The sequence below is a fragment of the Diospyros lotus genome, chromosome 3 (genome assembly GCF_014633365.1).
Source record: "Diospyros lotus cultivar Yz01 chromosome 3, ASM1463336v1, whole genome shotgun sequence".
NCBI classification, from domain to species: domain Eukaryota; kingdom Viridiplantae; phylum Streptophyta; class Magnoliopsida; order Ericales; family Ebenaceae; genus Diospyros; species Diospyros lotus.
Window position 1 is genome coordinate 11,144,505 of NC_068340.1, and position 144,179 is coordinate 11,288,683.

The 144,179-nt window shown below is 36.2% G+C and overlaps 2 protein-coding genes and 1 non-coding gene across 3 annotated transcripts; all 3 read left to right on the forward strand.

Moving 5' to 3' along the window:
* Positions 1-23,919: 23,919 nt before the first annotated feature.
* Positions 23,920-23,992, forward strand: TRNAK-CUU (transfer RNA lysine (anticodon CUU)). Its single transcript has one exon. It is a non-coding gene; the product is annotated as a tRNA-Lys (tRNA).
* A 28,457-nt stretch (positions 23,993-52,449) lies between these two features.
* On the forward strand, positions 52,450-53,058 carry LOC127796828 (uncharacterized). The gene has a single exon (XM_052329231.1). It carries the CDS (start codon positions 52,450-52,452, stop codon positions 53,056-53,058), a length of 609 nt encoding a protein of 202 aa, XP_052185191.1.
* A 12,893-nt stretch (positions 53,059-65,951) lies between these two features.
* LOC127796439 (serine carboxypeptidase-like 45) lies at positions 65,952-68,773 on the forward strand. The gene is made up of 10 exons (XM_052328587.1): positions 65,952-66,250; positions 66,342-66,443; positions 66,530-66,625; positions 67,005-67,097; positions 67,170-67,249; positions 67,364-67,645; positions 67,754-67,878; positions 67,979-68,071; positions 68,166-68,283; positions 68,407-68,773. The coding sequence occupies exons 1-10, from the start codon at positions 65,995-65,997 to the stop codon at positions 68,554-68,556; spliced, it is 1,395 nt and encodes a 464-aa protein (XP_052184547.1). The 5' UTR covers positions 65,952-65,994; the 3' UTR covers positions 68,557-68,773.
* Positions 68,774-144,179: the final 75,406 nt, after the last annotated feature.

Sequence of the window (144,179 nt, forward strand, 5' to 3'; positions counted from 1 at the left end):
ACCCGTCACTAAATAATTTAAAAAATAAAAAATAAAATGAAATTTTTGTAGTGATGGGTTTTCCGTCACTAAATAATTTAAAAATATAACATAAAATAAAATTATTTAGCGACAGGACAACCCGTCGCTAAATAATTAAACAAAATAAAAAATAAAATAAAGTTTATTTAGCCATAATTAAAAAATTAAAAAATAAAATAAAATTTATTTAGTGACGGGACAACCCGTCACTAAATAATTGAAAAAATAAAAAATAAAATGAAATTATTTAGCGACGGGAATGCCCGTCACTAAATAATTTAAAAATAAAAAATAAAATAAAATTATTTAGCCATAATTAAAAAATAAAATGAAATTTATTTAGTGACGAGACAACCCGTCACTAAATAATTGAAAAAATAAAAAATAAAAAATAAAATGAAATTATTGTAGTGACAGTTTTTCGTCACTAAATAATTTAAAAATATAACATAAAATAAAATTATTTAGCGACGGGACAACCCATCCCTAAATAATTAAACAAAATAAAAAATAAAAAATAAAATAAACTTTATTTAGCGATAATTCAAAAAAATTAAAAAAAATGAAATTTATTTAATGACAAGACAACCCGTCACTAAATAATTGAAAAATTAAAAATAAAATTAAATCATTTAGCAACGGAACTACTCGTCGCTAAATAATTAAACAAAATAAAAAATAAAATAAAATTATTTAGCAACAAGAATACGCGTCGCTAAAAATTTGAAAAAATAAAAATAAAATAAAATTTATTTCAAAATAATAAAAAAATAAAATAAAATTTATTTAGTGACGAGAGATCCCGTCACTAAATAATTTAGAAATAAAAAATGAAATGAAATTATTTAGTGAAGGGAGTATCCGTCGCTAAACAATTAAATAAAATAAAAATAAAATAAAATTAATTTAAAAAAATTAAAAAATTATTTAGCGACGAGATAACCCATCACTAAATATTTAAAAAAATTAAAATAAAATAAAATTTATTTAACAATAATGAAATAAATTAAAAAATAAAATGAAATTATATAATGATGGCGTAACCCGTCGCTAAATAATTAAACAAAATAAAAGATAAAATAAAATTATCGCTAAATATTTAAAATATTAAAAATAAAATAAAATTTATTTAGCGACTGAGCAAACCTGTCACTAAATAATCTAAAAAAAATAAAATAAAATTATTTAGCAATGGAATTTTTCGTATCTAAATAATTAAAAAAATAAAAAATAAAATAAAATTTATTTAGCGACCAGTAGACACATTGTTAAATTATTTAAAAAATTAAAATTAAAATTAAATTTATTTAGCGACGGGGTTAATCCATTACTAAGTAATTTAAAAAATAAAATTAAAATAATATTAATTTAGTGACGGATATTTTACCACTAAATAATTTAAGAATAAAAATAAATTAAAATTATTTAGCAATGAAATATTTCTATGCTAAATAATTATAAAAAATTAAATTATTTAAGAAATTTAAAAATTTAAATTATTTAAACAAATATAAATATAACTTCTATAATACACAAAAAACATCTCGAGAATGTCATTTGGATCATCATCCCACGCTTAAGGTTAGACTTAAAGATCAAAACAAATTACTAATAATATTTAACTGAAAAATGGTCAAAACTATATTAATTTTAAGAAATGTTATAAGGCTACAACTTTACTCTCCACACTTTTTTTTTTAATATGTTACAAGGCTACAAATTCTTTAGTGACAAAATATTTTCATAGCTAAAAAATAAAAAATTAAATAAAATTAAAATTTTTATTAAAATTTTTACTGAATATATATAAATCTTTCCACCAAGTTAAGTTGAATATATATAAATCCTGAATATATATAAATCAGAGCCACTTAGCAAATTGGTATAAAATAATGCATTAGAAAATAAAAATAATTTATCAATTCGATGAGTTATATGATTCAAAATCTTATCCACTCTAAATAAAACAAGTGTAGAAGGAGATATAAACAACTCGCAACGTGATGAAAATTTTCACTATATTATTTATGTGGGCAGGACTCGCCATCTAATCAAAATATTATTACGTAATAAAAAAATTATATATAATTGAATACAAGTTTTCATATAACAATTTTTTATTGAATGGTTTTATGGTCCAAATGAAACTATGCATCTTATAGAAAATTTTCACTCATCTGTTGATGTATCATTAATTTTTTTGATAATAAATTAATATTTGATAATACCAATTTTCTCACTCATCTAGTGATTAATAGCATATGACACTTTTTTAATTTGATATGAGCATGCATGCTGCGCATTATATATCTTATGTAAGTTCTTTTTCTTATTAATTTTATTGTCATCTTTTTTGTTGGTTCAGGTAAATTCAATCATAGATCCAACAAGCATTACAAGTAAACATTTTTTTTTTGAAATAAGAATAAATTCTCTTTCACCTAAACAATAAACATTAGAATAATTTTATAGATAGAGATTTAATACAAAAAATTTATCATAAAACATTTGGACCATATCATTATTTGAAAATATTTTTTTTATTATTTTAAATTTTAAATGAGATTGGAGAGATCAATGGGATCATTCACATCCTAGAGGAAAAATATATACACAAACATGAAAAGAATTAAATTAATATATTGATCAATGATCATATATGGACAAATGCATCCAAAATGACATAATATTATTTAAGTAATTTTGATATATGCTCTTTATACAAATCAAGATGCACTTCTCAAAAATATATAGAAATTCTTAAAAGAAATTTATTTTATCATTAGAATTGATGTACCTATTTTTTGAGTAGTGCCCATATTAAGATTATTTTTATTTGTAATATTCTATAATTCTATATGTATGAATCAATCGATCAAGATTTGTGAAGAACCCTAATATCAGCACAACCAGAGATTGTACAATTGATAATACTTGACATGTCGTATCAAGTACAAATGAAATAAAAAATCTAACCATTAATATTAAGTACAACATTTATAGTGCAAATTCAAAAACATAAATATAGGGCACTATATATCTTAATCAATGAGAGTATAATTTTTAATTTTTTATTTGATTTATTTATGTATTTATATTTTATTATTTTTTAAAATTAATTTATATTTTACCATTTTTTATATTTATATTTTATAAATAAAATATTTATTTTTATTAGTATTTATATTATTTTATGTTTGAATTTTTAAAAATAAAATAATATATTTTAAAATTAAATATTAAAATAAATACCCCCAACCCCCCCTCCCCACATGTCCCCCATCCCTGGCCCGCCCCCACCCCTCCCTCCCCCACGTCCCCCCTGCTTCTCCCCCCCACGTGTCCTCCTTCCCCCTCCTTCCCTCTCCCTGGCCCGCCCCCACGTGTCCCCATCCTGGCCCGCCCCCACCCCCTCCCCACATGTCCCTGTTCCCACCCCCCCCCCCCCCCCCCCCCCCCACACACACACACAAAATTGAAATTCCCCCCTTCCTCATTTAAATCCTCCCCCCACGTGTCCCCCTTCCCCCTTCCACGCCACGCGTTCCCCTTTTCCTCGTGCTAAATTAAAATTCCTCCTCGCTAAATTGAAATCCCTCCCCCCTAAATTTCCACCTTTCTTTCCCTTCCCCGTCCTCAGCACTCGCTTTCTACATTTCTCCCTCCCTCTCGCTCTCACGATAAAACAGTATAGTTGAGCTCTTCTAAGGTATTTTTTCTCTTTTTTTTTTTTATCTTTATGTTTTATTTATATCATTTTAATTGTTAAGTGTATTTGGAATGTTTCTAGGATAAAAAATATTTATGTTAGTTATAAATTGTTTCCTTTTAACTGATATGTCAATTTCATTATCTTAATTATAGATTGTTTCCTTTTAATTGATATGTCAATTTTATTTTAATGTCTTTGTTATTTATATTTATTACATGTATGTTATTATTTATTTTATATTTATATAATTATATATTTTGTATATATTATTGTGTATTGTGTATATATTATTGATAATTTATGTAAACAAATATTAAAAAACGTGTAAAAAAAATATTATGTCAATTTGTAAATGAAATATTAAGTAATTATAAATAATAAAATGAATATACAATTTTTTTAAAACATGTTGTACGTAGTTATTTATTAAATATATTATAATAATTTTAAATAAAAAGATTAATATTTAAATTTTAACTAGTTTTTATATATATTTTAATATTAAAAATACAAATATGATGTTATAAATATTGTTAGTTAGTTAGGTATTTATTAAATACAAACTTTAAAATTGGAAATAAAAATACAATGTTATGTTTAAAAAATTTAAATAATATTTTTTGTCAAATAAATATTAATTATATATAAAATTTTAATAAATATATAATTTTTTTTGTAAAAACAGTGTTTTAAGTAGTTATTTATTGAATATATTATAATGATTTTAAATAAAAACCTTAATATTTGTATTTTAATTAGTTCTTATTTTTATTTTAAAATTAAAAATACAAATATAATGTTAAAAATATTGTTAGTCAGGTATTTATTAAATACAACTTTTAAAATTGAAAATACAAATATAATGTTATAAAATTTAATTCAAATGTAAAATATATTTTTTTTGTAAAAGAAATATTAATTATATATAAAAATATATATTTTTTGTAAAAAAAGTGTTTTAAGTAGTTATTTATTAAATATATTATAATAATTTTAAATAAAAACCATAATATTTGTATTTTAATTAGTTCTTATTTGTATTTTAAAATTAAAATTAAAAATATAATGTTATAAATATTGTTGGTTAGTTATGTATTTATTAAATATAAATTTTAAAATTGAAAATACGAATATAATGTTATAAAATTTAATAAAAATTTAAAATATATATTTTTAAAAAAGTTATTAATTATATATACAAAATTTAATAAATATACAATTTATTTGTAAAAACAGTGTTTTAAATAGTTATTTATTAAATATATTAGAATAATTTTAAAGAAAAAGTTAAATTTTTTTATTAAAATTTAGTTCTTATTTGTATTTTAAATTTAAAAATACAAAAATAATGTTATAAATATCATTGGTTAGTTAGGTATTTATTAAATTTAAGTTTTAAAATTAGAAATATAAATATAATGTTATAAATATTTAATAAAAAATTTAAAATAAACACTTTTTTGTAAAAGAAATATTAATTATATATAAAAAATTTAATAAATATACAATTTTTTTTGGTAAAAGCAGTGTTTTAATTAGTAGTTATTTATTAAATATATTATAATAATTTTAAATAAAAAACTTAATATTTCTAAAATTAGAAATACAAATATAATGTTATAAAATATAATAAAAAATTTAAAATTACTTTGTAAATGAAATATGAAATATAAAATATTGATTATATAAATTTTTTTTAATAAATATATGAATTTAAAAATTTTAAAATAATAATTAAATTAATGTTATTAAAATAATCATATTTAATGTTTTAAAAATGTAATGTTTTAGAAATATTTAGATTTAATGTAATAAAAATCTAAATTTATTAAAATATTTCTATAACATTAAATAGAATTGATGTTATAAAAACATTTAGATTTAATGTTTATAATTAAGAACATTAATTTTTTTTAAAGTAATATTACAATAATTATATTTAATGTTATGAAAATAATTAGATTGATCTAATATTGTTAAAAAATTTGAATTAATGTTATAACAATTTCATTTAATGTCATAATTATTTAGTGTTATAGATTTAATATTAGTGGCTAATGATCTAGATAGTAACGATGTAATTAATGATTATGGTCTACAATACTCAAAAGATCCAAATGTATTAACGATCAAATATTAATGACTTTGTAGGTTTTGAGGATACTTTTATATTGGTCATATTATTATTAAATATAAAATGAAAATTCCGCCGCATCGTAAGTGGATTGATAATAGGTGTAATCCAAGAAGGGGTGAGATTATTCGAGAATTTTATAATGGTGTTGATGAGTTTATTCAATTTGTATCTACCCAAGAAAGTTTCATAAGATTAGAAGAAAAGTTAAGGTATCCGTATATGAAATGCGAGTGTTTGAGATTTAAATCAGTCAATGAAGTCAAAATGGATCTTTGTAAACATGGGTTCATGAAGAATTATTATTACTAGACTCATCATAGTGAAAATGTGCCTGTAGTACCTCCACCCGTTGTTGAAAATGAATATTATAGAGAGCATAATTTTAGAGATCGATTCAATCCATATGAACAAATGCTAATGGATACGGCAGGGCCATCGAGTGGGCCATATATAATGCAAGATATTGGAAGTGAAAGTATGAGTGGTTATCAAACTTACACTGTAGATGAAGCACCGAATGAAAATGCACAAGCATTTTATGACATGTTAACTGCTGCACAAGCTCCATTGTATCCGAATTGTGAAGTAGAAAGTGAACTTTCTACTACAGTTAGAATGCTAAGTATTAAATCTGATTATAACATGCCTGAAGGTTGTTATAATGAAGTCATGCAGTTTATGCATGAAACAATGCCAACTGATAATCGTGTGCCAACTGACCTTTATCATACCAAGAAATTGGTTTCCCAATTGGGGCTTGGTTGTAAGAAGATTGATTGCTGTCCAAATGGGTGTACATTATATTATAAGGATGATGAATTCGAGATAAGTTGTAAGTTTTGTGGTTATCCTCGTTTTAAACCTGCAAGAAGTGGGAAGGGTAAATTTAAATAAATTTCTTATAAGAAAATGTGGTATTTGCCTCTAATTCCAAGATTACAGAGAATATATGCTTCCACAGTTACAGCTGCAAGCATGAGATGGCATCATGAAAGTCGAAGGGAGCCCGGTGTATTGTCCTATCCATCCGACGAGGAAGCATGGAAATATTTTGATCAGAAATATCCTAATTTCACCGTTTATTCTAGAAATATGAGGCTTGGTCTTTGTGCAGATGGGTTCACTCCATATAGTCAATCGGGTCGCCCATATTCTTGTTGGCCAATCATTTTGACCCCATATGACTTACCTCCTGGAATGTGTTTGAAAAGAGAGTTTCTTTTTTAACTGTGATTATTCTAGGTCCATCAAATCCAAAAAATAAGATAGATGTGTTTTTACAACCTCTAATTGATGAACTTAAATTATTGTGGTATGAAGGAGTTTTGACTTATAATATATCAATAAAAACCAATTTCATGATGAAGGCTGCTCTATTGTAGACTATCAATGATTTTCCTGCATATGGAATGTTATCTGGTTGGATGACATTTGATAGATTAGCGTGTCCAATTTGTATGGAAAAAACTAAAGCTTTTACTCTCAAGTATGGTGGAAAGACATCATATTTTGATTGTCACAGGCAATTTTTACCAATGGATCATGTATTTCGGCAAAATACAAGTGCATTTTGAAAAAATAGAGTTGATAATTCTCCTCCACCACCTCGATTAACTGGAGATAGTATTTTTCAAAGAGTATGTAATTTTCCATCTATTTTGGAAATGCAAGACTGTGCTCTGCCTGGATATGGTGTGGAACATAATTGGACCAAATGAAGCATTTTTTGGGAATTATCGTATTGGAAAGATAATATAATTCGACATAACTTAGACGTGATGCACATTGAAAAAAATAATTTTGACAATCTTTTCAATACAATAATGGATTTCAAGGGTAAAAGTAAAGATAATGCAAAAGTTATAATGGATTTGAAAGAATATTGTTGGTGGAAGGAGCTTGAGTTAATAGACCGTGGTGGAGGTAAGTATTGGAAACCAAAGGCTCAATACACGTTCACAAGGGAGCAGAAATTAAGTGTTTTGAAATAGATAAAAGAACTGAAACTCCCTGATGGATATGCTTCCAGATTGGGTAGATGTGTTGATATGAGAAAAGCGAGGGTATTTGGGTTGAAAAGTCATGACTGTCATGTTCTCATGGAGCGATTACTTCCAACAGCATTTGCAGCATTACCAGATCGAATTTGGAATCCAGTTACTGAGTTATGTCAGTTTTTTAAAGATATTTGCTCAACAGTGTTAAGGATTGAACACTTAGATGTTATGGAGCAAAACATATCCATAATTTTGTGCAAATTAGAGCGTGTATTTTCTCCTGGATGGTTTAACTCAATGGAGCATCTGCCAATACACTTAGTTTACGAAACAAAGGTGGGGGACCAGTACAGTATAGATGGATGTATCCTTTCGAAAGGTAATCATGTATGACATTTTCATATGTTTATTTTAAAAAACTAAATTGTTCCGATATTGAGTTGATTATTGAATAATTTAGGTTTCTCAATACTTTAAAGAAAAAGGTTCACAATAAAGCTCGTGTAGAAGGATCTATATGTGAAGCCTATTTAATTGAGGAAACGTCAACGTTTGGTTCATATTATTTTGCACCTAACGTTCAATCCAGAAGGACAAGAGTCCCTCGAAATGATGATGGGGGAGATTCTTCATATCCACAAATTTTCATCTTCAATTTTCCAGGTCGTGTTGCTGGTTCAATGAAAACTAGGTGGATGGATGTGAAAGAGTTTGAAGCTGTCAAATTATATGTCTTGCTGAATACTCCAGAGGTTGAACCTTATATCGAGTAAGAATTAGACAAATAAATGCTTTTATTTATAAGGTCATATGTGATTCGTATTATTTGGTTGATATATAACTTGAATTTTTCAGCATGCATACTAACATTCTGCGTCAGCTATCTTCAAATATCACTGACGAAGAAATCGACAAAGAAATCGAGAAACATTTTCCTACATGGTTCCATCATTATGTATGTTATTTCATATTAAATTATTTTTAAATTGAATTTTAGTTATATATATTATATAATTCAAATATTTTCTCAGGTGAATTCGAGTACTCAAGTTGTTAGAGATCTGTTAATTCAGAATATAGGATGGGGACTAACTCCAAACGTGCGATACTAGCCAATGTATTTAGTAAATGGATATAAATTTCATAGTGTTGAGTGGAGTAATAGTAGGTCCACCAAAAATTTTGATGTTTGCGTGTCTGGTACAGGAATTTGATCATCAGAGATCTACTATTATGGAAAAATTATAGATATTATTGAATTGGAATATGTAGGCCTACCAATTAAGATGATAGTTCTATTCAAATGTGAATTGTACGATCCAAGTCCTTGGAGAATCAAAATTCATGAAAGGTATGGTATTATGGAGGTTCGATCGTCAAGAAGGTATAAAAAATATGATCCATTCATATTTACCCAACAAGCTGAACAAGTGTATTACGCGTCATATCCCGACACATGTCGTGATAAACATGATTGGCTAGTTGTTATTAAAACAAAGGCATGAGGTACAATAACTGCTCTTGAGGCTGAGATGGAAGAACCTTTCCAAGAGTACGAGATACCAGAATTGCCTCAAGTAGATCTAACTGATGACCTAACAGGTACTTTACAAGATTTCGATGGAATAGTTAAAGAAATAAATGTCTCCAATGTCGCTCAACAGGAAAAAGATGATACTGATGAAGAATTCATATCAAAAGACGACGAACAAGAGTTATTGTCTGATGACATAGATAATGATAATGAAGGCAATCAGGGTGAAGATGAAGAAAATGAGAATGATGAAAATAATGATGATGATTGCTAATTCTATTGTGGACCATTTATGATTGTAGTAATGGAATTTATGGATTTGAATTTTGTGTCCATATTTGTTATCTCACATTTTTTTTTCTATTCAATTAAATAATTAAATTTTTAATTAACAAATTTTGTATAAAAATTTAAATTTAAATTTATATTTTTAATTAAAATATTTCTTAATATAATTATATAAATTATAAAAATATATAAATTAAAAAATTTAACTCTAAACATTCGTAAATAATAATATTTATGAAAATATTTATTTTTATATATAACTTTATTTATATTTCAGTTGTATTTAATTTAATTAAGCAAATTATTTTTTTAATTTTTACATTCTTACATGATTTAAAATAATTTAGTTTTAGTTTTTTTTTTATTATTATTATTATTATTATTATTATTATTAATTTAATTTAATTTTAATATATAATTTTTATTTTGTAATTATTATTTTTTCAATTTTTAAATTCTTAAACGATTTAAAATAATTTAATTTTATTTAAATTTTAATATATATTTTTATTTTTTTAATTTAAAAAATAATTTAGTGATGGATAGCGCCCATCACAGATTTTTGAAAAATAATTAAATTTTAATTAAATTTTAATATATATTTTAATTTTTTTAATTTAATTAATAATTTTGTGATGGAACTCGTCGCTGATTATTTAATAAAATAATTTAATTTTATTTAAATTTTGATATATATATATTTTTAAAATAATTTAGTGACGAGTATCGCCCGTTAGAGATTTTGAAAAAAATAATTTAATTTTAATTTAATTTTAATATATATTTTAATTTTTTAAAAAATAATTTAGTGACTGGCATCCCGTCATAGATTTTTTAAAAACAATTTAATTTTATTTAAATTTTAATATATTTTTTTATTTTAAAAAATTATTTAGTAACGGGAATTCTCGTCGTTGACTAGCGACGGATAATGCCCGTCACAGATTTTCGAAAAATAATTTAATTTTTATTTAAATTTTAATATATATTTTTTATTTTTTATTCTAAAAATAATTTAGTGACGGGAATACTCGTCGCTGATCAGCGACGAGTAGCGCTCGTCACAGATTTTGGAAAAAAATAATTTAATTTTAATTTTATTTTATTTAAATTTTAATATATATTTTTATTTTTTAAAATAATTTAGTGACGGGCATACAGTCACAGATTTTTAAAAATAATTTAATTTTTATTTAATTTTATTTAAATTTTTATATTTTTTTATTTTAAAAAATTATTTAGTGACGGGAATCCCGTCGCTGATCAGCGACGGATAATGCCCGTCACAGCTTTTCGAAAAAATAATTTATTTTTATTTTTATTTTATTAAAATTTTAATGTATATATTTTTATTTTTTATTTTAAAAATAATTTAGTGATGGGAAGTCCCGTCGTTGATTTTCCGTCGCTAGTCTGTGACGGGATTGCCCGTCACAGATTAGCAACGAAAAACCCGTCACAGATCAGTGACGGGGCTTTCTGTCACTAATTTCGTCACTAAAACTTCTGTCGCTAAATCCGTGACTAAATTTCAGCAACGAGTTTTAGTGACGGATTTTTTCCGTCACTAAATTGTTTGTGACGGATTTTCTTATTTTAGTGACGAATTCTCCCGTCACTAAATTTGATTTTTCTTATAGTGGTTTCCATGGAGAAAAGCAGTCTTAACATCTAATTGCTCAAGCTCTAGGTCGAGTAAAGCTACTAAGGCTAAAACTAACCTTATAGAGGTATGCTTTACTATAGGGGAGAACACTTCATGGTAGTCTATGCCTTCTCTTTGGGAAAAACCCTTGGCAACTACTCTATCCTTAAATTTGGCTAGTTCTACACTTGGGATACCTGATTTTCTTTTGAATATTCGTTTACAGCCTATAACCTTTTGATCTTTAGGTTTATTTACAAGAATCCAGGTTTTATTCTTTTGAAGAGATTCCATCTCTTCCTTCATTGCCTTTAACCAATTAGTTTTATAATTACTGGAACAAGCTTCTTGATAACTAACAGGTTCTTCATGCTCTATTGAATCTCCAATATTAAGAGCATAGGAAATTATATCAGCATGGGCATACCTTGCAGGAGGTTTAATTTCTCTCCTCACTCTATCCCTAGATAGGATATAATCATCCAATTCTAGAATGATTCCAGCTGAATTTTCACCATCCTCATTCTCTGTTTCAGTTTTAGCAAGATCTTGAGAGTTAGACTCTTGAGGACTCTCCTGGCTAGGCTCTCCTACCTTATCTTTAATGTTATCCCTTTCTATCTCAAACTGAAATTTATCAGCTTGGTCTACCTTGGAATCTTCCACCTCATTTGGGGTATAGTATTTTGATTCTTTGAATACTACATCCCAGTTGATAACAGTTTTCTTTTCTTCAATCAACCATAACTTGTATCCTTTTACCCCTTGAGGGTATCCTAAGAATATAGCCTTCTTAGCTCTTGGGTCTAACTTCTCTTCTTTCTTATGGACATAAGCAATACATCCAAAAGGTCTAAGGTGGTTTAGAGATGGGATTTTCCCACTCTACAACTGTTCAGGAGTTCTGAATTCTATGGTAAAGGAAGGAGATCTATTTATGAGGTAACAAACAGTTGAAACTGCTTCAGCCCAAAATTTCTTGGGCAAAGTTGAGTCTTTCAAAAAACATCTAACCTTATTTAGAATAGTTCTATTCATGCGTTCAACAACTCCATTTTGCTGAGGTGTTTCACTGCAAGTTCTATGCCTTGCAATGCCTACTTGTTTGCAGAAATTTGAGAATTCTTGATTATAGAATTCTAGGCCATTATCAGTTCTAAGGGTCTTTATTTTCTTGCCTGATTGCAGTTCTATATAGGTCTTCCACTCCTTAAATTTAACAAAAGCTTCACTCTTATATTTAAGGAAATAGACCCAAACCTTCCTAGAATAATCATCTATAAAGGAAAGGAAATATTGGGCTCCTGAAAGAAAGCTAGGGACTTGGGGAAATATCGGAATGAACATACTCTAAGACATCTTTGGACTTATGAATTGTAGGAGCAAACTGCAATTTGTGAGACTTGCCCAAGGCACGTCTCACAAAAGTCTAAATTATTAATCCTCCTAGGATCTAAGATTTCTTGTTTACTTAATTCTAGTAAACCTTTCATTCCTATATGACCTAGTCTCCTATGCCACAAGACAGTGTCATCATTTTCAGAAGATGAGACTACAACACTGCCAGAGATACACTATCCTTGAAGGACATACAGACCTTGCTTACGAATTCCCTTAAGAACTACCATGGATCCTTTAAACACCTTAAGGACACCATTTTCTGACTTATAAGACCCCCCATTTGAATCTAACATACTTAGGGCAATAAGATTTCTTCTAAGGTTTGGCACAAGTCTCACATTGTATAAAGTCCTACATGCCACATCCCATATTTTAAACCTAACTAATCCTAAACCAGTCACATTGTAGGATTGATTGTTGCCCATTAGGACTTTCCCACCTTCTATATGCTGGAAGTTAAGCAACCAGCCTCTCCTAGGTGTCATGTGAAAAGTACAACCAGAATCTAAAATCCACTCATCACCTATAGTATGTTCTGTCATAATTAGGCCTTTTGCACTATCATATCCATCAGAAATATTTGCTGCATCTTGATTACTAGAGCTCTCATTTTCTAAATCTTTATTTCTTTTGTAACAATTCTTTCTTACATGACCCTCTTTCTTACAATACTAGCATGTTCTTGTTTTTGAGGATCCCTTACTAGTTACTCTAGACTTTGAATTTGACCTCGTTTTACTTCTACCCCTTGAATTCCCTTTGCCTTTATTCTTAGATTTCTATTCCCAGTTACCCTTTACATTTAAGCCTTCAGCACTATTTATTTTCTTATCTTTCTTATCATCTTCAAGATCTCTAGATCTTAGGGCAGACACTACATTCTCTAAGGATAAAGATGTTCTACCATACTGCATTGCAGTCTTTAAATCTCTATATGACCCAGGCAAAGCATTTAAAAGGATTACAGCTTGGTTCTCTTCAGAAATACTCTCATCTATGTTTTCTAGACCTATTACAATGACATTAAAGTCATCTAGGTTTTCTTCTAGAGATTTAGAGGTATTCATTTTAAAACCAAATAATTTCCTTTTAAGTAAATCTTACTGGTTAAAGATTTAGTCATATACAGAGATTCTAGCTTATTCCAAAGATTTAGTCATATATAGAGATTCTAGCTTATTTCAAACCTTTAAGGCAGTATTTTCTTTATTAACTTGCCTAAGGACTTTATCAGAAATATTTAAAATAATTAGACTATAGGCTAATCTATCTATTTTACGCATTTTAGGGGTAGGAAGGGGTTCCACTTTATCTTTCTCAGTTCTAGAAGGTTCATCCAGTGCTTCAGAGCACTAGTTTTGAACCAATATAGCAGTCATTTTCTTTTGCCACAGAGAAAAATCACCATTACCATCAAACTTATCTAATTCATATTTAGATGGAGCCACTTATATGAGCAACAAAACAGAATGATAATTTCAGGTGATGTTCAAGATTTACTGAGATTAATCAGACAAGATTAAAGTAGGAATAGGAACAACAGATATGAAAAAAAAAAAAAGATATCAATCTTATTTAGGTTTTGGATACGAGATCAAAAATTTTAAATTTAATTTTTCAGAAATTAATTAAACCTAAAAATAGGTTTTTCAAATACAAACAAGAACACACGACAAAATATGTCATAGAATAAAGTAAACAATAGATTACTTATTCAAGATCAAGAATATACAACAAAAATTAGGGCATGCGGCATATATCTATCGGACTAAAGAAGACAAGTATGTTCGCACAAGAAATTAGGGCAAAACAGAGTATGAGTCCAAAAAACTCTTAGTTCTTCGAAGATCTTACCAAATCTGTGATTTACCTTTCGGATCTGAGACAGCTTGATCGGGATCTTGGATCCCCGTGGCTCTGATACCACTTGTAGGTTTTAACCAACCTATTTTTGTAATGATCCGAATTTATTTATTTATTTTTTTAGCTTGCTATTCGTACTTCGACGATCAAACGTGTTGCTCTTGTGTTATATATGCATTCTAGTTTTTCTATTATTATTAGTATTGGTAATATTAATATTGTTATTAATAATATCAGTATTATTATTATGATTATCATTGTTATTCTTACTATTAATATTTTTTTATTATTGTTAATATCATTGTTGTTATTATGATTATTAGTATTCATATTATTATTATTACTATCATAGTAATAGTGTTATTATCATTATCACTACTATTATTATTCTTATTATCATGCTTACTGTTATACTCTTCTTCTTCTTCTTATTATTATTATTAGTCGAAAGCATTCCCAGTAGTTTTTGTTTCCCACCTTCAATTGCTGTAAGTCCCTAAGCCATTTTATGCAACTGATTGAGGCGGTAGTGTGGCTGAGCTTAAGGAGGGTTAGCCACGTGTTTAGCGAAGTGTTAAGTGAAAGGGGAGAGGGGAATGAGTGATCAGCCGTGAGTGGAGAAGAAGAATAAAAAGGTGAAGAAGGAATAAACGAGGAAGAAGCAGAGGAGGAAAAAAGAATTGCATAACAGAGAGGGTTCGGGTGCGTTGCTGTTGCTTTTGATTCTGCAAATAGGCAAGCTTCTTCCCCTTTTTCTCTACCTTAAATAGCTGTTATCTAATGGTGGGTATGTAGGGTCAAAGGTCTGTCAATTTACTGTTGCATCGTGAAGCTCTCTGTAATTATATACATATATATAACGTGTACACGGACAGAATGGAGATTCGGTTGCACGCAGTAGTCTTGCCGAGGCCCAGTTTAACCGTTTAATCTCTTCTTTCCTTGCTCAATACCCTGTTTCAGTTGGGTTGGGTGTTCTTTTAAGCTAACTTTAATCTTCTTAAGCTCTAAATTATGGCCATTGCTCTCGCTGGGGTGAGAACTGGACTGATATATATATATATATATATCAGCGTGCATGCTGGGTTAGCCGAGTGAGAGAGCAGCTCCTGTTCCTCTGTTCTCCCCCCTCAATATGGTTGATTTGGTATAATCTTGCAAAGCTCATAATAGTTTACTCAGATTCTAGATCCTGGAGATTTCTCTCGCTGGAGATGAAATGTGACCCAAGTGCACCCATATATATATATATATATATATAAACACACTTTATACTCCCAAAGGCACAAGGACGCTGCTGCCTACCACTTCCATCCTTCAACATATAAACACACTTTATACTCCCATAGGCACAAGGACGTTGCTGCCTACCACTTTCCATGCATCCTTTAACATACATTACCACATTTTATATATATATATATATATATATATACATTTATGTAAATGTTGCTTAAAGACTATAAGAATAATTTGAGGTATCTAAATAAATAATAATAGTAATAGACAATATTAGTAAAGATTATTTTTATTATTATCTTTCTTTCTTAAAAATAATAATAGAAATAATATTAGTAAATAATAAATACTGTGTGTCATAATTCATTATATTATATATATTATAATATATTTTTAATAGTTATGTATCATATGTAATGACTCATCGAGTTATTATAAAATAAAGGTATAATTCAATAAGACCACAAAGGTTGTAAATGTATCTGGCGTGTCGTGGCTGCATTTCTAGAGAGGTTGTTCACTCTCTACCTTCTAAAAGGAATGAAGATAGGTGCATTTAGGTTTAACATTAGCTAGTGTCCATAGGGAACGGGTGTATGTCTTATAACAATGCTTTTCCTGTCCCAACCAGTTAAACTCATACGACATGACCAAGTGCTAAGCGTTCACTCAAGTTGGGTTTATGCATTTTGTGTGGTTCATTTACACTTGAGTGCTTGTACAAGATCATGTTATATTTATCTGTAGTTGGTAGACACGAGTATTTGCATTTGGAGTGTGTTTTACTAGTTAGGCGAGGCTTGGCGGGATGCTTGGCTTTATGGGGGCTTTGTATCCTGTCCGGTCTACTACGTCACACCTTATTTGTTACATTTGCATAGTCATGGCGCCAGTTCTTGAGATATAGTTGTACGGTGTCGGGTTTCCCAAACCGAGTTATTCAAAGATGCTTCGGCGTGCCCAGTTTCTATTTTGGACGCTTATGCGTGCTAGCGGGTGTTGGTCGCTCCTACCCAAGCGAGCTTTAGCTCGAGTGATAGATACCACTTGCCTTTAGGGCAGCAGTAGGTTTGTGATTTGGACTTGGGTGCTGGTGCATTCCTTATTTGGGCCCCAAGATCCTTTATGTGAGCATCATTATTTTTACAGTTGGTACCTGTATCAGTTTACGAGATTGTTTGGCGTGTTATGCATGAGTTTCGATTTGTTATGCACTTGAGATGCAGGTTTACTCTTAGCACCTATTCTATTCGTCCTTTCTTTCTTTATGAGCTTGCTGAGTCATTTGGACTCACCTTGTTTTCTCTTCATTCCAGGTAAAGGTAAGGACCCAGTTGCGGACAAGTCTAGCGGTTCCCGACTTCTTGGTTAGGCGGTGTATAGGGCCATGTAGACCTAGCAGTTGTCAGCCTGGGGGTTTCTTTTGATGTATTTTGTAGCTTCCGGATTGCATTTTAATTCAGTTTATTGGGTCTGTATGGACTATGTTTTATTTTGTAGCCGTTGTGCCAGTATTGTATGTTATGCATGCCTGGGCTATGTAAGCCTAGAGGTTAGCCGTTGTATAACAGGTTGAGGTTTTTGATACTCATGTCGTGATGCCAAGTTTCCTTTATCAAGTTTTTAGTATCTATAAGTTGCATGCATGACAAGTTTATCCAAGTTCAAGTTGTCTTTATTTTAGTAGGGCATCGACTCTGGTTCCATGGGGACTTGGGTTGGGGCCATACAATTTCCTCGGCCAAACAAAGATCAAGCGTAATAAACAGTAAAATCGAAAGATTCAACCACAACTCACACACCCAAATAAAGACACAGCAATATACGTGTTCGGATCAATAGATCCTACTCACGGCAGAGGCTCTGCCTCTAGTCAATCCACTAGATCTCAAGTTTACAATCGATTACAAGATCATCAAACGAAAGTAAAACAGTATTGCAAAATACAACTGAAACAGAAACCAAAAATCAAGATCAAGATAGATATGTTCTATATCGATCTCACGATCAAGACTAAGTATCTATTCTTTCAGCCAACCAACGTCTCACGCCTCAGGCGTTTAAAACAACATAGAGATTAAGCAATACACTTACTTACCGACTGACCTTACAAAGGAACCAACCAACCAACCGATCGATCGAAACAGAGATCAGAACAAAGGATTCACAGGATGTGTCTCGTTTCAAGAGTCACAGACTTAGGGTTTCAGAAAGAGAGAGCAAAAGCGAAAATATCAGAACATTCTTGGGATTAGGGCATCAGATTTCCCTTTTATAGAAACACCAACATGGACCAACAAATGGGCTCGGCCAGCAACGAAAAAGCCACACGAAATGAATATGGGCTCGGCCCATAAGACTTAGCAGAAGACTTAGCAGCCCACATATAATCAATAGCCCAAAAAACATATTAACAGAATGTCAATCAACATTTTAATTCAATATAAAAGAATAACAAATGCAGCTCAGCAATTTCATATAATTAGCATAAAAACTTAGAGAACATTTTGAATCACATAAAATCAACAATATGTTTGTTAGGATTTCAGTTGCTGATTAGAGTAGCATTATATGTTTGTTAGGATTCCCCTGAGTTCTTTTTCTCAGGTTGACCTTATTTTAATGTTTATGTTGCAATCCTTCTCTTTCAAAATTATGCAGCAAGTTTATCATGTTTTAATTTATGAATATAACCAACAATATAACGACAATCTAACCAGAACACCAACAACAATAAAACCATAACAACAATAATCAACCCAACAGAAAACAAAAAAATAGAACACCAGAAAATAGAAAATCAGACTAACCACTAATCAAACCATTAAAACATAACACCAACCATTAATCAGAACACACACACATATGCACACACAGACTTATATACGCACACATAGATGTACATACGCACACACATACGCACACACGCAACTCTCACACATATGCACACACGCAATCACAATATATAAGTTAATAAGCACAACCAAAATCTCATCAAGATATACCCTATAAAATTTTTACCTTATAATATGGTAAATATGGAGGCGAAAGTGGCAACGTTGAAGAGGAACTGTTGAAGCAGCAAAAGCGGAATCATTGAAGCGACGGGCAGTAAGAGGCAATGAAAGGTTGGAGATTTGGGGTATTTGAGGGCTAGGGGTTTGCAGGCTGACTTGAGGGTTTGGAGAGGAGGTGTGGGTGGGTTTTGGGGGGTTTGGCGGGAGCATCGCCCGCTTGATAGAAATACATAGGATTTTTTTTTTTTAGTTAAAACATTTAATTGCTAAATAAAAATAAAATAACTTATAAAAATTAATATTAATAATAGTTTGATTGATAAAAATAAAATAATTATGATTATGATAACTAATAAAATAATTTAAATTATAATAATTATTAAATAATTTAACTAATAATATATGATAATAATCTAAATTATAATAATAAAACAAATTAAATTATTGCATCAAATTAATATTTATTTAAAATGTAATTATATTATAAATCTAATAATTATAATAAATTAGTCTAATATATTATATTCTTTTTAATGTGTTCGTAATTTTTTAATGCATTGTATTATCAATAAATAATTAATGTTAAATTATATTAGTTTAATAATTATATTCATGCATTTATAAAAAAAATATAATCAACTTAGAGATTGCTTATATAAATGTTAGTTAAATCTTAATAATTATTTTCTATTATTTAACGATTAGAATTTAAATTTTTAGAAAATAATGACGGAAAAGTGGTATAACTCTTTCTTAGGAGTATGATTAGTTTTCTTTATTCAAATTATTATAAATATTTCACATTAAAATAAGTTATATTAATTTATCTAACCTTTTATTTATTTATGTTTTTTAGGTTCTTGCAATGCATAAATAATAGAAGAAAAAATAGCTCGAAATTAAATTTAATGTTGCTATCATTACATGTATTCACATTAAGAATAGTTAGAGATTTTTTGTAGTGTGTGGTTGACAATAGTTTTATTTTATGTGATTAATTGAAAGTTTTTAAAGTTATATATTGTGTGCTTTATATTTCATTTAGATTGTATAGGTTGGTATAGGTTTAGAAAAAAATATTATTCTCAAAAAAAAGATTTTTTCTACTACAAAATTAAATTTAGTGATATCATATGTAGTGGGTTATTAGTTGTTTATAGAATTAACTATAAAAATATAATTATTGATTACAAAAATTTTGGTAAAGAAAATCAGTTTACAATGAAAATTAATATGATTGGCAATGATTTGATGTAGTGAAAAATAAGGTTGCGTTTTAATTTTTAATTTTGAGTTTTAAATTCATTTTCAATTTTTTGTTTTGGGAGTTTGTTTTTAAAAAATTAAAAATGCGTTCTCTTTATTATTTTAAAAAATTGTTTCTCAAAATAGAAAGTTAGAAAATGTATTTTCTTCGCAATTTTGAGAATAATTTTTTAATGATATTTTATTTAATAAATTTGATTATTTAATAAATTATAAATATTTAATATTAATATAATATTAAAAATATATACATTTTAAAGTTAATGAATTTTGTAATATTTTTTCCCATTACAATAATAAAATAAGAATAAATATTGAAAATGAAACTTGTTTTATGCATTTTGAGTTTGCAGTTTGTTTTACATGAAAACACTCAAAACAACTTTAGTTGTTTTGGATTTCTTTACAATTTTTTTTTTATTTTTAAAAATAGTAATTTATTATTTTAAAAAATTGAAAACTAAAAATAGCTTAAAAACAACAAAGATAATGCAGCTTAAGTGTTTTATCTACAATTTTGTAAAGAAAATCAAACTTTTTGTAGTGAATACAAATTTTAATTAATTATTTTTTTGTATTACAAGAATTATTGTGACTAGATAAATAAAATTACTCAAAATATCCAATTATTTGAATGAAAATTACTAAAAGTGATTAGTTAAAAAAATATGTAAATTTACAATTTAATTTTTCTGAAGACATTAGTATATCTATATTTTTTTTAATTCAAAACTACACCATCGCTATTTAAGTGGATTCATTTTATTAGTTTAAAATTATATAATTAAGTGTATTAAGATTAAATCATGTTAAATTTATATATTTTATTTTTTTTAATGTGCAACTCTTTTTGATGATTCTTTTTTAATCTTTAAAATTATACATTTAATGATAATTACCATATATCACATTTAGTGACGGCCAAGTGTGGCCATCACTATTAACCTCCATTTGTGACTACCGTTCCCTAGCTCTCACTAAAGGTATACATTTACTGACAACCAAGTTTGACTGCCACTATTGCTAACCCATTTGTGACCGAGCATTCTCGACCCTCAATAAAGGTTTCACGTTCAGCGACCACTGCCTTTGGCCGTCACTGTTTCACCCTATGTGTGACTGATGTTGCCTCGCCCTTGCTAAAGGTCCAATATTCAGTGACGACCATGAGTAGTGGTCACTATTGTATCTCTATCTGTGACTGAGGTTACCTGACCCTCACTAAATGTGGTACATTCAGTGACGACCATATGTGGTCATCACTATTATGCCTCTATCTATGACCGACGTTTCTCGACCCTCACTGAAGGCAACACATTCAATGACGACCATGTGTGGCCGTTACTATTGTGCCTCTATCTGTGACTGATGTTTCCCAACCCTCACTAAAGGTGGCACATTCAGTGACGACCACGTGTGGCCATCACTATTGTGCCTCGATCTGTGACCGACGATGCTCGACCCTCAATGAAGGTGGCACATTCAGTGATGACCACGTGTGGTTGTCACTATTGTGCCTCTATCTGTGACCGACCCTTACTGAAGGTGTCACATTCAGTGGCGACCGCGTGTGGTCGTCACTATTGGGCACCATCTGTGACGGATTCTATTTGACCGTCACTAAAGATTGGAATTAATGACGACTTTTAACTGGCCGTCACTAAATGTGGTCACTAAAAGTCAAATTTCTTGTAGTGGTTCATCAATCCCATATCATTTTTTGTATGTATCTAAGCTCCAAGGCATTCCCTGCAGTTCATTCGGTCACCCATAATCTTAGGAAATTACTCTATAACCTCAAAACTTTATGAAAATTTCATTTACGCCCCAAGATAAATTACACTTGAGTCATTTAGAAATTCTCGAGTATTACAAACATGAATTATTAGTCAAGTACATTTTGACTGACCCTCAATTCTTTAGTAGGAAGTCAACTATTTTCAAATCATAGTTGAGTAATGTAAGTCTAAAGTTGATTCTTCCTATTTTTTCATTCAATTGGTCGAGTAATGACACATATTACTCAATTAACGAATACATTCTTACTTAAATACACATTTGAATATTCTTGACTTGATTTTTTACATAGACTTGTTATGAATAAGTAACAAAATAGCCTTTACATATAACAAACCTAAAGTAATTGAGCCTAAAAGGTTGTGGAAAAAGTTGATTGAAACACAATGAATGATTTGAGATAGTTATTTCGTGCCAAGAGTTTAAGCAAACAAATGCAAAATAAGACCAAACCACCTCACGATGCACATAAATGATATGGAAAAGAACACATTGGTACTTTTGACATGATTTTCCAATCCTAAATAAGTAAGATATTGAAGCCAAAAAGATTAGAAAAGGTAGGGAAAATAGGATTGAAGAAAATCGAGAGACAACAAAAATGAAAAACAATCGATTGACAAAAGTGATTGGGGGCAGCAGATGTCACAATGTGATCGAGATAGCGAATGTGACTAGTAACATGATGGTTCCGTTAAATGAATCACTAAGTTTTGCTTGTAAATAGATTGAGGCTCTTTCAATTCAAGGCACAAGTAAAAGAATGAGAGAAAAAGAGAAAAATGTAGAGAAAACTAAAGGTTTTGGGTTACTAGAGAACCAGTCCAACGAATTGGGTAGTTGAAAAAGACAAAAAGACAACGGTAATTGACAATCTTTCTATTGTTTTTCAGTAACAAGAGGCAGTTGATGAAGGATGACAACGTAGAAGGGTCAGCAAAAAGTTTTTGAGGCAGTAAACAAAGGTTGGGGTCATTAGAGCTTCGCCAGCGGTGACTAGTCAATCAGAGAAAAAGAGGGAGACGCGCGCAATTTCTCCAAAGATTTTATCTTTGATATGTGACACTCAAAAAGTTTTGGGTTATTACACATAAACCCGTTATTTTCAATTTATTATGCATATTACCTTTTATTTCATTCAAATTGCACCAAAACCTTGAAATTTAGGTTTATTACATAAGAGACTATTTATTTGGCATAAATTGCACTATATCCTTGAAATTTAAGAAAATGTGAATTTTATGTTTTTACATTAAAACTCAATTTTTCAAAATCCATGCATATATGACCATATTATTGCCCATTATGACTTGGTGGATAAAAAAGGAAATACATTGTTATCAAAAGGATAATTAAAGTTTCATCTCCAACCAACGTTATCCCTATTCGTTATAATTAAGTGTAGATAGTAAATACATATCATTATCAAATCATATACATAAAAAAATATTTTTGAGGTGTCACTAGGTAGTTCATCACCAAATAAGATATATTTAAATATGCTAACAAGTGATCCAAAGGCTTCAAGAGGAAAGGAGAAGATAGACAATATAAGATAGGTTTTTTTTTTTTCCTAATTTCATATTTAAAATATTCTTTTATTGTAAAATTTAGTTTCATTAAATTATTTAAACATAGAGTACAAGATATCTTGACTTGGATTATCAATTCAATGTTTAATTTTTTATGTTATATATCTTGACAAATTCAATCTACATCGTACTCCATGCAGAAGTCTGATCAATCACCTTAATTCTAATCAAGGAGTTACAAAGGAAAATTCATGGAAGAATGTGGTATGAACGTTAAGGGTATATGCAAGGTTTAGTCATAACTAGAGTTACAAGTTCCCTGAAGGGAGAGAAAACGGATTCGCGGAGCGTATTTCTCTGTGAAAGCACAAAAGAGCCATGGAAGCAACCAGGAAGGAAGCATTCCGGTGTAGCTCAAGATCATTGATTGATACATCTCAAGTTTAAAATAAGTTAATTATATTTCATTAGCCCGTCTAGCTCAGTTGGTAGAGCGCAAGGCTCTTAACCTTGTGGTCGTGGGTTCGAGCCCCACGGTGGGCGGCTGTCCTTCCTTCTGGTTTTGGAGCCCCAATCTTCCTTGAAAGATACACTTTTTAACACTTGGAAAGGTTGCACGTTGACATGCAAGAAAAAAAAATAAATAAATAAGAGTTTAAATTGATGCTCCTTTTAGAGAAAAACATAGTTGTATTTTTATTTTTTATTTTTTTTAGATAAATCTCAATTTGATGATGAACTTTGTTATATTGATAAAGTTGTTCATCTTGTATTGTGATGTGAAATTTATAGATTTCAGTTAATTAGGAAATAACTCTTTTTGTTAATATATTTTTTATTTCTAAATAAAATATATAGAGAGTATTCTAAAAAAGGAAAAAATATATATAAGACAGGTGGTATATGATAATAATAATAATAAAAAAAAGACTTCAAATATTGGTAACCCAAGTTGGGTGTTTGCAATAGGATATAGTAAAGAGTAAATTGCAAATAATACTCTTAAAGGTTGGCAAAATTGCATAAACCCCCTTGATGTTTGGGATATAGTAAAAACTATCCCTTCATTAATCTCTGGGAAATTAGCCCTTTTAATTTAAAAGTAGAATTTTGAGATTATAAGCACTCGATGAAATTACCAAAATTGGCCTTCTATTCAATGTTTATTGTTCCAGCCCTTTTTTGCCATCAACATGGTCTACACTTACCAAAAATTAAAATGACAACTATTCAAGAAAATCAAACTAAAAAAGATTTAAAAAAGAGGAAGAAAGACACAACGCAAGCATTAATCAACAAAGAATCATAGAGGGACTGCCATCAATGTTAAAAAAGAAAGAGAATTGGAGACAAGAGGTATGTTTGATGTTGTGATTGTGTGGTTTTGTTCATGTTTTAGATAAACTGCAACTTTCTTTCTCTCACTCATCTACTTTTTACCTCTTAGAGTATGTTTTTCCCATTCATAAAAAATTATGTGTATCTCTCTCTCCTCTAGTGTATGTGTATCCTTCATCAAAGGTGTTTGCAAACACCTTTGTTAGGGCAAAGCTCATAGTTGAATGCTTTCTCGATCTCTTTGCACTTGTCTCTTCCTCAAACCCTCTCTAGAAAAAAGATATTCCTTGAAACCTTAAATGTATTGAAAATTTTCAAAAGCCTAGTGTTGTTCCAGTTCCTCTGAGTGGAAATATTTTCAACTGGAGGATGAGACACTCTACTAGACCTATGGAGAACCTGTGAATGATTTTCCTGACTTGATTCACTATGCTCAATAATTCGATTAGATATTTATGGAACAGAAGACTCATCTTCTGTCAGATCTATTTTCTTCCTGATGGTATTTTCTTAGATGAACTCTTATTCCAAGAAGATAACATGCCTAGCAACCACAACTCTTAAGTTAGTTGAAAAATAGATATAATACCCTAAACTATCTTTAGAACATCCTACTAAACGATCCTTCTCAGATATATGATCCAATTTTTCTGTTCTCAACCTCTTCACATAACATGCTTAAGACTTGGTGATTTCCCAACCCATATCTCATATGTTGTGGTTAAAATAGATTTAATCGATACTCGATTTATCAAATAAATCATATGGTTTTATGCTCATATGGCTTTCCTTTCATGCCTCAAAATTAGACTCGTCTCTTTTCATTATCAATCGAGGTAACATGCTACTTTATGCTCTTGTATATGTAGATGGCATTTTAATTACTGGCTTCTCTTTTTTTTGCCATTATTGCATCTTTTCTTTGGCCACGTAATTCCATATCAAAGATTTGGGCTCTCTTCATTATTTTCTAAGCATCGAGGCTATTCCTACCAAGATTGGTCTTTTTCTTAATCAACATAAATACATTTGTAACCTTCTTGAACGGACAAAAATGGAAAAAGCTAAAGAAGTTCAAACTCCACTTTCAACTAGCACATCTCTCGCATTGCATGATGGCACTACAGCTGTGGACTACTTTGAATACATAAATTTTATTGGTGCTATTCAGTATTTATCCATGACAAGGCCATAACATTGCCTTCTGAGTAAATTGCCTAGCTAGCCCAATTCATGCACAAACCCACTATTATGCACATGTCAACCCTTAAACGCCTATTACACTACCCTAGAGCTAGTGTCTTTCATGGAATTCATCTTCATAAAGGTCGTAATTCTTCTTTTTATGCCTTTAGCGATGTAGATTAGGCCGGCAACAAAGACGATTACACTTCAACACATCCGCTTATCTTGTTTTCTATCGTGGGAATCCCATTTCTTGGAAATCTTCCAAACAACGTGCAGTGGCTCATTCTATCGAGGCCGAATATCGGTCCTTAGCAACAACTTTCATTGAACTCACATGGATTCAATCTTTACTCTCTGAACTCTACATCCAAGCTCCAGATGTCCTAACCATTTATTGTGACAATCTTAGAGCCACCTATCTTTCCCTTAATCCAGTAATGCATAGTCAGATGAAACACATAGCAATTCATTTGCACTTTGTTCAAGTTCTTGTCCAACAAGGTCATCTCCGACTACAACATGTCTTCACCACGGACCAACTTGTTGACTGCCTGACAAAGCCCCTATGCCGACAGCATCATTACTAACTCAAAAACAAGATTGGTGTCCTCGATGGCACATCGCTCTTGCGAGGGTGTGTCAGGGCACTCTCTCAGCCCTAAGATTCCACTCACTAAAAGTCAAAATCCTAGCTGTTAGATGTAGCCGAATTGTAGGAGCTTACTCAGCTCAAGTCAAATTTTTCCTGCACAAATGTCTATATATACCAGCTCTGTAATTCTTGTGTTGTATTGAGAAAAATATATAAAAATATTTTGCACACTTATTCTTCACAGAAATAATAAGAGAGAGAGAGGGGGGGGGGGGGGGGGGGAGAGAGAAGTGAAGGGCTTAAGTCCATGTATTAACGGCACGGCCCTTGTTACTATCACCAAAAAAGTATTTTGAGAAAATAAAACATGTGATAAAGGTAGATTTTAATGGAAAAAAAAAGGCAGAAAACTTGGTAGACCAAGTGGATCAATTTTAGGAAAGTTGGTGGTTATTTTCTTAAAGGAAGATTTGTGAGTTTTGTTTTTCCTTCTAAAATTGCTAAGGTGACACTTGGAAAAAATTTAATTGACAAAATGGCAAACATTTGATGCAAAACATGACACAAAACTGTTGCAGAGTGGAACTGTTTCATTGTAGCGTCAACCTTCAATTGATCTTAAATTTTCTAACTACCAAATCCGAGTCCTTCAATTTAAGTCACCTTTCTGCCAAAATTGGGTGACAATGTGATTTGAGAGGAATTGGGTGGTCGTGCAATTGGGTTTAATTGTCTCTTGGTTTCCTAAATAATTAAGTAGAAATATAGATCCCAAATGCAATCAACAAACCAAAGAACTAATGGATTAGATTGTACTTGGAGGATTTTAATTGCTCAAAGTAGAGAAAAATCAGGTTGGGTGAATGCATTTATGTTCCGAGATAAGCTTATCTCCCTTGGTCATCTCGTCTTTTCTCTTTCTTTTTGGAAGTGTTATTTCTATGAATCAGAATATGTGCGGGTTGGAACAACAATAAAATAATGGTAGAGAAATTGTAGAGAGAGAGAGAGAGAGAGAGAGAGAGAGATGTGTGAGAAGGAGTTTCAACAAAGGGTCAAGTGAAGGAGGAGGCAAAGAAATTGTGGAGAGAGAAGTGGGGCATTCCAGTCAACGTGGGATGGATACCTTTATACGACAGTTGAATTCTAATGTTTTTTTCGTTTTTTTTTTTAATTTTATTTTAGGAGAGAATGGACTGTATACTGGGCTAGCTCTTTTCTTGTAACGCCGAAACTAAGGCCCAATACCATGGGCCTTTCACTATCCATCTTCGGCCCAGGCTTCCTTGACCCATCTCTTATCCTAAACAAAGGCTTTTCCAGTTGCTCATGCATGTTGTGTATGAATTACTCGGGCAATTGCTTCTTTGGACCTTACATCTTAGTTTGGACTTTTGAGTAGGGATATGTAAAAAAGGGTCCAAAGCCCATCATGTTGTATCCTTGCCAGGCTTACACCTGTTGTGGGCAAGAGAATGTTCAACGTAACTAATGCTTGGTAATATCACGTTATTATAGTAACGTGATGTATTACAAATCAGTCGCATTCTGTTATACGTCACTAATGTATGACAACAGACCCTCTAGCCTAAGCTCTTCCGAAAATACCAGAGTAGTGGAGGCACCAAAGCCATCAAAGAATTGGGCATCAGCATCCAGGAGCTGATTGAGGAGAACGAAGGCCATATGATAAGCTCAAGGCTCCTAAGTTGAAATTCTTCTAATTCGATCATTCTACCTTAAAGAAGAATTTCTTCTCGTGAGGGACATGATTGCTCGTATAAAAAATACATCAAAACAATAAAAAGTTCACCGCCAAATTTTAGGCAAGATTTGAGGTGAATCTCTGGGGTGCAGGTAATATGACTGGCCAAACCCAAACATGATGATTATCTTCAATTCTCGAGATATTATATATACCCACACCCACATATATGATGATAATTCGTATCCCCAACATCCTAAAACTGATATGGTGGAGGGGGTGTTCCATTACTGGTCCTTGAGTGCTTGAGCAACTTTTGCTTTCCTGGATGGTGAAAGCTGTGCGTGCCAAGCAAATTTCTTCATTTTGTCCCGACAAGTTTTGTTCGGGTGGTGGGGGGAGGGGTTGGGTTAACAGTTAACATCCATCTTGATCAGTAGCAAACAATACAAAATTAATGCTAGTAATTAGAATCCAAGTCATTGGATTAAGCCTTTAGAAGTTGGTTTGGCTAGTAATTGGCGTATGGGCGCATCTGATTATCTTACGCCGATCATCAGTTGGTGGCATTAGTACGTTAATTATTAGGCTGGTTAATTGGGTGATTACAAACTTGGGCAGTAAATTCAAAGCCATATATATTACAAAAGCGGCTGCCAAATGTGTCTCATTCGGGAGATGGTTCAAGCAAAAACAAGATTGATTAAAAGCTCCAGGTCTTTTAGGCAGCTTTTGTGGTTAATCAATATATTTAATTAGTAGCCAAAGGCATTATTTAAGAAGCTACTGCTCTGAAGCACTACCCGGCTGATTAATTAAGACCCAATAGTTTATATATATATATATATATCACAAAACGAAAACATATGTTTTGTCAATTTTCTGATGACCGTTATGGCGGTGCTATATACGTACATATATATAGAATTTTCAGATTGGAATGGCTCTTTGAAGCATGCACATGTATATATATCTACATTTAATTTAAGGGTTTCAAGCGTGTTCACGCCAAGTATGGCATTGAGATGGAGCTGCAGCCTTTTTGTTTATGTGGCTGCAACTATTACTATACAAATCCATGTGGCTATAAGAAAACAACCCAAGTAAGCATCTTTACTACTTAAAATATATATATAACCGAGAAAGTCTCTCTCTCTCTCTCTCTCTCTCTCTCTATATATATATATATATATATATAAATGAAATGAATTAATAAATGTTGATGGTGAAGCGTGGCGTGGGGCACCTCCTCCTCCTCCTCCTCCTCCTCGGTACATGGAGAGGCAGGAAAAGGGCATAAAGCGGTCTTCTTCCATGGTGAAAAGGCACGCATGGCCAACGAAAGATGAGAGAAAAAGAAAACCAATTCCATTAAAGCCCGGCGGCCAGCGGTCAAGGCTTGTGTTGCCCCAAAAGGGCTGTAGCTTCCCGTGCCACTGACCTATAACCAGCCTTTCTTCCCTATCTACCAGTCTTCTTCATGTTTACTCTTTAGCTACGGTCATTGGGATTATAGTATTGCAATATATATATATAATATATAATATTTATATAAATGATGAGGAAGATTGAGAACTCCCAAGACATAAATCAAATGGTTAGGTCATGATAAATTGAGATTATATTAATAGGTCATGGGTTTAACTCTTTATCCTGCGTAATGAAACAAAATATCTACTTACTATTTATTTTCTTTGTCAAAATTAAAAATACCAACGACAAAAAATCGTGCAAAAACAATAATTTCAAGTGGGAGATTGAGGGGGGGGGGGAGGCATTGCATGTAATAAGGCTAATATTTGGCGTGAATTATTAAGTTGTGGGCAGTCTTGTGAAACTTTGAAAGAAGTAAGTGTGAAGTCATTAACACGTCATTATATTTTCAAATTTAAAATTAACTTGATCATTGTATATTAAATTTAAGAACCAATTGGAGGGAACATTAAAAAGTAGAATGATTTATATGTGAGAGTTTGGGTAATAAAAAGAAAGAGATTTTAATTGGGAGGAATGTGGAAGAAGCAGGCAGTGGCAGTGGCAGTGGCAGTGGGGTTGGTCATGATGCGAGGGAGGAAAGCTGGAAAGGTAAAATAGTAGGCCTTTCTTTGGAATAGCTCCTTTTTGTCTCTACGAATGCTTGGTCCAATCCAACTCCTAGTGAGTGAGCGAGTGAGTAAAATCGGATGCCATTCCACATAAGCCACACCAATCAATAAATATTATTATGAATAATCCTCCCCCCATTTTTCTAAAGGCAAGGCAAGGCATGGAGGATGGATAAGGATACGAAGGGTCTCCGTTTTTACCCAACATTCTCGAGTGGAGTGGGCATCACTCTCACCCTTCACACCATCAATCATCACTACCCCAACCACTACATGAAATGCATTAGGGTAGGGGACTCATTAGCTTTCTCAAAGAATCTAGTAAATTTTAATATTTGTTTAGTAAATTAAGAAAGCAACTTCCCATGACAAACCCACTGAATTACTCAAATCCACTGAATATCCATCAGAGATAAGTGAAGTCAGAAAGTGCCTTTAGCAGGTTCCAAATTCCAACCCATGCCCCACTTCCACTACATCTCTTATTATATATGGATTATATAGGTTCACATTGTAATTATACAACCTGTCTTCACGTTTTGTCTAAACTCTTGCGTATTTGCTGTCTGTTCTCCACAGACACAGTCGTATGGAAGAAGCCCGGCAGAGGTGATATATGAACAAGCTGAAATTTTGAAGTTTTAGGCTGATATTTGGATGTAATTCATAGATTACACAACCTCCTTTTAACTTAATTTTTCATACCAAAATTATTTAAGAGATTGAATCGATCTTATTAAGTTTCAATAACAGTGTCATTAACTCCTTTTATTCGTTTAAACTCAAAGAATTCTCTAAGTTCAAACTCACAAACCCTTTCAACCTATGAGTGAGATTTTTTTTAAAAACTAAAATTTATTTATAATTAGGTAGAAAGTAGGGTTTACCCGTAAATTGTGCAAGAAATCAAGGATAGGGGGTGTTGGAGTAGTTGAACTAGTTTTGACTTTGTACAGTGTGAAGAAAACTTATTATTAGAAATTTGACTGACATTTAGGGATTTAAATTGGGTTTCAATAAACTCTATTTATTTTTATTTTAAAATTTACATTTAAATAAACTGGGCCGGGACCATAATTTGTGGGTTGAAAGGATAAAGGTTGGGAGCTTTCTCTTCCTAGTTATTAAAAAGAAGTGCCAAAAAGTGGAGCCTTATCCTACACTTCAAGGCTCCATATAAATAAATAACAGGATTGAAGGGGCCCACCCTATCCTACCCTACCCTACAAATGCATCAATGTTTGGATAGTCTCCCCCCCCATTATTATTTTGATAAATAATATTTAGAAATTTATATAAATTAGAAATAAAAAAATAGTGTCCTTAGTCTAACAATGAGTCAATCATCACTGTTGTGGAGAAAGATAGATTTATCCACGATTAGTGGGTGCCACCTGAATTAGGTAAAAGTCTCTATTAGTTTCTTTGTGATTTTATTTTTAATATTTTGAATTTTTTTACGGTGAAAAATATTAAAAATCTCAATCTCTCTATGTGAATTGGGGCGAAGGTGATAAGGGATCAGTTTGACATTGATAAGACTTGGATATTCAAATCGCAAGATCGATTACAGTACCACAATATGAAGCTATGAAGGACCATGCATCAACAAAAACTCAAAAAATTAAATAAATAAAATTTAGAAGTTAGAAAATGTGTTCAAATAAAAAAAATAACCAAAAGAAAGAAAAAACTCTCCCCTCTACCTTTTAGAATTCCAAAATTATACTAACTACCATCAATATACTTGAGGATGGTTTTGGGTTCGATTACCACTCAATTTGGACAAGAGTCGTACCTTCTTTTAGTTATTCTTGGTTCTAATGCATTCCTAGAAATCCTCAAGGCCAACCTTGTTTGGACTTGCTCTACCTACAGAATGAGAGTAAGGCTCGATTTATCGATAGGTCCTCCAATACTTAAGTTAGTCACTATATTTAAGAATGATATAGTACTAATTCAATTAATGCATAATAATTAAGGTACTTGATTCCTCAAAACCCACATTTTTGTATAGGCTTGTTAAGGGGTCCATAAGGGCTAGGATTATGTTGTCTTTCTCCTGAAATGGCCAATTTAAGAGAAGAATATCTCTAAGAATGAGGACGTAGCCAAGCAACTAATCCTCAAGTCCAACATTTCATTGGACCATGACAATGCAACGGACCCAACCTCCTAATGCTTAGTCAATTCAAGGGAATCAACAAAGTTTTTAGCCTCTTTTTATTTGCCTTATGTTGCAATTTCTCTAACTATTTTACTCTCACATAGATCCCCGTTGCTATGCCAAGCTCACTAAGTGTATGGCGAAGGTCTCTACCAAGCTACTTAAGCTTGATGAGACCTCATTAATAAGTAAATAGATCAAGATAGCGAATGATGTCGAGAAGATAAAAGCCCTCTAAGCCAAGGCGAACAATGACCAAAGTCCCAACGCAAAGGCCAAAGTTAAGAACATCCACCACTAGACCAAACTAGACATAGCTTAGCAAGGTGATGAACAGTGAAAGAGTGAAGTCAACCGCCTGACAAAAAAACACTCAACCTTTGTCAAGCAATTTGAGAAGGACCAAACCAACGTTCCCAAGGTTGTTAAAGTACTTTATGCTAACCTCGTGAAGAGTTAGGAGATGGGTTTCCAACAATGCAAGGCCGAGGTATCCTAGGTTACTCCCTCTTACAACTAGAGCCATTGTTATTCCAAGATTATGAATGGGTGGTTGGTCTAGAATGATAGGGATTTGGGCCTTAGTATGACTCAGATTTCGATGCTCGTATCCCTTGTTAGTAAGTGCTCAATGAAGGGGCATAATGTGCGAAAAACTAGGCAACAACTCAGTAGATGACCTTGTTACCATCAAAGTCGAGCAAGTGTGAACAAAGACATAAATCAGCCCCATAGTAGGTGCCAAAGTGATGAGAGTTTCAAGGTCGATCACCACACAATTTGGATAGTGGTCATACTCTCTTTAAGTTCTTCTTAGTTCTAAGATATTCCTCACAATTCCCTGGCTCGAGTTTGTCTAGGCTTGCTCTGCCAACAAAAGAAGCGTGGGGTTTAGTCTCCTAATGGATCCTCCAATGTTCAAGTCAGTCATTGTATTCGAGAATGATGTAATAGTGATGCAATTTTAACACTTAAGGTACTTGATTTTTAGAAGCTCGCACCTTTATACACACTTGCTAAGGGGTTAGAAAAGGCTAGGATTTCGTCACATGGATGGTTGGATTTGATTCGCTAGGTGAACTTGGCAAGCCAACTATACCATAATTAGTGTGGGCTTGGGTTTACGCTCCCTTTTGTATTCCTTGCTTAAATAGATTTGGATTGGACCTTGACCCTTTTCTGAATAAATGCTCTCTTTAGACATGATCTTGTAAAGCCTTCCAATTAAATCTAGGTTACTAAACTTAAAATTTACTTAAAAAAATATTTTCACATTTATCCCTACACCTATGTGCCACATCATCAATACTAAATATGCGAAACTTTAACTTCACTAACAATATCAATATCATGAATATGATAATATTGATAGTTAAGTCTACGCAGCTAACTAGTAGAGTAGCGTGGCGGGAACGTTATAATATCAACAATCATAGTATTCTAAATAGTAAAAATATGAATGCTAAGTAATATTAAAATTGACAGTATTAAATAATGTAATAATGATATAAAATCTTAGTATTATAAAAATTAAATAAATTTAAAAATTTGCTAATACAATGATATTACTAAAACTCTATTATCATTAAATTTTTAATACTAGAAATATCATGAATACAATATTGATAATATTAACTTTTCAATAATAATAATAATAATAATAATATAATTATTATATTGCATTATATGATAATTTTTTTTATGTAAATGAAAATATATAAACAAGAAAAAAGCGCACAAGTGTTTACAAGAAAACAACCCAAGCATACCCTACTAAGAAACAAAGAGATAACCCAATACTCATACTAGAAAAGGAAACAAAACAAAAATAGTCTCAGACATGTGATACAGAGAGAATATAAATAAGAGATAACGTATAAATATGGGAGATCAACAACAAGCATCCCATTGTGATAAAGGCTCGAGAGAACATAAGAGGATCACTAAAGAGATAATCTAATCCAAAACCTTCATCCATGAAAGTATCCCTCATACCACGGTGAAATGTGAAATGGTGGCCTATTGCGAAGAACCACCGGACAAGGCTTGCAATTAAGGTGGATAGCGAAGGCTGGCCCACCAGAGGCCTCCAAAGAGCCCCAAGAATGAAAAACTAGGAGAAAGGAATTGTCAAATCCAATGGTCTCCATCCACCATAGCCAACCCAGCCCATTCCACGTTGAAATTTGATGCAGGAGCATACTGACACTTATGATGACTATAGCATAGGTGTCCACAAGAAGATGAAGATGAGCAAGGGAAAACCCCTCCAGCAAATGTGCAAATAAACCACATTCACAGACAAGAGAATCAATAACATTTGAAAAAACATCCGGATAATGAGATAAAAATAAAAGATACGAAGCTAGGTCTTATAAGAAGGTGGAAGAAGCCAACAATAAGCAAACACCAAACCTTGCAATGAGCGAGGGAAGCACATAGAGGACAACTGAGTCCAAATAGAGGATTGTATCTAGTAAGCAAGCTAAGGAAGGGGGAGTGCACTCTCATGAAAGAAACGATTATTGCGTTCTTTCCAAATGAAATAGACAATTGTTTGTAAGGTAAGCTAGGCAACCACAATCCACAACGATTTTCCACGCCATCTATGGGCAGCCCAAAAAATCCCCCTCGGCCATAGTTTCAAAGAGTCTTTCTATTTGCTTGAAATGATTTATTTCACTCCTATATTGATCATTTAATGTATATGCCTCTTATATGATGAATAGCTATGCATTTGATCTAGTGCTTTGATTGTTTAAATATGAGTGATTACTTTGAAAGATATAGATTAGCTCTGATATGATCATGAGTTTGCAATATGGTATGAATTTTTTTTTTTGGCATCTCATGAAAAAGGGTTTTAGATATATATATGACATGTTCTCAAAAATTATGTTTGATATTAATAATGTCATCTTAAGGGGGAGTTATCTCTAATGTTTTAAAAGAAATATTGAAAAAGTCTTGTGATTTGTAAAATCGTGTGAAATGTTTATATTTAAAAATGAAGTTTTTCAAACTATCATTGGGGGAGAGTTAAAAAGGGGGAGAGATATTATCTTTTGGTTTAAGGAAGATTCTTTTATTTTTTTTTTAAGTATTATCTTTTTTATTTTGACAAAAAGGGGGAGATAAAGTGATGAATTCATTGATTTTTATTTTTTGTTTTGTCATCATCAAAAATGGGGAGATTGATATTTTACTCTTGGATAATAAAATAGTGGTTTTGATAATGACTATATGAAAATCAATCTCTAAATCTTTATGAGTAAATATTTATGGATAAATTTATTTTTAATCAATTTACATGAATGTAAAAAAGCAATCTTTAAATCTCCTTGAAGCAAAGTTATGAAAATTTATATAAGAGAAATGTTGAAGTGTGGTTGAGTGTGTTTAGATTCAAAATAAATATGTTTTTAATAATCTCAACTTGTTTTCAAAAGAATCGAAATGAGGATTTGTTAAGTTTTCATTTTTTCAAAATGGATAGTCGACTATGTATTTCATTCTGTTGACTATGCCTAAGAATAGTCGACTATGCTATTAAGGATAGTCGACTATGCTGTTTTTGATTTGTCGACTATTTATGGCATCTGTCGACTATTTTTGGATCTGTCGACTATCATATAAGGATAGTCGACTTTGACTTTTCATCTGTCGACTATTTTTGTTCATAAAATTCAAAATTTTCTTTACATTTTTACAATAGTCGACTATGCTTTTGTATCTGTCGACTATGGGATTTTTGTGTTAGAAATAGTCGACTATCACTTTCTGTCTGTCGACTATGTTTGATTTTTATTTGAAGAAATAGTCGACTAACCTATTTTCTCTGTCGACTATATGTTTCACATAAAACTTTCAACGGCTATTTTTTCAAATCGCAACGGCTCCAAACGGCTAGTTTCTTTTTCAATCTTTATGGACGCCTATAAATACAACTCAAGCAAGATCAAGAGAAGGCTAATGGAAGGAAACGAGATGATCTAAATATTACAAATCATTTTATTTGTGCTTACAGTGTTCTCTGTGCTTTCATTGTTATATTTTTCTATGCAAGGTTTTGTTCTATCATTGTAAATCTATTCTTGAGCCTAGTTTTCATTGTGAGAGAATTTGTAACTAAGAGTGTTAACTCTTAGCTTCTCTCTTTCATTTGTATCGTTGTTATTTTCCTAGCTTGTGTAGCTAAAGGGCCCATTTGAGTGGGAGGTTGTAATTCCTAGTCTCGGACTAGAAGACCTACTCGGGTTGAGTAGGGGGTTGATAGTGGATGGTTTGAAAAATCCTTAGTTAGAAGCTAAGGTAGTGGATTAGGCTTGGGTTAAGCCGAACCACTATAAATCTTTGTGTTCTCTCTTGCTTATGTTTCTTTTTATTTGTTTATCACTGCTAGCATTTCATTATCCTCACGTGCATTGAGTTATTTATTTTCAATCAAAAGGATTTCAAAGTTCTATCAATTAAGTTTTTTTTTAAAATAACCAATTCACCCCCCCTCTTGGTGTGTGCCATAGAACCTACTGTTCTAACAATTGGTATCAGAGCCTAACTCCTTGTTTCAAGGTCTAACAACCTTAGGAGAGATCCATGGCTCTTAAGGAAGGTTATCCTACAAATGTGGCACCTTATTTTGATGGCTCTTATTATGATTTTTGGAGAAAAAGAATTTGTGTATTCATGACATCCATCGATTGTTATCTGTGGTATATAGTGGAAAATGGTTTTGTTTCAAAACCAAAGATGGAATGGGATGATAGTGATAAAATGATTTTTTCTTTAAATATTAGAGTTATGCATATTTTACAGCATGCCCTAAGTGATGATATTTATGTTAAAGTTTCTAAATGCTCCAATGCTAAAGATATTCTAAACACTCTTGATTCATTATATCTTTCTAACAAATGTTGTGAGCAAGTTGATGAAAATTCACAGGTTGAAAATTCATTGAATCATCAACAAATAGAGGAGAAAGGAAATTCTCGTGCCTCTAGTGAAGAAAGCTCAAACATGTGCCTCATGGTAAGTGAAGAAGAAGAGGTAACCTCTACTTCTACTGTCAATTTTGATGATTATCGTGATAGTGAAAATGATCATGAGTCTAGTTCTTTGAATGCTAAAAATAATGACCATAATTCTTTTACAAATAAAGAGTTGTTGAATGCTTTAAATGATTTATATGTCAATTTTGAAAAGCTATGTTTGAAAAATAAAACTATTCAAAAGAAATTAAATCTACTGTCAAATGAATTGGAAGTTTTAAAATCTAAGAATGAATATTTGATTACTTCCAATAAAGAATTGTTAAAGGAAAATGTTTTGGAAGAATTTGAATTGAAATCCTCAAACAGTGCATTAAATGAGAAATCCATTTTAAAAGAGGAGATTACAAATTCATGTGATCATGAACTAGGTGTTCAAAATTTCAATAGTCAAAGAGCTAATGTCAAAAGCTCACATTCACAGACCTCTCATGATGTTAAATATTTTTACTGTTGCAAGAAAGGCCACATTGCATTTTGTTGTCCTTTTAAAAGGAAATCATCTAGTGGTCCTAATTTGAAATGGATTCCTAAGGGAACTAAGCTATCTAATATTTCTCATATTAAACCCCAACGATCCAAGCAAGTTTTGATACCTAAAAACTCTCATTTTAAGATGAATGTGCATAAGGATAAGAAGCAAACAATCGTCATAAAAAGGAAACAAAAATTATTTGCTTCACATCCTAGCTATTGGTATCAATTTAGAAACAAAGGCTTTGAAAGAAATAGTCCACATAAGTTTAAACAAATTTGGGTTCCTAAGAAGGAGCTCTATGCTAACATTGGTGAACCCAAGGTGGTTTGGGCACCAAAGGCTTGTGGATGATCTCCTTTTGCAGGTTGCTTGTCATCCAAATATATCACAAAGGAAAATCTTTATGAATGAATCAAGTATGAAGGAAAGAGGAAGTGAACAAGAAGATCACTTCTTATTTTACCAACCAGGTGTAAGAAAGATTTTATTCATTAAAATCTTAGTGGTACAGTTCTATCCCTAAATTCTCTATGTTTAATAATTTTGATGATTTTGAATTATAAGTGTGCCATTATGATTTTGTTGAAAATTTCTATTCATAATGTCAAATATATTGGTTTCTCAAAATTAAGGGATATTTATAGTGTTTTGATATAGGCAGTGTAATATCCCAAGAGCCCAGAGAAATTAGTATATATCGAGGATAGTGTAAGAAAGAAAACAATACCAGCTGGATACCTTTTGGGCTGAATGTTGGCAAAGAACTCCCAAGTTAAGCGTGCTTAATCTCGGGTAATCCAGGGATGGGTGACCCCCCGGGAAGTTCGTGTAGGCCCATCAGGGTAAGTTGTTCCGGTCCTTCCTATCGCTCGATGCGGGATGTTACAAATGGTATCAAAGCCGACCCTTGGCGAAGGCGGTTCGATGAGGGCGGGGAGTGGCGCCGGGGCTTGAGGGCCTGTACAAGGAGCGGCTTCTGGCAGGCTTCTAGGATGGCAGCCCCCAATGGGAGATCTGGGACCGGTTGTAAGGTCGCATGACGAGGACGTCATGTGCTCAAGGGGGGAGAATGTAATACCCCAAGAGCCCAGAGAAATTAGTATATATCGAGGATAGTGTAAGAAAGGAAACAATACCAGCTGGATACCTTTTGGGCTGAATGTTGGCAAAGAACTCCCAAGTTAAGCGTGCTTAATCTCGGGTAATCCAGGGATGGGTGACCCCCCTGGGAAGTTCGCGTAGGCCCATCAGGGTAATTTGTTCCGGTCCTTCCTATCGCTCGATGCGGGATGTTACAGGCAGTGACTAAGGGGGAGAATAAAATTTGTTTCCCTAAATTTTGTGCTAGAAAATATTGTCTTGATAAATGGTCTTAAGCTCAACCTAATTAGCATATGTTAATCGTGTGACAAAAGATATCAAATATGCTTTAATGCTAATTCATGTGAAGTATCTTGTCACAAAGCAAATGAAATGAAGATCATAAAAAATAGGATAGAAATTGTGCATAGACTTATTCTCATCTAGCATAAGAGAAATGCCTAGTATCATTCATCTCCCATCTATTTATCTATGGCATAATGAACTAAGTCATGCAAATATGAATATGCTTCTATAATCTATCCAAACATGATCTTGTTGAGAAATTGCCTAAAGCTTAAATATGAAAAATATTTTAGGCATCCATGAAAGGCTAACAAATAAGTATATCATTTAAGCCTTCAAAACTTGGCTATGTCATAAAAGACTAGGTCATGTGAGCATGAATGTTGTTGACTATCTATCCAACGTGATTTTGCTGAGAGATTGTCTAAGAACAAATATGAAAGAAACCACATTTGTGGTGCATGAATGAAAGGCAAATAAATAAGTTTATGCTTAAAAATGAGGGTTCAACCCTTAGACCTCTAAGTTTACTTCATTTAGATATTTGTGGTCCTATGAGAACTCTAAACTTAGGTGAAAAATAATATGTGCTAGTTATTATGAATGATTACTCTAGGTTCACTTAATAATATTTCATATATCTAAGAGTGAAACATTTAGCCCATTTGAAATATTTTCAAAAGATAAAAGTATGTGTATTTCAAAAATCAGAAAGTGAACATGGGGATATTTTGAAATGAACAATTCAAGCACTATTGTGAAGAAAAATAATATTGGTCATAATTTGTTTTTCTAGTGCTAGAACAAAATAAGGTAGTTGAAAAGAAAGATAGATCTTTACAGTAAATGGATAAAATTGTGCTATGTGACAAAATTCCTTTTTAGTCTAAGCCATTAACACCTCATGCTATATGTTGAATAGGATTTTTATAAAGCCTATCTTAAAGAAAACCCCTATGAGTTATAAACCAAATATTTCATATTTTCATATATTTTGGTAGTACATGTTTTATCCTTAACAGTGGTAAAAACTCTTTAGGAAAGATTTGATGTTTAGAGTGATGAAAGAATTTTCTTAAGATATTCTACTCAAAGTAAAGCATATAGAGTATTTAATTATATGACTCTAACAATAGAAGAATCTATTCTAGTTATAGTTAATTATGTGAGGGTTGAAGTTCCAAAACCCAAGGAAGGTGGTGATAAAGAATTAGGATAAAGATTTGAAAAATTTCTCATTTAGATCAAAAGAATCAAATCTATCAAATGATATTATGTTTAAATGCTTAATGAAGAAAATGTAGCTCATTAAAAGAGAGAATCATCATTTTCAAGAGAGAAAATATGTAGCTTGTCCTTTCTCAAATTGAACCCAAAAATATTAAGAAAGCTCTAATGGATGAAAATTGGTTTATGGCTATGCAAGAAGGGCTAAATAAATTTGAAAGAAGTGGTGTATGTGATTGGTTCCAAGACCTAAAGATCACCCAACCATATGAACCAAATGATTGTTTAGAATCAAAATGGATAAAAGAGAAATAGAGCTAGATTAGTAGCTTAAGGGTATAGTCAAGAAAAAGGAAAAGATCATGATGAAACCTAGGCTCCCATAGCAAGTCTAGAATCCATAAGAATGTTGTTGGCATTAGCATGCCACAAATCCTTTAAGCTCATCAAGAGAATGTCAAGAGTGTCTTTAAGTGGTTATAAATGAGGAAGTGTATGCAGAACAAACTTCCAATCTTAAGAATCCTCAATATGAGAATTATGTGCTCAAACTCTCCAAGGCACTATATTGTTGAAAACAAGCCCCTAAGTCATGACATGAAAGTCCTAGCAAGTTTATTCTAGAGGAAGAATCTAAAAGAGGTCAAATAGATATAACATTACTCTAAGCCTCATAGCAAGGACATTTTATGAATCTACAAATAATCTATGTAGATAACATTTTTTTTTAAATCCTCAAATAAATCCCTATGGAATCAAAGTTGCTAATCTAATGCAAAGGGAACTTGAGATAAGTATAGTATAAAGAAGATGAAGGGATCCTTATGTCTAAGCAAAAAATTACATATTCTTAAGAAATTTAATATTTTTGAAAAGTTGCATCTCAAAAGAATAGTACATCAAGCCTAAACAAATATGGGAAATGCCAAATGGTGGAAAATGAGTTATATAGAAATATGATTGGACCATTGCTATATTCTATAGCTAATAGGATGAACATTGTGTTTAGTGTTTGCCTATATGCTAGATTTCAATCCAATCCTAAGAAATCCCATCTTGGAGGCAAAATGGCTAAAAGGAACACTAGTGATCCATGTCAAGTTATAAGATATTTCCTAGTGTCTCTGTTTAGAAGAAACTCAAATTCCATTCCATTCTTGTTCACTAAAGGTGAATATGTAGTTGCTCAAATCTTATGGATGGAACCTCAAACTATGGCATAAATCCCCACAATATTCCAAATCAAATGTGCCAATACAAATGCTATAGCCCTATCAAAAATTCTAGATTTCATGACTCAACATATGAAAATTAATCATCTATTCATAAGGGATCTTGCTCAAAAAGAAAATATCAATCGGTATCATTGATAATCAAAATCTAGATAAATCCCAGTCAATCGTTGAGTTCAAGTGCTTTTGTATAAAGAAGTTTAGATCCTTCATGTCTCTCATATCTATCATTAGTTAAATCAAAGGACTATGCCATCAAGCTCTTAGATGCTTTAAAAAGTTTATTAACGGCATATAGTATTCATGTCTTGAATCAATTATAATGCTATTTTTCTTGTATGAAATAGCTTGATTATCTTTGTGTGACAAATGAATACTTGAGTATGAAGTCATGCTTTATTTGCTAAGGGATCATCTTGCCTTTTGAAGTTATCTATATGTAATGATCCTATGTGATTACAAGTATAGCTAAGATTATCAAAAGACAAATGCATGTTCTTAAAGCCTATCCTTAACATGTCTTGCATTAAATTTGCCATAACTTGTTTAGATTTATGTTTTTGGATGACCACTTATTCTTTGAACATATATATATGAGTGCATGTGGTTCATTCCTCAAATTTATGATCATTGTCATATTTTACTCTTGCAAAAATCATTCGAATTGAGACAAATTGCTATTCTATTTTTATATGAAAAAATGTCTCTATATCTTAAAACCTCCCATATAAGTTTAAAGGGGAGTCTTTTTCAAAAAGAGTCTTTCTATTTGCTTGAAATGATTTATTTCACTCCTATATTGATCATTTAATGTATATGCCTCTTATATGATGAATGGCTATGCATTTGATCTAGTGTTTTGATTGTTTAAATATGAGTGATTACTTTGAAAGATATAGATTGGCTTTGATATGATCATGAGTTTGCAATATGGTATGAATTTTTTTTTTTTTTGGCATCTCATGAAAAAGGGTTTTAGATATATATATGACATGTGCTCAAAAATTATGTTTGATATTAATAATGTCATCTTAAGGGGGAGTTATCTCTAATGTTTTAAAAGAAATATTGAAAAAGTCTTGTGATTTGTAAAATCGTGTGAAATGTTTATATTTAAAAATGAAGTTTTTCAAACTATCATTGGGGGAGAGTTAAAAAGGGGGAGAGATATTATCTTTTGGTTTAAGGAAGATTCTTTTTTTTTTTTTTAAGTATTATCTTTTTTATTTTGACAAAAAGGGGGAGATAAAGTGATGAATTCATTGATTTTCATTTTTTGTTTTGTTATCATCAAAAAGGGGGAGATTGATATTTTACTCTTGGATAATAAAATAGTGGTTTTGATAATGACTATATGAAAATCAATCTCTAAATCTTTATGAGTAAATCTTTATGGATAAATTTATTTTTAATCAATTTACATGAATGTAAAAAAGCAATCTTTAAATCTCCTTGAAGCAAAGTTATGAAAATTTATATAGGAGAAATGTTGAAGTGTGGTTGAGTGTGTTTAGATTCAAAATAAATATGTTTTTAATAATCTCAACTTGTTTTCAAAAGAATCGAAATGAGGATTTGTTAAGTTTTCATTTTTTCAAAATGGATAGTCGACTATGTATTTCATTCTGTTGACTATGCCTAAGAATAGTCAACTATGTTGTTTTTGATCTGTCGACTATTTATGGCATTTGTCAACTATTTTTGGATCTGTCGACTATCATGTAAGGATAGTCGACTATGGCTTTTCATCTGTCGACTATTTTTGTTCATAAAATTCAAAATTTTCTTCACATTTTTACAATAGTCGACTATGCTTTTGTATCTGTCGACTATGGGATTTTTGTGTTAGAAATAGTCGACTATCACTTTCTGTCTGTCGACTATGTTTGGTTTTTATTTGAAGAAATAGTCGACTAACCTATTTTCTCTGTCGACTATATGTTTCGCAGAAAACTTCCAACGGCTATTTTTTCAAATCCCAACGGCTCCAAACGGCTAGTTTCTTCTTCAATCTTTATGGAAGCCTATAAATACAACTCAAGCAAGATCAAGAGAAGGCTAATGGAAGGAAACTAGATGATCTAAATATTACAAATCATTTTATTTGTGCTTACAGTGTTCTCTGTGCTTTCATTGTTATATTTTTCTATGCAAGGCTTTGTTCTATCATTGTAAATCTATTCTTGAGCCTAGTTTTCATTGTGAGAGAACCTGTAACTAAGAGTGTTAACTCTTAGCTTCTCTCTTTCATTTGTATCGTTGTTATTTTCCTAGCTTGTGTAGCTAGAGGGCCCATTTGAGTGGGAGGTTGTAATTCCTAGTCTCGGACTAGAGGACCTACTCGGGTTGAGTAGGGGGTTGATAGTGGATGGTTTGAAAAATCCTTAGTGAGGAGCTAATGTAGTGGATTAGGCTTGGGTTAAGCCAAACCACTATAAATCTTTGTGTTCTCTCTTGCTTATGTTTCTTTTTATTTGTTTATCACTGCTAGCATTTCATTATCCTCACGTGCATTGAGTTATTTATTTTCAATCAAAAGGATTTCAAAGTTCTATCAATTAAGTTTTTTTTTAAAATAACCAATTCACCCCCCCTCTTGGTGTGTGCCATAGAACCTACTATTCTAACACTTTGTACATAGCTAACCCAACGATCAAGCCCACTCAGGCCATCTGTAACACCCCACTTTTCCCAAGCGTGGCTTTAACTTGGGATTTCGAAATTATATTTTTTTTCCAACATATACTTAACATAAATTATTCCCCAACAATCCCAACTCTACCTTCTCAACATATCAAACTTAATAATCAATAAGGTAAGACAGGTAATATCATCACATAAGCGGAAGTATGATCGAAATCTCAAATGATACATAATTGCAAATGCTTCGTTTATAACATAAAAACTGTACCAATGTTTTACATCACATCTTTAAAATAAAATATATGATAACTGAATATCTCGCACATAATCAAAGACCTACTATAGATCTAATATGTAAATAACGGCTACATCTCGATAACCTCTTTTCCTTTAGCACCGCTGTTTTCACCTAGAATGTTTGAATATTTCAAGGACAAAGTCCAAATTAGATACTGAATCATTTAAGTGAGAGTTCAAAATATTTTCATGAAATAAATGCAAGACCATGAACAAACTGACATATCTCGACATGTCCCAGCCCAAGAGAATCTCATACAGGGCTTAACCCATACCACGAGGAAAGAACAATCTCTCTAAAGGAAACATAACCACATTGACACATTGGCATAACGTAGTCCTAGCTTAAGATGGGTAACATCAATGTATCTCCCTAACACCTCGAGAACAATCCTTACCACTCCTGTCACAGGAGGGTTAACATCAACGCAAGAGCCCAGCACACCACAATCACATTAGGGATTACGTTCCCAATCAAAAGCAACCCGATAACATTACATGTTTCCAACACACATGCCAATGCCATAACCACAACATGTAATGATGCATTACATAAAATGACATTTCATTGCATGTATTTCAATGCACACGTAAATAAACATTTTGGATGAACCATCCACATGAAAAATCAACCTATCACAGATCAAACTGTTTGTATAAAACAAATTAAATATAGGGTTGAACCACCCACAATAAACCAAGTTTTAGGTAGGAACACTCACCTTAAATGAAACCCAGAACACCTCAATTCTCGCCCAACCTTGATTCTCATGCTATGCTTCTAACGGTTCTCAAATCTGGGTCTCAACGTACCTTGGCCATCGTATATATTCAAGAAATTCAATATTTAAACTTGACCACCAAGTATGTTATATTATATTATAATATTTTTTTACAATCATTTCAAATCTTCTCCCCAAGTAGCCAATGGTGGCTTGCCACATGTCTTTAGACTTGATTTAAATAAGGTTTGGACTCCAAAGTGATCCAAAGCTGTATTAGAATGAGTTTTGAAATCTAAAGTGATTCAAAGCTATATTGGAATAAGTTTTGAAATCTGTAATCATGACTTTTAATAGTTAGTTGGTTCAATTCGCTACTCCAAGGTCTAGTTATGGGGTTTCAAGAATTACACCTTGGCCCAAACTTTTTAGGTAATTGCACACAGACCCCTTGCAAATTGGTCCCCGTCTATTTTTTAATTGCACGCATGCCCTTAGAGAACGGATTTATTATGCTACTACCCCGTGGTTTTAGGTAAATTACAATTTTACCCAAACTTCAATATTAACAATTTTGCCCCTAGCCCATAAACTAAACTTCTCCCTCAACACCTTCATAACCCTTTGAAAAGTCCTACTTTCTCAAATATTTAAATCTAAAAATCTTGGGTATTACATCATATTTGAGTCTAAAAATCTCGGGTGTTACACCATCTTTATCTTTACCCTTATCGATACCTAGAATAATGAGAAGTAAATATGAGCTACAAGGCTCAGCAAGTATATATAGAAGAAAAGAATAACAAAGCTCAAAATTAGCTTACTCAAGAACCAAACCTTACTCAACTCATGTCATGCTCGGTGCATCATCCCATACCATGAACCACAATATCAAATCAACGTTATAAATGCAAAAATACACACATATGGTCCTTGAGGCCCACATAAGGTACACATCTAATAGCACCCAAGGTACTATATACAAACCTATTCTTGCAAGATCTCATCAAGTACTATAAATAAAAGTCAGATAGATGACTTAAAACACACAAATGATCATATTACAAACTCTCAAGTGCTCATTCATTTTGTGCTTCATTGTTCCATTCATTTTTCTCTTCAAAGCTTTGCATTCACTTTGTAAAATTTATTTTCAAGCCTTGCATTCATTTTTAAGATGAATTTGTAACTGAGAGTTTTATCTCTCAGATCTTTTCTTTTGTTGTATCATTTTCTATTTTCCTAGCTTGTAACTAGAGGGTTTGCTTGTTTAAGCAAGAGGTTGTACATTCCTAACTTATTGCTAGAGGGCTTATCTGGAGTGATAGGAGGGTTATTGTGAATTATTTTTAAATTTCTTAGTGAGAACCTAAAGGAGTGGATTAGACTTGGTTTAAACCAAACCACTATACATCGTTGTGTCCCTAAATTATTTTTAATCTTTACTTCATTTACTGTGCTTAGCAAATCACTTTCACTTGCATCAAAATCTTAATTTCCATCAAAAATAATTTCAAAGTTTAATTAAATTTTTAAATAACTCAATTCACCCCCCCTTTGGATATTGGTGCCATTGTTATATGCTTCTATCACTTGCTTAAGAAAGGGATTATATGTTAATTCTAGCTCCAATTAAAAGCTAGTGTTATTTCTCCCTAGTGGAACCACAAGCTTAGTCTTGAGAGAGATGAGTAGACTCTTTGAAAGAGTTGAACCTCTAAAAAATTCTCTTATTCCTGTGGTTGATTGATTTAAATTTTCATATTTTTGTTCAATCACATTTTATTAAAATCACAAAAATTAAGAGTTTTCAATAAGAGTTACAATTTTTAATTTTTGAAAAACTCAATTCACCCCTCTCATGGGTATTTTTTTGGGCAACAAGAACTTTTAGAAACCTCAATAAATGGAATGCACCTCATAAACCTCTTAATCCACAAAACATCTTTGCTCACAAGAGACATGACAATAAATTCATATTCCAAAGATGATAATGCAACACATGACTGTTTCTTAGAAGACCAAGCAACTATAGCTTCTCCTATGGTAAATAACCAGCCACTAGTAAACTTAGAAATTTCGCTATCAGAAGCCCAATTGACATCACTATAGCATTCCAAAATAGAAGACGTGCATTTATAATGCAATTTGTAATTCAAAGTATGTTGCAAATATCTCATTACTTTACCAGTAGCTTTCCAATGCTCATTACTAGGATTACTAGTGAATTTACTAAGCAAACCAATAACACATACAATATCAGGCCTAGTGTAATTCATAAGATACATCAAACTACCAATTATTTTAGCATACTCTTCTTGATTAACAGGATCGCCATCATTTGGTATCAAATTACTATGAGGATATCAATAGAAGTTTTACTAGACTTGCAATCAAAATAATTAAACTTTCTAAGCATTTTCTCAATATAATGTGATTGAGTAAGAATATACTCTTTTTATTCTTTTTTGAAAAACCTTTCTTTCCATTATGAAACTTGATGTTCTCGGATTTAAAAGGTTTGGATGCGGAATTCTCAACATTATGCACATTACCCCTTTTAACGTTAACAAGCATATCTCTAATCCTAGCTTCATTCTCGATTTGAATGTGTTGAAGTAGTTGATCCAAACTCATAGATTTTGTTTATACTTTAATTTCTTTTGGTAATCTCCCCACAAAGGTGGAAGTTTACCGATTATGATAGACACTTGAAAAGTTTCGAAAATTGGTTCACCAACATCAACACATTGAGAAGTAATATCATTAAGTTCATTGACTTGATTTATAACAGACTTAGAATCATCTATTTTAAAATCAATACACTTGTTAATTAAAAAGAATATATTTCTAACATCCTCATTAACATGCCTTCGCTCAATTGCAGCCCATAACTCAAAAACAAGGTAGCACTTGTGGAAGACATTGAAGAGTGTGTTGCTCATTACATTCAAGATCATGGAATGGCACACAAAGTCATCTTCAATCCATTTGTGTTGTGCAGTAGAAAGTGGTCATTCGTTATTTCCATATTGTGGATATGGAATGTTTAGAACATAAAAAACTTTGGCAAATGTCAACTGATACATAATCTTCATGCTCTAATACTTGTAATTCATCCCATTGAATTTCTCAAGTCTTTCCATATCTTGAACTTGCGGCTTGCACAAAGAAGACTTCATTGAAATATTATTATCCTAAACTTGTTGTAGTAATACATGAAAAATAATAAAATAAAAATTAAGGAAAGACAAAACAAATTCAAAGTAGGAAAAGGATTGTATTAGGCAAGGTATTTTTAGAAAACTATCTTTAGGATAGTAATTTCCCCCACTAGATGTAAAAGTTCATGGAAATTATAACTCCAGATTACAATGCCTAACTAAGAAATTAAAATTGCACTTTTTGATCTCTTCTACCACTAAAAACTCAAACCCACCAATTGAAAGCAATAAAAGAGTTAAGAAAAGAAATGACAATTATCAAAAGAAGAAAGAAAATTTATTTTTTTACACATCTATACACCCCGTTTGTCCATATCTATTTATAGACTATAAAAGGATGCATGCCAATAGGCACGAAACCAAAGAACACAACGATATGACAAATCATGTCTCTTAGAATAATAGTTGTAACCTTTCAAAAACAACACAACTTTTTAATATAAAAGGACATGACTTTTTAAATTTGAAAGTATATGTTTTTAAATTTTAAACTAAAGGACATGTATTTTCTTCCCATAACTACCATTTTTTTTAAATAAAATAAAAACAAAGAATAGATTATAATATATATCATAAAACTATCATTTTTATTATTATTAAATAATATATTACAGCTAAGTCGACCCATGAATTCAAATCTAACCTTCCATGCATGCAATCATAGCTATCCACTGGCCTAACATCTAATTGTTTGTGTGGCATGATTGTGGCCCTTCACCAACTCCACAATGCTCAATCTCCCACAGGCGTAGCACGGATGGTTCACAGGGTAAAAGATTGTACCCAATGATGCAGGTTCGAGTCATGGCAAGCGCAGTGTGAGAGTTTCATCCTTTTATGGGGATGGCTCCTTGTGGGCACTATGCACTGTGCCTCCTACCTTGAGAGCTGTCGTGTACCGTGATTAACCCCTTCTACGTGCGTGGGGCAGTGTGTGGGGCCCTTAAAGTGAGGGATTTCACCTTTTGCACCCAAGGGCACAAGTTCTCAAGAGTTAGGTACCTTATTTATTGCATAAGCATTGCACTTAGTCTTGGGTCTTGGGATTAACTTGAGTGTAAGCAACTAAGCTTCGCTTTCTCTTTTTCAGGTTAAGTAGATCCTAGACAAACTCGGGGTTAAAAATAGTAGGAAATGTCTCAGGATCAAGAAAACCAACCATGAACACTACTATTGGGCATATCAGGTGGTGATTATTTTTGAAACATCCTACTTTTGAAAAGGGTTCTATTCCGACCTGTCGCAATTATTTATGCAAAATCAATGAACATCTACCACTAAACTTAATATATTTTAGAGGTGTGATTCGTGATGTATACGTCTAAATAAGAAATAAAATATTTTAAATAAAAGTTTACCCATGGGTGATTGAAATTGTGGTTGAATTTTTATTTTTTAAACAAAATTTAAATGAAAATAAGATTTGATGTAGTGATAAAATTAAGTTAATTCTAAGTTGGAGGTTATGAGTTTAAATTTTTTTTAACAAGGTTAGTTTTTATGTTTTGAAACAAAATATATGGAAGGTATTTTAAAGTTGATATTTATTAATAATATTTTAAACTACTAGAATATATTATTTGCTTATATAATAAAATAGATATATAAAATAAGGATCATTGCCAAGAAAGAAGGAAGAGTAATGAGGGGATATTTTACTAAGGGCAAAATTACTATACTACCCTCGGAGACTACCAACCTGGTGCCCCTACGTGGCACTCTCAGGAAGCGCCACGTGTCATCTAGATCTTTAGCCCATATTTGATTTTGAACAAGGCTGACTCGGTCAACCGAGATTATCTCTAACATCTTATTCAGAGGTTATCTTATCTCTTTAGAGTATGCTCTATGCCATCTTTAAATAGCGGTCAACTTCTACAGGTATAGATGATCTGATTACTGTGTGACTTTCCATTTCGGGTATTTTCTTCTACTGACTTGAGCATCGAAATTCTCCCGGGAGATTAAAGGCCCCGCCCTTGCAGGTAGTTGCTTCAAGGTAGACCTCGGTGATCGTTCCAGTATCATCATTTGGCGCCCACCATGGGGCCGATTGCTCTATCTGCTCTTGTTAGTCGAGTACCTTAGACGAGCTCAAGTATCCCCCCGTTATGGCGACAAGAAGAAATCCACCGCGAGCTGCTAGTACCCAACCTGTCCCCGATCAGAGTCAACACCAACCACCGGAGAGTGGACCCGTATGGGGTCATCCCCAGATCCCTCGCCATCACAAGATCGTGTCGCCCAGTTAGAGGGACAGGTCCAACGCTTGACGAAGTTACTCAACACCTTTTTGACCCAACAGCAGCCTCCAGAGGTGAGGTAAGAGGAGCACTCCAACCACGATACTCGACACCAGGAAGACCGCCACTCTAGATTCCAAGGTGGCGGATCCCTTCGTGCTGGGAGGGAGTCCCATCGAGACGAGAGGTGGAGCGGACCCTCTAGGCGTAACGAGTATGGGAGGCCGAGCTCAGAGGAGGAGGAGTCCTCTGGTCCCGATTATGCCCGAGCCAGAGGGGCTCAGTGAGAAAGTCATTTGCGACACTTGGAGAGAGAGGTTGCAGAGTTGAGATGGAAGGAGGAAGAGCCACATGACATTGTTTCCAACCAGCCATTAAGTTGGGAGATTATGGCCATTATTCCATCCGAGCGCCTTCGAATCCCAGCCATCAAGCCATATGGAGGCACAACCGACCCCGCTGACCACTTGAGTCTCTTTGCCTCTCACATGATGGTCCAGGCAACACCTAATGCTATGTGGTGTAGAGTCTTCCCGACCACTTTGGAAGGACATGCATGAGCTTGGTATTCAAGCCTGGCACACCAGTCGATTGTTAATTTCGAACAGCTTCGGAACAAGTTCTTGGCGCATTTTGCTCCCCTCCGAAGGCACCGAAGGTCAACCATGACCCTTGTAAATCTCAAATAGAACCAAGGGAAGTCATTAACAGATTTTGTGGCTAGATTTAATATGGAGGCATTGAGAATCTTGATCAGAGTATTGCCATGGTGGCCTTTCAGAATCCCTTGAGGGCTGGCCCTTTTACCCAGTCACTGGCTAAGAGGCCTCCCCAGACATTCACGGAGATCCTGAGTCGAGCCACCAAGTACATTAATGCTGAGGAGGTAATGCAAGCCAAGAGAATTGAATACTCGGATAAGAAAGAAAAGAAAAGTTCAAATAGGGAGCAGAAGCCAGAAGATAAACCAGGTCGTCGGGGGGAAAGGTCGGGCCCCCGATGGAGTCCGGTCAGGTTTACCTTGCTTAATACTCCTCGGGTAGAGATCTTGGCTACAATTGAGAATAAGGATTAATTGAAAAAACTGAGACCTATGAAGGCCCCGAGTAACAAAAGGAGTAAAGACAAGTATTGTCAATTCCATCGAGATCATGGGCATGACACGGAGGAGTGCCATCAGCTGAAAGAGGAGATTCAGGAGTTCATCAATCGAGGTTTCTTAAGGAGGTTCGTAGCTAAGGATACTGAGCCACAAAGAAGCGAACATCAGAGATCAAGGAGCCTTCCTCGTAGATGAGGTAGATCCCAGGAAAGGCGTAGGACCAGAACTCCGCCCGGGAGAGAGAGTCGCCAGGGGGAGGGGAGTCCCCCGTAACATTTCATTTTTCACACTTTAACGGCTGGGATGGTGCTGGGCAAGGAGTCGGGAGAAAGCTCGGATTTGCATCGAAACGGTGGAGTCAAGAGGGCTCGACCAGGAGATGTTATCTCCTTTACGGACGACGACTTACCCAGGTGTCTAGTTTCTAATGATCCATTGGTCATCACGGCAAAGTTGGGAAAATGGGAGCTTCGTCGGATCCTCGTGGACCCGGGGAACTCCTCTGAGGTTTTATATCGACAGGCTTTCTTGGGCATGGGATACAAGATGGAACAGTTGAAGCCAGCTCGGGTCCCTTTGATTGGATTTGATGGGGAAGTGGTGTATACAGACGGTATGTTTCAGCTCTTGTTGACTCTTGGAAAGGGTTCTCGGTTTGCCCAGGTCATGTTAGACATTTTGGTAGCAGAGGTCCCCTCGGCCTACAATATGATCCTAGGGAGATCGGGGTTAAATGCTCTACGGGCTGTGCCGAGTACTTACCACATGGTGCTTAAGTTCCCTACTGCTGTGGGGGTTGGCGAAGTCAGAGGAGACCTAAGGTCCGCCCGGAAGTGCTCCATGGCATCCATCAACACGGCTAGGGGTATCATGCAGGAGCAGTCTGGACCCCATGAAGATTCGGGACGATGACAGGGCCCCAAAATAAGGGAAGTCAGCGTCTCCTCTCCTGCCACTGTCATTTTTTTGTTGGAGGGCCCAGAGGACCCGAAGACTGCTGAGCCGGTGGATGAGCTCGTAGAGGTACCATTGGACCCGAATCGACTCGATAGATGCGTAAGGGTGAGCGCCCAATTGAAAGACCCTCTTCGGGCCCAAATTATATCCCTTCTTCGCTAATATGCAGATATTTTCGCATGGTCGGTCCACGACATTCCAGGCATAGACCCGGAAGTGATGACGCACCGTTTGAGAGTAAAGCTGGGGTACCGACCTATCATACAGAAAAAGAGGAATTTCGCCCCAGTTAAGGAAAGGGCTATAGAGGCCAAAATGGAAAAACTGATGGCAGCACGATATATTCGGGACGTCGATTATCCAGAGTGGCTCGCGAATGTGGTTCTGGTCCCCAAGGGGGAATGTAAGTGGAGGTTATGTATTGATTTCACTGACCTTAACAAGGCCTGCCCAAAAGATAGTTACCCATTTCCCCGGATCGATGCCCTAATTGATGACACGGCCGGATGCCACCTTATGAGTTTTTTAGATGCTTTCAGGGATATCATCAGATCCCGTTGGATAGAAAGGACCAAGAAAAGACGACCTTCGTTACTAACCGAGGCACCTATTGTTATACTGTTATGCCTTTCGACTTGAAAAATGCAACAGCTACATACCAACGGCTTGTGAATAGGCTCTTTCAGGACCAGTTGGGATGCAACATGGAGGCCCACGTGGATGACATGCTAGTAAAAAGCCTACTGGCAGAGGAGCATCCGGCAGACTTGGAAGAGTGTTTCAAAACCTTGCGCAGGTTCCAATTGAAGCTTAATCCATCTAAGTGCGCTTTTGGTGTCTCTGTAGGGAAGTTCCTCGGGTATATTGTGCATCATCGTGGGATCGAAGTGAATCCCGAGAAGATTAAAGCAATACTAGAGATGCCAACCCCAAAAAGCATTAAGGAGGTCCAGCAGCTCACAGGAAGGATAGCGGCTCTAGGAAGATTCCTCTCCCGATCAGCAAAAAATGGCCTCCCTTTCCTCAAGGCCCTATCTAGGACTAAGGAATTTGTTTGGGATGTCAAGTGCCAAGAGGTCTTCAACGAGCTTAAGGCATGTTTGGCCTCACCGCCAGTCCTTACTAAGCCAAGGATGGGTGAGCCGTTATATCTCTACTTGGCCATAGTAGAGGAGGCAGTGAGCTCAGTATTGGTGCGCGAAGAGAATAAGAGGCAGAGGCCAATATACTACGCGAACAAATGATTGTCTGTAACAAAGGCTTGGCATTCCCCCATGGAGAAATTAGCGTTTGCCCTGGTCATCTCAGCAAGGAAGTTGCGACCCTACTTCCAAGTGCACTCAATCATCGTGCTTACTGATCAGCCTCTAAGGCAGGTTCTAGGGAAGCTGGAGCTCTCAGGGAGAATGTTGAAGTGGTTAATGGAGTTAACAACATTCGACATAGAGTACAAATCTCGTTTAGCTATTAAAGCCCAGGCCTTAGCAGACTTCATCGCCGAAGGATCTGGGCTTGGCGGATCTCCAGAGGACAGCCTAGGACCATGGATGTTGGCAATGGATGGCAGCTCCAACTTTGGGGGCGTAGGAGCTGGGCTGATGATTAAGAGCCCTGAGGGTCAATCCTGGTTATACGCTCTGCATTTTGAGTTCCGGGTGTCTAACAATGAGGCAGAGTATGAGGCCCTCATAGCGGGGTTGAGGCTCGCCGCACAGCTTGGGGCGAGGCATCTCAATGTACAGTCTGATTCTAACCTTGTTGTTCAGCAGGTGAAGGGAGAATATGAGGCCAAGGAGGACCACATGTCCAAATATTTGGTTTTCGTTCAGGAATTGATGAGTCATTTTCGGTATGTGAAAATTGAGCATGTGCCTCGATCCCAGAATGTGGAAGTAGACACCTTGTCTTAGATCGCTTCGGCCTCTTTCCCAACCAATTCCAGACAGATTTTTATCGAGACTCTACCTCAGAGAAGCATTGACGAGATTGTGGAGCAACTATGCCTCGACCTAGAACCAAGTTGGTTGGACCCTTTTGTTAGTTATTTAAAGGATAGCAAGCTACCAGAGAGTGACTTAGAGGCCCGGGAGCTAAAAAAGAGGGACCATAAATTTATACTAATCAACGAGGAATTGTACAAGAGATCCTTCACTCAACCACTCTTGAGGTGCATGAGGCCACACGAAGCTGACTATGTTTTAAGAGAGATCCATGAGGGAATATGTGGGTCACATAGGAGCCCGGACTCTCTATCAGAAAGCCCTTCGACAAGGGTACTACTAGCCGACTATGGTGACTGATACAGAACAACTAGTCAAGAAATTTGAAAGATGTCAACGAGTCTCCAACTTAATTCATGTTCCTAGTGCCATACTCACCCACCTGGTTCAGCCATGCCCCTTCGCCCAATGAGGGATTGATATTCTAGGTCCGTTCCCGCCTGCCGAGGGTCAAGTAAAATTCTTGATCACGGCTATAGACTACTTCACCAAATGGATAGAGGCCGAGCCCTTGGCCTGCATCACTGCACAAAAAGTGAAGCAATTTTTATGAAAGAATGTGGTTTGCCGGTTTGGGATCCCACGGGTGATTGTCTCAGATAATTGGACCCAGTTTACAAATCGAACGGTCAAGGAATGGTGTCAGGAGTTGGGGATCAAGCAGCACTTCACCTCTGTAACTCATCCACAGGCTAACGGGAAAATTGAGCTTACCAATAGGATTATGCTCCATGGATTAAAAGCCCGTGTTGACAAGGTAGATGGAAGTTGGGTGGACGAGTTACCGAGCATCATTTGGTCTTATCGGACCACGAAAAGGGGGTCCACTGGGGAGACCCCATTCAGCTTGTGTTACGGCTCAAAGATCCTTATTCTGGTAGAGATCGGGATCCCAACTTTTAGAGTGGAGCATTTTAACCCAGAGTCTAATGAGCAAAGCTTGAGGAATAACCTGGATACAGTAGAGGAACTTCGGGACGAAGCAAGGGTCCGCCAGGCGATTTATAATTAGCGGATTGAGAAGTACTACAACCGAAGGGTGAAAGCTCGAAGTTTTCTACCTGGCAATCTGGTCCTTCGACGAGCAAGTGTTAGCAACCCTCGAGAGTCCAACAAGTTGTCGCCAACATGAAAAGGCCCCTACCGGGTTACCGAGACCCTCAGTCCTGGGGCATACCGGCTCGAGACCATGGACGGCACTCCCATAAAGAATACTTGGAATATTCAGAATTTGAGAAAATTTTATCAATGAGGAGTTTACTCCAAGGAATTTGGAGCTGCGTATTTTTCTCAATAAAATCTCATTATGTTTCTTTTTACATGTGTAGATTTTTTATTCTACAGAATATAAAACAAAAAAAAAAAGAGGTGAAGGGGAAGGAATTATTTTCCCTTGACCTCAGAAACCCCCAAAGAGATTTCTTGAAGTCCTTTCGTCATCAAAGATAGCGAGGACGAAGAAAGAGCAATGGACCAGATATGGTCCTAGGGGACCACCCCTAAGATAAAAAAAAGGAAGAGCAAGGGACCAGATATGGTCCCAGGGGACCACCCCTATAATAAAAAGGAAAGAAAGGCTAAGGATGGTGGAAACGACCCCCAAAGAAGCCGACCGAAGGGGTCCCGGAGGAGACTCCTAAGGCCTCGCCTCCATACTAGAGTAAAAGAGGGCTAAAAATAATAGGGGCAGATGTGACCCAGGGGACCACCCCTAATAAAAAGGAACCAAGTAGAACGGCATCCACCACCACGTCAACATGAGAATTAAGGTAAGAGGTACAAGAAATCAGATAACAGAGACCACCTAACTCGGACTATTGCAAAAAAACATAACTTCGAGACATTTTATTTAGCAAAGGATCAAAGGACTAGTACAGCTCATGATCATGGCAAGAAGGTACATATGAACCTAGAACTAACAACTAGTTTTCTTCTTCGAACTTCTCATATTCAATGGCGGGGGCTTTGGAGGATGATGCCTGGGTGAGCTCTGCGATCACATCCTCCATAGGTCTGACGGGGGAGAAATCGAGGTCGGTACCGCCTTGTTGCACTTCCTTTTTGCTCTGAATGAAGCCTTTCTTCCAGACACCCTGCAACTCCTGTTTGATAAACCTTTTCACCTCGGGGAGTTGGGTGGGGTCTGCATATTTCTCCTCTAGCTCCCGAACACGCTGTTTAAACCGTGCCAACTCTCCCTCCGTTGCATGGTGGCTAATCTCAAGATTTTGGAAGCGCTTCTCCAGCTCCACGGATCGTTGATGTTGAGCCCTCAAGTCCTCGTCCCGCTGCTCAATGGTCCTGTGGCACTCAGCAAGGGCATTATCCAACTCGAGCATTTTGCGAGAGTTCCTCGCCATTCGCCTCTGGAGCTCGTTCTGAGTGACAATACTCTGCATGCAAATAGCAAAGATTAGATTATGAGGGAACCAAAAGTTCTCCATGATAAAGGACCAAGAGACTAACCTAAACCAAGCCCTGGCAGTAGCATGACTCCAAGGTCTCCGAAGTCAGATCCGCGGCCCCCTCGATGTCTGCCTGAGTTGGTAAACCCTGAATAAGCTGAGTCGCCACTCAAGCCTCGCTGCTGTGGTCTGACTCATGAACATTCCAGTCTGGCCGATGAAGAGCCCGGGCAGGAATGGATGCCTCCCCCTCGATCATGTCAGAAAGAGGCTCAGTGCCTTGGGAGCCCCCTACCTCAACTCAGGGCAAAGAAGAACAAGACTCAGTGGCTTTCAATTTTTTGTGCCGAGGTGGGAGTTGAGAGTCTTTGGTATGCCTCTTGGCATTCTTCTGGGCCCGTTTGGCCTCTTCAGCGGCCTGCTTATCGGTCCCCCACAGCTCCGCGTCGTCAATCATCTTGGCTACAAAGCATGACAAAATAAGATCAAGTGTCAGGATAAAGAAGCACACTTAAATGGGAGACATAAAGCGAAACAAGAGAATTGAAAAACTCAACCTAAGGGAATGTCGGCTGTTGGACAGGGGTATCGACACACACCCCCGAGGGATAGAGTTTGCTCGTTAATCAATCTGGCAGTACTAACGTGCTCTAAACCCATCAACAGCTCAACATCCCTCCTCTCTAAATGGGACATTTCACGTGGAAAATTTTTACAGAGAGGCCGATGCCAGGCGATGGGCACACCCATAGTAACGGAGGAAGATCCCATGAAAAAATATCGATTTTTCCAACCTTTCAAAGAGGACGGGATGTCTACGAGGAACTTATAGCCAGGGTATGCCATGAAGGAATAGCGAAATTCGGACTTATCAACACATACAAGGTGAAATAATTTTAAGAAGAGCTCAACTTTAGGGTCAATACCTCTCCCCCGACAACATATAATGAAAGAGACTAAGTTTCTCCACCCGTTGGGCACTAACTAAGAATGAGATAACCCTACAAGACAAAAGATCTCAACTAGGGTGCCTTCGAAAGGGAACCGACACCTTGCTTCAATAGAAGCTTCATAGATGGTTAAACCCCCATGAGGGGATTGATGGGCTCTAAGGTTGGAGGGTGCAGAGAACCAGTAGCCCGTGATGGGGAGATGATATTTTCGGGCGAGTCCGGAGATCTCATCCCCGGGCAAGGAAGAACAAACAGGGGTTAGGTCATCAGGGAGACCATTATGATGAAGCTCCAACTCTAGGTCAGTATCGTTATCAAAAGAGGACGCATCAGGATGGGGCCGGGAGGTCCCAGCGTCTCCTATTTGCATACCAGACTGGAAAGAGAAGCTAAAAGAGTCCGAGTTATTCCTATCCGAGTTACTTGAGGAGGTCATGGAGATCGACTTACTAAAGCAGCGTGACATGAGGAAGAGAGACAACGAAAAATCACAAAAAATAAGAGAAGAGAGCCAAATGAATACCAGCTGATGAGAAGAATTCTAGAGATGAAAGGGAGATGCACGGGAAAACCCTTAAGAGGGAGCCAGTCCATCCCCTGTTGAACTTGAAGGCGCTGCTCAGAGTCTCCCGCACCCAGTGAAAGCCTGCACAAAAAAACCAGCCAAGAAAGAGCAATTAGAGACAGGGGTCAAGAGATCCTAAAAAAAAAAAAAAGTAGTAGGACCCGCACGCGGCCAAGGCCAGCGCGCACGGGCGAGCCGTGCAACCTCGACCAGCGCGCCCGCACGAGCCCACTGCCGAGGCGCGCGGCCCCGGCCAGCGTGCGCGGGCGAGTCGCGCGGCTGAGGCGCCCTACCTCGGCCAGCGCGCGCGCGCGAGCCGCGCCACCGAGGCCACTACGGCCAGCATGGCCGAGACCGCTGGTCTCGGCCACGTCAAAAAGTAAAATAACAAATAAATAAATAAATAAAAGAAAACAAAGAAATAGAATAAAATAAAAATAAAAAAATGGAAGAAGAGAGGGGAGACCTCTTACGTTTTTACTCCACCTCAAGCATGCTCTCACTCCAATAATTCTTAGGAGGAATGGACCATGCCCACATCCCTTTTTATAGAGTCCTTGGAGGGCCATGTGAAGGGTGATGGGACTTTGAGTTGGGATGCGAGCTAATAATGGAAATCATTAATCTTATTTATTTTTTGCATTTATTTTTTTCAAAACTCATTTTTACAGGAAAGCAGAAAAGTTTAGATGACTACTCCTTCAGCTGCCCGAGCTCCTCACCCTCATAACTCAAGGAGTTGGGGGGGCAAGTGATGAAGGGATATTTTACTAAGGGCAAAATTACTATACTACCCTCAGAGACTACCAACCCGATGCCGTCACGTGGCACTCTTAGGAAGCGTCACGTGTCATCTAGATCTTCAGTCCATATTTGATTTTGAACGAGGCTGACTCGGTCAACCGAGATTATCTCCAACGTCTTATTCAGAGATTATCTTATATCCTCAGAGTATGTTCTACGCCATCTTTAAATAACGGTCAACTTCTACAGGTATAGATGATTTGACTACTGTGTGACTTTCCATTTCGGGTATTTTCTTCTACTGACTTGAGTGTCGGAGTTCTCCCGGGGGATTAAAGGCCCCGCCCTTGCAGGTACTTACTTCGAGGTAGATCTCGGTGATCGATCTAGTATCATCAAGGATCATTGCCAAGAAAGAAGGAAGAGTAGGCCTGATCACCGTTCGGTTCAAATCATGAATCGATATAGAATCGTTCTTCTAAAAATTGAACTGAAACCATCTTTTTGGTTTCGCTTCAAAAATCAAAATTGGAATAAAAAACTTACAGTTCGATTCTCATTCCTGAAAATAATAAACCAAAATCAGAAACCATGCAAACTGTTCAAAATGTATTAAATAAATATAAAATATATAATACAACGTATAATAATCAGTACTTCGAAAAATAATTCTAATTAAAGTAAGAAAGTTACAAATTCAAATGGTAAGTAAATTAAGTGGCTTTGATTCTTTTAAACCCCAAAAAAATACATAGTCAACTTGATTTATATAAATTAAGTATAATTTTTTTTTCTCTTTTTATAAAATCTGTTTGAATCGAAATCAAAACCGTTGGCAACCATAATCGAACTAGAATTAAAATTATTTATAGGCAATTATTTAATTCTGATTTCACCAAAAAGTGAAATTTAAACTGTGGGTTCGAACCCGTGGTGAAAACTAGGGTAGAGGTCAAAGTCTGCGGAGGAGACACCTAATCGAGTTGACTGCAACACAGCACAACCAAAAAGTTAAGGTCAGGTAGGGGCGTTGGAGTTGGTAGCACTACAAAATTACAATTAAAACCAACTCACTATGAGAAATGGGCAACTGAAGGGGAATATATTTTTGATAATGTCATGCTCAAATCACTACTGGTGCAAGTGATATAGACAGTATCTGTGGTCGAGTCCTGTGATTGATTCTCTATACTTATAAGATAAGACATTTATATAATTAATTATGTTGAAATTAGCTAACTAGAGGTTGAAGTCTTAACTTTTTTATGTTGCCTTGAGTCTTATTAAAAGACTCAAAATTGATATTGAAAATAGTTTGTTGATAAGGTTACATTGCGTGTGACCCTAAACTAAATATTTAGTCAAAGTGAACTGAAAAAACAAAAAAAAAACAAGACAGATAAAGTGGTGGACGGCTGAAGCCTCAAGGGGGCAGGGACCACGGAGCCCAAACGTCTAGAAATTTCTTATATACTCCTAAAATTATTAAAAAAAAATTATATAATGCACTCATCACATATTTTAAAAGGTAAAATTATTGTTAAAAAATCAACATTTAACTGAAAGACAATAATAAAGTTGAAAAATAAGTCCCATATAAACTGTGTCGAATATTCATCTCTAAGTGTGTATAAACTGTATTCGCATCCGAATTTGCTTAAGAGTGTATTAAAAGAGAATGATACTTGTCATTTTAAAATAATCAGATAAAATTCAAACACGCCAAGTAAATAAAAAAAAAAATTGACTATAATGTAATTACTAATTGAATACTAAATACATATTTATAGACATATTATATGGCTCTTACGTACCCCAACTCAATTTTAATCCCTAAGATTATATAGGTTGACTAAAAGTGTCCACATTCCAACCCTCTAGAGTCAAGATCTTGCTTTATTATTATAATTAATTAATATATAAGTAGTTGACGTGACATGTTATATGAGTGCACCGTTGGGCTGCAGGCAAATGGAAGCCACCAACCACCCTTCTGATTTCCGAAAAAATTCTAATTTTTTTTTATAATTCGAGTATCCGAGGTTGGTTTGAATAATTTTAAAAAGAGCGATATTCTCACTTAATTCATTGTTTAGATAAATTTAAATGTAGTCATACCTTATATATTTTTAGGATAAACTTTTAAGAAATGATTTTTACGTCACGTGGATGGAACTTTCAGATGGACGACAAAGCGCATCATGATTCTGTCTTTATATGGGTGATTTGTCTTCTAATTTTATTATTTGTTGTCTTTCAATTAATATTGTTTTTTAATAATAATTTTATTTTTTAAAACATCACAAAAATTTAAATAGTCGATGTTTATGTAATCTCTTTATACTTTATGGCCTGTCCCTGATGATTATGACAGATTACAATAGTTCTGCCTGTAAAAAAAAATTCCAGTTTTTGATTGTGGGAAGGAATGATTATTACAGATTTACAGCGGTTATTGTGATATTCACCAATTCTGAGAACCAAAGGGGAAAGGGGCTGGGGAGGTCATCATCCTGTAAAGTCCCTTTCCGTGGGTGCCGTGGGACAGTAGATAGTAGTAGTCGTATTAGGCTTACCATTTACCAACCACATTCCCAACTTTTTACATTAACGCTGTAAATGTTGGCCCTTTGCTTTTCAAAGATCGAAAACAGTGAAAAACTGCAACCACTTAAAATTACCCTTTTATATACATACATACATACATATATATATATATATATAGCAGCTCACCCTTCCATTCTCTTTTCACTTTCAGCTTCAGGACACAGTCGCCGCCTCATCACTGCTCATCGCTGCCTTTTCGGTGCCGTGGAAAAGGATAAATTGTTTCCCACCTTTTAAGATATCATATATATATATATATATATATTAATTATATGTTATATAATATTATAAAAATTAATGACATATTCATATATTTTAGGATCATGCTAGATGTACAACAAATTTGTACATCTTGGACTACATCAAGGGGTATAAAGACTAAAATGTCCTGCGCCTCACATGCGCCTCACGCGCTTCTATGCGCCTCATGAGAGGCTTTTTTGTCATTGATACACATTTGTGTAGCCCAAGGTATACACAAAGGTGTACCAATAGCATTATCCTATATTTTAAGAGCATTAGATCCTCCATTGCAAAATTTGAGGCTGAATTTACAGCCTTTTGATTTTCTAGTACTCAATCTTGAAATTACCGTTATTGTGCGATTTTTGATAATCGTGTTCTCAATTATATCAAAAGATTTAAATCATAAATTGGATCTTTAATTATTGTGCAAATCGAAGATCGAATTCGTAACCCACTAAATTGACACCAACATATTGTTTTTACAATCGCTCGATCTACAAGGGTGCAATCTTAAATTCTAACCAGAAGCAACAAGTATTTATTATTATCTTTTTCTCTATCAATTTATTCTAGACGCTAATTTAGTTTTTATTTATATTTTTTATTAAATTTTGTTAATAAAAATTAATGTGTTTTACATTAATATAAAGTGCAAATGGCTTGATTTTAAAATTAATGGAGACTGACTGCCTCAAGGGTGGTTTAGGTGGTGATGCACATTTAATAGTAAATAAATATGAGATTGTGAGTTTAAACATTTTTATATTTCTTATCATAGACATTTCTTGTAATTTTTTATGTGTTAAAAAAATCTAAACCTCTACCATTATGCCATTTTTGTGGATAAAATTTGATCAAAAAAATCAAAAAATAATTAAATTTTAATTGAAATAAAAGTTTAGTTAATATGGTGACAACAATTTGGATTTTAATTTTGACTGTGTGCAATTTTTTTGAATTGAGATTTGGATTTTAATTTTGTCACTTTGCTCTTGTTCCATTAAAAAATTAAAATAGTCACCTATTATCTCCCTTTTTTTACTCATAATGCAATAACCCTATATCATGATCACAAGTGTTTAGAATGTAATTTTCAGCATAAATTTTTGAATTATGGTTTGATTGAGGACATAGTTGTTATAGTTAACAAAATTAAAATATTATTATTATTGTCATAATATAACAATTGTTTGTTTGTCTCGAAAAGGTCAACAAAAAGTCAACAAGACCAAGCAAAAGAGCAAAGTTTGCTTAGAAGAGGTCATTCAAAGGGTCCTTACAAAAAGATGGCTCCAAAAAGGTTTTTGGGCATTTATAACTGCGAAATGGTCTTTTGAGTGAACAATAGAAGTGGTCTTTAGATCTTTGGTCTGCGAAGTAGAAGACATTCAAAAAGTAAGCGAGATCTCTCTTGCGCAAGATCTCCAATGCCTAAGTCAAATACACTCATGGTGTGGAAAAATAGTGACTTTTCGAAATAGGTGTGTGCAGAAAAGCCAGGGAAAGTCTCTGGGGTTCCCGAAAAGATCTGAAAGGTGAAGGGTCAGGGGCTATTTATACCCCTTGAAGGACTAGGATATGTGGCAGGCCAGGATGCATAGAACACATACACGACGACACATGGCATGACCCTTTGGATGAGGGTGTTCGACTACCACTGGGTTTGGCTTAAGAAGGACTAGGCCTTTAGGGAAGCTAGCATTAAAGGGTCTTCAGAAGACTAGTTAGGTCTTAAGGGAAGTAGTTCTCAAAAGATTTTTAAAAGATTTTAGTGAAGCAATCTACAAAGTGTCTTTGGAAGACTACCTAAGTTTTTGGGGAAGCTGGTCCCTAAAGAGTATTCGGAAGGACACTCGGGTCTTTAGGGAATAGAGCTCCCAAAGACCCTTCCAAGAGAGTGCTTCTCTAAACCTAAACAAACTTCTTCAAGAGAACTCTCTCAAAGGAAACCTAGATAAGCTAACTTATAACAATTGTTCAATGATGTTAATATGATATTTATATAATAGTTAATGTGATTTTAAATTTAAAAGTATAATTATTTATTTAATTAATTTAGTCCTATAATGTAATGAACTCTATTATAATAGCTAAGGTGCGCAAGTTTTAAAAATATAATAATTTATTTAATTTTTAAAAATATAATAACTAGTCTATATATATATTATAACAAAACAACCGTCAATTTTTTTTCCGCCCATTTCCATTTTCTATTTTGATATTTTATTATATTTTGTTTATTTTTCTCTTACCCGAAATAAAATTTTTATAGGTCATTAATTAAGTCTAAAATTGTGAAAAACATGTAATTCTTGGAACCTGTAAATAGTTTTATTCATTGTTGAATAGTGTTTGGAGAATGTGTAAGTATATGAAGAGACAAAATCTAATTCATATTATTAATTTTTAAATATTAATATAAAATTTTAATTAAAATAAATTACAAAAAAATAAACTTTTTTTAATCAGGAGAAATTTTGAGATATCAAATAATACCCACTGCCAAATATATATTTTTAAAAATAAATTTAATTTTTTATTTTATTTCCTATAATTTATCTCTCATTCTCTTTCAATAAAGCCACCACTCAAAACTCTAAAACCCTTAATTAGTTTCATGCAAAAAAAGTACAAATCTTATATATGTTTATGTTAGTACTTAATTTTGAAAAATAATTAGTTTGTAGGTTATGTTAAATTAGTTATTTAGCCAAAATTGAATTATTTTAAATAAGTCGTTTAAGTTATTTTGACAAAATTAATATTTTGTATAGACTATTTATATTTGCCATATGTTGTCATATTTTTTTTGAAAATTTTATTATATTTTATATTTTTATTATTTATGTTACATGTTATCATATTATTTATTATTTTATATAATCTATTTATATTTATCATATGTTAAATTAATTATTAGCTTATGAAAAATGTATAGTTCTTGAAATTTGTAGATGAAATTTATAGTCATGAGATTATCAATTTTAAATAAATTTAATACATATAAATTTTCGTGCATGGCGTCAACTAGTTAAATATCAAATCAAAATATAACAATTAATTTAACAATTCCGACTAAAAAATTAGACCTACTTATTATGAGGTGCCCAAAGACAAAATAATTTGTCTTGGAAGTGAGTAGGGCCACCCCACCTCTCTCACATGTCTTTCAGCTCTGAGGGTCTAAATTCCTCTCTCTCTCTCTCCCTCTCTCAAGACGACAAAGTAACATATAATAATGACAACACATACCAGCTCCCTCTTTTATATAAACCCCCAACTGGGTAACATCCTTCCTATCTCTCTCCGTTACCCCCCCCCCCCCCCCCCCCCCCCCCCTCCTCTCTCTCTCTCTCTCTCTGCTATTAGTCATGCCATCTTTACAATGGAAAACCATGGCATTGGCCTTCTTCGCTTTCTTTCTCCTAATTTTTCCCTTGGAAGCCGAAGCTTCGGCGTTTGCTTTAGATAAAATCGTCCGACTCCCTGGGCAGCCCCAAGTCTGCTTCCAGCACTATTCTGGGTATGTGACCGTTGATGAGAAGAACCCGAAGGCTCTGTTCTACTACTTCGTCGAAGCAGAAACAGACCCAGCTTCCAAGCCTCTCGTTCTCTGGTTAAATGGAGGTGTTCTGCAATTTCTCTACAAACCCACATTTGATCTCATTTTACTATTAGGCGATGCATTTCAATTGTATTATGGTGGTATTGGTTGCAGGCCCTGGCTGTTCTTCTTTGGGGGTTGGAGCATTCTCTGAAAACGGGCCGTTTAGGCCCAGTGGGAAGGTACTGGTCAAGAATGAATATAGCTGGAACAGAGGTACCTGGAATCCTACCGTTATGTGTATTATTGTCTTTTTCCGAGAAAATTAATTAATTGTATGGTTAATGGTTATTCTTGTGCAGAGGCAAATATGTTGTATTTGGAGACACCAATTGGGGTTGGGTTCTCTTACTCCACCGACTCTTCCTTGTATGGGACTGTAAATGATAAGATCACAGGCATGTCTCTCCCCCTTCCTTCGATTTCTTCTATTTGCTTGTTGCCAAACCGAGTTTGCCTTTTAGATTTTCCTTTACATTTACTCCCTCTATATACTTGTTTCCCAAGACCCTCATCTTTTTTGCTCAAAATACAAGTCAACCTGTGCTGTTCTTCCCTTTTCTGTTTTAATTCAATTGCAAACTCTTTCTTTTCTGTTCCTTTTTCGTTCAACGAGATTAACAATCTTCAAATGGTTGGTAGAGTACCATATAAGTTTCCACCTTTATCTATATTTTGTATATTTTACTGGTTTTTCTTTGCTTTTTGGAATTCAAAAAAGTGCTACTTTGTTCAAAATTTGGTCTCTCTATGTCTAATCTTCCATTACATTTACAGCGAGGGACAATTTGGTGTTCTTGCAAAAATGGTTTGTCAAATTCCCGCAATACAGAAACAGAAGCCTGTTCATCACCGGAGAGAGCTATGCCGGTAATTTATTTTAAACTGAATAGAGAGCGCTTGAGAATTGAACGCTGATACTTTTGCTTTGCTTGCAAGCAGGCCACTACGTGCCTCAGCTAGCTGAGCTTATTCTACAATTCAACAAGAAGCAGAAGTTGTTCAATCTACAAGGAATTGCTGTGAGTTTGAATTGTGAAAACCCCGATTCAAACTCTTAGAATTCACTGTGCCAATTGATTCAAACTTGCTCTAAATTTAGTCTATTTTATTTCTTTTCATTGCCTGAACTGCAGTTGGGCAATCCAGTTTTGGAATTTGCGACTGATTTTAACTCCAGGGCCGAGTATTTCTGGTCTCACGGACTGATATCAGATTCCACCTACAAATTGTTCACTTCTGCCTGCAATTATTCTCGTTTCGTGAGCGAATACTATAGAGGGTCTGTGTCTCCAAGTTGTTCAAGAGTAATGAGCTTAGTAACCAGAGAAACAAGTAGATTTGTTGACAAGTATGATGTTATCCTCGATGTCTGTATATCGTCCGTGATGTCTCAATCCAAAGTCCTTAATCCCCAAGTGAGCTCAATCAAAATTTTTCTTCTTCTTCGTCTTTGCATGTGTCAAGCTATATCTTCTACTGTTCTTTGGGGATTTAGCTCATTTGGATGGTTTCTTATTTAACAGCAAGTTACAGAGACAGTAGACGTATGCGTGGAGGATGAAATTATAAGTTACTTGAACCGGCCAGATGTGCGGGATGCGCTCCATGCCCGGCTTGTAGGAGTTAACCGATGGCTTGTTTGCAGCAAGTAATTCTCTTTCAAGCCAACCTTCCCTACTTACTTATCTCTAGGTTGTGGTCGTCTGCTTGGTGAATTTGTATATAATTTTCTTTCACTCTTGTAACAGCATTTTGGATTATGAGTTGCTTGACCTGGAGATTCCAACAATCTCTGTTGTGGGAGAGTTCATTAAGGCTGGAATTCCTGTCTTGGTTTACAGGTATTTTTGTGTCTGACCTTTAAGATCTCCTTTCTCATTACTAGATGAAGCATAAGATTAAGTTGAACACGCATTCGGTTTAATCTAATCACAGTGGAGATCAAGATTCTGTTATCCCATTGACGGGAAGTCGCACATTGGTTCACGGTCTGGCAGAAGAATTAGGACTTAAAACGACGGTACCATACAGAGTGTGGTTTGCAGGGATGCAGGTGATTCTTGTTTATTATATCAAAACGCAAGAACATACTATATGTACACACACCTGATGCAATTTGTTTGTGGTTTTGTTAACTAGAATGTTTTCTCATTCCTCATTCAATGGCTTGTTTCAGGTGGGTGGCTGGACTCAAGTCTACGGTAACATTCTTTCATTTGCAACCATCCGAGGGGCATCCCATGAGGCTCCATTCTCTCAACCGGAGAGGTCGCTGGTGCTATTCAAAGCATTTTTGGAGGGCAGGCCTCTGCCGGAAGCATTCTGATGACACAACATCGATCTACCCATCATCAGCTCAAACTGATGAAAAAGGATTAATAAGATCTGTAAGTAAAAGTTGAGGGTTGAGATTGAGATTGAGTATGAGAATGAAAGATGTATTCTTTTGTTTGTTTGTTTGTTTGTCTGTCTGTCTGCCGGGTTTGACGTCAAAGCCAAGAACCTTGTAAATATTTTGAGAAGGGGGAAAGAGCATTTTGTCATATCTTTGCTTGATCTGTATCTATCCAGCTACTGATCATAACATTTTTGCTATCATCTCCATTTTCTTATTGGGTGATCATAACATAACATGTTTCGTTACAAATAAGCCCACTCAAAAGTAGTTAGAAGAGCTTGCATTTGTTCCTTTCAGCACAAGGCCTAGAACTCATTCCCTACAATGGTCATTTAAAACCAACAATTGTCTATAGATGTTAGGTATTCTAACTATAGTATCTTCATAATTACATGTCCAACTAGGAAAATGAGATATATCCCAAAAATATTGTATTTCCATATGTCCATGATAAGAATGAAATTCATTTCAAAATATTCCCAATGCTATAGTATAATTTAATCATGTAATACGTGGTGTAGCAATAATAGTTTAGTATATCTATTTTAGAGTAAAAAAATTGAAATAGGGTAGATTTCACGTACTATCCCTCAAATTTTTCTAAATTGCACATTTCTATATTTTTAAAAATAACAGACTTGCCCCCATAGGCATAGCCTAATGGTCCTGACGATCTTATTTGGAGCCTGTTCCATTATAATTAGAGTGTTGCTCTGAGATCGAAATCGAGAGTCATCAAGTTTCCTGATTTAACTCTTTCACCATAGTCTGGAGCCAGTGAGTGAGAACGCTTGTGATGGGACGCTATTCAAAAAAATAATAACAGACTTCCCTTGAAATTAACTCTCAAGCAACACGTATCTCCGTATTGCAATCTAATAACAATTAATTTAATCAAAATTTCCTCCTCATTATCTCCTCTTTTATCTAAAATTTAAAGAAAAAATAAATAATTTATTGTCAAAGCCCACCATTGTGGTGGGTTCTAATTGACAAGCACACATGCACGTTCGCCAATTAAAACTAAGTTTGATGGGGGAGAAAGACAGAGAGGATCTTATCATCTCTGGTGAGCCTTGTTGCAGCGCCACTCCAAGCACCTCGAGATCGTGAAACTGTCGCCATCCTTCATGGCCCATCCTTGGTCTCGCAGTCATTTGTTGTGTTGCATCTTCCCATTGATAAAACCATCTGGGTTTTCCAAGAAAACCCAGAAGGTTTGATCTGGTTTTTGACGGTTCTATTTTTTTGATTAAACAATCTAAGTTTCAATTGGAAACCCAAATGGAACTGTTAGAATCCATATGGGTTCTATCATCGGACAAATAAAAAAGAGAGAGAAAAATGAAGGGATGGGAAAGGAGGAGAGACAAAGAAGAGTGATCAGTCTGGTAACGATTGTCGACAATTACATTGCCATCATGTTGTTGGGAGAAAGGGATCAAAACTCACCAAAATATGGAACAAAATCGACTAATCAATTCTGATAAATCAACAATCTCCCTTGCTTGTAAGAATCAATGTGAAAGCAAAATATGTAAGTAAATATTATATCTCAACGTGTAAATCAATCACACATACTTGAGACACAATTGTTAACGTGATAAACCTTTTCAAATCTAAGGATAAAAACCGTACACCGGATTAAAAGCCCATCAAAGAAAGTTATACTATAATCAAAAGATTGTCACAAATAACACTCTCAAACCTTACAAAAGGAGCACCAAAATAGTTTCACCAAGGGGGGAGTCAATATCAACAATTAACAAGAAAAAGGAAGAAGATAAGAGAATAGATCACTAAATAAATGTTGTGACTGAAAATAGTATATATGTAAAGCTCTAAACACTAATCACACTACTCAGATCAAAGAACAACTAATCTTAAAGATCGTCTCCAAATTTTAGATCAATCGACTATAGATAACTTTAGACCATCAAAATAATCACAACTGCGCAAAGCCATAGCCATTGCAAGACCAACTTTTCTCCCAAAATCGAGACTGTTGTTCCGATCAGAAATAATATATCTACGGAACTAGAAGAGCCAATCTCACTGTTTAAATTCAAAAACTTCTTGTTTGGAACATCCACTCCAAAAATCACACCGATTGGACCACAGATTGCTGCAAATCATAGTTTGATCACAGCCATGTGTAGTTTTTTTATTGTGTCATAGACAAAAACTCATTAAAATTTTAAAAAATTCTAAAAAATAAAATTAATTTGTTGGGGGCCCCGCGTGCGTGTGCGGGGGCGGGGGGGGGGGGGGGGGGGGGGGGGGGGGCGTGTTCCATGCAAACTTTGACATCTACACCCCTCAAGAGTCCATAAAAAGAATAGACATTATCCTTTAGGAATTCTAATAAAATCTTAGTACAAAAGGGATTGATAAATATTATTTATTAAAAATCCTAATTCTGATAAGATACTAAAATATTAGGATAAATATCACCAATAAAAAATCTCAAACCAAAGATATTTAGGATTGCTTAATTCTCCTCTATAAATAAGAAAGTCTTCATTCTAGAAAATGTATGTCTTTGATACTTATGAAAATTTTACTCTATAGTTTTCAGCATTCTCAGTATCTGATTTAAGCATCAAATAGTGTTTGCGTGAAAATCTCCCTGCGCCTTTTGATTGTTTTCTTCCTCGCAGTCTTGGGACGAAGGCCTTAGGATGGCATCAGGTCTCTAGACAAAGGTCTCAGAATGAAGGCCTTAGGATGACATGAGGTCTCAAAATGAAGAAGGTCTCAATTCGATGACAAAATCAAGTGGCTTGATGACAAAGTTTCCATCCCCTTAAATTCATTATTGTGTTTGAGCGACAACAATTGGCGTTGTCAATGAGAAATGTCAAAAAAACCTAAAAATACTATAATATGGTTCTTACATGGTCTCAAGTTGCATGCAATAGGCACAATAAGGAAGGTCCTGATGTTGATAATTCTCCCAACTCGAGACTGCGACATATCATTTTGACGTAAATTCTAGGAGCCTCCGAGATAGTTCCTTAGACTGTCTCACTCAGTAAGTATGAAGCACTTAAGCGACGCTATGAAGAAAATACTAATGCCCTTCAAGAAATTATCAGGTTCCTCCAATGCACCTTACCATGGAGTGCATTACCTCCCATGTTACAAAACTACATATCTCAGCCTCAGGAAAAAGTCTTGACCCTAAGAGGTCTTAGGGAGGTTAACAGAGGTTTGCGGGAGGTGGAACGTCCCAAGTTTTCGCAAGGAGAGAATCAGGAAAGGAGTTTCCAAGAGAATCCCTACTAAGAACCACTTCAATAAACTGCCCCCCATGAAGGCTCTTGAAACCGTTTGAACTATCTCCGAGAAGTGCTATCCCAAAATAAAAGAGTTCTCATCCCTCATGGTAAAAAATATCACAAAGTAGTCAAAAGTACAATCCTAAGAGTAGCTTTTAAGCCTCAATCAAATCAATCCAATCTTCTTGCCTAGGATGCTGAGGATATGAAAAGGATAGTGAAGTAAGTCCTAGAACAAAAGAAATTAGTGGTTGCAAAAGAAGATTCAAACAGAATGAAAACACCTTTTAACCCAGAAATCATGGAAAAATAACTCCCTTCGAAATTCAAGATACCCCAAGTCAATCCCTAGTCCAGCAAGAAAGACCCTTATGACCACATACATAACTATGAGTCTGTTATGATGCTTCACAATTGGGAAGACGCTATTATGTGTCGAACTTTCTCATTAATTAACTTTGATTGACCATGCTCGAATTTGGTACAATAGCCTCAGCGAGGAATCTATTTCCTCTTTCAAACAATTGTGAAAAGAGTTCATAAAAGCTTTTGTCATAAATTGTCAATGCAAAAAGATTCTACATACATACTTAAACATTTATTCGACAAGGAAGTAAAGAAACTCTAAGGTAATATGTGGATCGATTCAGAAATACCACTTTGGAAATACGAAACTTACATGTTTGCATGACAGTCTCAGCGATGCTTCAAGGCATTAAGTCCATACTGTTTCAAGAATCCTTGGCCTTGAGACAACCAAAATCATTAGCTAACTTGTTTGTATGTGCCAATGAATATATACTGCAAACTAAAGTAATGAAATGGTGCCTACGCAGACAAGGTACCACCAATTCTATAGGCATATAAACCATGAGTAGAGTCTCTAATGGTGAAATGTCGTTTAACCTAGTTTATGGAACAAAGGTGTTAATCCCTTTTAAAACTGGGGCAAAATCCCTTCGGTGGAAGGGGTCTTAGATTTGATCGACGAAAAAAGGGACCAAGTTGTTCTCAGGATGGCTACCTATCAAAGAAGAGTAGCCAATTACTACAACTGAAGGATAAAAGTTAGGCCATTATCTAAAGGCGACCTAGTATTGAAAAAAATGACAATCACTAACACACTTTGAGATGAAAGAAAGCTACGAGCCAATTGGGAAAGACTGTACAAAATAAAGAAGATGATCGGGCCAAACATATGCAAACTCTATATGTAACACCCCACTTTTTTCGAGCATTAAATAACTTAGGAATTTGGGGAATATATATATTTTTTTCAATATAATTAGTTCCCGACAATCCTGATCTACCTTCTCAGCATACTAAAATAATAATCAATAAGTTAAAACAGATAATCATCATAAATGCGGAAGCTTAAAATCAAAACCTAATATGGTACATAATCAATTTCACTTTATAACAGTATAAGAATCTGTACCATACATTAACATCATATCCTCAATACAGAAATACATAAATACATTGCTATATCTTAACTCATTAAAGCATAAGCTAAAACGTATCCGGATAGACAAATTTCTAAAACTTCTTGCTGAATCCATCGGTCACGCCATCACGTGCCATCATATCTCAACCTGTTCCTTACCTAAACTGCAAGTCTCAACTGGAACGTTGAATGTTCTAGGGGCATAACCCATTAGAAGATGAAACTTCTAGTGAGGGTCCAAAACATATATATGGATGCATGATGCAATAACATGAACAACATTTGCCATTAATGTAACTTCCCAAGCCCACCAGCCCAGCACGGAATCCTAGGCAAATCTCGAACCTCTACAGGATAAGCCTAACGTTATTCCATCATTGCCCTAGGGGAATTGCTACTACACTCTAGGGCGACATCCCATTCCCATGCACAAATATTAACATGACAATAATATCGTGTCATGCAATTATTACAACTTTCCATGCAATATGACAAAGTGAATCATATGTTTCATAAATATCATACATAATAAACAATCATATCTTTCACAAATATCATGCATAATAAACAATCATACCATATGGGATACGACAACTCACCTCTGCCCAAAAGATCAAGACACCTCGAAAAGCGTGCATTGCCTCGATATGCGTGCCCGACCTCAATTTTCGTGCCAACTCTCAAAAGTCACACCAATCACATCACCTCGATCACCTCAACCATAAAAATGATATTTAATCACTAAATATCTCAATATTCTATTTTCTTCCTATTTTCCTTCATTTTCTTCCATTCTTCCTTCTAAAAATCCCAATAAATATCATCGAGACTATTTTCTCAAATCTAATTCCACAACAATTCAGAATAAACTATGAACATCAAGGGAAAAATACTAAACTTACTCAGATGTTGCATTTTCACGCAAAATGAGGCTCTTTGATGCTAAAATCGAGAAATCGAGAAGTCCAAATCAAAATTTTTTGCATAGGCCTCTAGAGATTGATTTTAGAGGAATTTAGAAATTTTTTTCATATTTTTGGAGCCCTCACGCGCCCTCACGTGCCCCTAGAAATTTGCTCACGCGCGCCCACTTGCAGGGCCTAGCTAGCGCGTGTCCCACACGCGCCGGTCTTCTTCAACCTTCAACTCGCCAGACTAGTGCGCTGCCTTCGGTTTAATAGCCATATCTCCCTCATCCAACCTCCGATTGACCCCCCGTTTGAACCTATGGTTTCGTCTTTCGCCCTCTACAAGATGATGCCATAAAATCCCTCAAACCGAGCCATTTTTAGACTGCTCAAGCTCGTTTTCCAGCGAAGCTCATTTTTCTCGACGAGCCTTCGAATCTCACTCATTTCTCAACCAAAATGGCTCAAATTACACAGAAATGAAGCTTAGGATATGAGCAACAAAATCCCCTTATCTGTGTCTCCCAATTTATTCACAAACTCTCGGATCTGAGAGTTTAAATTTCTTCTTTATTTTGGCATCTCTAAATACTTCTATTTATAGGCAATTTTGGGCCCCTAAATGACGGATCTTACTTCATTCAATGCCTCTAATGTCCCCTCTTGCCCTTAACAAGTCCAAAATCCACCGAAAGAGCTCCAATCTTTCCATTTCAGTGGCCAAACTTTCGGCCACTTTTGACCTAAAGTTGGCCCGATTTTGACACCATTTTGGCCATTTGTTGGCCAAGAAGCTTGTCTTGGCCTTGCCCAGAGGCCCTCCCAGCCACTGCCTTGGGTCTCCCATGGCTGATTTCGGTGATTGGAAGGTTGGTCGGCCATGGATGCTTTGGAGCTTTTTCTTGAAATTACACTTTGACCCTTAAAATTTTGACTTTCTTCATTTAGCCCATTTTACAAAGCCCCTCAACTTTTCATAATTGCCATTAAGACCCTCAAGTCCTAAAACATTCATTTGACCCCCAAAGATTTCAAGAAAACGTCGTTTTGGCCTCTCTCTGGCAATTTTGAAAAACTACACTTAATCCCGAATCTTTGTTTTGGCCCTAAACCCTCTCGTTTCTTCCTGAAACCTCTGAAAGGTTGTTTCTCATGAAAAATCGAAGCCCTCTCAAACTTCCGTTGACTTCCCATAAGTCATCTATAATAATTCGGTATTGCAGCCTAATTGAGAGTTGCATTTTAGCTGTATCGAAAATCGTTCCCGATCTCATTTCTTTCTATGCCATAAATCATGTTTCGAAATACTCATCACGACCATATCATTTTCCTTTGGCATCTCATCTCGGCTCCAGGACACTCCCTGCAGTCGATTCGGTCATCATATGGTAATAAATTACCCTTATACCCTCAATTTATCCTTAAATTCCATTTTTGTCCCAAGATAAATTACCCTTGAGTCCTTTAGATTTTCTCGGATATTACACTATAGGGAGGCAATGTTGACAAAATGTGGAACACCAAACCACTTGAAGCAATACTTTCCTTTTGATATATAAGAACTCTTCTTAGGGACTTATTAACAAAAATTTTAAAGTAATAAAAAGATCTGTCGCCACGCATGGGGACATAGGTAATTTTTCATTAAAACACATGGTTTTATGGATAATATTTTGTGGATGCATGATCTATTTTTTTAGGGAAAACAAGTTAAAGTCCCATAAACTTGGCATTAAAAACTTATTTGCTCTCACTAAATTCTAATCAAGTATACCGTGGAAAAATGATAGTCATAGAAAGAAGATCGTTAAGATGCTTAGGGGTCACTTGTGTAGAAGGATAAAGGATTCATCTTGGGCACACGCGAATAAAAGAAGATCATTAAGATGCCCGGGGGTCACTTGCATCGACGGATAAAGGACTTGCCTAGGGCACACGTGGATAAAAGAAACACTACAAAAAAAAAAAATGGCATTTAGTGGTGTTTTTAAACTCTACCATGTAATTTAGCAGCCATCACAGAGCATTTAGCAGCAGTTTTCAGCAACCGCCGCAAATTACATTTTTTGCGGTGATTTTCAAACCGCCGCAAAATTAGTAATTTAGCGGCGGTTTTTAAAATATTTAGCGGCAGTTTTTGAACCGTCGTTAAAATTAAAAAAAATAAAAATTTTTAATTTTAGCCGTGATTTTTAGAACCACCACAAAAATTAAAATTTTAATTTCTCCCAAGCGTGGGCTGCCAGGCCAGCCGCCTGGACCCTGTGTGGGCTCACGCACCTGCCTGGACACTGCGCGCCACGTGATGATGCTGGAAATTGAATTTCCAACTTCATCTTCCTCGAATTTGAACACAAGACCTCCCTTATGCATGTGCGCGCGCGTAATCGTCTGATCTGCCAAGCATCCTTATTTTTAACCTGCCCATATAAATTATATACTAATTCAACAACTATTTTCTAAAATTATATTTTATATTTTTTAATATAAATTAAAAAACATTAATTAATTTATTATTTTTTAAAAGAATAAAGGAATAAATTAAAAATAAATTAATTGATTTAAATTAAATAAATTGATTGATTAAAAAATAAAAAAAATTATATATTTTTTAAAATTATTAAAATTTTATATATTAAAATTTTGTTAAATTAATTTTAATTTTTATTTCTTTAAATTAAAATTTTTAATTAATTTTTTGATTAATTTAAATTAAAATTAAATTTTCTTTTTAAGATTTTATATTTACTTTTATTAATTTAATTTTTAATTATTTTCTTAAGTAAAATTCAAATTTTTAATGAATTTTATGGCGGTTTTGAAAAACCGCCTCAAATATTATTTTAATTTAATTTTAATTTTAAATTATTTAATTATTTTTGAATTTAGCAGCTAAACCGTCGCAAATGTTAATTTAATTTTTTATTTTGAATTATTTAATTATTTTTGAATTTAGCAACGATTTTTGAGAAATCGCCATTAAATTCAATTTTATTTTTTAATTATTTAATTATTTTCTAAATTTAGCGATAATTTTTTGAAAATTGCAACAAAATTAAATGTTTTAATAAATTTTGCAGCCGCTAAATTTTAAAAAAAAATTGTCGTAAAAAAGTCGCTGCAAAAAATCAATTTTTTTGTAGTGAAAATCATTAAGATGCTTGGGGGTCACTTGTGTTGGTGGACGAAGGACTCGCCTTGGGCACACACTAATAAAAGAAAACCGTTGAGATGCTCAGGGGTCACTTGTGTTAATAGACGAATGACTCACCTTGGGCACACGTAGATAAAAATAAGACTGTTAAGATGCTTGGGTGTCACTTGCGTTGACAGACAAAGGACTTGCCTTGGGTACACGCGGATAAAAGAAGATCGCTAAGATGCTCAAGGGTCACTTGTGTCAAAGGATAAAAGTTTCCCTTTGGGCACAAGTGTGTAATACCCGGGAAATTATTGAGGTTACAAATGGTATTTCACGAAGGGTATAAAATGAATTATTTAGATAATGAGTCTATATGGTACATTATCGCAGTCTTAAGTAACTGAAACGATTAGAGGGAGTACCCCGGACCCTAAATAGCCAAGGAAAATGTAATAGTACTGACAAGTCATACAAGTTATGATTTTAGGCATCAAAAGAAGTAGGATCGAGAACAGTTTTCGGTATAGTTGTTGACAAGCTGAGAAAACCAAATCGACGTAGGGATCATCCAGAAAGTTAACGGAGTGTGTTGGGGGCCAACATTTTATGTATAAAACAACCCTTGAGTAATTTCGAGTTGAAACGAATGAATTGAAGGTCAAATCGACCAGTAGGGCCTAAGTGCAATTTTCTAAATTTACCCGAGGAAGGTCAAGATGATAGATTTTTGGGAATTTCGAGGATGAAATGGATAGTACAAAGTTTGTGGGCCTTAGTGGTATAGTTGAATTTATCAGGGGGGTTATAGAGAAGGTAGAAATGCCAATTGAAGAAATAGGGGGCTAAAGTGCAAATAAAGAAAAATAGTGGTGTGAACGCAACAAGGAAAATCGATCGCCACCTTCCACGCACGTGGCCGTCGTTTCTGGCGATGGGACGGTTGAGGGAGAGCTAGGGGAGGTGCTATATGGCGTGGGCTGGCTTGCAGGCCAAGGATTGGCCGTTGATTGGTTGGATTTTGGCCGAAAATCGCCTATAAATAACAAGGGTTTCGGCCGAAACATAGCAAGCAAATCGACCGCGTTTTGGTGAAATTTTGGGAGATTTGGTAAGGGGCTTTTGATCCTTGGAGGCGTTAGATCAATTCTGGAGCTTTTTGGGAATTTTTTATTGTGTTTGGAGGCCATTCGAAGCTTGGCTGGAAGCGGGATGCGAACCCCCTAGGGCTGTTTGTAAATCGACTTCCGGTGGCCTTTCCGGTGTCCTTTTGGCCTAAAAGTTGTGCCGTTGTGGTTGATTGAATGAGAGCTTAAAGGGGGTGAGATCATATCTTCCATCGGAGCATCGCTAGTGGTCGAAAATTTGGGGAAGAAGGTGGCACGTGGCTGCACGCACCACAATCCACACGTAGCCACGCGTTGAGTGCGTGAGGGCGCATGACAAGGGAATTTTCAGTATTTTTTCTTCCAGTATTTTTCTTGATTTATTTTAGGATTTATCATGTTGAAAAATTTAGAAAAATGTTTGAAAAAATAATTGTTTTAGAATTATCGAGGTGAAAATTGGGAGAAAATTATGAAAAAATTAAGGAAAATGGATTTTGATGCTTCCTTAATTAAATATCATGTTTAGGGAGTATCGTGGCTTGAGGTTGAGTATAATTACAAGTGCTTGTGATTTGGCATGCAAATCGAGACAGTACATGAGGATCGAGGCGATCCAAATACATTCGAGGTGAGTGGTTCTCCCCCAAACTTGTTTACTATGAGTGTTTCCACCTTAAAATTTAGTATTGGTGTTATCTAAATATGTGGTGATTTCATACAAAATGGTTTTGTGCATGCAAACGGTAACCGGTGACAGTTGGTTTTATGAGAGAGGTTTGTCCCTAAATGTTTCAAACTTGTGCATTGCATAAAACTGTTGTTTATATGATGCTTTGAATTGTGAAATGTGGCATTATCTTGCGTTTTGTGTGTTCATATGGAATGTCAGCCTAAGATGTTGTTTGGATAGTGTAGCCATAATTCTCCAAGGGCGTGATGGAATAATAGGGTTATCTTGTGCTGAGGTGCATGCCGGGATAGCCGCCTTGATTTTCGTGCTAGGCCGTTTGGTTAGGGAATTTACATTAGGATGACTAGGTGGTCCATATTGTGTTGTTCATATGGGATGTCAGCTTAGAATATTGTCTGGATAGTGTAGCAATAATTCTTCAAGGGCGTGATGGAATAATAGGGGTATCTTGTGCTAGTGAGTATGCGGGAATAACCATTTTGGTTTTCGTGCTAGGCCATCTGGTCAGGGAAGTTGCACTAGGATGACTAGGTGGTCCATGTGAAATTTTGGAGTTGGGATTGTGTAGTGGTTCTTGTAATACCTGTAATAACCGAGAATGATTTGAGGTCATAAATAATATTTGATGAAGGGCATAAATGGACTTTGTGGAAAATAAGACTATAGGGTACACTAACGCAACTTTGGACGATCGAATTAGTCAGAGGGAGTACCCTAGACCCTAGATAGCCAAAGAAAATGGTATAGTATCGACAAGTAATACGAGTTATGATTTTAGGCATCAAAAGAAGTTGGATCGGGAACGGTTCCCGGTACAGCTAAAAAAAGACAATTGTGATTTAGGCTGAAATACCGAATTATCGTACGGGGCATCCGGGAAGTCAATGGAACCCTAAGGAAGTTCATATTTGGCATATAGAGTAACCCTTCAGTAGTTTTTGGAAGAAACAAAAGGGTTTGTAGCTAAAATGAAGAGTCGGGCTTAAGTGCAATTTTTTTCGAAATTGACAGAGGGAGATCGAAACGATATTTTTTCGGAATTTTAAAGAGAGTGTTTTGGGATATTTCAAAGGGTTATAAAGGTCTTTAAAGAGAAGTTCAGTTTTTGAGCCAGGGGCAAAATCGTAATTTTTGAGGTTGGGGTAAAAGTGTAATTTATCTAAAAATTAGGGGCATTAGCGCAATTAGTCCATTTTTCAAGGACTAAAATGCAATTAAAAATTAGCCCGAGGACCATGTTGAAAAGGGTCTAAGTGCAATTATCCAAAAGTTCGGGCCAAAGTGTAATTCTTGAAATCTTTTTACTAGGGGCATTTGGGAGATTCAGAAAAAAGCTTCATAAATGACTTTAGAGATAAGGATGAAGTCTCATGATGACGTTAGAGATAAGATGAAGGCTCATGATGACTTTAAGGATAAGATTTGTATAAGATTTGATTGGATAAGAAAAGATTTGATTTGGATAACAATGATTGCAGAAGATCTTACAAGATTTTGGAATAATTATATAAAAGATATTAGAAGATTTGGAATTATTATAGAAGATTTACAATGATTGCAGAGAATCTTAGAAGATTTTGGAATGATTACAAAAGATATTAGAAGATTTGGAATGATTATAGAAGATTTACAATGATTGCAGAGAATCTTAGAAGATTTTGGAATGATTGCAAAAGATATCAAAAGATTTGGAATAATTGGAAAAGATTTTGAAAGATTTGAAATGATTGCAGAATATATATTTCTTGGTGGCTAAGTTTCCTAAACATATAAATAGGGGCTCAAGGCTAAGGATTCTCTCATTCAAAGTTGTGATACATTTGTGCTAGACGAGAGTGCTTCGGGTTTAGTGGATAGAGGGTTTTTAAAGCATACGCGAGGCATCACACGCGTAGAGCACTTGGGCAGCGCGTGAGGACCTATAAGGAGGTGGTTTGGTTAAAAGACTTGAGGAGTTGCACGAAAATTGAGGTTGGGCACAAAATTCGAGGTGTTCTGAGTTTCGTTCAAGGTGAGTGTTCTATCGAAAAACTTGGTTTTAAGTTGTGAGTGTTCTACCTGAAAACTTGGTTTTAAGTTGTGAGTGTTCTACCTGAAAACTTGGTTTTAAGTTGTGAGTGTTCTACCGAAAAACTTGGTTTTAAGTTGTGAGTGTTTGCCCCCAAAACTTGATTTATTGTGTTTGTTCTATCTGAACATATGGTGATTTCATGCAAAATGGTTTTGTGTATTAAAATGGTAACCGGTGACGGTTGGATTTATGAGGGAGGTTTGTCCCTAAACGTTTTGAACTGTGCATTGCATTTTATAAATGTTGTTTATACGATGCATTGAATTGTGAATTGTGGCATTGTCTTCAGTTTTATGTGTACGTATGGAATGTCAGCCTTGGATGTTGTCTGGATAGTGTAGCCATAATTCTCCAAGGGCGTGATGGAATAATAGGGGTATCTGATGCTGGTGTGCATGTCAGGATAGCCGCCTTGGTTTCCGTGCCAGACCGTTTGGTCAGGGAAGTTGCACTAGGACGACTAGGTGGTCCATACTGTGTTGTTCATGTGGGATGTCAGCCTAGGATGTTGTCTGGATAGTGTAGCCGTAATTCTCCAAGGGCGTGACGGAATAATAGGGGTATCTGATGTTAGGTGTGCATGTCAGGATAGCTGCCTTGATTTCCGTGCCAGGCCGTTTGGCCAGGGAAGTTGCACTAGGACGACTAGGTGGTCCATGTGAAATTTTGGGGTTGTGATTGTATGGTGGTTCCTGGATGCTTAAGGTGGGAACGTATTCTGGTGAGATGCGTTGGTAGCCTCATTTAAGCTAGAATCGCGTCGCGTCGCGTCGTCGTGTCGTCGAGTCGGTGTGGTGGCATAGCTTTTAGAGAGATTGCTCTTTCCCCATGGTAGGGTTAAGCGCGTGGGAATTCTCTTGAGTTAGGGCTTACCGGGTGTATTAGTTTATTTCATGTCTTGCATTATTCATGAAAAATGTGTTTTGAACTCTCACTTAGATGATTCATCATCTAATTTGGACTTTGTCCCTGGAATATTCAAACGTTCTAGGTGAAGGTAGCAGTGCAAACGGGAAAGGAATCGTCGAGGAGTGACGGCGATTAGCGGATAGTTTACATTATGTCTTTTCAGTTATGTTATTTACTTTTGAAAATGTCATGTAAACGTTGATGCAACTTTATATATAAATAAAGTGGTTTCGGTTATGACCTGTTGAGGTTTCGATCTAGCTTCCGCATTTGTGTTGGTGAACCTGTCTTGGTTTATTAATGGTTCATAGTTGATATACTGAGAAGGTGTAACGGGATCTTTGGGGAATGGTTTTTGTGTTGGGTTTTTGTTTGAAAAAAAAAAATTTATCCCCAGAATCTTACGTTACGTTAACGCTCCCGGGAATTGGGGTGTTACAATACCTGGGAATGATTTGAGGTTATAAATAATATTTAATGAATGACATAAATGGAATTTGCGGAAAAATGAGACTATAGGGTACACTAATACAGCTTTAGACGACTGAATTAGTTTGAGGGAGTACCCCGAACCCTAGATAGCCAAGGAAATTGGTATAGTAAGGACGAATGATTTAAGTTATCATTTTTAGTGATGAAAGAAATTGAATCGGGAACAGTTTTCAGTACAGCTGTCGACTAGGCTGAGAAAATCGAATCGACGTAGGAGACGTCCAGAAGGTCAATAGAGCATGTCAAGGACCTATATTTTATATGCAGAACAACCCTTAAGTGATTTCGGGTTGAAACGAATGGCTTTAAGGTCAAAACAATTAGTCGGACCTAAGTGTAATTTTTTAAATTTGCCCGAGGGAGGTCAAAACGATAATTTTTGGGAGTTTCGAGGATGAAATAGATAGTACTAAACTTGTGGGCCTTAGTGGTGGTGTTGGAAAGATTAGGGGTATCATGAAAAGGGCCAAAATGAGATTAGATGAAAACATGCGCTGAAAGTGCAATAAAACAAAAATTTGCAATGTGAACGCGAAGTAGAAGATGGCCGTCGCACTGCCACGCACATGGCTACCGTTTCCGGCGATGGGACGGCCGAGGGTGGCTTGGGGGAGGTCGTATTCGGCTGTACGAAGCTTGGGGACCAAGTTTTGGCCGTTGATTGGCCGTGAGGTGATTGAATTTTGGGTATAAATAGTGGCCGAAAGTTTTGAGTTTTTGGCATCAAATAGCTCGCGTTTGGTGAGAATCGAAGGCAGGGGATGGAGGGCTTTTAGTTGCAAGGCATTAAGGATCATTTTGGGAGCATTTTGAGGCATTTTTGTGTTCGTTTGGTAGCCAATCTAAGCTTGGCCATGAGTGGGAGGCGGACCACCTAAGGCTGCCTGTAAATCAATTTTTGGAGGGCTTTTTGGTGTTGTTTCGGCCTGATTTTGGTGCCATTGTGATCGACATTAAGAGGGCTTTAAGGGGGTACCTATGTTTTAGCCATTGGAGCAATCGCCGGCGACCGAAAAAAGGTAGAAGACGGTGGCGCGTGCAGCCATGTGCCAGCTTCCACCCGTACCCACGCGCTGAGCGCGTGAAGGCGCGTGACAAGGGGCTTTTTGGTAATTTTAATTCCAGAATTTTCCTTTAATTATTTTAGGATTTATTGTGTTGAAATATTTTGGAAAATGGCTAAGAAAATAATTATTTTGGAATTATCGAGGTGGAAATTGGGAGGAAATTATGGAAAAATTGAGGAAAATAGATTTTGATACTTCTTTAATTAAATATGGTGTTTAGGAGTGTCGTGACTTGAGGTTGAGTACAAGTATGAGTATTTGTTTTGACACGCAAATCGAGGTTGTGCACGAGGATCGAGGCAATTCGAATACGTCGAGGTGAGTGTTTGCCCCCAAAACTTGATTTATTGTGCTTGTTCTATCTGAATACGTGGAGATTTCATGCAAAATGATTTTTATGCATGCAAATGGTAACCGGTGACAGTTGGTTTTATGAGGGAGGTTCGTCCCTAAACGTTTTGTACTCTTACATTGCATTTTATAAATTGTTGCTTATATGATGCATTGAATTGTGAAATATGGCATTGTCTTGCGTTTTGTCTGTTCGTATGGAATGTCAGCATAAGATGTTGTTTGGATAATGTAGCCATAATTCTCCAAGGGCGTGACAGAATAATAGGGGTATCTGAAGCTGGTGTGCATGTCATGATAGTCGTCTTGGTTTTCGTGCCAGACCGTTTGGTCAGGGAAGTTACACTAGGACGACTAGGTGGTCCATATTGTGTTGTTCATGTGGGATGTCAGCCTAGGATGTTTTTTGGATAGTGTATCCGTAATTCTCCAGGGGCGTGATGGAATAATAAGGGTATTTGATGCTGGTGTGCATGTTAGGATAGCCACCTTGGTTTCCGTGCCAGGCCGTTTGTCCAAGGAAGTTGCACTAGGATGATTAGGTGGTCCATGTGAAATTTTAGAGTTGGGATTGCATGGTGGTTCCTAGATACTTAAGGTGGGAATGTAATCTAGTGAGATGCGTTGGCAGCCCCATTTAAGCTAGAATCGCGTCGCGTTGTCGAGTCAGTATGGTGGCATAGCTTTTAGAGAGATTGCTCTTTTCTTGTGGTAGGGTTAAGCGCGTGGGATTCTCTTGGGCTAGGCTTACCTGGTGTATTGGTTTATTTTATGTCTTGCATTCATTCATGAAAAATGTGTTTTGAACTCTCACTTAGATGATTCATCATCTAATTTGGACTATGTCCCTAAAATATTCAAACATTCCAGGTGAAGGCAGCGGTGCGAAAGGAAAAGGAATTGTCGAGGAGTGACGGCAATTAGAGGATGTTTTACATTATGTCCTTTCGATTATGTTGTTTATTTTGAGAATGTTATGTAAACATTGGTTGACTTTATAATATAAATAAAGTGGTTTTGATTATGACCTGTTAAGGTTTTGATCTAGCTTTCGTATTTGAGTTGGTGAGCTTGTCTTAGTTTATTGATGGTTCATAGTTAATATACTGAGAAAGTGTAACGGGATCTTCGGGGAACGATTTTGTATTGAGTTTCCGTTGTTTGTTTTGAAAAAAAAAATATCCCCGGAATCTTATGTTACGTAACGCCCTTTTGGGAGAGCGGGGTGTTACAGTTCTTGGATGCTTAGAGTGGAAACGTAATCTCCGACGTAAATGTGGTGAGCCGGGTTCCTGCGTTGATGTGACCCTCTTAGGCCGGGAGTTGGTAACGATTGTTCTCGAGAGGTTGGAGAGATGCGTTGACTTGCCCTCTTAAGTTAGAACCACGTCGTGTCGATGTGTCAGAATGGTGGCATAGCTTTTAGAGAGATTGCTCTTTTCCCGTGGTAGGGTTAAGCGCTTGGGATTCTCTTAGGGCAGGGCTTACTAGATGTATTGGTTTATTTCATGTCTTGTATTCATTCATGAAAAATGTGTTTTTAAAATCTCACTTAGATGATTTATCATCTAATATGGACTATGTCCTTAGAATATTCAAACGTTCCAAGTGAAGGCAGCGGTGCGAAAGGGAAAGGGGTCACCAAGGGGTGATGACAATTAGTGGATAGTTTACTTTATGTCGTTTTCAATTATGTTGTTAATTTTGATGATGTTATGTAAACGTTGGTTTGACTTTATATTATGAATAAAATGGTTTCGATTGTGTCTATTGAGGTTTCGATCTAGCTTTCGTATTTGAGATGATGTACCTGTCTTAGTTTATTGATGGTTCATAGTTGATATATTGAGAAGGTGTAATGGGATCTTCGGGGAACGGTTTTGCGCTGAGTTTCCGTTGATTGGAAAAAAAATTTATATCCCCAGAATGTTACGTTATCTAATGCCTTGGGAGAGCGGGGTGTTACAAGTGGATAAAAAAAGAGCATTAAGATGCTGAGGGGTCACTTGCGTCGACGAACAAAAGACTCATCTTAGGCACTCGTGGATAAAATAAGAGCGTTAAGATGCTCAGGGTTCACTTGCATTAATAGATGAAGGACTCGCCTTGGGCACATGCGGATAAAAGAAGACCGTTAAGATGCTCGAGGGTCACTTGTCCCAGCGAACGAAGGACTCACCTTGGGCACACGCGAATAAAAGAAAATCGTTCAGATGCTTAAGGATCACTAGCATCGACGGACGAAGGACTTGCCTTAGGCACACATGGATAAAACAAGATCGTTAATATGCTCGATAGTCGCTTGCATTGATAGATGAAGGACTTGCCTCGGGCACACGCGAATAAAAGATGACTGTTAAGATGCTTGGGGGTCACTTGCAAAAAAAAAAAAAAAAAAAAGACTTGCCTTGGGCATACACGAATTACGAAGAAGACCCTTAAAATGTTCGAGATTTACTTGCGTCTATGGAAAAAGGGCTCGCTTCGAACATATGCAGATAATAAGATGCCCACAAGCCCTCATGACCTTTAGACATGAACGAACACCCCATCAAAGCCAAATGACTAGGGAATGGTGATGCAATCCTCCCTAATGTGGAGTCTTATAACAAACTAGTTCACACAAAGGATTAGGGACCTGTGAGGCAATCTTAAAGTCCTATCCATAAACCAATCCACTTAAAGGAATGGGAAGTGGTGACACAATCTCCTTCAACTTAAAGTCCTATCAATAAACTAGTTTATCGAAATGATTGGGAGACAGCGACGTAATCTCCCTCGACTTAAAGTTCTATCCATAAACCAATTCACTTAAAGGATTAGGAAGCGATGACGCAATCTCTCTCAACCTAAAGTATTATCAATAAACCAGTCCACCTAAGGGAATGGGGAGTTGTGAAGCAATCTTCCTAAATGCATGAACATCATCAATGAAATCCCATGATAAAACCAGTCCACCCAAAGGACTAGGGAACGCTAATGTAACATCCCATAATCTCAACCTAAAGTATTATCAATAAACTAGTCCACCTAAGGGAATGGGGAGTTGTGAAGCAATCTTCCTAAATGCATGAACATCATCAATGAAATCCCATGACAAAACCAGTCCACCCAAAGGACTAGGGAACGCTAATGTAACATCCCATAATGTTGGAGACAAATAGCTATTATTAATTATGGTATTTGAGGTTATTATTAAATATTTGAAGGTTTAAGCAGAATATTTATTTGTGTCGAAATGAGAAATTAAGATAATTATTTTAATTGGATGTATTTAAGGTATTTGTGGAAATAATAAAATAGATTAAATTAGTGGTTTTCTAAAAATCATGGGGTTTAAGTGTAATTTTGGAAACTGCATGTCATCTTAAAAATAAGTTGCGCGGATTATTAATCAAGGAAGGCTGTAGGCGAGTTGGTCAGGCATGCCAATGGGGGAGGAAGAGGTGGCGGGATCAAGCCCACGACTACGCAAAAATTTAAGCTGCGTTTTTAAACCCAGCTGATGCCAAAATAGCGCCGTTTGAAGGCGCTAGGGGCGCCCAGACGCACGCGTGCGCGCGACAAGGCCACGATGTTCTGGCACTCTCTTACCTCTTAGACTATATATAGGGGTGCCTTGCCTTCACAATGCATACTACCTCCCTTCTCCTTAGCCTATAAATATGAGGTAAATGTTTGAGAGAAATGGGAGAATTTTGGAGAAATTAAGGGAAATTCTGGCGACATGGGCTTGAGCAACGACTCTAGTGCATTGCAAGAGTTAAGGAAAAGTATTTAAGGCAAGCGTTTACTCCTTTATTTTCTTTATGCGAGTTCTTAATCCTCTCTTTATGTTCCTTAATCCTTATGCAAGTCTCCGTTATTTTTCATATTTTATGCCCTTCCTCATCGTGATTCGGTTCCACGCATTAATAATGCAAATACACGTGGTAACCATTCTATAATACATGAGTTGTTGTTGAATATGTGAATGGTGAGTTTAAACTAAATATGTGACTTCTGGTGATATTTACTTCTAACCACCATGAGGCTTTGTATCACCCATACTTCTTTGGGAATGATGTCGAACCGTTGTCAGCTAGGTTCTTAGAGAGTTGGGGAGACTCGATGTGATTGTGGAGGTCAACTGACTAGCCTTCGTCTAATATTTAATATTATCCATATGTTAACCTGCAAATATTGGGGTTAATGCCTTATACTATAAATAGGTTGGGAACGTACCAATATGAGTTCAATGACGTGAATTGCATAGTGTGGAACATGTGGGCTTTTGCCCTTGAACTACTCAAGTAAATATTCCCATAACAACTATGTAAAGACCCTTGCACATACATGGTGGTGTGAGTTGCATATGTGTATGCATGACATTATATATGTTTATCAAGTGAAGTTTATGATGAGTATTTATCCCCTTGGCCTTTGAGCGAGGGCACTGCTATCGTTGTGCCGGTGACATCCGGGCAGGATGGGTGTGTGCTGCCATGCCAAAGAGGGTAGCGTATGATTAATGAGTATTAAGGGTTATGACATTGAATATGATATTGTTGAGCATATTGAGTTGAAGGGCTATTTGTATTTTATTGAGCATGTGCATGATGTAAAAAGTAATGTGAACGCCAACGTGTATAACGGTGCACGGTATACAATATGAACTCGACCCGAATGACCATTTGCATAATTATGAATATGTGCTGTACAAACTTGTGGAACCTGACATGGGCATGTAACGTAAAGTATAACGAATATATGCAATAACTTGAGATATGACGTGGAAATGAATGTAAGAATCCTCGTTATGGCTAGTCGTGTGATTCTATCGGGATGTAATTTCCTATCAGGCCCCTTTATTTCAGATATGCTTGCTAAGTCTTGTGGCTTACTTTGTTTTAACATCATTCTAGGTTAAGGAAGGAAAAGTTTGAGGTCAAGTTTAGTGGTATTAGATCATTGCCGATAGCTATGTGTACGAGGCTCTTCTGACCAAAAAGATCCTGAGGGTGTGTTGGAGATAGGGGTAATGGTTTCATGTTTTATTATGATTATCGATATGTTTTAGTATAGTGTCACCCACCCCGAGGCATGTATTAGCGATTAATTGTGCTTCTGTTGTTGCGAGAGGAATTTGGTATCAAATTATTGTGAAGGAATAAAAGAATTTATTTCTAGTTGTTACAGCTAAAGGTGTCTTTTGAACAATGTCCTTTGACAACGCTAGTTTTACCCAAAAGAGTTGGGGCCAGTTTACATAAATATGCAAGAAAAGAAAAACAAAGAGATAGCAATGTTACCAAATAACAAAGCCAGTATAAAAAGAAAGTTACAAAGAGGAAATCATTACACTAAAAGAAAAAAGTGTTCATACAACACAAAACAAAATCAAAAAGGAATAAGGGCAGCTCAAGGGACAATTATATCATCGATAAGATCTGCAACTGGGAATGGAGAGCCAAAGATGGGGAAGAAGGAGTTAGGGCACTACTTACATCAATATCTAAACTCGAAAAGGCATTAATATGCTTAGGAGCTCCTAGCCCGCCTTCATATAGCTCCCAAGGGCCCGTTAGATTCTTCTAAAATAGAAAGATTACTCAACGAAATACTTGAAGAGATATCTTATGAAGGATTAAAACGTCAAAAGAAATTATAAACAACTCTAAGAAAGAGCTATGGAGGCCAAGTTTCAGCTCCAAAAAAGCTACAAATAAACTTCCAAAAATTGGCAACAGCAATGATGGATCAGGAAAAAAAAAAAGAAAGGGTAGCCCATAACATAGTCTACTCTTCTATCCGAGAAATAAAATGAAAAAATAGAAAGCAATTATTGTGTCATAGGTAAAAATCTATTAAAAATCCAAAATAGCCTAAAAATCCAAAATAAAATTTTGGGTTAAAAAGGTGTAAATTTTCCCTTAATTAGGTCTTCATTCCAAGAAAAAGTACATCTTTAATATTGATAGAAATTCAACTCTACATTTTTTAGCATACTCAGTGTCTAATTTAAGTATCAGAGTGATTGCACAGGGACCTCCCTATACCATTCAACTATTTTTTTCCTTACAGTCTCAGACAACATTGAGTCTCAAGACGAAGGTCTTAAGATAATATTAGGTCTCTGCACAAAGGTCTAGAAACAAATGTTTCGGGATGAAGAAGGTTTGGGGTCAATGATAATCTCATGCGACTTGACGACAACAGTTTCACCTTCATAAATTTATTGTTGTGTTCGAGTGACAATATTTATAATAACCTACAAGAAATTGCTACTCTTTCCCTATGTTTTTTTCTTAATTTTGGATTTTTTTTCTCTTTCTCTTTAACCCTAATTATAGCACTAATGGTATTATACATAAGACGAACGAAGAGAAAAATAATGGCCTTTTTCTTGTCCATTACTAAGAAGCCAACCTTATTTTTTTCTATATATAAGATGAGAAGCCTGCTAATCCAACACACATTTGGGAGGGTAAAGAAAGAGATCAAGAGAAGAAATGAGAAAGAAAGAAAAAAAAAAAAATTACATACAAAGACAAAATAATCAATTCTTAGAGTCTATTACAGTCAAAGGAGATTTGTATCATTTTAAAAAACATATGAATAATTAATACAATTTAAGCAAACATTTATATCAAATTTACCCAAAATGAATAATATGAAGAACAATTAAGAGATCAATTAATAATTCATCTTCAATTATATAATCATTTAAATGGGTGTTTTGTCTTTTACCATTACTGCAAAACCGTAGCCTAATCTAACGGCCTCTGTGCCATTTTCAGAAACTTGAGAACTTACTTTCTTTTGAAAACTTAAGGGTTAAGAAGTAAATAATAGAAACCTAAGGCGTTTAATCTAATTTTGTTTAATTAAGATTTCTCTGTTAATGAAGCCTTGGCCCACTACAAGACAGAAGCCAAATTTAGAGATTTAAGATTTAATCAAGCTTTATGCAGATGTTCTATCCAATTTACTGTTAACTCGTATATATTTATGTAATTGTTGATTACAACGTACTTATTAATAGAAAAATCTTTTGAAAATGGGCCAATTGGGCTGGCTGGCTCCTTTTGTCTTTCCCAAACATGATATTAAAGTCCTTCCGTAGACACAACTATTCCATTTCCCCCTCACCCTTTCTGTATATTCCATCTAATTTTTGGATCAGAGGAATAACATGGAAATGTCTAGAATATGTACAGGTTTTAATTGTGTTACAAAACACGATTTTCATGTTACCCAATCTGATCAGGTCACCAAGCAAACCTAACCGTGTCTGAGAAGTCATTATAAAGGGCTAAACACATAATCGATAAATATTTAAGCATGCAAACAGATTAAAGCCAGCACATTGAAAGAGATTTTATTTTCCCATAATATTATGGATTAGAAGGCGATCCATACAAAGGAGTAGCTAATTAATTTCCTAGGGCTACTACGTACTACTTATGATCAGAGTTTTTAGCAGCAGCATGCAGATCAGTGAAGTAGCCCTTGGGATTGGCCTCGAATCCAGTCCTGGAGACATAAGCTCCGTCACCACCAGGAGCCTTCATCATTCCTGATCCACCGCCACTACTTTGCCCGCCGCCGCCTCCTTTGGCACCTCCAGAACCGCCACTGCCAGTGCCAGTGCCAGTGCTGCTGCCTTTGCTGCTGTGATCCATCTCAATTGCGTTGGAGGAGTGCGTGCCCTTGCTTATATGGTTCTAATTAGCGGGTCCAAGTGATATGAGCCGAAGCGCAACGTACGGTAGGCTGGCTACTTATAGAGGGGATCATAAGCAAAGCAAGCAATCACGTACGTTAATTAATTATTTTAAACGTGGTTTGAATGGATTCCTTGAAAACTCAAACGTTGCATCCATCCATCTCTTTCTTCCATCGATTGATGGGATGGCGTGGGCAAAGTTCAAATTCCTACTTAATGAACAGCTATCAATTCTTGCTTGGGTACTGTCAAGCGCCAAAAATAATTAAGCTTCTCAGATTCAGTGCGAACGTGCGCGCGCGCATATATATATATATATATATATATATAAACTTAATCTGTTTATCAAAAATCAGGGATAGAACTACATATATTTGAGGGTGGGCAAGTGCCCCCTCAACTTCTAAAATTGCCCTTCGCCTCTTAAAGTTATGTATATAAATTATTATATCTTCTAACACTTATTTTGCTTGAAATTAAAAAAAAAAGAAACAATTAATTAATGTAAAATAAGTTTAGTATATAAACTTGAGATTTCTGTTTCCTTTGACGAAGGTCCTAACTCCCCCACTGTTACCACCCAATATTTAGGAATATTGTACATGGAAATAAATGTTTTTCTTTCACCTTCGAGCATTTCATTTAATTTGTAGTAAAAAGGAAGTTGGAATTAATCTTGTATTTTATTAACTCAACACCAGTGGTGTTCAATTTTCCCGAACCAAAAGCCACTGTGACAAAAACAAAGGAAGCAAAAAGCAAATGAATTAGACGTTTTTCTGGTTATGGAAGACGCACACATATATATGCACACACACACATATGAAAGAAGACGATACGGAATTCAAAGGGCGTAATGATAGCGATAGCAACTATGGAAAATTCAGTGGCACAAATCACATACTCGAAAAGTAGCATCCTCTATCAAATCCAAACCTATCCAACGACAAAACCTAGCAATGCCAATCATCGATTTCTTGGACTCCATCACTATGGCTCTCCATTGCTTCCCAAGAAATGAGTAAACCAGCACCGTTGGCATAGCCCACCCAGACGATGACAGAGGCTAGATGTGTTGCCCGCGCACAAAGAGAGGATAGAATGGACAACAATAAAAGAGACACATCCAAGTTCTTCTCTTACTCATCGCCCTCACAACGAGAGACTAATGGCCTTTCGTCATTCAAGAGCCCCACGTTCAGCCTCTTTAAGCTATTATATCTTTCTAACTTAATTTATCTGAAGACTTGGTTGCCTTCTCCCTCTCCCTCGTGCTACTCAAGCCTAGCTCTCCGCCCATGCTATGGTTCTTTGGTCTTGGTGCACCTTTTGGTTGTTCATGGATCCTCTGGCCTGGTTTATATTTGGAGCCTTTTCTATTATCCTCTTTTGGAATGTATAATGTAACAAGAAAAAGATATAAAAATAAAATTACATAATGCCACGAATAAGTACTCCAATAATCAATGCTCCTAAACAGTCTACTGAATATCTCGATGAGTAATTAAGGCCGAGTCCAGACCGAAACGGAATTTACTTGTCAATCATCAGGCTGAAGATTGAACGTATAATCAATGAAAGATTAAGGCCAGCATACTGAAACGGATTTTATTTTTCAATCATAATATAGATTAGGCTAGTACCACGTTTATATATGCTTCATATATGGTGAACTCAGAGATCATAAACCATTACAATTAGTGCCAGTCCCATCACTAACTAGAAGGCGATCCATACAAGATAGTAGCTAATTAATTTCCAAGGGCTACTACGTACTACTTATGACCAGAGTTTTTAGCAGCAGCGTGCAGATCAGTGAAGTAGCCCTTGGGATTGGCCTCGAATCCAGTCCTGGAGACATAAGCTCCGTCACCACCAGGAGCCTTCATCATTCCGGATCCACCGCTACTACTTTGCCCGCCGCCGCCTCCTTTGGCACCTCCAGAACCGCCAGTGCCAGTGCCAGTGCCAGTGCCAGTGCTGCTGCCTTTGCTGCTGTGATCCATCTCAAATGCGTTGGATTAAGAGTGCGTACGCTTGCTTATATGGTTCTAATTAGCCAATCCAAGTGTTATGAGACGAAGCGCAACGGAAACCTGGCTATTTATAGAGGGATCATATCTACAATTATAGCAGTCACGTACATCCATTTCTCTGGCTTTGAATATTTAATGGACTTCGAAAATCCAAACGTTGCATGCATTTCTTAGTTTTCTTCCTTTCTTCCATTGATCTTTAATTGCCAGCAGCATTGGAATATGCGTGGAATGATGGAACGTCGCGGGCAAAGTTTCAAATTTCTTACTAAATGACTACTGCTCCAGTTTGAGTGCGTATGGATATTATTATTATTATTATTATTATTATAAATCACATATAAAAATCTTGTTGTTAGGGTGGTGACTATAATTGAGAAAATTTGCAACTACTCCATAGCCTTAACTAAAAAAGAAACTCAAAATAAATATGTCATGAATTATGTGGGCTTGGAAGATGTTGAAGTCTTGGGTTTTTAGAGAAAATATATCTGTTGATTGGTGCTTGCCATAGATGCATCAATTAATTCTTGAGATAATAGAATATGGTCTACACAAATTTGGTGCTGTGCAGGTTTAAATATATAATTTAAATATGTTATTATTAATAAATTAATACTAACATATTAATAAATATGTTATTAATATATGTGTTTAAATATGTTATTATTAATAAATTTGTTTAAGCCCTACAGCCTTTCAATAAAAAAAAGAAAAAAAATTGAAATTATTTTAATAAATTTAAATTTAATGTAATTTTAATGTGCTCCAAGTTGAGCTATATATATATATATATATGTTTATTTAGTTCGTTTTGCTACCCTATGCTCTAACTGGCCATTTAATATTTAAATTAAACAATGATCGAATAATTCTAAAGATAGGAAACAATAGTCTGGGGAATCTAAATAATCTTCGTTTCATATATATTTGGTATCTTTTTTCTAAAGAATGTATATTATTGTTGGTTACAGTAATTTTTTAATAAGATATAGCTAGGTGGACTTTAATTGTTAAATAATTATTTTAATCATTAACTAAATGCCGTCAAAAAGCATTTGGAGATGGCACTTTTACTCCCAGCAACCCAACCCACCCTAGTGTTGTCATACATATATCTTTATGACTCTAGAGTTGCCATTACTTGCAAATCTGATCTGGGTGCCTCCTATGGAGACAAAGTTCTCCGATCAATCCAGGAGACTCGTTTATCATGGTGGATGCGGCTCCAAATCAATTGAAAGTCACAAGAGACTCTCCTGGGTGTTTCCAACAAATAGTTAGATAGAGATTAGAAAATAAGAAAAATCGGGGTTTATTAGAAATATTGTTATGATTTTATAAAAAAACAGAAAAAAGAGGGGAATGTGATTGTAGCTGCCAAAAGTTCTAATACCTTAGTTGAAATGTTTACTGTTTCTAGTTCATCTGTTACTAATGAATGAATAATGGACTCTCGAAGTTCATTTCACATGTCCTAATATTAAATGGTTTCAAAATTTTAGTAATAGAGAATCAGATACAGTGTATATAGGAAATAATCATTCTTATAGTGTGCAAGACATAGGTGACATATCTTTGAAAATGCATGATAATAAAGTTAGAATGTTTATTGATGTACGATATGTGTCTGGGTTAAAAAGAAACTTAATCTCTCTTAGTACCTTAGATGAATTAGGTTTTTTTTTTATAAAGCTGAAAATGGTTTTGTGCATGTCTTTAAAAATGATGACCTGACTCTTACTGGTATTAAGAAGCATGGTTTATATATCTTAAATGGTTGTTGTCAATTCCCTGTTAATGTTTCTTCTGCATGCATGGTTAAATCTGATAAGACATACTTAAGACTTGGCCATATGAGCTAGAAAGGCCTGCATGCACTGTTAAACCAAGGTTACCTTGGTCCAGTGTTTGCAGACTCCGTGATTTTCTGTGAATCTTGTACTCTAGGTAAGCAACACAAGTTGAGCTTCCATAAAGGAATTCACCTGGCGAAGGCATGCCTAGAATACTTGTATGCAAATTTGTGGGGTCCCTTACAATTGCCTACTCTTGGTGGTAACACGTGTATTTTTTATCCATTATTGATGATTTTACAAGAAAAGTTTGGGTGTTTCTACTTATAGAACTAAGGATCAGACTTTAGAAAAATTTAAAACTTGGAAACTTTCGGTAAAAAACCAAACTAACAAGAAGATTAAAATCTTAAGAATTGACAATGGGTTAGAGTTTTGCAATAGGTAATTTGATGAGTTTTGTAACTCACATGGTATACTTAGGCATAAAATAGTAAGGAACACACCCCAACAAAATGGAGTGGTTGAGGAAATGAATAGAACATTACTAAAAAAGGTCAAATGCCTACTATTTACAACTGGTATACCTAAATCTTTTTGGGGAAAACCCTTTTCTACTGCAACACACTTAATTAACCAATGCCCTTCTATAGTTTTTGTAATACTCGAGAAATTCTTGAGGTTATAAATGGGATTTTATGAAGGGTATAAGTGGAATTTTTTAAAGAGTAGGGCTATAGGTTACACTACCATAGTTTTAAGCGAACAAATCGACCGTAGAAAGTGCCCTGAACCCTAGATGTTTAAGGAAAAAGGAATAGTATTATTGAGTGATTCGAGGTATGATTTGAGGTGGCAAAAGAAATTGGATCGGGAACAGTTTTCGGTACAACTGTGAATTAGGCTAAAAAATCGAATCGACGTAAGAGAATTTTGAAAAGTCAACAAAGCACCTTGAGGAATTAGATTTTATATATGGAACAACCCTTGAGCGATTTCGAGATGAAACAAAAGGAATTAGGGTCAAATCAATCAACTAAGCTTAAGTGTAATTTGTTAATTTTGTCCGAGAGAGGTCGAAAGAATAGTTTTTCAAAAATTTCGAGAATGAAATGAAAAGTACCAAACTTGTGGGCCTTAGTGGTGTTATTGGAAATATTATGGGTTTCAAGAAAAAGGGAAAGCTAAGATTGGAAGAAACAAGGGGGCCAAAGTGTAATATATCGAAAATCAGGCACAACAAAAATCGGCCGCCGCACTGCCACCGCACGTGGAGACATTTTAAGGCAATGGGATGGCCGAGGGAAGGCTAGGGAAGGTCGTATACGGTGTGGGGAGGCTTGGGGGCCAAGCCTTGGCCTCTAATTGGTTGAAAAATGGTCAAATTTTGCCTATAAATAACTAGGTTTTTTGCCGAGAGTTAGCACAGAAGTTGGTCGAGTTTGAGGGTGAATTAAGGGAATCCAATAGAGGGATTTTGTTCTTGGAGTGGTTGGCATCATTTCTGGAGCATTTGGGAGCATTTACCATTGGATTGAAGTTAGTTCGAGCTTCGTCGAAAAACGAAAGGCGAACGCTAAGGCAAAACCTGCAATCAGCCGTTTGGGGCTTTTTTCGGTGAGTTTTCGGGCAACCAAGGGTGCCACTGAGATCTACTGAGGGAGAGCTTCAAGGGGCTGGGATAAGATCGACCATTAGAGGAGTCGCCAACGGCTAGAATCGAGGAAGAAAATCGATGCATGAGCTGCACGCACCATCTTTCACGTGTAGACACGCGCTTGGCGTATAGGCCCTGGTATTTTCTGAAATTTGTTTTAATATTTTTCTAAAATTATTTTAGGAATTATCATGTTGAAAAATTTAGAAAAATGTTTGAGAAGATAATTATTTTGAAATTATTGAGGTGAAAACTAGGAGAAAATAGAGGGAATTAAGGAAAATTAAGGAAAAATGGATTTTGATGCTCCTTTAAATAAATATGATATCTAGGGAGTATCGTGGCTTGAGGTTGAGTATAAGTACGGGTGTTTGAGGTGTGGCACACAAATTGAGGTCGTGCACGAGAATCGAGGCATTCCGAATACGTTCGAGATGAGTATTTGCCTTGGTTTGTGAGTGTTCTATTGAAAAACTTGGTTTTGACTTGTGAGTAGTTCTATCCTAAAATTTGGTTTGTTTTTACCTAAATGTGTTATGATTTCATGCAAAATAGTTTTGTTGCATGTGAACGGTATCTAGTGACTGTTAGTTTCTTGTGGGAGGTTCATCCCAAAACTTTTTATACATGTGCATTGTATTTTATAAAATGTTGTTTATATGATGCATTGAGTTGTGATATGTGGCATTGTCATGCGTTTGTGTAGTTCATATGGGATGTCAACCTGGGATATTGTCTAGATAGTGTAGCCATAATTCTCCAAGGGTGTTATCGGAATAACATATAAGGGTATCTTGTGCTGCTGTGCATGTCGGGATATTTGCCTGGGGTTCCGTGTCGAGCTATATGGCCAGGGAAGTTACATTAGGACGACAGGTGCCCATATGGGACATGAGTTGGGAATGGGTAACGTTTCCAAAATGCTTTTGAGTGGGAACGTAATCCCTAAAGAAATTGTGGTGAGCCAGGTTCCTACAGTGATGTGACCCTCCTAGGCCAAAAATGGTAGTGACTGTTCTTGAGGTGTCAGGGAGAGGCGTTGACTTTGCCCCTCTTAAGTTAGGAATGTGTTGTGTCAATGTGTCAATGTGACGACGTTACCTTTAGAGAGATTGCTCTTTCTCCGTGGTTGGGTTAAGCGATATGAGGGATTTTCTTAGGCTAGGGCTTGTCGAGTTGTGTCAGTTTGTTTCATGTCTTGCATACATTCATAAAAACGTATTTTGAACTCTTACTTAGATGATTCATCATCTAACCTAGATTATGTCCCTGAAATATTCAAACGTTTCAAGTGAAGGCAGTGGTGCAAAAGGGAAAGGGATTACCGAGGAGTGACGACGATTAGTAGATAGCTTATAGTATGTCGTTTTCAATTATGTTGTATGTTTTGATGACGTCATGTCAAACGATGGTTTGACTTTTAAGGTTATGAATAAGATGGTTTCGGTTGTATACCGTTTGAGGTTTCGATCTAGCTTTCGCATTTGAGATGATTTACATGTCTTAGTTTATTAATGATTTTGAGTTGATATACTAAGAAGGTGTAACGTGATTGTCGGGGAACGATTTATGTGTTAAATTTCTGTTGGAAAAAAATATATCCCCAAAATTTTACGTTATCTAACACCCTGGGAAAAGCGAGTAAATGCCGAGCTTGGGAAGGCGAGGTGTTACAGTTTTAAACCTTAGGTGTCTTGAAGAGAGGTGGATAGGAAGGAAATTAAACCTAAGTTATCTTAAAGTATTTGGGTGTTAAGCCTATGCACATCAATCTGTGGGAAAGCTAGACCCAAGGTCCATAAAATGTGTGTTTGTGGGTTATCAAGATGGGACTAAGGGCTATAGGTTGTGAGATAGAAATTCAGGTGAAGTTAAAATAATTATAAGCAATGATGTGATATTTAATGAAGATATTTTCCCATGCAAACTAACAAACATGGAAGTAGATCCCAAATCTAGAACCACATATGACTATATTATAATAGGTTGTACCCAAATTGAGGTGGAGCAACTAGCAAGAGCTGATGACCTGCAAGTTGCCCTTGCCTCTCAAGTTCCTAACCCAAAAGGTGATCAAGATCAAACCTCTAATCATGAAAGTGATCATGAGGAGCAAACTGATGCTCTTGAGGCTGAGATGGAGCAGCATAACTCTCCTCAGCAAGACTTGAGGGACTATCAATTGGCTCAAGACAGAAGCAAGAGGATTGTAAGACCTCCTACTAGATATGCTTATTCAAACATAGTTTATTGTGCCTTAGTTATAGGAATGGAGATGAGGAGCAATGAGTCATCCTATTATGAAGAGGCTAATAGCTCTCATGATTGCACCAAATGGCAGAAAGCAATGGATGAAGAGATGGCCTCTCTAATGGCCAACAATACATGGAAATTGGTTCCAAAGCCAGTGAAGCAGAAGCAAGTAAGATCTAAGTGGTTATACAAGCTCAAAAAAGGTATGTCTCCCTCTAACCCTATTAGATATAAACCTAGATTTGTAGCTAAGGAGTTTACTAAAAGAGAAGGTATAAACACTAAATTTTTTTCACTTATAGTTAAGTTTAAAACTATTCGTATGATGCTTGCTATAGCTGTGCATTTTGACTTAGAATTGGAACAATTAGATGTTAAAACTGCTTTCTTACATGGTGAACTTGATAAGCTTATATATATATGGATCAACTAGCTAGTTATATCAATAATCTTCATCATGAATATGTTTGTTTACTTAAAAAATCTTTGTATGGATTAAAACAATCTCCTAGGCAATGGTATAAAAAATTTGATAATTTTGTATTAGGATTGGTTTTATTAGAAGTAAATATGATAACTGTTTTTACTTCATGCTCTCTGATATTCCCATTTATTTGCTTTTGTATGTAAATGACATTTTACTGATTAGTAAATCCAAGTCTAAAATATGTGAATTAAAATCATTGTTAAATACCAATTTTGACACGAAAGACATAAGACATGCTAAGAAAATTTTGGGAATGGTGATTGAGAGAGATAAGAGTAATTTTTGCCTAAAAGTACTTCAACATAATTATTTGTTGAAAACTGTACAAAAATTTGGCATGTTAAATTACAAATCTATGAATGTTCCCTTAACTGGTCATTTTATTCTGTCTAAGTCACAGTTGTAATACCCGATATTACATGGTATCGAAAAATAAATAAATTTTGATTATTTTGGCAGGACCTCAGGTGGTCCGAGAAGCCTAAAAGTTGATTTCGAGAAATTAATTGATAAGATTGTTGAATCGATTGTAGGGAGTGCCCTGGGACTTGGATGTTTAGGGAAGAGGGCACGAGATTAGTTAGCGTCTCGAGGTGAGGTTAATGACGCTAAAAATAGTCTGATCGAGAATAATTTTTGGAATAAATTCTGTATAAACTTAAATGGGTGCCAATACCGAATGGTCGTAGGGGACCTCTGGGAAGCTAAGAGGACCCTAGGGGTGGTCTAGTTTTGCGAGTGAGACAACCCTGAGATATTTTTGAGTGGAATGAAGGTCTCGTGCAAGTGCAAGGGTGAAATCGACTTTATCAAGTAAATGCCAGTTATTAATTATCGGAGAAATCAAGAGTTGGGCGGCTTGATATAATTAATTTAAGCATTGGAGGGTCCAAGTGCTATTATTAGAATCCCAAGTGTAATTAAATTTCCTTAATTGTAATTATGGAAAATTGGAGGGATTAATAAGTAATTTATGTGTTTATATATATATATATATATGCGGGTGAGTGAGTTGCTACCAACATTTCAAATTTTTAAATCAAAACAGAGGGGGGAAGAGAGCTCATGAGAGAGCAATGGCCGAGTGCTAAAACAGAGAGGGAGAAGTGAGATCGTGGGAGAGAGAGCTCGGGAGAGCAACCGAGAGATCAAGAGAATGAGAGAGAGATTGAGAGAGGGAGACCAGGCCTGTGGCTGGAAGAAGAACCAGCGGTGAAGATGGCCATGGCCGACACGGAGCATGCATGGCGAAGCAGGGGCTGTGGTGGCTCACGTGGAGGCGCACGGTGGTGCTGGCTAGAGCTTCAAGCAGCATGGAGGCGGCCCTCGAGGTCGCGACAAGCAGCGGCAGGAGGCCATTTGGCCGGCAATGATATGGCTGGGGAGCTTCGAAAGCTAATAATGGCAGCCTCGGCAAATGTAGCGTGCGCGCGGGGAAGCCAACCGCGGAGGAGGCGACGCAGGCAGGTGATGGCGGCGGATGCGGGGCCGGCGATAGCGGCGCGAGCAGCTGCGACGGCTGGTAGGCCAGGCGGCAGTGGCCGGTGGTTGGCAGCCATGCGCGCAGGTGCTATGCGCACGCGGGAAGGAGAAGAAGGGAGGTAAGAGATGAAGGAAAAAGAAAATAAAAAGAAAAAGAAAAGAAAAATAGAAAAAAATTAAAAAAAAGGGGGAAATGGAGAAAATAGAGGAAAAAATAGCCAAAAATTCCACAAATTTTTGGAATAATTTTGAGAATTATTTTGGGGCTTAACAAGCGTGATGGAGGCTCGAAATTTGGATTTTGTGCACAAGTGGCTTTTCGGGAGGCAAGGCCGGTGTGGGCGTTTAGCCATTTTTCTCCCCAGATGAGTTGAGATAAATTAATAATTTCTTCCCAAGTTATTTGCATTAAGCAAGTTAATGTAGAATAATTATTTGTTGGATTAAACCCTGGGTTGGGGTTGTTTGAAAATTATTGATGGCTGGTTTATGCCATGGTTGGTGTTGCTTGGAGATAGTGTTGATGAGTGACTTTGCAGTGTAAGCAAAAGCAAAGGCATTGGTTAATGTTTGATATTGTGGGGTTTTTGTGTGATTGGTATCTAGGTTCGGCCAGGGAGGCGGTGATCCTAGAAAAGTTAAGACTCAGGCTAGAGTTTGTGCCGAGGTAGGAGAGACTTCAAACCAGGTAAGGGATGCCCCAAGTGGTGGGGTTTGCTTGCATTTATAATTGTTTAATTATGAGTTGCATGTAGCGGTCACATTTGCATGATATGTGTTCTAGTGTACCTATGGCCATATGGAGGACTAGTGGTGGGAAGGGTTAGTCAATGCCTTAACCTATGGAGGTTATGAGGGCATGAAGGACTACCTATTGGCATTGCATTTTGCTTTACATGCTCTCTCATGCTTCATTTACTTATGCATTGCACCCTTACTGAGTCTTTATGACTCATGAGGTTTTACCTCATGTTGTAGATGATGCAAGTTCAAATGCAAGCATGGATGGTGCCGGGAGACTGTTGTGGCAACTAGCATCGTTGCCCGAGATGTGTGGATATATATTCTCCTGTATTTTCTTATATGTATTCATGTGTTTGAATGTAAGCGTATTGAGCACTAGAGGTATCTAGTTATTGTAATCATAATAGTGTGATAGATGATTGTGAGTTTGCATGATGTGTATGTGGCTTTAGTTGTTAAAGCCAAGTTCGGACCGAGTAAAGATCAACGAGGTATGTTCTCATAAATCCCCAATACTCCCCAATACTCAGTGAAGTGTTTGTTATGCTAGCTTTGTGCCTGGATCACCTTTGGCTTGCTATAAGGTGAGCTGAAGAAAGGTGAAGCTCACTCGGGTTTTGGGTCTCGATCCGCTGAGTTTTCTTGTTTGAGTTGGGATCGATTCCTGAGTAGACCAAAGGGAAGGACGAAGCTTAGTTCTCACCTAGGGCGTTTCCTGTTGAAATATAGTCCAACCCTTCAGTTGTGGTTTGTCAGGTGAGTAATCCGGTCGATTATTTACCAATGGCGCCCGTAAGTGGGAGTGGGTCGTTACAACAGTGTCCTTCATCTGATTTTGAAATTCTTAAGATGGAAAACATCTCATATGCTAATGTAATTAGAACTATCATGTACTTAATTATTAGTACCAAGCCAGACCTTGCATATTCAATTTCTTTACTTAGCAGATTCATGTCTAATCTTGGGAAAACCTATTGGGAATGTAATGCCCTTAAATTTCCCTAAATTTTTCTTTTTTGCACAAGCTCTAATAATTATAATATCCCCATCATCGAAGAGCCTGCAACCGACAAATCCGAGAAGGAAGTGTCAGAAAGAAAGACACATACGCAAGACTTAAATAGAAACATCATGCATATTCCTTGCTATTATCAATGGAAGCCATATTCATACATCTTCACTCATAGACACAAACACACTAAGGTCAATACACCCACCATATCCCATCAAGGGTACAATCTAAACCATACAAAATGTAACTTAGTATTACAAATCTCAAAATACCTCCAAGGACCTTTCGGTTGAGACAACTTTATACACACTTCTACCCCACGACTCAAACTTCACTTGACTCGCCCACCTTTTTGGCCTTACCCTTACCTGGAATGAAGCAACAAATATAAGCTACAAGGCCCAGCAAGTATAATTGAAGGGAAGTGAGCATGAGAATCCTGGGTATCAAGAAACATTAGGAATCATGAATAACATTTAAGGCACTCACATCATATCTCTTCCTATTACTTTAAATGATAACAAGATAAAAGATGCATTCATGCTCATTTGCAATCTTTTAAAACCATAACCATGGGACTGAAGTCCAAAACCATGGGACGAAGGTCTGTATCATGATCATGGGGTTGAAGTCCATCTCTGAGATGAAGCTTTCTCTACGGATATATCCTGCAGAACCCATCCACCTGTGAATCATGAAGCTTTTAGACATTTTAAAACCCTTTTCGTGCACATGCTCCATGTATCATCACAATCATGCATATTTGTAATGAATTCTCATACATAACTTACTCATGATTATCCGTAACAACATTCCTAAGAGAGAAAAACCCATGCAAGACAACGTCAAACCCTTGCATGTCCTCAATAAAACATCATTCACAAAGGAAGATAGGATGATACAAAATCCTATTTGGGATTTAATGGATATAAATTATAACCATGAATAAGTTACCAGAATAACCACATAGGCCATTTGCAATTCAATCCCTCCAAAATCAAGGGTTTACTTAACCCAAACTCAAGAAATCAAGGCATCATTGAAGCAAGTGCAATCGAGTATTTAAAAGCTTACAAGATGGATGGAACATGAAATAATTTGCAAGAAAAAGAGAAGAACTTGCAAAAATAAGAGAAGATCTTAGCTTAGACAATGTGTTTAAAGCTTCTTACTTTTCTTTCCTGCCTTCCCCAATTGCCCCACACCATTTCATAAGCTAAAACAAGCCCCAAGGGCTTTATATAGACAAGAAAAAGGGTTAGGTGGCGTTTTGGCCACTTGGCAGCAGCTAAAGGCTACAAGTGGCGGTAGGTGGCAATCGCATGGTGCGACAAGGTCGTGCTTGGCCGTGTGGTCATGCGCATGGTGCACCCCCAAAACCATGCCGTTTTAACGTCCTCATTTGTTGCAAAAATGTTGAATTTTCCTCCTAGCCGCGCATCTACCCCCAAGCTTGAACTCGAGACCCCAAGCCAAGCCTCCCGCACACGTTCCATCTTGCCTAGCCATTCCCTCAATTAATAATACGCATAATTTGTATTTAAGATGATATAACCACTAATTTTTAAACTCCAAATTTTTTGAATATTTACTAATACTCCATCGGTCAAAAATACATAAATTTTAATTTCTTCTACCTAATACCTTACACCCAAATTTACATTAAATCATAGATAATCGGGTCATTATGAGGATGCTTTAAAATATTTGTTGAGATATATTAACGGTTCCATAAATGTTGGTTTGAATTATAAGAAAATATGTGATGCACTTGATTTTGTGGGTTTTGTAGACTCTGATTTTGTAGGGGATACAAATTCAAACAAATCTATTACTGCCTTCTTCTTCACCTTATGAGGTAATTGCATCAATTAGAAGTCATAGTTGTAGTCTCTAGTTGCATTGTCTGATAGATTAAGTTTTTACTCTTGTGATTGATTATGGTTTTGATGATGAAAACATTCTAAGCAAGCTATTCTAAAAGTATCAAAATCATTTATCAAAATTATCAAAGTATATATGTATAGTTACAAATCTAATAAATGCTTTTGGGATTAAATCTCTTAGTTTATTAATATCGAGATAAAATCCAAAGTATATGTGAGTTGTTGAAACTATTGGTTTTGGACATTGAATTTACAAGAAATAATCATTTATTGTTTATAGAAATTATCTTGAGGAGTGTTCTAACCTATTGGTTGATAGTTTTAAAGAAAATTGCTTGAGACTGTCGATAGTCCTCTAGGGCAAAAAGCATGCTATGTTTTTTTCATGAATCTGTCGACAGTTTGGCAAGCAACTGTCAACAGACAATATGCTTGTAAAGGCATTTGTCGACAGCCTATCTGCATTTGTCGACTAACCTTCTCCATCTGTCAATAGTTTATTTCGCAGGTTCTCATAACAGCTAATTTTTTGAATGCATTTAATGTTCCCAACTACTACCAACGGTTTAATTCTTGTCTCATCTCTCTGTCAACTATAAATAGGTGGTTGAAGCATCATTTAAAGCTCTTAGAGGATTTAATACTCAACTACCAAGTGTCCAAGAACTGATAGAGTTTTAATTTTCTTGTGTTCTCTCGTATCCAGTGTGAAGGTTGTGCTTCTCTTGTATCTATCTATATTCTAGCTTTGTATTTTCATTGAGAGAACTTATAACTAAGAGGTCAAGCTCTTAGAACTCTCATTTTACTGTTGTATTCATTTGTTCCAAGATTGTAGAGCTTGAGGGCCTATCTAGGTGATAGGAGGTTGTATTATTTCTTGTTATTTGGACTGTAGGACCTACTGGATTTAACTAGGGGGTGTTTGTGGATTAAGTTAAAAAATCCTTAGTGAGGAGTTAAGGTAGTGGACTAGGCTTGAATAAGCCAAACCACTATATATCCTTGTGTTCTTGTGTGCTTGTTTCGTTTAATTTCCTTTTAGCTCTCTTCCATCCCTCACCTATTTCTTATAACACTCTTTTACATTGTTTAAAATATTGAAAATCAACATTTCTTTTTAAAATCACCAATTCACCCCCCTCTTGGTGTGTGCCTTAGTACTTATTTTCTATCACTATCTTTCACTGAGGTAGAATATGTGGCAGTAACAGATGCATTTAAAGAAGTCATTTGGATTCAAGGTCTTCTTAAGGAAATCCATCTATTATAGAGCAGAGTCGTGGTCTTCTCAGATAGCCAAAGTGTTATTCACCTGTGCAAGAACCTAGTGTACCATGAAAGAACCAAGCATATGGATGTAAGATACCACTATGTGAGAGATCAGGTGGCAAATGGTATTGTGAAAATCTAGAAAGTCCCCACCGAAGACAAACTAGCTGACATGGGAACAACGGTAGTGATAGCAACTAAGTTCAAACATTGTTTGGACTTGCTACATATCGAAGTTGGTTGAAGGAACAACCAACAAGAGTGATGATGGCGAGGATTGAAGCATGTTGCACAATGTTGGAAAGAGTAACCTTGAGATGTTAAAGCTTTAAGGTGGAGATTATAAAGTATGGTGAAGCATCAACTAAATGATGTTGTTTTGATAGGGGAAGAAGGGCCACTTGGCAACTGCTCAATGGTTGTTCCAAAACGCCATTGTTTTGGAGCCCATGAGCTCGAAGAGACAAACGACAACCCCCCTCATTGTTTCATGGCTTGTTGATTCCTCATGTACCAACTTATCGTTTAGCCTGCTACACTTGAGGCCATCAATTTGATTCCCAAGAATAATCTCCACCACTACTTCTACCTATTTATATCCCACTGATTCCTCGAGATTTGTGCAACACAGTCTCCGATTATCTTCTTAGGGTTTCTTTCATTTAGGCTTCTTCATTTTTCGTTCTTCTTTATACAAGTTCCATTTTCTCTTTGGCTCTTAGTGTTTGCCTCTAATCTCTTTTGTGGTTATGGGGCATTTTTGTTAGTACGCCATTACATGTACAGTTAGTGAGTGAGATATGTATATGCAAGCTGTTATCAATTTTTCGATTAGTGCAGTGAGCTCTCCTTGCCGGAGTTCAACGTGGATGTAGCCCTCTTTAAGGGGTGAACCATAAAAATCACTGTGTGCTATTTACACTTTCTTTATTGCTTTCATTTATGTTTATGTGTATGCTTTCATTTATTGAATGTTCTTTACAGTATTCTGTTTTGAATCTAAGTTTTTGAGGTGACTGAGTCTTGTGCTCAACCCAACATAAACCCAACATTAATATCTCTATGGATTTTGTGTTTGGTTTACCTAGGTCATAAAGGGGTAGGAATTCCATATATGTGGTCGTTGATAAGTTTTCTAAAATGACACATTTCATTCCATCTCACAAAATCGATGATGCCTCACATATTGCTAACTTGTTTTTCAGGGAGATTGTAAGATTGCATGGCATGCCTAAGACTATTCTCTCAGACTAGGATGCAAAGTTCTTAAGTTATTTTTGGAAGACCTTATGGGGTAAGTTAGGAACTAAACTTTTATTTTCTACTACTAGTCATCCACAAACTGATGATCAAATCGAAGTAGTTAATAGAACTTTATCTACCTTATTGCATGCTATAATACAAAATAACTTGAAAGTGTGGGAAGAATGTTTGTTGCATGTAGAGTTTGCATATAATAGGAGTGTGCATTCAACAACTAAGTTTTCACCTTTTGAAGTAGTGTATGGTTTTAATCCACTAACTCCTTTGGATTTAACTATTTTACCTATGGATGAGCTTAATGGAAAGAAGAAAGCTGACTTTGTTAGGCACATCCATGAGAAGGCACGACAAAACATTGAAAAGATAACTAAACAATATGTTAACCAAGCTAATAAGGGGCACAAGAAAGTAGTATTTGAGCCCGATGATTGGGTTTGGTTGCAAATGAGGAAAGAATGGTTTCATGTTTAAAGGCGTTCAAAACTGCTTTTGATGGGAGGTGGACCGTTTCAAGTGGTTGAAAGGATCAATGATAACGCCTACAAGTTAGACCTTCCAGGTGAGTATAATGTAAGTGCAAGTTTTAATGTTGTTGATTTATCTCCATTTGATGTAAGTGACGATTTGAGGTTAAATCCTTTTCAAGAGATGATGAATGATGCTAATCAGGTTACTAAAGTCTCACAAGACCCTTTGAGCATCCATGGAGGTCCAATGATAAGGGCAAGAACTAAGAAAATGAATGAAGCATTAAATGGGCTAATTGAGCACATTTCAAATTCAGACTTTGTTCAGGACTCTGATCTACCCAAATTAAATATTCAAGATGGTTAATCATTTATCAATGTTATCCAAGTTTCTCAAAATAATTTGGAATGATCTTATGAAGAAAAGCAAACAAGGCATTATCAATTTTGTCAATTTGGTGGCAAGTTGATTGAAGGGGTAATTGTCAATTTGGTGATTGATTGATTGAATGAGAGAATTGTCAATTTTAGAGGCTGATTGAAAGAATGATTAATTGAATTGTCAATTTTGGAAGCTGGTTGAAAGAAATTGTTGATTGTTTGACAATTTTGGGGATTGAATAAGTGATTGTCAAATATGGTGGTTGATTGATGGAATGAATATTTAACCACTTTCCTTATTTTATTCTCCTACTTTGTTTGTTACTTTCCAGCTTAGGCTTGGTGTTCAGTTATGTAAGCCAGTGTAATCCTGAGGAGAATTCAATTTTTGAACAATAATAATAGTTAGAGTTTTCTCTTTGGTTCTTTAGCGAACTATTCTGAACTTATCATGATTTTATCTTATGGCGTTCATCTTTAACTTATCACTGATATAATCGTTCTCTTTTCTTTGGAGTGTGACGTCAAATCTAACCTTCTTATACCTTTGATTCTTATATCTTTATAGATAATGAGTCAAGGTTGTTTCTTTTGTTACTTATAAATCTATTTTAGAATGATCCTTGACAAAGGAACCATTTTGAGCGTCGAGTTTCACCTTCCTTCATGGGGTTCACATCATCTATAATCTCTTTACTCAGAATTTGGTCCCAAGGCCTGGTAGCCTTGATTTTGATTTGCGAAGTAGCTTGTCTCTTCAAAACTTTCTCAATAGGTTCGAAGGTGTTAACATCTAATTTTGTAACCCTTTCACATTTCCCCTTCTGAACAACAATAGAAAAGGCTTTAGCCCAAGTGACCTCAAGAAATCTAGATTTTTCTCGTGGTGAAAAGATGTCACACCAATATTCACTTGAAAAGGAAATTACAAAATAAATAAAAGGTTTATAAAGAAAAAATTGAAGACAATGGGAAATATAAGGAAACTTATAATCTAGACCATCTACTCCAAAGCGTGTAAAGCTTGAGCCCTGAAGCCAATTGTTGTTGAAGTTACTACTAACCTTGAGGACATAAGAATCCTTTCTGGGATATCTTTCAAATCCATATGTCTGTACATCTCGACAACGATCTAAACTCCTATAAGAGGGTTAGTAGTGTTTGGCCTATATATTGAAGATATATCTCTTCATCAAAGTCCTTAGAGCCCTTAGACTCCATCAAGATCTAGTGTTAGGTGCTGACTCCTTTAGTGTTATCAAATCTTTCTCTTTACTTATTCGAGATATAAATTGATGCAAACTCCAATATCTCTGTTAGAATGGAAGAAAAAGAAATGTTTTACAGTTGGTTTAACCTCGACTACAAAATAGATCACTAGTGTAACACCTTACTTTCTCGGGCGTGTTATAATTTAAGAAAATTTGGTCTTTTTTTTTTTTTTTTATATAAATCAAACTCATCAAAATACAAATTCCCAAATTTCCCATTTGCCTATCTAGAATAAAATTTATCATACATCATATGTGCTAGACTAGGCATTTCATCATTAGCAAAAACAGGAATCGAACCTAACATTAACATAAATCAGATCTTACATCATTGACTTTCAAAACGTTCAGAATTTCAAGTAGCGGAAACTTAAATACATAAATTTCATAAATATAAACATCATGCACATGCTAAGTGCCATCACATGCTTCTTCCGTATTTGCTTCTGCTACTTCATCATCTGAAACGTTTAAATATTCCAGAGGCATAACCCAAGTTAGATGATGAATTATCTAAGTAAGGGGATCAACATTCATATCTCACGAGTGTATGCAAATGCAACATGTCATCATTTCTTTCGTTTGAGGTCGATCGCACTCAACTGCTACTCCCCATTTTTATAGCCTCCTTACCAGACCGAGTTGTATGAGAGTGCACCCTTGGTAGAGCAGCGATACCAGTCCGTACTCTCAAACCTTATGCGATGCATGACCAATAAATTCAACGTGCACATATACGTGTTTCATCATCAATACATATAAATGCAATCTACATGAGGTATGACATAAAAAGGCATGTCAACATGATAAAATCATTTCCGTAAAAAATTGAATTTAGGATAGAACCACTTACTCTTTAAAACAAATAAATCACTTAAACCTTGAAATGTGTGCACACCTCGATTGACGTGCCAAGACTACTTAGTCACACTTTTGCTCAACCTCGACACCTCAAAGATCCCTGGCCATTATATTTTCTTAAGAAGTTTAATATCTTATTTTCTCATATTTTTCATAATTTTTCTCTAATTTTCTTCTAGTTTTTCTCAAAATAAATATCTTCTCACCTAATTTCCATAATTTTTCTTCACCAAAAATCTTAAAATATTTTTCTAAAAATCAAAAAAATTAAAAAAAAATCTGACCTGGCACGCACCCCCACACCCTGACCTACTCGCCTAAGAGTTGACTAGCGCGTGAAGCCTATGCACCGGTCGTCTTCTCCAAAAGTTCAGTTGTCAGGGATGCTTCAATCTTGGATTTTCTTGCATCGCCTAGAAGCTCTCCTCAAGCCAGTCACTTTGGTATCCTTGGTTGCTCGAAATGATGGCCGAAAATACCCTGATCAAGGGGTTTAATCTTCAGCTCCGACAAACCCTCAAGATTCTGGCCAAGCTCAAACACTACTCAAACAAGATCCAAAACGTCTCAAATTCTCCAGAAAAGAACCTCACACCCTTAAGAACAAAAGGTCTTTATCAAGAACTCTCGATTCATTCCCAAACACGAGAAATCCGAAGTTTAAACTTTGATGCATTCGGTCATATTGAAACCCCTATTTATACACAATTTAGGAGCCTAATCGAGCCATACCTAGTTAAATCCAGGTCTTAAATGCCTGATAAGGCCTTACCCTACCTCAAATCGTGATGATATATCATGAAAATCCTTCCCCCAATTTCTAGCAACCCTACGGCCATACCTCACCATTTATCTATCCAATTGCAGCCATACTTGGCCATTTGTCAACCCTTACCTACTCCCATCAACCCACTATTGTGTGGGGCCCATGCTCGTGCCCTTAAATGACCTGAAGGATGTCGGCCAGAGGCTGGCCGATGATGGCAGAGATGGTCGACAACCATGGTTGCTCTTCCTTCTTCTTTTTTTTTTTTACACTTTAACCCCCTTAATTTTCTAAATCTCTTTAAAGCCTTTCCATGAATCCCATTTAGCTTCCAAAAATTTCATAAGAATTTCCTTTTTCACATTATATTCCTTGAGTTTCATTTTACCACTTTTTGGTCAAAATTCAAGAATTACACTTAGGGCCGAAACTTATACAAAATCACATTTGATAGAAAATTCCATTGTTTTTTCCTGAACCTTCTTCATGGTTGTTTCTTATGCAAAAATTAACTTTTCTCAAGGTTCTATTGCCTTTCGAAAGTCCCTTACAATGATTCGATTTTTTTTAGGCTGCACCATAATTGTACCGAAAATAGTCTAAATTTTGATTTCTTTTGACGTTAAAAATCCTATCTTGAAATTCTTAGTGATGACATGCTTTTCTTTTAGCATTCACGTTTTGGAATATTTCCTTCCATTGATTCGGTTGATTAAGATTGGCAAAACTGCTTTCTAATTCTCTGTATTCAATTATTCCAATGCCATGAAATATGGAACACTTCAAGTATCATTTATTTCAAATGTGGGATATTACAACTAATAACCCCATTAGTTAGGTATTTGACAATTGGGTTAGAGAATTTGTGAGCTAACAATGCAAATCCATCACCCTCTTCCTTGATGGTAATTGGAAACCCCATTTGAGTGTAGTTTTATAGAAACAGAGTATCAAAAAAAAAAAAAAAAAGATATTGGGCTATTACCCCCCCCCCCCCAACTTTACCATTCAGGGACCAAACAACGTATATTTGAGGCCGGGCAATTACCCCCATCCCCTTAACTTCTAAAATTGCCCTTGACTTTTTTAAATTATGCATATAAATTATTATACCTTCTAACACTTATCCCACTTAAAATAAAAAGGATGAGAAATAATTAAGTAATATAAAAAAAATAGTATATAAACTTAAGACTTCTGTTTCTCCTAAGCCAAAGTCTTGACTTCGCCACGGTTACAATCCAATATTTAGAAATATTGTACATGAAAATAAATGTTTTTCTTTCACCTTCGAGCATTTCATTTGTAGTAAAAAGGAAGTGGGAATTAATCTTGTATTTTATTAACTCAACACCAGTGGTGTTCAATTTTCCAGAACCAAAAGCCATTGTGAGAGAAACAAAGGAAGCAAAAAGCAATTGGACAAAAATGAGGAGGAGACAAGAAACAAAATATCGGGAGTATGAAGCAAGAGCATGAAGTTTTTTTCTGGTTACGAAAGACACACATGCGCACACATACAAATGGAAGAAAGAAGACAAAGAAAATAAAAAATCAGCGATAAAATATGTGAAATTTCATAAGTATCAAAAATTAAATTCTTGTGGCATATTTGTCCTATGTAAAGGTTTGATCTGAATGTCCTATTTTATGTGTATAGATTGTAATCGCATTCGGGTTTATTCAATAGGCAAATTGAGGGAAAAGACCTTGGTCCAGAATAAGTCATGAGAAGCTTGAAACCTGATTTATCAACAAAAAAAAAAAAAAAAAGACAAAGAAGACGATACAAAATTCAAAGGGCATAACGATAGCGAAGATCGTTGCAAACCAAAAAGGTAGCAATGATGGAAAATTCGAAGGCACAAATCACAAACTCGAAAAGCAGTATCCTCTGTCAAATCCAAACCTATCCAGTGACAAAACCTAGTAATGCCAATCATCAATTTCTTGGCCTCCATCACTACCCCTCTCCATTGCTTCCCACAAAGAAATGAGTAAACCAGCACCATTAGCGTAGCCCACCCAGAAGATGACAGAGGCTAGATGTGTTGCCCACGCACCAAGAGAGGACAGAATGGACAACGATAAAAGAGACACACCCAAGTTCTTCTCTTACTCATCGCCCTCACAACGAGACTAATGGCCTTTTGTGTCATTCAAGAGCCCCACGTTGGGCCTCTTTAAGCTATTATATCTTTCTAATTTAATTTATCTTAAGACTCGGTTGCCTTCTCCCTCTCCCTCGTGCTACTCAAGCCTAGCTCCCCGCCCATGATATGGTTCTTTGGTCTTGGTGTACCTTTTGGTTGTTCATGGATCCTCTGGCCTGGTTTATATTTGGAGCCTTTTCTATTATCCTCTTTTGGAATGTATGTAATTCCCTCTTTTAACAAAAGAAATAAAAATAAAAGTAGGTTCTGCCACCCATAAGTACCCCAATAATCAATGCTAGCTCCTAAGCAGTCTACTGAATATCTCGATGAGTACCAGTCCGAAACGGAATTTACTTGTAATGATCAGGCTGAAGATTGAACGTATAATCAATGAAAGATTAAGGCCAGCATATATATTGAAATGGGTTTTATTTTTCAATCATAATATAGATTAGGCTAGTACCACATTTATATATGCTTCATATATGATGAACTCAGAGATCATAAACCATTACAATTAGTGCCAGTCCCATCACTAACTAGAAGGCGATCCATACAAGATAGTAGCTAATTAATTTCCAAGGGCTACTACGTACTACTTATGACCAGAGTTTTTAGCAGCAGCATGCAGATCAGCGAAGTAGCCCTTGGGATTGGCCTCGAATCCAGTCCTGGAGACATAAGCTCCGTCACCACCAGGAGCCTTCATCATTCCGGATCCACCGCTACTACTTTGCCCGCCGCCGCCTCCTTTGGCACCTCCAGAACCGCCAGTGCCAGTGCTGCTGCCTTTGCTGCTGTGATCCATCTCAAATGCGTTGGATTAAGAGTGCGTACGCTTGCTTATATGGTTCTAATTAGCCGATCCAAGTGTTATGAGACGAAGCGCAACGGAAGCCTGGCTATTTATAGAGGGATCATATCTATCTACAATTATAGCAGTCACGTACATCCATTTCTGTGGCTTTGAATATTTAATGGACTCTTTGAAAACCCAAAAATTACACGCATTTCTTAGATTTCTTCCTCTCTTCCATTGATCTTTAATTGCCAGCAGCATTGGAATATGCGTGGAATGATGGAACGTCGCGGGCAAACTTTCAAATTTCTTACTAAATGACTACTGCTCCAGTTTGAGTGCGTATGGATATTATTATTATTATTATTATTATAAATCACATATAAAAATCTTGTTGTTAGGGTGGTGACTATAATTGAGAAAATTTGCAACTACTCCATAGCCTAAACTAAAAAAGAAAAAAAAAGAAACTCAAAATAATATGTCATGAATTATGTGGGCTTGGAAGATGTTGAAGTCTTGGGTTTTTAGAGAAAATATATCTGTTGATTGCTGCTTGCCTTAGATGCATCAATTAATTCTTGAGATAATAGAAGATGGTCTACACAAATTTGGTGCTGTGCAGGTTTAAATATATAATTTAAATATGTTATTAATATATGTGTTTAAATATTTTATTATTAATAAATTTGTTTAAGCCCTACATCCTTTCAATAAAAAAAAGAAAAAAAACTTTTGAAATTATTTTAATATAATTTAATAAATTTAAATTTAATGTAATTTTAATGTGCTCCAAGTTGAGCTATATATATATATATATGTTTATTTAGTTCGTTTTGCTACCCTATGCTCTAACTGGCCATTTAATATTTAAATTAAACAATGACCGAATAAATCTAAAGATAGGAAACAACAGTCTGGGGAATCTAAATAATTATTTCGTTTCATATATATTTGGTATCTTTGTTCTAAAGAATGTATATTATTGTTGGTTACAGTAATTTTTTAATAAGATATAGCTAGGTGGACTTTAATTGTTAAATAATTATTTTAATCATTAACTAAATGCCGTCAAAAAGCCTTTGGAGATGGCACTTTTACTCCCAGCAACCCAACCCACCCTAGTGTTGTCATGCATATATATTTATGACTCTAGAGTAGCCATTACTTGCAAATCCGATCTGGGTGCCTCCTATCCTATGGCAAATGAAGCCACATTTGCCATGGAGACAAAGTCCTCCGATCAATCTAGGAGGCTTGTTTATCATGGTGGATGCGGCTCCAAATCAATTGAAAGTCACAGGAGACTCTCCTGGGTGTTTCCAACAACTAGATAGATAGAGATTAGAAAATAATAAATCTATTTATATAAAATTTATTTAGATAAAATTAATTTTTTTAGTCATTTTAATTATTGATGTTAAGATAATTATGTCATTTATTATTTTATTTATTAACAATATCCTTTTTAGTTACAACTTAAAATTTTTTTATAAGGTTAAAATTATCTTTTTATTTTATAAAATATCATTAAAACAAGTATTAAATAGCTTTTTATTTCGATAGATTATGGTCTTGTTTGTTACAGTTCAAAATCTGCAACTTCTAGCTTCTAGCTTCAAAAAAGTTGAGATGTAGTGTTTATTTTATCTTATAGAATTCTAACTTATATCTTCTACTAACTTTTAGAAGGGGTAGAAGCTGGCTTTTTCAAAGCTGGGGTACCTCAGCTTTTACAACTTCTGCTTAAATAATTACATTTTTATGACAATTTTGCCCTTATTTTTAGTAAAGAATTACCCTCTTGTCTACGCAATCATGAGTTTTTCTTCTCCACCGCCATCTCCATTTTCAAATCTTTTCATCTCTCTCGTCATCTTCCTCTCTCTCTATACTTTAATTAATTTTTTTATAACACTTGAAACTTATACATATACACTAATTAATTTTTAAATTATCATTCTATAACTACTAAGGGTATTATGGACAATTATACAAAAATAAATTATTTTATAGCTTATGGTATCAAACACCACAACTACTTAACTACAACTTCTAAGAAGCTGCAGCAAACAGGTTTATAACTTATTCTAAGTTTTAGAAGCTATAATCTAAGAAGCTATAAGTTATAATTTCTTTAATTAAGCTGCAACAAACGAGGCCTATGACCATTTAGTAAATCCATTAAAAAATAGAAACAAAATTAGGGTTTGTTAGAAGAAAGAGAAAGTTCATACCCTTTTTATACTTCAACCAAAAAATTGTCCAATCCAAGTAAATAATTAGTATCATCAATGTAGAATTGAATAATATATAGATAGTAAAAAATTATACTGACTGTAACACCCCACTTTTCTTTTCTCCGAAACACATGTACAAGGATGTATGATGATGCTAGCCATCATAAAATAATCATTGGGCCTTTATGGAAGCATTTGCCAACGAAAGCAAATGATCGAACCTGAAAACTTATAAAAATTCATAAACTAAACAATTAAGACTCCCACTATATGCTTCTCACATAAAAATAACCTGACATCCCTTTATACAAAATGGGGATCTAGGAATCATTTTAGACTCATTTTTTACATTAATAATTTAAATTCACACTAAGCTACAGTACAATGCTTTTACAGTCAAACATAAAGAAACTAACTATCCGATGACCATTTCCTTTCCTTTCCTTTCCTTTGGCTCAATTCTGTGGCACCTGTCACGACTACCCCACCTGCTGGAACGTTGAATGTTCCAGGGATATGAGACACCTAAGTTAAACAGTTATATCTAAATGAGTGCATCAAGAAGAGAAAGCATGCATGTAAATGAATTATGCAAAATGACATGAAACCGCCTGTGTGGAAGTGACGCCGAGGTGTTGCAATCACCCCCGCCAATCCATCACATGTTCTCACATCTCCATGACTTTTCACCAATCTAACATGAGATCCTGACTTCAAGTAGTCACACACACCAAGTGATGCATGACAAAAAAAGAGAAAATGTTCGGTCTAAATGAAAGTCATGCTTATGCAAGTAATCACCCTTACCCGTGTGAAGACAAAATGTTTGTTATGTAGCATAAGGATGCAAGAAGCACTCATCTTATTAGTTTGGATGCGTTAGGGCACTGTTCATAGGGTTCAGGAAAGATTTTCTACAAAAATCACATATTTTCGTAAGTCAAACCTAACATATTTTTACATAGGTCCTAGGCATAAAAAGCAGGTGGCGCGTCACCCATACGCACAACAAGCAGGTGGCGCGTCACCCCTCCCGTTTTGACAGCTTGTTATTTTTTGGCTCGCTCTCCCTCGTCTGGACTCCGATTTGACTCTCATTTGAACCCACGCGACCCCTATTCAATTCTCTATCGAACTATAGAAAGAAATTGGAATTACCTCACTGTTTTCATATTGTTTGACTTCTTTTACAATGGTTGTCCGACTTTTTAGGCGAGGTATTTTTCTACCTCATTTTTTGGCAAAGTTTCTCCTCTCAAACTCACCTACTTTTCCTCTTGTTTAATGATAAGAATGTCCCTTCCAAAGGCTTAATATTTATAAACATCCTCGGCCAATCCGGGCGCGCCACTTGTCGCTTGGATAAGATAGGTAATCATTGCTTTTGTAGGATCGTGTCACGTGTCCCTAGAGATTTGTGCATTTTCATGCCCTTGTGACAAGTGTTCCTTGAGATATAAGCCACGACATGTTTATTTAGATTGTCATCATTGCTCATCATTACTTTTTTAGCCATAAGTTAGCTCATTTGATTCCCTTAACCACTTAGTTACAAGATATTTTAAGTTTCTCACAAATAACTCCTTAGCCCAAAACTTCTTTGCACATATGATACTTGATCCCTAGAATTCCTTAAATCTTCCAAAATCCCTAAAGATGATGCCCCCTTGCATTAGTCTCTATGATTTTTTGAAAAATCCTTCATTTGTTCATCGAAAATTACTTGAAAATTACACGCGTATTTATCGTATCCTTTGAATTCCAAGAAAATACTTTATTTCAACGCCCTAAAAACCTCGGGTATTACACTGACACTCTAAGAAAAAATTGTTTAGTGGCGGTTCTTTAAAAATCAACATCCGCTTGAATATGTTAAGTCACCGTGATAGGGCAATTATAGGCTCCAAAAACTCAAAATGTGTATCCTTCTCTACTAGTGCTTTTATGGGAATGATGAGATTGTTTTGTTTGCTAATCGATGGGATTAGAGAATTTGGCAGCCTATAGTTGTGGTTGGCTGTTAAGATCTTTTAATATTTTACACCTTTCTCCTGAAGTGTGCTTTCATTTCCTATGCATCTTATTGGAATCTCGTGTTGATGCAAAATTTGATCTAGAATAACGATGATCAAAGAGAGTTTCAGAACTAGAAGGGTCTGTCTTGTTTTGAAGTTAAAATTGAAAAGGGCATCATGTTCTTGATGGACCACCTTTCCTCATTTAATCATGCAATCTCATAACCTTTGCTTGGGTACACCGAGTCCCATGGCGGCTGGCTTATGTGCATTATTCAACCTTCCAAATTAAGACAAGTAATTCAATTTTTAAATAACAGACTTCTCTTTAATTAATTTCAAATTGTGACTGATGTGGGCGGCTTAAATGTACTACTGAAATTGTGTATCCTCCTCTGCTTGTACTTTTATGGGAATGATGAGATTGTTTTGTTTGCTATTTATAGTGTGAGCATTAGATTGTCTGTTGATGAATTTTATAGATAATTGGTTTTTCCATCCACTTCAAGATTGGAAAGTGACGAGGCATCACTTAAAATTATTAAAATATTTTTACGCGTCAACGGTTTTACCCGTCACGTGGATCGCTTGAGAGACTGACACGTAGCAAGTCAACAATCCGGAGCGGAGCCCGAGAAATTTGGCCCGGGCCGCAAGACCCGTTCCAACTTGATCGAGATTATCGGGAGTTGTGCCCCCGCTCATCACGGGTTTATACCAGGTACCCTATAACTGGTCTGCATATAAAGGACAAGAGTCCTCACCAAGTAAGCTCGAGTTCCACAGCTCTTACATTTATTATGACTTGCATTTACTCTACTAATTTGAACGTCGGAGTCCACCCCGGGGGACCCTAACCCCGCCACTCCATTGTCTTGCAGGTCCTATCACCGAGGTCCGACATCGCCAAGTCTGAGATCCGATTCTCGAGATCCATTCGTAGAGGTGACACGTGGTAGTCGGTCTCAAAAATTATCATCAAAAAGTGATATAGGCTTAATAATTAGTTGTAAAGTGCAATGTCCTTACTTCTAAGAGGACATGGAAGCCAGAGAAAAGATTATTAATATGTTCTGTTTGTACTAAGTATGTTATAATTTTGTTTTGGTCCGTTGTGTTATCCTTGTAGAGTTTCTTAGCTTTATGTAATCTAATGACACCTTACACTCCAAGGGAAAATGAATTGGGTGTTTATAAATTTTAAAAAATTGTAAAGATTTTAAAAATAAATATAAAAACAGTTAAATTTAAGAAGGAAAGAATTAATCAAAATATACTAGAGAAATAAAAAAATTAGAATAGTTCGACTCAATCCAACCTACTTTTCTATTGTACTTTCTCATTAGAGATTTCAAAACTTCACAAAATGTATCCTTTTTTGAACTTATGTAAAAACAATCGAGATTTGAAATTTATCATGTCGACAGTTTAAGAGAACGGCCAACTATTTTTGCTAAAAAGCCAAAAATAATCGACAATTTTAACAAACCACTTGACAGTTTTTGCTTGATTCTACGACAAAAAATACAAAGGTACAAAACAATCGATAATTTCACTAACATAGTCAATGGTTTTACCTTTAAAGAAAGTATTTAAAAAATATTTTAATATTTTAACACATTTAATATCAAAATAAATACAAAAAATGTTACATATATTGAAAGCATATTTATCAAAATAAATTGTTAGTACAGCAATCATGACAATTTTAGAATATAGACTTGGAGGCGTCATTGAATCACTATTTTTAAGGTGATGTTCACCTTCTTTAAATTGTTGTAAGAATTTTTGACAAACTACGTCCGTCCAGGATACAACAAAGTCTACCAAGTTTGCAGGACAACAATACCCGAAGGCTACCTTCAGGATATCTTTAATCAATATCGAAGTATTTCAATGCTATATGAAACTTGGAAAAAGAAATCCCTACAGAACTCAACATATGTCCATTTATAGAGTTGTTGGACATTATGGCTATCGAGCGATTATGAGACGTTATTACGACATGGTAGTTACGTTTGACAAGATATGCTCCTTGATCTAGAGTTTTAATTTTAATTTACAAAATAGATATTCAATATGCTATGTTAAATCAATCCAACAGACACACACATACCATGTGTCCAAAACCACTATTTAAGTACTATTGTTTCCTTAATACAAAAATTAAATTTATTTATCTTAAAAAGCAGTTTAGCAGAGTCCTAATGGGAAGGTAAGGTCTACAGCATCAAGAGGGGTTAATAGGAGCCTTGCTCGATCTGCTGTCTGAGAGAGCAGAGAGAACACTAGAGTCTTCAGATGGCTTTTGGAAGTCCTCAAGGGCCTTGTCCCTTAATGAGTCTGGGTCTCCGAATGGACAGTCTTTCGATGTGTTCAGAGAGTTTTCAAATGGGTTGGCATCGAATGGGTTTTCAATACAAGAATAATTAGAAGGCACGTGCAGATCTTCCCCTTGCGTGCCTTTTGATGCCTAAATTAGATGATGATACCATGAAATAGAAGTATAAATGTATGTATGTATATATGTGGTGATGTTTCATATAGGTGTCTTCGAATGGGAGTCTCTCGATGGGCTTAGGGTCTTCGGGCCCTAGGTCTGGGTCTTCTATGTTATGTTTGTGTGTGTGTGTCCTTTTGAGACTGTTGCAGGATATTTATAGACATTGGTGGTGGAGGCCACGTGACACATGGCATGTTGATGTGTAACTCGACTCTTCGAGTGAGAATGCATTGAATAAGGCCGGAGGTCCTAAAGGAGCCTTCGAGAAGAAGCACTTGAAAAGTATCCTCCGAATGGGTCTGAAGACTCCTTGGAGTCATTGCGTGACTTAAGCCCGAAAGACCCTTTGGATGGGTCCTATGATTCCATGATCCTAAGGAATGGATTGGTCTGGAAACTTTCCGGAGTCTCCAGAAGACTCTCGCCTAGAAGACTCTTCAAGGTTATCCAAGTCTTCAGTCTTTTTGGAATGCTTTTAGGATTTTCAAGTTTTTGGCTTTGATTTTCTTGGGGCACCCCACAACAATGGCTACGTACTCTTGCATTTGCCTTCAAGGTAAAGTGAAGAGTAAAATGTGGGTGCCCGATACCCCAATGACTGGGATGTAGGTCAACCCAGATTGATGTTAGGATCATCGAGTCATTTGAGGGAAAGTCTCTGGATGACTTTAGCGACAATTTAGCTTTCGAAGACTATAACTATAAATAGGTAGTGGTCCCCCATGAGTTGTTAGTGCTGTGTGATCCAATACTAGAATTAGATGACATCTAATGGACGTGTAACTGGTCACATTTATCGTATATTTGTATATATTTATAAAAGACAAATTTCTTCATTCATGAGCTCTCTAGTTTAACACATGAATGAGTCATTAAATTTTCTATTTGAAAATGTTATTTTCAAGGAGTTGAGACTGTGAGACAGGATTCTCAGGTTACAAGATTGCTTAAACAATTCCTAGTCCTTAGATTTTTTAGATGGGAACTCCAATTAGTTAAGTATGGACTAACACAAAGGTTATTGCGTAGTTCAATATGAGATACTGGAGGGAGTGTGTCACACGCCACATGACATGAGATGTCACTAGTAAACCTATGGGTGGTTGTTGGGAAATAACCAGTCAAGTGTGACGCATGACAAATCATATGACATGGTGGATAATGGTCTTATCGTCAGGTTGCAATGTTGTGTTGATTCTCGAACTTGAACCAACACGGTTGTTTTGTATATTCTTGCGTGAGATTTGCTAATGAGCCGAACCATCCAATTGGGAGGTAGAGAGGTTCATCTATATGGTTTCGTATTATTGGTATATGGAGACAGGTGTTAGGAATAGGATTTGTCAGCCTTGCCAATAGTTGATGGGGTGAACGTTGAAGGGAATCACTAGTATGACGGTATAGGCAAAAATAATTTTTTTTACCATATATTAGATACACGCAACAAAATATAATATACACGTCATACATAGATTAGGTATTTAAGCAACACATATATTCAACAATTAAATACATAAATAAATCACATACCTGTTGTCCGATGTAAGGTTGGGGTACAAAAACTATTTTTGTATTGAGACCGTATCCATTTCACATTATGGTAGTCTTAGTCTGTCCACACCTAGTATGCAATAAGGTATCCTTCCAGTCACCTCTTCCATGCTAGACATAGAGGATTTGCGTATCACTGGTGCCCGTGTCTCAAGATTATATGCATAATAGTTACACGTATAATTTCTATGATTATTCAGAGGAAGAAGAAAGAAAAATAAGAGAACTACATAAGTGGGAGAGAAGAGAGAAAGGGGCAAAGGCTCTGCCTCTGTCTTTTTATTCAATCTCCCATCCCCCTTCCCCTTATCTTCCTTCCCCCCCCTTAAATGAATTCACTTTTCATGTCTGCCACCCTACCATCCCAATAACTCAATTTCACTATGCAATTTTACTCTGCATTATGCACTGTACAATTTTGACCGCTGCCTTTTACTGTATAATCAATAATTGATTTCAAACTGTGCATTATTACTATGCACTATGCATTATGTACTATGCACTATTAGCAAGGGGGGTCAATGGTAAACTTTTGATCAATCAATTCCTAAAACATTTTGGGCACACGATGTTAATACTAAATGCAACACTATATGGTATGTGACTTTCTAGATTCACTACCCGCTAGTAATCAGATAACACCGAAATCTTTTTTGGTATCCGTCTACCCCTTGACCCAACACCGAAACTTCTCTAAATCCCGACAATGTTATGAGAGTTCCCGAATAGCGCCTAGCAACGGTTCGAGACAGTATAAGTGGCAGTGAAGTCCCATTTTAAATGAACCTATTACAGTTGACGATTACCGTGTGCTATAACCCTTTCATCACCTAATGTCTTGACTAAGTGAGAGTCATTGAGTGATAAACTCACAAACTCAGTAACTATGTGTCATACCTCATTAATGTGACTAGATGACATCTCAGGAAATACTTTTCCTGACTTTCAATCTTCCCTGAATAGGAATTGTCCTATTACATCAATAGTAGATCACATTGGATGTTCACCCCATCAAATACCGACAAGGGCGGTAAATCCTATTCTCAACACGTGTCTTCATACACCAGTAATATGGAATCACATAGATGAACATTCCCACCTCCCAATTGGATGGTTTAGCTCATTAATAAATCTCGCACACCAATACACAAAATAACCATGCTGGTTCAAGTTTAAGGATTAACACACCATCGCAACCTAATGACAAGACCATTATCCATCATGCCATGTGGTCAATCATCGACGTCACATTCGACTAACGACTACCCACAGGTTTACTAGCGACATCTTATGTCATATGACGCGTAATACACCATCCTCTCATCAGTATTCTCATACTGAACAAGATAGTAACCCCCGTGCTAGTCCATACTTGATTAATTAGAGTCCTCATCTAAAGAATCTAAGGATTAGGAATAGTTTAAGATATTATGTTACCAAAGAACCCTGTCACACAATCTCAACATCTTGAGAATAAGATTATCACACAGAAGATCTATGAACTTATTCATATAATTGATTAAAAAAATATGAATGAAAATAACCTTGTCTTTTATAGATTTATACAAAAACACAATTAATGCATTAAAACAAGCCTGCTAAATGTCATCTAAATCTAACATCAGGGCGCACAACACTAACAAACATCTTATGCGATCTACTGTTAGTATGACAGGACAATCCTTTGCCAAGGCAGATTGAATATCAAGAAAAGAGTTTCCTAATGTGTCATCTAGTCACATTGACAAGGTCAAACACATAGTTACTAAGTTTGTGAATTTATCACTCCATGGATCTTTCTCAATCAGGACGTTAGGTGATAGAAGGATTATAGCACACGGTAATCATCAACAATAATAGGTTCACTTGAAGTGAGACTTCACTACCACCTATACTGTAACGACCCATTCCCGAGTTTATGCCATTATTGATATTTATTTTAGATTGGTGAAGATATATATATATATATATATTATTTTTATTTATTAAAATAGAAAGAAAAATGGAAATAGCAAAGGAAATGGCAAGGTTGTGAAATGGTGCAAGAGTGATAGCATGCATATTTATACTATATTTTGGCATTTCACATCAGTCTTATTAGGCCATTTGAAGTAATTTTTGCTGATCTTTCATTGTTTCTATTTTATTATACTTCAAATCGTCTTTACACTATTTTCTATCTTACTTCTATGGATCCAGGCTTTAGGGAATATTGGATGGGCTAGAGAAGTGGCTCAACTAAAGGAGCTTGGGCTCACTTTCAAGGAGCAGACTTGGGCTGCTCAATTTTGCTATTTTTAGGCTCACTTATTTTCTGTTGGGCTAGGCCCAACCCTAGCCTTCCTAGCTCTTCATTTCTTAGCCATGTATTTAAGGCCTCTTAGCACTTATTTCATAGGGGGAGGAAGAGAAAAGAGAGAGGATTCTCTGGCCGTTTTTGTTGTTGTAGCATTTTTTCTATTTTCTTCATTTTGCTCCATTTTGTCTTCCTTGCTGTAATGATAGGCTAGAGCATTTGTAACCGGTTGTGTATCTTGAATCCATGTGGAATTTGAGTCCCGGATGAGCTACAAAAACCTGGTTTGTTGTTTGTTTCTTATTCATTTCCATTTGGTTTAGTTTGAGCAGATTTGTGAATGCATGGAGTTCATGGCAGGTTTGTGTGAATTTGCATGGTTTCATTTTCTGTTAAATGCTTAAGAGAACAGAATGTTACAGCCGGTTGGTATAACATCTCGAAAATGAATATTATGTGCTTGAACGGTTGTTCTTGCATAGGTCCGGATAGGTTGAATAGAGAGTGGATGGTTGCATTTTGTTTATAAGAGGTTTCTGTATTCATTTTGTTAATCCAATCATTCTAATCCTTGGACGGTTGTTGGGGATGCTTTAAGTTTGATATCCAGAGATTAAAACATCTAATAAGCTAAGATTTATAGAGTGGACGAGGAAGATTTCATATAGGGGACAAATACACAGCCGGTTGCATTTCTTTTACTGATTTTTCATCCATCCTTGTCTTTCTGTTTTGTTAATTAGTTTTATGTCGAAACCCCCCCTAAACAAACTGTTCTTTATATTGGTTCTCCTTGTTCATAGAGGAAAGTGAGGCTCCTTGTGAGAGATGACCTAGGGTGCACTTTGCTGCAAACTAGAGAAGAGATGCATACATAGATCTCTAATTCTGGAGTGGTTCGACAGCCGGTCAAAGAGCAAGGGCAAAATAGGGAGAATGGAGGGATATATAAGCAATCTTGATTTCAATCCTCTTCACTCTCGTTCTTCTCTTCTTCTTGCCTTCTTCAAGTTCCATCTTCTTTGAATTTAAGCTCTAGGAAGAGATTTGGAGGAAATTAGAGGGCTTTTAGTTGGTATTGGGGGTTTAGCTTGAGGATCTTCTTCTTCTCCACTTAAATCACCCATTGAAGCCAAGGCAAGCTCTTTCTTGTTCTTATTCCTTTCTTTTTTTGTTGGATGCAGGTTCTCTCCCTTTTTTTCTTCTAAATGCAAGATCCAATCATCTCTTTCACTTCTAAGCTCTTGAATGTAAGTATCTTGAGGATGCTCTATAAGTAAATCTCTTTGTTTTGAAAAATGAGGGTTTTCTTGTATCTATGTAGAGTAATTTGTAAATCACTCTTTTTCTTTGTTTGATCTTGTTAAATTTCATAGGAGCTTCAAATAGGGTATGTTTTACCCTATAATCCTCAATGAAGGTTGTATTTATTGGTTAGGGTTTGGATTGGGCAAGAAACGTGATGTTTTTGGTAAGAATGGCGAGGTTCACGTCGGATCGTGGTCCTACCACGGCATGCTTGTCGCGGTAGACCCGTGAGCCCCAGTGACCAAATCCTACCGCAGCATGCATTCCGCGACAGGACCGTGAGCTTTAGATTTTGTGCATGTTGTACACTTTGAGTCATAACTTTTTATGCTAATATCGGAATTAAGATCCGTTTGAAGCGTTGTAATCTAGACTCAAGAGGATTCGTTTTGGTGTATAATTCAACTCGTTTGGATATCATTTGAGTATAATTTTATTGTGAGCTTTGAAGGGCTTGATTCTCTCTTCTGTTTGTTATGGAATGAAGCTAGGTTGTTATGGTAGATTCTCATAGAGGTTGCTATGGTCAAGATTATGTGTAAATGCTTATTTTATATTTAGTTCATGGTCAGTTCATATGTATGCAAGAGCTTGGGATATGCATTGGGGCTTTCACGTGACTTGAGTGCTTGTCACACGACCATGATATTTACTTGCTAGTTGTTAAGCACGAGCATTTGCATTTGGCATGTGATTTACTAGTTGGGCGAGGCTTGGCGGGATACTTGGTTTATGGGGGTTTTGTATCCTATCCAGTCTACTCCGCCACCCCGTATGTGTTGCATTTTCATGAGTCTTGGTGCCGGTTTAGATACAGTTGTACGGTGTCGGGCTTTCCCGAACCGAGTTATTAAGGACGCCTCGGCATGCCTAGTTTTTATTTAAGGACACCTCGGCGTGCCTAGCTTTTTATTTTGGACGCTTATGCGTGCCAGCGAGTGTGGTCGCTCCCACTCGAGCGAGCTTTGGCTTGTAGTTCAGAGACAGTTGCCTTTAGAGCAGTAGCAGGTTTGTTATTAGGACTTGGGTGCTAATGCATTTCTTATTTGGGCCCCAAGATCCAGTATGTGAGCATTGTTACTTTTCAGTTGATACCTGCTTCATTTTATGATTGTACATGGCATGTTATGCATGAATTATAGTTTGTTATGTACTTGAGAGGTAAGTGTACTCTTAGTGCCTATTCTATATGCCTTCCTTTCTTATGAGCTTGCTGAGTCATTTGGACTCACCTTGTTTCTCTTCATTCCAGGTAAAGGCAAGGACCCGGTTATGGGCGAGTCTAGCGGTTCCCGACTTCTGGGATAGGTGGTGTACAGGGTGATGCAGACCTAGCAGTCGTCAGCCTGGGAGTTTCTCTTTGTCTATTTTTTCACTTCCGGTCTATAGTTTTCTTCAGTTTATCTGGGTCTATATGGATTGTATTTATTTTTGTGGCTGGTGTGCTAGTGATGTATGTTATGCATGCCTGGGCTACGTAAGCCTAGAGATCAGCTATTGTATAGCAGATTGAGGTTTTGAAATGCATGACAGGATGGCAAGTTTCTTTTCTTAGTTTTCTTTTGATATTTATCAGCGGCATGCATGACAGGTCCTTTGAGATCAGGTTGCCTCTATTTTAGTAGGGCACCCGCTTTGGTTCTTTGGGGACCTGGGTGGGGGCCTTACATATACTATCTTAAACCACAGTTAGGTGCTATTCAGGAACTCTCGGATTATCATCTGGATAAGGAGAGATTTTGGTGATGGGTTAAGGGTTGATTGATACTGAAAAGGGTTTTAATGCTATCTGATTGCTGATGGGTAGTGAATATAGAAAGTCACACACCATATAGTGTCACATCTAGTATCAGCATTTTGTGCCCAAAGCGTTTTAGGGATTAGCGAGTCAAATGTTGACTTGTTGACTTGGAGAGTCGACTTTCCTATGGTGGAAGTTAACTTTTAGGGGCAACAAAAGTTGACTTTCGTCAAGGAAAGAGTCAGTTTTTGATCTCAACTGGTACCCAAACTAGAATGCCACGTGGCATTAATTGGGCAAGCATTGGGGTGAGGCGGTGGTCTATTTTGGTGAGGTTTAAATTGCAGAATTGAAGAATCAGAATTTACTGCTTCTCTACGTCTTTTTCTTATGCTTCCTCTGTTAATATGCCACTATGAAATTAATATGCATGAGGATCACGTAAAACATTAGAGACACGGGTATGGGTGATACGAGGACCTTTGTGTCTAGCTCAGAAAAAAAAAATTGAAACGATACCGAACATTATACTAGGTGTGGACCAACCACCACAATGTGAAGTGGAGCGGTCTCAATACAGAAATAGTTTCTATACCAACCCTACATTGGGCTACAGGTATGTGTATATTTATATTCATATGATAAATATGCATGTTGCTTAAATACACAAGCTATGTATATAACGTGTGTAATTGATTTCGCTGCACACATCTGATGTATATAAAATTTTAAATTTAACTGACATGACCATACCTAGGATTTCCATCATGGGCCAGACTTCTGCCTTTTTTTCTCGAAGAGCTTAACTCATCTAGAGCGCCTGAAGAATCTTCTGACTCCTCTGAAAACTCAGAGTCTCTGGAAGACTTTGCTCCCGTAGACTTTCCTTCTTCCAAAAAACCTAACATCTCTAAGGTAAACCTCATGGATTTTTCTCAACTAGCTTCCAAGCCACGAACGAGAATATTAGGCCTCGTTGAGGTGGTTATCTCACCTAAGACTACAACACTCAGTGCTAAGGAGCGAGCACATAAACAGCATTGCATAGGTCTTCAACATTGCACCATCATGGAGGTCGAGGTGTCCTAGTAAGGCAGAGTTTATGGTCACGATTGGGGGAGGTTGCATAGGAAGTCACTTGGATAGTCTAAGAGCTGGACTCAGGCTTTCACTGCACCCCTTTGGGATGCAATTTTTGGAGGAGGAGATACTGATACCAGCCCAGATGCACCTAAATGGCTAGGCCATGTTGGTAGGATTTTTCATCCTGTGCATAGAGCGCAAGGTAGAACCAACAACTACTTTATTTTGTTGCTTCTACAATGTTCGGTCCATGACAAGAGAGAATGACTTTGTGGCTCTCCAAAATTTGAACAATAAGGTTAGGCTATTCAGGGGTGCGCCATAAAAGGTGGATGGCTTTTAGACTAGGTGGTTGGTGGTTTGGTTACCCCTAGATTGGAAATCGTCAAGATTCTGGCGCACAGAAGAAATAAGAAGGGTGCGCAAGTGGCCATACGTGAGATCAATGGTGTAGGAGCACCATGAGGAGATTAATAAACTTATCCAAGGAGGTCCAATGGCCTTGTTTAACTTACATGTTGACAAACACCTAATGATGGCAAGGTCAATAGTAGTTGAGGAGGAGGGCGATAACGCCAACCCTTTAGAGTCAATCGAGCCTAGAGAGGTAGTTTCCTTGTCATCCTTCTTATTTGAGGACGATAAAGAAGGGAACAAAAAAAAAAGTTGATGTTATAAGGAATGACAATAAGGCAAGAACAGAGGAGAAACAAAGGTGCAAATGGGAGACTAACCCTAAGGGTGCTCACCTTACCCCTTTTCTTTTTGCTTGCCTCTTTATTTTTTCTTTTTCACTTTTCAAATATGCTAATGGTTTACTATTCTCTAGGTTTGTAAAGATTGAGCAATTTTAGAGGCTGGCTCGAGCTAAGATGATTGATTCCTCGAAGCGGATTTAAGAGGCTCGAGAGGAGCAGCAACGACAGGTTGTCTATGCCTCTAATTTTGAGAGGATTGAGGAATAGGGGATCCCCTAGCACAAAGAAGCAAAAAAACCAAGGTAGATGAGAGGGTACTAGCATAACATGGGCGACTGCGAAACCATTGCCCAATGATTTCTTCGACATGCTCTCTATCAATCTTCTGCCATTGTCGGCATCTCCACAGGCTTCCAACAGACACTTTGAGGAGGAAGAATTGTTGGGTCTGCCTTCCTCACTAAGCCTAAGGATGCAAGCTACTCTAGAGATTGATAGAGATGGGGAAATAGCAAAGGTAAAGGCGGAGAAGGAAGCGAGAACACAATAGGAGCAAGTCCACCTGGAAAGGTATCACAACCAACACCAGGCTGTTTGCCGACTACCACTCCCACGACCAACCAAGTGACCGCCCATCCAGGAGCTAGAGACAGAATTCAATACTTATCCATCCTTATTTCCTACTATGAGGCCATCCATGAAGGAGAAATTCCCCTTCCACACTAGGGATTGAAAGGGCACAAATTTTGAGTATGCCCGAGGCTCCTAGATATAGATTTAGTGAGGGCACCTAGTGTGGGATTAAGGTTGATATATGCCACGGTGCTACCTTGCGATGAATGAGATTTCACACAGCATACATTAAAGGCTTTGGATTTTGCGAAGCAATGCCTGGTCAAGGTACGAACATTTCTAATCTTTTTAGCATTTACCCTTTTATTGGATATAGCAACCGATATTTGACTTTTATTTTAACTTTGCTTACAGGGGATATAGTGTTAGGTAATAGCTATTGCAAATGCATGGGTCGATTTGACCAAGGCTTCCATCTTCTACCTAAATAGAGCCATCTCGAGCACAAAGTCAGGGACCTCGAGGGCTATCGGGATCAAGTTCGAGACCTTGGGAAAGACATTGAAAGAATAAGGGGGGAAATAAATTCCTTTAAAAATGAACTTGAGCAAATAAAGCTCGAGCTAAAGGAGTAGCGAGAGATCGACATGACCTTTCGAAATGCTAACATCGCGTTAATAGATGAGCACTATCGTACCATGGAAAGGAAATACTACCTGCAGACCTGCTCCCAGAAATAGAGAGGAAAGCTGAGAAGGCTACCCACCAATTAGAGAAAATGGATGTCAATACCATCCGCGCAACGACGGTGAAGAAGTATCGGCTCTCCCGAGCATGCCATGTAGAGAAAGAGAGATATGTTGTGGGTTTTGTAAAGTATGGCTTCTATTTGGCTCGGTAGTATTTGGAGAAGATGCATCCTAAGGATAACATCTTGAAGCTGATCTACACAACGATCAAATGCAGCATCCCTGATTGGTGGGAGCTTGGAGATCCAGACTTAATAATGCTAGGGGATTATTTAAGGGTTAAGGTAGGGGATATATCCAATCCTACTAGCCCATGGAGTCCATATGTGTAATACTCGGTATTACATGGTATTGAAAAAATAAATAAATCTCTATTATTTGAAAGGACCTCGGGTGGTTCGAGAGGCCCAATAGTCGATTTTGAGAAATTAATTAATAAAATTATCAAATTGACAGCAGGGAGTGCCTCGGGACTTGGATGTCCAGGGAAGAGGGCAAGAGATTGATGAGGGTCTGGAGCGAGGTTTATAACACTGGAAGTAGTTCGATCGGGAATAAATTTTGGAATAAATTGTGTACAAGCCCGAATGGGTGCCAGTACTGAATTGTTACAGGGAACCTCCGGGAAGCTAAGAGGACCCTGGGGTGGTCCGATTTTACGAATAAGGAAACCCTTAAGTGTTTTCGAGTGGAATAAAAGTCTCGTGCAGGCGCAGGGACGAAATCGATATTTTTGAGTAAAAGTCAAATATTAATTTTCAGAAAATCAAGAATTTAAGTGGCTTGATGATAATTAGCTAAGCTTTGGAGGGTCTAAGAGCGATTATTAAAATTCTCTAGTGCAATTGAAATTCCTTAAGTGGAATTAATGTGAAATTGGGGGGATTAATATATAAATTATATATATATATATAACCGTGAGCTTGCTGCAAAGATTTCAAATTTGAAATCAAAAACAGAAAGGGAGAAGAGAGATGGCCAGAGAGAGAGCTAGAGCCGTCGGGGGGGAGAGATGCCCGGCCGGAGGCGGCCTGTAGTGGCGGCGTTGCTGGCTGGTTGCAGCGGCATTGACGGAGGTAGTAGCTAGCGGAGCTGAGCGGCCATGGCCGCGGTGTTGGAGCTCGAGGCATGGCAATGGAGGCCGAGGCAGAAGCTGCTGGTGGGGGTCGCGCAAGTAACGTCTGAGGCAATGGCCGGCAACAAGTGAAGCAGCGGCAGTGGTGACCTGGAGCAGCGACGTCGGCCATGGCAGCATTGCACGCAAGGGAGGCCGGAGTTTGGCAGCTGGTTCGCGGCGGTCCTAGGCGGCACGATGCGATTGACAGTGGCTGTTGGTGGCGGAGCCGGCAGCGGGAGTGGTCGGCAGGGGCCGGCGGTGCGGCTGCGCGAGGGTGGCTGTGCGTTGTGAGGAAGAAGAGGAGCAGGCGTGCGGGAGGTGAAGAAGAAAGGAGGAAGCAGAGAAACAAGAAAAAAAATAGAAAAAGAAAATAAAATAAAATAAAAGGAAATAAGAAAATGAAGGAAAATTGAGAAAAATAGCTTGAAAATCCCAGAAAATTGGAAAAAATTATGGGAATTATTTTGGGGCTCGAGGAGCGTGTCAGAGGCTTGAAATCAGGATTTTGGGCGCAAATGGCAGCTCGAGAGGCAACGTCGGTGTGGGCATTTTTTGAACTTCTTTCCAAATGAGTCAAGGTAAATTAATATTTTTTTTTCAAATTATTTGCATTAAACAAGTTAATGTAGAATAATTATTTGTTGAATTAAACCCTATGTCGGGGTTGTTTTGTTTGAGTTGTTGTCGGGTGGTTTTGCAGTGTAAGCAAAAACGAAGGCATTGGTTAATGTTTGATATTGTGGGGGTTTTGTGTGATTGGCGTCTAGGTTCGACCGGGAGACAATGATCCTAGTAGATCTCGAAGTTTGGGCTGGCGTTCTCGTCGAGATAGAGATGAGGCTTCGAGCCAGGTAAGGGATGACCCCATGTGGAGGTGGCTTTGTAAGTTAGTAAATATGTTTGATAATGTTTTTATGTTGCATTTGCATATAGTGGTTAACACTTGCGTGATGCGAGATCTAGTGGACCTATGACCATACGGAGGACTAGTGTTGTGAGGGCTGATAGGTTAATGCCTCAAACCTTGGAGGGTTGTGAGGATGAGTGAGCCTATCCTCATTTGCATGCATTGGCATACATAAACATGGTTATATTCATATTTACATGCATTGCACCCTTACTGAGTCTTTGTGACTCATGAGGTTTTACCTCATGTGTAGATGTTGCAACTCCTGATACAAGCAAGGATGGCGCCGGGAGGCTGGTGTGGCAACTAACTGTGTTGGCCGAGTTGTGTATTTTATTATCTCTTGTACGTAGCCATGTGGTGTTATGTATGTATACCCTTGTGAGTAAATGTATGTGTTGTTGAGCGTTAAATGTATTTAATTGTTGTAATCATCATAGTGTGATAAATGATTGTGAGATTATTCGTTGTATATGGCTTAGTTGGAGAAGTCGAGTTTCGGACCGAGTAAAGATGATAAGGTATGTTCCCATAAATCCCCATTACTCAGCGAAATGTTTGTTATGCTAACTTTGTGCCTGGGTCACCTTTATCTTGTATGAGGCGAGCTAGGGGAAAGGTGAAGCTCACTCGAGTTTCGGATCCCCATCCGATGTGTTTATTGTTTGTGTTTTGGACTGATTCCTCGAGTGGAGCAAAGGGAAGGACGAAGCTTGGTTGCCACCTAGGGCGTTTCGTGCTGAAATATAGTCCAACCCTTCATTATTTGGTTTGTCAGGGAGTAGTTCGGTCGATTATTCTTCTGTGGCGCCCGTAAGTGGGAGCGGGTCATTACAACATGTGCCTGAACCGACTTCAGGACCCCAGGCACCACCAAACCCTACTACCACTAACATGTCAAAAGCGATCAACGCTCTAGCAAATATTGATTTTATGAGCCTAGATTTCATGGAGGAAGAGAAAGTGGGGTCATCTACTACCCCTCTTGGAGGCGAATCAGAACTCTTGGAGGCGAATCTTTTGAAACACAGCTTTAAGATAGGTTTCTTCTACTCTTTTGGTGCTTTGGATATATTTTAACCCATTTCGACTATTGTATTTTGAAGCTTACACATATTAATGAAATGAGTATTTTTAGGGAATGACAAACGCTTGGACTACTAAGTGTATAGGCTTGGTGCTCATGTATGCATTTTACACATGTATGTATGCATTCATAAAAGTAAAGCAGAAATAGGAAGTAGCAAAATTGTAAAAGTCGGTGACGGGTTACCAACAATAATGTGCAATGTTTGACTACTTTAAGAAAGAATTGTGCACTCCACTAATACCTATGTTCCTACACACACATAGGCACACAAAGAAAACCCATCTCCCAAGTGTAACTATTATGGGGACCCTGGCTCACCCCAACTTGTGGGAGGTAAAGCAATTGCATATATATATATATATATAAGATTATGGAAATTATAGAAGTATCAAATGATTGTAAGAGTAATGATGTACTTTTCGAGGCACTATGATATATATATTGCAACGCCCTACTTTTTCGAGCGTTAAATAACTTAGCAATTTCAGAAATATTTTTTTTTTCAATATAAACCATTTCCCGACAATCCCGTTTTACCTTCCCAACATACTAAACAAGAATCAATAAGTCAAGACAAGTAATCATCATAAATGCGAAAGCTTAAAATCGAAACCTGATATGGTACATAACTGAATTCACTTAATCATAACATAAGAATCTATACCATCATATCAACAAATACTTAAATACATAGAGATTTATCTATACAATCTGACGATTCTTAGAAATACATAACAATTATACATGATCTTCAATATAGTATTGTAACGCCCCGCTTTTCCAAGCGTTAAATAACTTAAGAATTTTGGGATTTTTTTTTTTTTTTAATATAAACCATTTCCCGACAATCTCATTTTACCTTCCTAGCATACTAAACAAGAATCAATAAGCCAAGACAGGTAATCATCATAAATGCGGAAGCTTAAAATCGAAACCTGATATGATACATAACTGAATTCACTTAATCAAAACATAAGAATCTATACCATCATATCATCAAATACTTAAATACATGAAGACTTATCTGTACAATCTGACAATTCCTCAGAAATACATAACAATTATACATGATCTTCAATATAGTATAATCTTCTAACCATGACTAAAGACGTATCCTAAATCCTCATAAATGAGCATATACTAGAACAACTCACCGAACCCATCGGCCACGCCATCAATCATCCCCTTGCTATAGCTACAAATCCTAACTGGAACGTTTGAATGTTCCAATGGCATAACCCAATTAAAAGATGCATCTTCTAGTAAGGGTTTAGACACATGATACATGAATACATGATGCAATAACATAAACAATCATATGCCCTAGTGTAGCTTTCCTGGCCCACCAGCCCAACACGAAACCCTAGGCAGAATGTCGACCTACTTTCAGGATAATCCTAACGTTGTTTCATCATTTGCCCTTAAGAAATTATGGCTGCACTATCAGGGCGACATCCCAATCCCATGCACAGTATCAATATGTCAATAATATCGTGCTATACAAAAATCACGTCTTTCTAGGCAATATGACAAAATATTCATAACTTCAATAAATATCATGCATAATGAAGCAAACATGTCATATATAGGCTCTCAAGACAAAACCACACCTTTAGTACGAAGTTTTGAATACCTCAAAAAATGCACATCACCTCAATTTGCGTGCCCAACCTCAATTTTCGTGCCAAATATCAAAAGTTGCACAAATCACTTAATCTTGAGCAAAAAAAAAAACCTATAAATCATATTTATTCACAAAATATCTCAATACATTAATTTCTTCATATTTTCCTCCATTTTCTTCTGTAAAATTCCAAATAAATACTTCTTGAACTATTTTCTCAAATATTTTTTCACAAAAATTCATAGTATTCAAGTAACTTCAACAGACAATTTCAGAACTTACCCCGAAGATTCGTTTGAAAGCAAAACAAGGCTGGTCGTTATGAAAATCAAGAAAGCGGGAAGGTCAAAACCAAAACTCTTTGCACAAGCATCTAGATCTCAATTTTTCATGAATTTAGAGATATTTTTCAGAATTTTTGGAGCCCGGGCGCGCCCCCACTCGCGGGGCCCAACTGGCGCATGCACTGCACGCGCCGATCATCTTTTTCGGCGAGATTCTGACCAACTCTGTTTTTTGGCCATATCTCCTTCATTTGAGCTCCGTTTTGCCTCCTGTTTGAACCTATGCCTTCCTCTCTTCATCCTTTACAGGATTATAGCTTCAAATGGCTCGATTAGAGACATTTGTTGACTACTCAAATGGATTTTTCGATGAATCTTATTTTTCCATCGAAGCTTCGTAACTCCCTCATCTTTGAACGAAAATTGCTCAAATTTCACAGAAATGATCCTCTGGACATGGGAAACAAAAGCCCTTTATCCATTGCTCTCATTTTTTTTCCCAAACTCTTGGATCTGAGAGTTTAATTTTTTACTTCATTCAGTCATTCCAAAAACCTCTATTTATAGACAACCTCGAGCTTCCAAATGCCCATGGTTGGTCGATCCAACCTCCCTGAGGCCTCCACCTACCCCATATCGATCCAAAATCCTAGAAGACTGGCCTCAAAAGCCAATTTCAGTGGCCTAATATTTTAGCCACTTTCGGTTAAAAATTTGGCCATTTCCGCTAACAACAAAGTCGATTGTTGGCATAAGCTCAACTCAAGAGCATCCTAGGATACTTTTCTCGAGTATTTTGCTACCAAATTCGGTGATGAGAAATGGTGGAGGAAGCTTGGCTGGCCATGGAAGAATTGCTCTTTGTGCAATTTTGCAAAATTGCACTTTGACCCCAATTTCTTCGTATTTTGAATTTTTGGTCTTTTCCTTGAAGCCCCTGAGCTTCCCAATAGTGCCATTGCGACCTACAATTTCTATATTTTCCATTGCATCCCTGAAGATTCTGAAAAAATGTCATTTCGACCTCCTTCTGGCAAAATTTAGAAATTACACTTAGGCTCGAATCTTCATTTTGGCCATAAATCCTTTTCTTTCTTCCTGAAACCACTAAAAGGTTGTCCTACATACGGAATATAAAGCCTTTCAAGGTTCGTTAACTTCCCGGAAGCCCCCTATGATAATTTGGTTTTGCAGCCTAAATTACAGCTGCATTTTAGCTGTACCAAAAATCGTTCCTAATTCGATTTCTTTCGATACCATAAATCATGCCTCTTAATACTCATCACTGCCATATCATTTTCCTTTGGCATCTCAGCTCCAGGGCACTCCATGCAGTCGATTCGATCAACTTTTTGGGCTATTTATATACCAATCTTCCCCAAAATTTCATTTTTCTAATAAAATGCTTATTTTCAAATAATCCTAATTTCTTGGGTATTACATTCACCCTTGTTTAAAGAAATTTCGTCCTCAAAATTTGCATCTGACCGATCAACTAATTAAGACAAAGCTTAGCTTATTACCTAAACACTTCGATCACATATCGATTCGATCCTTAACAAACACCCTGAATTTGTATTCTTTACACGGCTAAAGCCTACAAGCATACCGTGTCATTTATAGAATTTTCTATTGTGGCTCTTTTACAAACGAGCACACATCTTCCAACATTTTAGGCACCCACATTCTACCGTGAAACTATTGAGGACGCCATTTCGCATTTCAAAAATCAGAACCCTTGGGCTGGCCACGATCATTAATCATAGACAAGTACACTTGTCAACCACACATGTCTTCTGTATCTCGTTTACTAGATCCAGCTAAACAACCAGGCTAGCACTAAAAACAGACGATCCTTTCGACACAATACTCATAGTCAGCAGGCCAACAAGCCTCCAACATCTGACACTCACAACTATCCACCCAAGTTATGCGTTAGGCACCTTTTTGCCACGCCCTGAGTGATACAAAGTTGTGCAGTCGTAGTCCTCAAGTAACTCCATCCACTGTCACTACCTCTCATTTAGATCTTTCAGCGAGAACCCATACCTTAGGCTCCTCGTTGTTCGTGAGCACATCAAATGTCCCACCATTTCATTAGTGTCTCCATAACCTCAAGAGCACATACCCCAACTGCCAACTCTAAATCATACATCGGTTAGTTTTCTTTGTGTCTTGGTGTAATCCACAGTAATCTTTCGTTTATGTTCCACTAACACGCAACCTAATCCTTTAAGGTATCACAAGCTCTCACTGCATCTGACAGATCATTCTCATTAAACTCTTCTCACGAGTCTTATTATAGGCACAACTATTCTAAAGTGTCCAATCATGACCTTTTGACAACAGCTTTCCAAAACATCTTATTTCGAAACATCTTGGCATTTTATTTCGAACCCTACGTTGCTCCATGTTTCAAAACATAGGGTCGGGACTATAAATACCCAAAAAGCCCTGAACTCGACTTTTGTGTGTCTGGATAATTTTTTTCTTCTCGCCAAAATCTCTAGAATAATAAAACACGTTTTTCTATAAAAAAAACTACCTTTATTCTTTTCTTTTCTTTTTCTTTTTCTTTTTCTTTTTCTTTTTTTCTTTTCTTTCATTCTTTTTCCTCTTTCTTCTTCTTTTTCTTCCTTCTTCCTCTGGTTTCCTCCTTCGCGAACGTCCACCATCGACGCATAGCCCGGCCGTTCCCTGGCCTCCACCGCGTCTGCCTCCAACTATAACGCCCCACTTTTCCAAGGGTTAAATAACTTAGGAATTTCAGGAATATTTTTTTTTTCAATATAAATCATTTCCCGACAATATCGTTTTACCTTCCCAACATACTAAACAAGAATCAATAAGCTAAGACAGGTAATCATCATAAATGTGGAAGCTTAAAATCGAAACCTGATATGGTACATAACTGAATTCACTTAATCATAACATAAGAATCTATACCATCATATCATCAAATATTAAAATACATGGAGACTTATTTGTACAATCTGATGATTCCTCAGAAATACATAACAATTATACATGATCTTCAATATAGTATAATCTTTTAACCATGACTAAAGACGTATCATGAATCCTCACGAATGAGCATGTACCGAAACAACTCACCGAACCCATCGGCCACGTCATCAATCATCTCCTTGCCATAGCTCCAAATCCTAACTGGAACGTTTGAATGTTCTATGGGCATAACCCAATTAGAAGATGAATCTTCTAGTAAGGGTTTAGAAATATAATACATGATGCAATAACATAAACAATCATATGCCCTAATGTAACTTTCCTGGCCCACCAGCCCGACACGGAACCCTAGGCAGAATCCCGACCTACTTTCAGGATAATCCTAACGTTGTTTCATCATTTGCCCTTGGGGAATTACGGCTACACTATCAGGGCGATATCTCAATCCCATGCACGAGTATCAATATGTCAATAATATCGTGCCATGCAAAAATCACGTATTTCCATGCAATATGACAAAAGATTCATAACTTCAATAAATATCATGCATAATGAAGCAAACATGTCATATATAGGCTCTCGGGATAAACCACTCACCTTTAGCATGAAGTTTGGAAAACCTCGAAAAACGTGCATCGCCTCAATTTGTGTGCATGACCTCGATTTTCGTACCAAACATCAAAAGTTGCACAAATCACTTAATCTCGAGCACAACAAACCTATAAATTATATTTATTCACAAAATATCTCAATACATTAATTTCTTCACATTTTCCTCCATTTTCTTCTCTAAAACTCCAAATAAATACTTCTTGAACTATTTTCTCAAATCTTTTTCCACAAAAATTCATAGTACTCAAGTAACTTCAAGAGAAAATTTTAGAACTTATCCCGAAGCTTCGTTTGCACGCAAAACGAGGCTGGTTGTTGTGAAAACCGAGAAACCAAGAAGGCCAAAACCAAAACTCTTTGCACAAGCATCTAGATCTCAATTTTTCATGAATTTAGAGATTTTTCACACCCCTCGAAGTTTCCTCATGCGCCCCCACTCGCAGGGCCCAGTTGGGGCGTGCAGTGCACACGCCAGTCGTCTTCTTTGGCGAGATTCCGACTAGCTCTAGTTTTTTTGCCATATCTCATTCGTTTGAGCTTTGTTTTGCCTCCCGTTTGAACCTACGCCTTCCTCTCTTCATCCTCTATAGGATTATAGCTTCAAAATCCTCGATTGGAGACATTTGTTGACTGCTCAAATGGATTTTCCAGTGAAGCTCATTTTTTTGTCGAAACTTCATAACTCCTTCATCTTTGAACGAAAATTGCTCAAATTTCATAGAAATGATCCTCTGGACATGGGGAACAAAAGCTCGTTATTTGTTGCTCTCAATATTTGCCCAAACTTTCGAATCTGAGAGTTTAATTTTTCACTTCATTCGGCCATTCCAAAAACCTCTATTTATAGGTAACCCCGAGCCTCCAAATGCCCATGGTTGGTTGATCCAACCTCCCAAAGCCCTCTACTTGCCCCATATCATTCCAAAATCCTCGGAGACATCCCTCAAAATTTGATTTTAGTGGCCCAATTTTTCGGCCACTTTCAGCTAAAAAATTAGCCATTTCCGCCAACAACAAGGCCGATTATTGGCCTAGGCTCGACTCAAGAGCATCTTAGGCTAATTTCCTCAAGTATTTCACCACCGAATTCAGTGATGGGAGGTGGTGGAGGAAGCTTGGTCGGCCATGGCAGAATTGTTCTTTGTGCAATTTTATAAAATTGCACTTTGACCCCACCTTCTCCTTATTTTGAACTTTTAGTCATTTCCCTGATGCCCCTAAGCTTCCCAATAGTGCCATTGCGACCTACAAGTTCTATACTTTCCATTGCATCCTCGAAGATTCTGAAAAAAAATGTCATTTCAACCTTCCTCTGGTAAAATTTAGAAATTACACTTAGGCTCGAATCTTCATTTTGGCCATAAATCCTTTTGTTTCTTCCTAAAACCACTGAAGGGTTGTCCTACATACCGAATATAAAGTCTTTCAAGGTTCCATTGACTTCTCGGAAGCCCCTTACGATAATTCGATTTTGTAGCCTAAATTACAGTTATATTTTAGTTATTCCGAAAATCGTTCCTGATTCAATTTCTTTCGATGCCATAAATCATGTCTCAAAATACTCATCACTGACATATCATTTTTCTTTGGTATCTCAGCTCTAGGGCACTCTCTACAGTCGATTCGATCAATTTTTTGGGCTATTTAGATACCAATCTTCCCCAAAATTTTATTTTTCTAATAAAACGCTTATTTTCAAATAATCCTAATTTCTTGGGTATTACATATATAACTCCGATAGGTATCCAATAATATGTAGAATCCCGACAACAATCTGGAATAAACATAAGACATAAAGCTCCATTAAGCATCCATTTTTCGAAGTCCGTGGGGGTTCTACTTCCACCTACAACTAGGGGTTATGAATGTGCTTGAGTCCCCTGATCGCCTTAAACTCATAGGTCTCGTCCATAGCCTAGTCATCGTAGCTAATCCTCGGTCTATTCAATGTTTTTTGTGAAACTAGGAGGGAGGATGTTGAAGCCCATATACTCCCCATATACAAAAGTCTGGTCGATAGGAAGAGGAAACACGACATTATGCGTCCTAGTGCAGTGGAGGGGGTGAGTACCAATGGACCTACATAACAAAAATGTTTCCTAAACCCTGTTCCTTCCACCAACATGCACAAATGTGTAAGGCAAAGATTAGTAATTTTTTTTTTGGGGGGGGGGGGGGGGAGGGGTGTCATCCTCATCTTTGCATCCAAAAACAAATTGAACTGTCTCACGGGTGCTACTCGATGACCTAAGTGAGAGAAATTCATATGGAAGGACGTAGGCCCTACCTAATGGCACAGGGGGCGCATTTGAGCGCTCTATTTTGGTGTCGCAGTTCAACCTAATGCCTACATTCGCGCCTATTTTGTTTCAAAGGTTTATCTCTTCACCTACGTCCATAATCAGAAAGAATATCGATATTTTATTTTCACAGTTCGACATAATGCTTATGTTCACAATAAAAAAGAATACCCTTATTTTGTTTCAACAGTTTGGCGTAATGCCTATGTCCTCAATCAGAAAGAATACCCATATTTTGTTTTGGCAATTCAGCATAATGCCTACGTCCGCAATTAGAGGAGGTGATGAGATAAAAAGTTGGTATGATACATGGCATAGTTACTTCAACGGATGCACCTGTTTCTTTATTGCAATCTCAAGGGACGCAAAGACCGAAACATAGGAAGTAAGAATTCCTTTGATGATGTCACATTGTCCTGAGACCGATGTTAGCTTGCTTGTCTAATGCATATACAGGGCGTGCAGGCGCAGGGGAATTTATTATGAATCAGATTCTCAACATTAAGATTGATGTTATTTGCCACGATAAGGATTTGGTGGATGTTGCCTAACTTCGCCTTTACTACCTTATCTTGATGGCCCCAACTAAGTGCTCTTATCTTGAGTCCAATTTAGATGCAAGCCTCACCAGCATGCAACCTCTCCTGGATGCGAGCCTTACCCATGCATGGGACTTCTCCCAAGGGTCATAGGCCTCACTTGCCACAGCCTTGACATTAACTCGTGCGGGCCATGCACGCCTTGGGCCACTCTACATCAACCACCAACCTTATCTTAAGTAACCACATTCCAATCAAACTATGCCTTCCTAGATTGCTATGGTGTTCCTTTGAATTGCCCCAATCAAGCAACTAGAGATCAAAGTCACACTACCTATTTCCACAAGTAAACATCTACCAATTGTTCACCTTGCTCTTCCATGATTGAAGCATTCCTACACTATAAATTTTAATTATTGTATTTTGGTAACAAGATAAATACTTATATATAGATTTATGGTTGAAATGAAATGGTTATGGTATTTGAAATAACTCTCACATTTGAGTTTTGTATTTTCTTCGCCATTCATGGGACAACAATTACTTTAAGATTTCAAATTCACGAAAGGAATACGCAACCAAAGAGAGAGAGAGAGTTAAAGAGATGTTGCCAGAAAGAGAGAGGAAGCTGGGGAGACACATCTTGAGAAAGAGAAAAATAGAGCAAAAACACCACTAGATCTGAGGTGATGCAGCCAAAGAAAGAGATGAAGCTAAGGAGATGCTAGAGAAAGAGAAATGAGACATAGCCAGAATAGACACATCAAAAGAAACGCAGCCAAGGAGAAAGAAAGAGCTAGGAAACATTAGAGAGAGAGAGAGAGAGAGAGTTGAGGAGACACTAGGGAGAGAGAGAAGGAGCTCATGAGACACCAATTTTAAATTTCTTTCAAATTTTATAACTTCCTGTCACATCACATGTGGCGCCCTCTCATTAGACCGATCCATGAGACTTTTACGCATGCATTTCATGCTTCCAAATTATCCTTAATCATTGTCTAATGGGTATTTAATCGTTCTACTTTTTTGGAGTATAGATGTTTATTGGGACGTTTTAAAAGTTTGGGGTGCCACATGACGTTTTTGGTAAAATACAGAGGTATTTTTATAGTTATGCCTTCCTCCTAGAAAAATACATACATACATACAGATTTGCAACAACCAAGGGAAACGAGCAAAACTCTTATGTGCATACATACATATGTACATAGATATATACTAAACATCATTTAAACCAGAAAACAAACTTGATTGCTCTCTAGTAACAATGTAAGAAAATATACATAAAAAATAAAAATAAACAACTTACAAGTTTCTTTCAGTGAAATCTTTGAGTAATTTGTTTCACTGGTTACAAACGAGATCACAAGATGCAAGTGGTTCTGAATCCACAACCTAAAAACCTTCATTTTCAAAATGAAAATAACAAAGAGAGTTTGTAGAGAAATATATGCAAAAAGACAAAATACCACCTCCCCAATTCTCTCCACTTATAGAGAAATAGAGAATAATCACCAAGTAGTTATTTTGCGACACATGGGCCCTTTATTGGCAAGTCGGATTGGATCCGTGACCTAAATCTAAATCCAAAT

Excerpts from the sequence above, each read along its gene's own strand:
- LOC127796828 (XM_052329231.1), top strand. The coding sequence starts at position 52,450 with ATGGTGCTGGGCAAGGAGTCGGGAGAAAGCTCGGATTTGCATCGAAAC.
- LOC127796439 (XM_052328587.1), top strand. The coding sequence starts at position 65,995 with ATGCCATCTTTACAATGGAAAACCATGGCATTGGCCTTCTTCGCTTTC. Across the intron at positions 67,250-67,363 it reads TCAATCTACAAGGAATTGCT|TTGGGCAATCCAGTTTTGGA; the intron begins GTGAGTTTGAAT and ends CCTGAACTGCAG. Across the intron at positions 67,879-67,978 it reads CGATGGCTTGTTTGCAGCAA|CATTTTGGATTATGAGTTGC; the intron begins GTAATTCTCTTT and ends CTCTTGTAACAG.